The 131138-nt window shown below is 40.5% G+C and overlaps 2 protein-coding genes across 2 annotated transcripts; one reads left to right on the top strand and one right to left on the bottom strand.

The window, feature by feature from the left end:
- Window positions 1–4854: 4854 nt before the first annotated feature.
- On the top strand, window positions 4855–39674 carry nemp2 (nuclear envelope integral membrane protein 2). The gene is made up of 9 exons (XM_073046982.1): window positions 4855–5101; window positions 7939–8042; window positions 11888–12125; window positions 18172–18244; window positions 18707–18797; window positions 29824–29926; window positions 30083–30308; window positions 33691–33861; window positions 36532–39674. The coding sequence occupies exons 1-9, from the start codon at window positions 5005–5007 to the stop codon at window positions 36728–36730; spliced, it is 1302 nt and encodes a 433-aa protein (XP_072903083.1). The 5' UTR covers window positions 4855–5004; the 3' UTR covers window positions 36731–39674.
- Window positions 39675–43045: 3371 nt separating this feature from the next.
- Window positions 43046–109535, bottom strand: mfsd6b (major facilitator superfamily domain containing 6b). Its single transcript, XM_073046981.1, has 7 exons — window positions 109084–109535; window positions 77069–78618; window positions 68538–68635; window positions 66404–66565; window positions 56849–56947; window positions 54425–54705; window positions 43046–46227 (listed from the first exon to the last, which is right to left on the bottom strand). Exons 2-7 carry the CDS (start codon window positions 78580–78582, stop codon window positions 45949–45951), a joined length of 2433 nt encoding a protein of 810 aa, XP_072903082.1. The 5' UTR covers window positions 78583–78618; window positions 109084–109535; the 3' UTR covers window positions 43046–45948.
- Window positions 109536–131138: the final 21603 nt, after the last annotated feature.

Below are 131138 nucleotides of genomic sequence, written 5' to 3' on the forward strand. Positions count from 1 at the left end.
CAGGGGACTTATCTACCTTCAGGCCCTCTAGTTTGTTCATCACTATCTCTTTAGTGACAGTGCTTTTATCAAGGTCCTCACCTTCCATTTCATCCATAATGTCATTCTTTGGTATATTAGACGTGCCCTCCACCGTGAAGACGAATGCAAAATAGTCGTTCAATGCCTCAGCCATTTCCTTATCACCCAATATCAATTTCCCCTTCTCGTCTTCCAAGGGAACTACATTGACTTTAACTACCCTCTTCCGCTTTATATATTTATAAAAACTTTTGCTATTTGTTTTTATATTTTGTGCTAATTTACTTTCATACTCAATCTTACCTTTCCTTATTCTTGTTTAGCTGTTCTTTGTTGCTTTTTAAAGTTTTCCCAATCCTCCAGTCTCCCACTACTCTTTGTGACTTTGTACACGAGCTTTTAATTTGATACTAATTTGATTTCCTTAGTTATCCAGGGCTGGCTCTCCCCACACTTACTGTCTTTACTTTTGACTGGAATATACTTTTATTGAGCACTGTGAAAAATCTCTTTCAAAGTATTCCACTGTTCCTCAACTGTCCTACCAAATAGCCTGTGCTCCCAATTCACATTAGCCAACTCCTCCCTCATCCTGTTGTAGTCTCCCTTGTTCAAGCATAATACATTAGTTTTAGATCTAACTATTCCATCCTCCATCTGTGCAAAATTCAATCATACTATGATTACTCTTTCCAAGAGGATCCCTGACTACAAGATCGTTATCTTGTTATGCAGAAAAAAAGCATGAAGGAGGTGTGGGATGGGATGAAGATCATCACCGGATGCGGTGCAAAGCGGGGGGCGAACATAAGTGGAGATGTGGAGAAAGCGAACCAGCTGTACAACTTCTTCAACAGGTTCGACAGCTCAATCTCATCCTCACCGCAGAAATCCACACCAGGCTTACTTCCCTCACAGGAAAATAGCCACTCACAGGAGACCTTGCCCATGCCCAGGATTACGGCTGCACAGGTGGAAGGTCAACTGAGGAAGATCTGTACCAGCAAGGCGGCTGGACCGGATGGAGTTTCCCCACGATTACTGAGGGCCTGTGCGACTGAGCTGGGAGAACCACTACAGCGCATCTTCAACATGAGCCTGGAGCAGAGAAGAGTACCCAGACAGTGGAAAACATCCTGTATTGTCCCAGTACCGAAGAAACCACAACCAAAGGAGTTGAATGACTTCAGACCTGTTGCCTTGACGTCGCAAGTGATGAAGACCATGGAGCGGCTGATAATACAGAATCTGAGGCCACAAACCAGGCACGCCCAGGATCCTCTTCAGTTTGCGTATAAGGAGAAGGTGGGAGTGGAGGATGCTATCACGTATTTGCTGCACAAATCACTCTCTCACCTAGATGGGGTCAGTTGTGCTGTGAGGATTACATTCCTTGACTTCTCTAGTGCCTTTAACACCATCCAGCCCAAGATCTTAAGGCACAAACTAACGGAGATGGGAGTAGACTCTCACATGGTGGATTGGATAGTGGACTACTTGACAGATAGACCTCAGTATGTGCAGTTGGGAGACTGTAGGTCTGACACGGTGGTCAGCAGCACAGGAGCGCCGCAGGGAACTGTACTCTCTCCGGTCCTGTTCACCCTGTACACATCAGACTTCCAATATAACTCGGAGTCCTGCCATGTGCAGAAGTTCACTGATGACACGGCCATAGTGGGGTGTGTCAGGAATGGACAGGAGGAGGAGTATAGGAAACTGATACAGGACTTTGTGATATGGTGCAACTCAAACTACCTGCGTCTCAATATCACCAAGACCAAGGAGATGGTGGTGGACTTTAGGAGATCTAGGCCTCATATGGAGACAGTGATCATTAATGGAGAACGTGTGGAGCAGGTTAAGACCTACAAGTATCTGGGAGTACAGTTAGACGAGAAGCTAGACTGGACTGCCAACTCAGATGCCTTGTGCAGGAAGGCACAGAGTCGACTGTACTTCCTTAGAAGGTTGGCATCATTCAATGTCTGTAGTGAGATGCTGAAGATGTTCTATAGGTCAGTTGTGGAGAGCGCCCTCTTCTTTGTGGTGGCATGTTGGGGAGGAAGCATTAAGAAGAGGGACGCCTCACGTCTTAATAAGCTGGTAAAGAAGGCGGGCTCTGTCGTGGGCAAAGTACTGGAGAGTTTAACATCGGTAGCTGAGCGAAGGGCGCTGAGTAGGCTACGGTCAATTATGGATAACTCTGAACATCCTCTACATAGCACCATCCAGAGACAGAGAAGCAGTTTCAGCGACAGGTTACTATCGATGCAATGCTCCTCAGACAGGATGAAGAGGTCAATACTCCCCAATGTCATTAGGCTTTACAATTCTACCGCCAGGACTTAAGAACTTTTTAAAAGCTATTATTAATGCTTTTTGAGATAGTGATTTAGATGCATATAATATTTTTTTACTGAGTTAAGTATTGTATGTAATTAGTTTTGCTACAACAAGTGTATGGGACATTGGAAAAAAAAGTTGAATTTCCCCATGGGGATGAATAAAGTATCTATCTATCTATCTTATCTTACCTTGTCATTGCATAGGACTAGATCTAAGATAACATTTTCCCTTGCAGGTTCACTAACATGCTGCTCAAGAAAGCCATCACGGATGCATTCTATGAAGTCCTCCTCAAGACTTCTTTGACCAACCTGATTCACTCAATCTATGTGGAAGTTAAAATCCTCCATGACAACTGCCATTCCGTTCTTACAAGCCTTAGTTATTTCCTGGTTAATCGCCTCTGCTACTGCAATATTTTTATTAGGTGGCCTACAGACAACACCCACCAGTGATTTTTTCCCTTTGCTATTCTTAATCTCTACCCAGATGAACTCAACATTCTGCTCCGTAGATCTTATATCGTCTCTCACAATCGCCCTGATTTCATCCTTAATTAAGAGCGCCACTCCACCTCCTCTGCCTTCCTGCCTATCTTTCCATATTACCTGATACCCTTGGATATTTAATTCCCAGTCATCTCTACCTTGCAACCAGGTTTCTGTAATGGCTACTAAATCATATGCCTTGGTACTGATCTGTGCCACAAATTCACTAACCTTGTTTTTAATACTATAGGCATTTAGATAAAGTGCCGTTATACTCATTGTCCTTTTAGAATCTAGTGACTTATGCGATTTTTGCTTTTTACTTTTATGCACTCTACTCTTACTTTTCTCTTCACTAACTCTAGCTTTGGTCTCTGTATCACTTCCTCTTCTTTTCTGTGTGGGTTCCCATCCCCCTACCATATTAGTATAAAACCTCCCCAACAGCACTAGCAAACAATCTCCCTAGGACATTGATCCCGGCCCTGCCCAGATGTAGACAGTCTGGACAGTACCAGTCCCACCTCCCCCAGAAGCGGTTCCAATGCCCCAAGAATCTGAAACCCTCCCTCCTGCACCACCGCTCAAGCCATGTATTCATTCTAGCTATCCTGCTATTCCAACTCTGGCTAGCACATGGCACCAGTAATAATCCTGAGATTATTACCTTTGACGTCCTACTCTTTTATCTCCTAGCTCCCTAGATTCAGCATGTAGGACCTCATTCCGCTTTCTTTCTATATCGTTAGTACCTACATGCACAACGACAGCTGGCTGCTCACCCTCCCCTTTCAGAATGCCCTGCAGCCTCTCCGAGACATCTCTGACCCTTGCACCAGGGAGGCAACACACCATACGGGAGTCCCGTTTGTGGCCACAGAAGCTCCTTTCTATTCCCCTTACCATGGAATCCCCTACCACAACAGCTCCACCACACTTTTTCTTGCTCTTTTCTGCAGCAGAGCCACCCACGGTGCCATGATCCTGGCTACTGCTGCCTTCACCTGATGAGCCATCTCACCCAACAGACTCCAAAGCGGTATATCTGCTTTGGAGGGAGATGACTGCAAGAGACTCCTGTACTACCTTCCTGCTACTACTCTTCCTGTTGGTCACCTATTCCCCATCTTTCCTTATATCCTTAAACTGCAGTGTGACCAACTCACATTCCCAACGTGTGCAAATCCCTAATGTGGCAGAGGAAATATCTAATTGAGTTTGAACCCGTGAACGTCAGTCCCCAACCCCCATATCCAGTAAATCCATGTTCCCATTCTCCATGGTGCTAAAACACTTTAAAAGTTGTAACTGTACAGTATTACTTTATTCTGTGATAAGTCAAGCATGGTCAACAAATTCCAGGTCTTGAAGGTGCTACTTCTGTCTTACCGCGGCCTGGAGAAAGAGCTCCTTGTCACCAGGATATTCAACACACACAACTACAGGAGTCTGAGAGAAAAGAGAGTAGAAGAAAGAGGGAGTAGGAAGGAAAATTGGGGAGAAAACATGGGGAGGGGAGCAGGAATATTTGTGGGGGTGAGGGGAGGTAACCAGACTAGGAAGAAGAGGGGAGGGTAAAACCAGAGGGAGTTAGGGGAAGGAACTATTAGGGGCTGGGGATAAATCAAGAGTACAGGAATATCAATGGTGTGAGGGGCCCAGAAAAGAGAAGCTGACAAACAAAAGGGTGAAAAACAAAAGGCGATAGAAAACCGAGGGTGGGAAGAATAATAAAGATAGGATTGACGGGGGAGGGGGGGTGGAGTAGAGAGAGGGAATGATAGGGAGTGGGGAAAAAGGGAGGGAGGATGCAGGTGAAGTGGGTAGGAGTGTGGAGGAGGACGCAGGGAGGTGAGCAGGAATGTGAGGGTGGGGGCGGACGTGGAAGAAGTGGGCAGGAGCGCGGAGGAGGAGGTGAGCAGGTGTGGGTGGGCGTGCAGGACGCGGGGGAGGTGGCCGAGTGGATGGGGGTAGGAGTAGGGGTGAGGGAGGGCGGAATTTTGAGAAGGGGAAGGGGGGATGGAATGAACGCGGAAGAGGAAGACCGGATCCCGCGAGTGTGTGCGGAAGCCGCGCACTTTTGGACCGAGAGCGCGAATTGGAAGCGTCTCCACTCCCGCTTTCACTCCGTGTCACCGCGGGCAAAATGCAACGGCTCGGCAATATCCTCGCCGTGTTACTGTGTACTGCCTTCGCCCACCGGCAGGCCAGCGCCGAAGAAGAAAGAGGCAAACTGATCCCAGGTAAATCCCCGGTTTCGCTGCCGCTCGAAGCTCTTTCATACTCCAGGACCGTTGCAGACTGCACAGATCAGCGACTGATTCACTACGAGCGGCAATTTCAGGCCGCCAACTACCCACAAGTCATGTACTCCAATGCACTGAGATCCAACAGCAGCCAGTGTGTCCTCTCCAAATACCCTCCCCCTTCATGCACGCAAGTGCTGCACATTCACAACTTAGCACAATCTGTTCCGCGTTCAGTTGTCTTTCCAGAGATTATTATTGTTTTATATATTAGTGATTTTGAAAACATAGTTGCAGGAACTGAATTTAATCGAGCCTTTCACATTTTGATCTAGCACGTTCCTATTTCTCTTTTTTTATTCCGCATCTTCCACTGTCCTGCGTGATAGGAATATGCTGTAAACAGGCCCCTCTAAATGTAAGTTTCTTGCATGTACACCAGCACAAGCTGAGGTACTTAGTGTGATTTGTTTCTGCTTTTGCATAATGGATGTAAGGCTTTTCTTAGTTAAGGTTGAAGGATTTTTGCATGTTTTGCACTTCAAGGAAATATTCTTTTGCCCATTTTTGTATAATTGGCTACATCTTCATAGTTTAAAATTTGTAGTTGCTTTAGATTCCCATCAGTTTATTTCTGCATCTGTTTGATCTGTGATTCTGTAAGCATGGGAATACAATTACAGATGTTGGGTTCAAAGCTTTGATGTTCCCTTTCTGTAGTCAGGTAATTGTTGATCTAACTGCAAAAGATAGCAGTGCATTTAGGAGTGGAGGAAATATAAAACAGTTCATTTATTTTTACATTTAATAAAGTCCAGACAATACTTAGGTAGGAATTGGTCAGGCCTATAAAAAAAATCTCTCTGTAGTTAAGCATTGTTGTTGTTACTTAAAGTCAACACAGGATGGGAAGACAATTGCCACATTGAAGCTGGAGTGATATTACTGCAACATTTGCAGACATTTAGTGAGACTGTACATAACCTGAGTGTTTGATGGTCAGAAAAGTGGAAACAATTCTTTATATAGTTGATTACAATGTTCAAAATAATATCGTGATGCTTTTCAAGTTATTGAAAGTATTCATTTCTACTACAGAAAATATAAGCACAAGAATTTCAGCAAATGCTGGAAATCTTGATCAGTACACATGCAAAATGCTGGAGTAATTCAGAACGTCAGGCATCAACTATAGAGGGGAATAAACAATCGATGTTTCAGGTGGAGACCCTTCATCAGGGGGAAGTGAAGGGGGAAGAAGCCAGAATAAGGAGGTGGGGAGGGAAAGGGTAGTTTCACTATTTTCTAAGTACAGGCCCTATGTGGGTTCTGAATACCTAAATTATGGACATCCCTTACATAAAATGAGCTGCCATAAATATTATTAAATTTAAACAAAAACTAGTCTTGGAAACATCTGCTTGCATGAAATCTCCCCAGTTATAAGGCATCATTGCCTCTTCAAAACACAGTTATCTGTGAGAGGCCATTTGAGAGTTGCTCTGTAAACTGTACAATAATATTGCAATCGGAAATGTTAAATTGCATGACACTTCAGTCTTATTGAAACCATGAAGACAATAAACGTTCTCCTTAATTGACCCTCATCAATAACATTCATTTGCAATATTGTGGAGTTATTGTGTGATTTGGTATGTTTTCCAATTGATGGATAAAATAGTCTTGTAAACATGGAACCTATTTGTAACTGGGGTTGGACCCATTTGAAGATCGAAGGACCTATATGATTCTTGACAGATTTCTATTCTGCAGACTAATATGGAATAGTTTTAGGTAGGAGAAAGTAATACTATTTAAGTAGACACAGGAAATGTTTTTGAGGCTGGTCTCTCAGCATGCAGTTTTGGAAGGCTTGAGATTCATTGGTGGATACCACCCTTATTATGTGCTCTCTTGAACCCAGGAAAATGAAAATCATTCCATTCAGAAGTGTAGGAAGTACCAATTGCCTAGTTGGTACAAAACATTGTTGGGTTCCGGTTGAGGAAGGATAGGAATGGTGGCCAATGAAGTCAAGCTAGAACTTTTGAATATTATTTGGTAGTGCAAGCTTGGCAAGCAGAAAATAAAAGAAATTTAGACTTCTTTTCTCTTTGAAAGATTTGAATCAAAGAAAACATGAAAGTCAAACAAGAACTGCAGATACTAAAAACCTTGAATGAAAGCAGGAAAAGCTGTAAAATAAGGCCTGTGAGGCAGGAAGAACGATTGAGTTTAAGCTTCAAGTCAGAGGCCATTTGTCAGAATAGAGAAAGAGAGAAAAGAGTGGTAGTTTTAAGTTGTAAAAAAAGGAGAGATAAGTAGACAGGGCAAAGAGATATATCTGTGGTGGGTTTAGGCTAGTGTTGCTATGTGGATGGGTTGGCGGTGAGGTGATTAGGGGTGACAAGAAGTGTGATATGTTGCAAATAGCAGGGTAGGGTATGCTAATGGAGAGGGAGAAAAATACAAACCAATGTCACGTGAACATTTAACTAATTTTTTTCTTTCTTTCCTGTTTTCTGCTGAAGGGTCGTCATTCTGAAATGTTAACTCCTTTACTCTTTCTACAGATGCTGCCTGATCTGCTGAGTATTCAGAGAATTTTCTGCTTTTGAGTGACTAAAATTAAGCTTTGCTCAGTTGCAGTAGGCTTATAAGTGTGTACATTTGAACATTAATCCAAGATTTCATCAAAAGTGGTGTTAACATTTTATATGCGCTCAAAAAGGAATGGAGGAATATAATGGCACAATATTTCAATTTTAATTTTGTTGCTTATCATTGATAATTTTTCAGGAATTTATAATATTTCATTATGTCTTCCTTTGCAGTAATATTAAATGAAGGACCTCCATATTCTGGCAATAAAATGGAGCTCTTTTGTTATAAATTTACCCAAAAGCCTATAATCACTGATTATTGGTCTGCCGTGCAGGTAAGATATAATATGATTTTCAATACAGAAAGACTGGAATAAACCTGATCAATTCATTTTGACTTAAAGGGAAAACATTTTGTACTTTGGGTGTTTTGTTCAAATAAGTTCCAGAATTATTTGTTCATGATGATTCAACAAAAAAAACAGGTAGATAGCTGGACGGGCTGGAAATGGGAATCAGTGTTAGAAGCTGATACAGTCAAAACTTTTAATGGAAGATTCAGGATATACCATGTGTATAGCAAAATATACAGTGAAAATGCGTTGTTTGTGAACATCCAAGGATGTACTGGGGGCAGTCCAAATGTGTCACTACCCATTCTGGTTCAGACATAGCATGCCCACAGTACTCATCAGATCAACACAGAACACAACAAACAACAAAACATTGAATGACATCCCTGCTGGCATTCTTGGGACAGCTAGGCATCTCACCTTTTCAGTCTGTTTATTGTTCAGTTCCTACTGCAGAGACCCAGTCACAATGTTTAGACTAGCACTTCTATGCAACGTGAAATAACACTTTTATGGTTCCAGACCTCCATCTCCCTTAAACTCAAAGTACTGGAAATATGCGGCGAATAAAGCAGATAATTGGAGAGAGAAAAGAGATTAACATTTCAAACTGATTACTTTTCTTCAGAAATATGACAGCAGCTCTGTCTCATTGTAAAATCGAAGTAAAACATCCTACCCTTCAAAAAAAAGGAAATGGAAATTAATTTGTTCTGCCTAATATTGTATTCTTTAACCTTTTGTCCTGCAATGTAACCATAAGACATAGGAGCAGAATTAGACCATTCGGCCCATTAAGTCTACTCCACCATTCAGTTGTGACTGATTTATTATCCTCCTCAACCCCATTCTCCTACTTTCTCCCCTTAACCTTTGACACCCTTCCTAACCAAGAATCTATCAACCTCTGTTTTAAATATACTCAATGAACTGGCTTCCACAGCCATCTGTGGCAATGAACTGCACAGATTCATCAACCTATGGATAAAGAAATGCATCATCTTTGGTTTAAAGGGTGTCCTTGTATTCTGAGGCTGTGCCCTCTGGTCCTAGACTTCCCCACCAAGGAAACATCCTCTCCATCTCAATTTTATCCTTTCAATAATCATTGGGTTTCAATGAAGATCCACCCTTCATTCTTCTAAAATCCAGTAAGTACAGGCTCAGAGCCATCAAACGCTCCTCATACATTAATCCTTTCATTCCTGGGATCATCCTTGTGAACCTCCTCTGGTCCCTCTCCAATGCCAGCACATCTTTTCTTAGGTAAGGGACCGAAAACTGCTCACAATACCTCAATTTTGTTCTGACCAATGTCTTATAAAGCCTCTGCATTGCATCTTTTTTTAATATTCTAGTATTCTCAAAGTGAATGCTAATATCACATTTGCCTTCCTTCCCACTGACTTAATCTGCAAGTTAACCTTCAGGGAATCCTGTACGTGGACTCACAAGTAATTTTACATCTCTGATTTCTGAATTTTATCCCCATTTATAAATTAGTCCACTCCTTTATTCCTTCTACCAAGGTGCATGAACATACACTTCGCTATGCTTTATTCCATCTGCCTCTTCTTTGCCCATTCTCCTAATCTAAGTCCTTCCACAGACTCTCTGTTTCCTCAACACTACCTGTTCCTCCACCTATCTTTGTATCTACCTGTAACCCAACTGCCCCACCCTCTGCCCTATCACTCTGGTTCCCATCCCCCTGCCAAATTAGTTTAAATCCTCCCGAATAGTTCTAGAAAATCTACCCACAAAGATATTGGTCCTCCTCGGTTTCAGGTATAACCCATCCTATTTGTACAGGTCCTACCTTTCCCAGAAGAGATCCCAATGATCCAGAAAACAGTGACTGCCTCTGGCACCAATTCCTTAGCCACTCATTTATCTGCCAAATCGTCCTGTTCTTGCCCTCACTGGAATGTGGCACAGAAGGCAATCCAGAATTTATTTCCCTTGAGGTTTTGTGGCCATAATTGGCAAAGCCAGCATTTAATAACTATCTTTAGTTACTCCTGAGAAGATGGAGTTGAACCACAACAATCCCTCCAGTGCAAATACTTGCATGTGTTGTTGGGATAAAGACGTTCCAGATATTAAAGCCAGTATCAAAGAACCAATACCATTTGTTTAGATTACCTCACTTGTTATCGCTTGGCATTTCAATCACATGTTGCATAAATCAAGATTTCCTGAAGCCAGTGTTTCCTAGGATACTTAAGCAGAATGCAGCTGTGGTTACGGTATTCATTTCTGGTTCCAAACATAGTTAAGGCAATGAGGTATTTCTGATTAATAAATTCTTAAAACTTTCCCGTAGTTTTTGAAAATTAGACTATGATATAAGATTTTTAAGTGGTGACTTTAGATGGCTTAGAAGATAGAAAAGTGAATTTCTGATATTATAATGGAGCTCATAAACTTAAGAATAATTTTATTTTCATTTGAAACATAGAAAACCTTATGATTAACAGATGCTGTTACCTTCTCCATTTTGTAAATGTCCATTGTAATTTCCATCCATGCGTTTAAAGTTGGGCTCTCCTGTGATAACCATTTCCTGGTAAGAGTCTTTTTACCAGTCACCAGCAGTATTAAATATTTATCTCTTTTTAGCCAATCACGAGGTATATACCCAAAATATATGGTCTTACTTTCTAAGGGTAGTTCACATTTAAAGATGTTTTGTAGATATATATATATATTTTGTAGGGGTGTGTGTGTATATATATATATATATATATACACACACACACATACAATATCTGAAATACATCTTATGGAAATGTTTGTTTGATGATGAACTTCAATAAAAGATACATTACACAAACAAAGAAACATAGAAAACCTACAGCAGAATACAGGCCCTTTGGCCCACAAAGGCCAAGCATGTACTTACCTAAGAAATTACCTAGGGTTACCCATAGCCCTCTATTTTTCTAAGTTCCATGTACCTATCCAGGAGTCTCTTCAAAGACCCTATCATATCCGCCTCCACCATCATCGCTGGCAGCCCATTCCACACACTCACCACTCTCTGTGTAAAAAACGTACCCCTGATATCTCCTCTGTTCCTACTTCCAAGCACCTTAAATCTGTACCCTCTCATGTTAGCCATTTCAGCCTTGGGAAAAAGCCCCTGACTATCCACACAATCAATGCCTCAAAATTCCTATGTATATCTAAACAACGGACACTGGTTTAATCATGGGAATCTAAACGGGAAATATTTCATTTTCTGATCAATGCATCAAATGGAATTTCAGGTAGACAAAATAAATATGCTGGAGCTACATAGTTAAGAGCAGCTGAATATTTAATAGTAAAATATTGTGGTTCAGATTTGGCTGATTCGGACATACTACAAGACCTTCCTTCGTGTCACAATATAATTATATTGTGAGCATGACAGCAGTTGCAATTCTGGGAAATATTCAGAATAGTAACTACATTTTGAAAGAATGTTGTTGGGTTTGAAGTGCTTTTGAACCTTCTAAGGCTGTAAATAGTGCGATCTAACTGCACGTTGAATTGTTCATTCACCATTTCCTACTTTCATGGATATGCTGTGTGCTTCAAACACAAAGAAAAGTAAAATTTTCATTGAAATGACTAAAGATACCTTGAAGATTTGTTTTGATAATTCAAGACTGGAAATTGTTGATCATTTCAGTTTTTTTGTTTTTTCTTAGACATGAAAAAATTAGTTATATTTGATTATTTTCATTCTGCGTTGTGATAAGTGTTATTACAATGTTTCACTTTGGGACAAAGAAGCTCCAGAAACATTTGGCCTCTCAACTATTTTTTCTGTTTTATAGATAAAAATCAACTGTTCGAAGCTATTCCACCTTACATATCCTGCAGTGGAAAACTTTTCTATAAGATCTGAAACTCTGGTAGACTTTATTATGTACTTCTACTACCATGTTGCATCATCGACAGAGAGGCTGACTTCGGAATTCAACATAAGTGTTGAACGCTTTGATAGAAAGACTTGTTTCAAAATAAACCCAATTAATTCTCATTCACAGTATGACATTACTGTAACAAAGCAATGTAAGTTCTAAAAATTACTAGCCTCTCGCTTATTCTATTTTTAATGTTGTAAGTCCTTCTTCCATATGTTTAAAACTTCTTTTGAAAACTAATAAAACTGTGGGGGCTGAAGCCAGAAGAACCTAGTGGTCCATGCAGCATCTGTGGAGGCAAAGGGATTTTTTTTGGGTCGAAATCTTGCGCCAGGACTGAGAATGTAGAGGAAAGTTTGCTAATACAAGGAGGTGAGAGGAAGAGGTATAAACAAGAGAAAATCTGCAGATGCTGGAAATCAAAGCAATACGCACAAAATGCTGGAGGAACTCAGCAGGTCAGGCAACATCTATGGAAAATAGTAAATAGTTGATGTTTTGGACTGAAACCTTTCAGCAGGACCGGGAAAAGAGGGTGGGGGAGGGAAGGTGGCAGGTGAAACCGAGAAAGGGGAAAGGGTGAAGTAAAGAGCTGGGAAGTTGATTGTGAAAGAAATACAGGGCTGGAGAAGGGGGAATCTGATAGGAGAGCGTAGAAGACCACAGAAGAAAGGGAGGGGAGAGGAGCACGGAGGGAGATGATGGGTAAGTAAGGGGGTAAGGTGAGAGAGGGAAATGGCAATGGTGAAGTGGGGGGGGGGGCAATTACCAGAAATTCAAGAAATCAATGTTCATGCCCTCAGGTTGGAAGAGCAACAACTTATATTCGATCTGGGTAGCCTGCAACCTGGTGGCATGAACACTGATTTCTCAAACTTCCAGGAAGTGGTGAGAGGAGGAAGCAGCTGAAGAAGGGGGTGAAGGGCACTTGGAGCCAGGTAACAAATCGAGGTAACTGGGGTGAGGGAGGGGGATATTGTTACATGTGATCAAAGGGATAAGGAACCTTGGTGGACCTACTGCCTTTCCCCTCCTTTCAGTTTGATTCATTACCCTTCTCTGCCTGGCTCAATCTTTTTCTCACCCCCACATTGTTTCTTTTCTCTTGGTTTGTCTTTCCTATCCCCTCCCTGTCTGCTATTATAAACTCATAATCTCTCCAACATCTGGTTCCACTTATCACCTTCCAGACTCTGTCTCTAACTTCCTCCTCCTCTTTCCTTACCCTGTTCCATCTTCACCCCAATTTGGTTTTTCTTTTCCTTATATTTCCACCTATCTCCTGCCAGCCTCAGTCACAAAAATCTCCCTCCCACTCACTTGGTAACATGCCCCTCATCCCCCACCTCATCTGTTTCCGTCCATAATTGACTGGCCTGTGCATCAGCCCTCCCTCTTACTTCATCACACGGGTCATCTCCCCTCTACCCTCTCAGTCCTGTTGGAGGGAATCGACTCAAAGCATTGACTTGTGCCTCCACAGATACTGCTTGACCTGTTAAAATCCTTAAGCAGTTTGGTTTTGCTCCGGATTCCAGCATCTGTTGACACTTGGATCAAACAGAAATGCTGCAGGAAATCGAGCAGCTAGGTAGCATCTGTGAAACAAGGAGCCAGTTATTGTTTCAGGTCAAGGAACTTTCAGAAGTGAGAAAAGCAAGTTAGTCTATATTATAGAGAAGACAGGGAGAGTAACTGATGGGCCAAAGAGAGTGTATGTAATTGTGGATGATGCAGCCACTGAATAAGCGGTTCAGTTCCTTTGTCTGTTCAATGTGTTCGGTATTTTGTGATGTCTGGGTAATGTTCTGTAGTCTGGCCAACTAGGATGTGCTGAGAAGGACAGAACGTACAAATGGACGAAAAAGGGGAGAGGAACGGCAAGTGCAAATAGCCAGTCGTGGTGCAAGCAGAAAGGCCAAGTTATCTGAAGCTGACCAGTCTTGCTGGCTGCATTGTGCCCAGATGAAAAATGAGGTGGTGTTCCTCAAGCTTTGTTTGGGTCTTACTGTAACAGTGGTGGCACCCTCCGCAAGAGATCAGACGTGAAATAAAATGGCAAAAAGCAGAAGCTCAGGGTAATTCATCTGGACTGAATTAAGGTAGACGGCAAAGTGATCACCCAATCTGTGTTTGGTTTCTTTGGTTATAGAGGGGGCCATGTTGTGAACATCAAATGTAGGAGACCAGATGAGAAGAAATACAACTGTATCGCTGTATTGCTTGAATTGATTATTGAAGTCCCTGGACGGTAGGAATGGAAAAGGTGAATGGATAGATTAGAATCAGGTTTATTATTACTGACCTATAGTGAAATGTGTTTGTTTTCTTGCAACAGTACAGTGGAAGGCATAAAAACAAAAAACTTACTATATATTACAATAGTAATTAGAATAAGTTACATCCCTGGTTGTGAGGGACATGCTGTGGGGCAGGAAATGTTGGGTGGGGATGGAAAATGGACATTTGAGTCATGAGGTCCCTGCCCTGCAAACTGCAGACGGGGGTTGAAAGTAAAAGGAGTAACTCATGGTGGGATTGTGTTGGAACTAGTGAAAGTTGCAAAGGATGATAAGCTGAATGCAGAGGGTGATGGGGCAGAGGGTGCGTACTGGGGGATTCTCTTTGATTTGTCTGGGGGAGAACAGGTAAGAGCAGCTTAATGGGGAATGCAGGGTAAGTAGTAGAGAGCCCCATCCCCTACTGCAGAAGAGAAGCTATGTTTCAGGAAGAAGAATAACATTCCGAGGCATCAGAGCTGAAGGTCTCATCAATGGATAAAATACCAAAGGGACAAAGAAATTGTGGGAAAAGCGATGGTGTCCTTGCAGGAGGTAGGGTGAGTGGATGTGTAGTCAAAGATGCAATGGCCGTCTGATGTTGTAAGAAATGTTGGGAGTTAATCTCTAACTCCTGAAGTGGGTAAATGTGAGAGTAGGGAAAAAGTTGGCAGCTAAAGTGTTAAAATCTCAGCTCTGTGTCACTAGGATATGGCAATAATGCAGTCATCAATGCATGAGAGAAATCGTTGCAGTTGTTATTGGTTCCATACAAGCTTGTTATAAGGTTTGTTCTGGATATCTGACAAAAAGGCAGACACAAGTAGGGTCCACGTGAGTTCCCATTGCTACACCTTTAATCTGTACAACTGCATGGGAAGATGTTGGGCACAAGGATAAGTTCCGTCAGTTGGTGGGAGGGAAACTAACTGGTCCTCCATTTAAGCTAGAATGGAGGCCCTCAGGACTTCCTGATAAGGAATGGAGGTACAAAGGGATTGAACATCCATGGCCAAGACAAACCAGTTGGAACTGGAGAATTGGAGTTGTCAAAATGGCAGAGGATAATTTACCTTTATTCCAAATACTCCAAGGGTTATTTAGACTAACTTGCTTTCTCCCTGAATTCTGATACAGGGTTTTAGAATTGAAACATTAATTGGCTTCTCTTCCCACCACTACTTCCTGATTGGCCGAGTTATTCCAGCATTTCTATTTTGGTTCCAAACTTTATCTTTGATTTACATTGTACAATTAGCCATTATCTTATTGTTGAGCTGAATTTGGGAGGAGTTATTTACTGAGAATTTTTACTGTTAACATTTCATCTTTGTCTTTACTACAACTGAGAATATGTCTTCTCATCATGCAGACTAAAACAATTAAGTGTTGCAAAAGTGAATAACAATAAGGCATTTTCTTCCCCCATCAAAGGCACAAAATTACCCACTCACTTTGTTGATTTTTTTGTGTTGCTGTCACAATTTGCAAAAGAAGTCAAGAGCTAAACAAAATAAAGCTCTGACAGTTGGGTCCCTCGAGATTTTCATGATTATTGCAACTGCCAGCTTTTCCAAAGACTGGATATTACTCCTAATAATTCACCAACACATTTTAATTCACTTTTTTTTATGGTAGTGTGTTAGTGTGACACGGTAGTATGTTAAATTTTCAAGGGAACCAGGGGGATTTAAAGGGATTGCTAGAAATAAACATGATTTTTGAGGGAGTATTGGAATGGACCCCAGTGAGTTTGAATGAAGCCTTAGGATGATGCCCATTGAGTTTAAGATGCCCTGATGAATTGAAAAGGAGTGCTGGAAATGAGACTGTGGTGAGTTTAAAAGCAGACTGGGAAACAGCACTTACAGAGTGAGATGTCAGACCATATGAATTTCTGAACAATAGGATATCAGATAATCAGTTTTTGTTTAAAAATCTAGTATCTTTGGGACAGCATTTGCATGCATACCACATAATAGAACTGGGTGTCTGTTTTTAATGTCATGACTAATTCTTACTGCTTCTATGAATAGTTGTATAATGCTAATGTTGTTTAGAGATATTAATTAGAGCAGCTTTAATGCGATTGAGTTTTCTTTCTGATCTTTAACAATGCAACCTAGTTCTCAGTTGCTTGTTCTTCAAAATACTGCTTTCTGTGACTTGCAGGGTTTTCAGAATTATCAGTTTGTTGCTATGCATTTACTGCAATATCAGAGAAGATGGTCACATTTTCCTTTGTGAATATAATGGAAAGCTACAATAGAAGCTGTATTTTACTGTTCAATGCTTATACAGTGCAGAATCATTATTTTGTATGCTGTAAAACTATATGGAGTATAAAAATATCATAAAGATTATGTATAAGTGTCTGTGTTGGATTTAAGTGCTCCCATAAGTCTATAAGTTAAAATTTGTAACAGTTCAGTAACCTTGCTAAAGCTCATTCAGTTAGAATTATTATCTGACATAAGGACTGCTTTATTCAAATTGCAGAATTTATACTGAGAATTTTAGTATATTGATTACACACACAAAATGCTGGAGCAGTCAGCAGGCTAAGCATTATCTATGGAAAACTGTACAGTCGACCTTTTGGGCTGAGACCCTTTAGCAGGACTTAGGATGTTGCCATAAGCAAAGTACTTTTTAAATAAGAAAGCTTACTGATGCCCTAGTTGTGGCTTAAAACATTGAAGTACAGGCTGCCCACATTCCAGAAATAACCTGATGCATTAACTCATCCCCTCTTCCCCTCAACCCCCTCCTCCCTCCCCTCCCCCCTCTTTTCCTCCCCTCCTCCCCTACCCTCCTCCCTCCCAACCCCCTCTGTCCCCCTCCCCCCTCCACCTCCCCTACTTCCCTCTCCATCTTATCATATAGGCAGAATAGACAAAGGAGAGAAAGTGGATGTTTATTTGTTAAGTACACCCAATGGCTTGGCATGTACAGCCATCTGTGGCAGAGGTGCAAATGAACTTGGGAGTTCTTGAGCAGCATTACCTAAAGGTTAATTTGCAGGTTGAGTCATTGGTAAGGAAGGTAAATGCATTTCAAGAGGACTAGAATACAAAAGCAAGGATGTAATGCTAAGGCTTTATACGGCATTAGTCAGACCTCACTTGGAATATTGTGAGCACTTTAGAAAGGGTGTGCTGGCATTGGAGAGGATCCAGAGGATGTTCTCCAGAATGATCCCAGAAATGAAAGGGTTAACATCTGAGTGGTTGATGGCTCTGAGCATTGACTCTCTGGAATTTAGAAGAATGGGGGGGGGGGAGGGCGGCAGGAAGCAGTGGAATCTCACATTGAAACCTATCGAATATTGAAAAGTCAGGGTGGAGTGGATGTAGATAGGGTGTATTTAAGATGGAGGTTGATAGGTTCTTGATTAATCAGGGCATCAAAGGTTATGGGGAAAAGGCAAGCAAATGGGGTTTTGAGCAATAATAAATCAGCCATGATGAAATGGCGAAGCAGATTTGATGGGCCAAATGGCCTAATTCTGCTCCTGGGTCTTATAGTCTTATGTGGTTCAAATTATGTTTTTCAAGAAAAAAATCAGTTTTATGTTCACTTATAAGTTGATATAATTTGACAAAAGTCTGAGGAATGGAATCGTGCTACCATTGTTGCGTTTGTATCTCTATACATCCATTAGATTTTACTCAGTTCCTATCCAGGTCCAGTATGAGTTTTATCATCCCTCCATCACCGCATCCACCCAACCTCTGTCCCAGAGTTATGAGATAAAAGGAGCATTGCAACTCTAACAGGGGAGAAATGGAAAAAATAGCATTGGGTTAACTCCACAAAGGTTGAGAGTCATTGTTAGCTGCACTTATCTTTAAAGGGAGGTAACTACTATGTATAATAATTTGATTTCATTGTTATTTAAAACGTTTGTTACAGCATTTGCACCAAAGCTGTTTATTCTGTTTGTGACTGGAATTATCCTGTTCGTTTTTGCAAGACCTATTAGCAGGTACTGTATTGTAATTGTAATTGTATCCACATTGTTTCATACTGAGGAATAATCTTTATGCAGCATAAGAACCTGCACAGTATATTGAATTAATCACTTTAATTTATTCTAATTCAAATTCCATGTTACAAAAATTAAGATGGAAGCTAAAAAATGATATTTCTAACATAATTACTGTATGCATTTTGCAAATCCCAGAAAAATAAGCAAATAAGAAGCTCAGAGCCAATTTAACATGCATTTTAAAACCATTAAGATTTTTAAATATTGCCTATTGCTCTCTGTAAACTATTTTATATGTCTTACCATGACTGAAAATATTTAATTACTTTATGTATCACAAAATTGGAGTGAATTTTTCCTTTTGTATTAAGAAATTTGTTATGATATAAATAGTTTTACAATTTATAGCACATGGCTACTGTTTCTGACAATGATGATGTCATCTCCCACCTCTTGCAGGAGTGAACTGTTTTATTACTGTGGTGGAGTTACTTTAGGAATCTTTGCAGTATTAGTCCTTATCGTCCTGGTTTGTAGAAGGTGGATGCAAGTAAGAAATATTTTTTATTTTTAAGAACAGTGGATTTGAGTTAATTGGGACACACTGGAACCAGTACATTTTGGCCCAATTAAGCGGCTGTTCCAATTAGCCAAAGCTTCATAGAAATAGTTAAAAAGGTATTTTTTTAAAAAGGACAAACTATCATTTAACTGAGTAGCAAATTAAGTATTTAAACGAAATACAGAACAGACTAGAACACATCTAATATTACTTGCTGGTGGTTATCTGTTGTATTCAACAATGACAGGAACCCCATGCGAGAATAGTTTTTAAAGTGGGAAAGAGTTGCACTGGGCAGTTACACTGTCTTGACCTCAGAAGTCTGGATCCGGTGATACAAGTAGATATCACAACTGGGGTCCTCCTTGGTTGCAATGGATGACCATGATTTCTGTGCCTCGTCATGCCTTTCACTCTCTACAGGGCGTTGCAGAACTGCCTTCCTGGCTATTGGATCTCACTGCAGATCTCATCCACCCAGTCTGCCAGAGCTGACTTTGCATGCTAGGACACGCATGTCCCTATCTGAGACTCTCCAGCTACCTAGTTTAGTCCACCTGTTGAAGTGGTGTACCAGGGTGTGGCCATTGTCACATGCAAACAGCTATTTGGAACCACAGGTGAGAGTTCAGTGTTTGGTATCGACATTCAAGATGATTGTCGATACCTTCAAATTCTTTGTAGCTCCTACCTTGTTGAAATGATTTCATTCTCATTCCTAGCTGTTTCACGCATTTCCTAGCCCGAATGCTTGAAATTTCAGTGAGCAAAACCATTCTGAATTGCTTACCAAAATTAGTTACAAAAATAGCAGCCTTTTGAACAGAAACACATGGAACTGATGCTGTTTGCCCTAAGCATGGTGTAGTGTCCAATGGTCACACAAGTGTACGTGACCGACACTAGTTAGAAAGTTTTCGGCAACAGTCTCTTGTCCCAATTAAGTGAAGGGAATCCCAGCTATTTTCCCATTTAGTTTCTTGTTTTTTAAGAGTTGTCCCAAATAAGCAGCTGTCCCAATTAACTGGAAAACCACTGTATTTGAATTCTGTATGTGGATGATAATGGTATTCAAATTGCATCATTTGCTTATACTCGGTGTATTTCTTTCTATAATTATTCTTTTTCTCACGTTATTGGTAGATGAAATAGAAGCTGGACAGGGTCAATGTGCATTCAGTAAGATAATGGCAAAATTTATACACCATACCTTTTGGCATGGTAATATTGTGTTGGAATTACCAGACTAGTAATCAGAAGTCCTGGACTAATACTACAGAAAAATGAGTTTAAATCTTGCCTTAGCAGCTAAGTAATTGTGAATAAAACTAAAAACTCCATAGTGACGGCAATACGATTGCTAGATTGTCTGGGAAAATTCCACACTGGGACAGATGCTAATGACAGGCTCTGAAGTGGCCACTTGCTATTTGAAGCGAAATAAGGATGATGCCGGGTGGACCACCCAAGACATATTATAGATGGTTAGGGAATCTCAAGATATCAGATTAAAGCAAAGAAGTGGCAATGAGGTGGATGTTCAGTCCTGATCTTAAAAAATGGCCTACCCTTGCTGTTCTTACAATGTGCTTCAGGAGCTCAGCAGTTGAGGCAGCAGCAATGGTCGGAAATAAATAGTTGATGTTTTGGGCCGAGACCTTCTCGGCTCAAAATGTCGACTGTTTATTTCTTTCCATAGATGCTCCCTGACCTGCTGAGCTCCCCTAATGCACTGTGAGTATTGCTGTAGATTTCTAGCATCTGCAGTACCTCTTGTATCCCGCTATTCTTACGTTGTAATTTGTTTTACTGTTGGTAATGAGTGCAAGCACAGGGCTGGAGCTTTTATTCTCCACCTCTTGCCCGCCTATTCAGCTGTGAGGCCACCTGAGGTAATTTTTTCATCCAGTTGAAGATGAGAATCCCAGTTTTAAGATAGCGATGGATCTGAAGCGGCATCAGACTTCAAAAGATATTCTGCTGTCGAGGATGTTTGGAGTTAAATTTTGTAAGATGCATTCCTCCATGGGTCCTTGAGAAGTTCTTGATAAATTGTGTCAATGAGAAATGCAGAAGTGGTTGCCAGGGAAAGCATCAGTTACACCAAAATGAAGCGGGGTACTGCACATGTGTGACAAACTGCTAAAACAGCTTGCAATGAAGAGTTAATTGACTCTGCTATCAGCAGATTGAATCAAAGTGCTGCAACCTGCCACGCCTAGGTCTTCAACAATTAATCAGTTAAATGAAGGGGATTTCCAGAACATTCTCATCCTTAACAAGCTTTCTTCAGCCAACTCAGCTGCATAGCATGTCATATCATAGAAACAGATGAGCCAAAGGCAATGGAACCGAACAGTGTTCCAGCAATAGGAATGAAGGAGTGCAGTAGAAATTGCTGCAATCTCATGTCCACAAACATGTCAGATTCAAATCAGCTGATTATGTCCTGTCACTCTACTCTCAATCCTCAGCAACAAGGATGGTTGTTGCTGACAGAGCTATCAACACTAACCTGCCTAGTTTAGCTTTGCCAAGACCAGGACTCAGGTCCGGAGTTTATCTAAACCTTGGTCCAAAAGTGGACCAAAGAGCTGATTTCTAGATTTGAGATAATAGTGACTGCGCTGGTAAAACTCAAGTCAATAGGCATTAAAGAGAAATTTTAAAAAATAAACAGTTCCTGGTTGGAGTTGCAGCTTGCATAAAGGAAGGTGGCTGAGGTTTCTCAGGGTCAATTGTACAGTCACTAGGAGATTACTGCAGATCTCTGTGCTTTCTTTCAATTCATCATGGCCCTAGATTCTCCCTCTCCCTTTCAAGTCAGAGTTCCTGTATTTCTGTTCACTAATGAGTTCCCTGGAAAATGTATTATAATGCAATATAATATCTTTAAAAGAATTAAAACGGTGTCAGCATTAATAGGAATAACAATCAGTAGTCCAAAAATCTGCCTGTCCAACACTGCTAAGGTTGTGAGTATGACAGATTACTGTGTTTTATTGCATTAGACTCCCTTTCAAAGACTCTACAACTCTTGTTCTCAGTATTTATTATTTATAAGTATTTTTGTTTGAATTTACACAAGTAGTCTTCTTTGCACATTGTTTGTCAATCGTTGTAGTTTTTCACTGATTTTTTTTGTCTTTCTTTGTTCTACTTTGAATGCCTGCAAGAAAATGAATCCCAGGGTAGCAAATGGTGAGATATATGTATTTTGATAATAATTCACTCTGAACTTTGAATAGCTCACAGAGATATATTAGGCCATATATGTCAAACTCAAGGCCTGCGGGCCAAATCCGGCCCGCGGTGGAATTATCTTTGGCCCGCGAGATAATATCTAATTACTATTAAAGCTGGCCCCAGTAATCGAAGCGCCTATGGCGTATGATATGGCTAATGCTGAGTTTATTCAGATACCAGGTTTTCAGGGTTTTTAGTGTTTATTCGGCAGTCTTGCTCGGCAGTCTTCTTCATAAGAAATGGAATTTGTAAAGTGAAACACTTTGTAGTTATAGCAGAGACTGAGACACATGAGAGCAGGCTGAAAAAACGGAGGCAACGAAAGCTGCGTTCGCATGCGTCCGACTGATCCGGCCCGCATGAAGCTGCATTTTGCTCAATCCGGCCCGTGACCTAAAATGAGTTTGACACCCCTGTTTTAAATCAGAAATGGCAAGTTGTCACCTGAGGAAAGGTTGATACAGGTCAAGTTCATGCCCACTATAGTTTTGAATGAGAAGGGATTTAATTGAAACATAAAAGCTGCTGAGAGATCTTGATACAATGGTTCTGAAAAGGATGATTCTTCTTGAGGTGAATGAAAATCTAGAGCTAACTGTTTAAAATATTTTCTCTTTCTCTGTCTCTCGCTCCCTCATTTTCCCTTTCTTGCCTTCTTTCACATACCAGCAGACCCTTTCTTGTGTTTTATTATTCATAATAACAGTAAAGTACAAAATCATTTTTAAGTTACTTGTAGCAACGATTAACTGGACAGATTGGAAATGTTTGTCCTTTCATTGTGCAGGAGGAGATGCTAGAACGGGAAAGGTAATAGTTTCACTGGGGTGACAGTTAAGGCATCACACTTGCATGGAAATGGGTGTTGAACAGATTGGTAGCTGCAGAGATAACTGATGAGTGGAGAGCCAGATTAGAAATTTGAATCTGCTGCTTTAACTATGTTGACTTCTGAGTCATTTTCAGGGATAGCCACGAGGTAGGAAGGATGTGGGTGGTAAGCCTAATGTTGAATATGTTCTATGATCAGATGAAATCAATAAGTATCTGAGTATTTTGATCTATTTTTGTGTGCACATCTGTTGAGCAAAATGGAACAGAAGTTGCCAATCAGGCTCTTGAACCTTTTGTTTGATGTGAAACTAGTTGAAGTTTGATCTATATGTCTTCAGTACCCTAGTAAATCTGTTAATTTCAGTCATATGTTTCTATCTATTTTTAATGCTTTTATTTTGTGTTGGTCTAGATTTCCAGAATATTTGATTTTCTTATGACTCCTTTTTATCCAGTAATTTAACTTTGAGATCTCATTGAGGAAAGAGTACCAGATTCCCAAATCCCTTTGTGTAAAGCGGTACTTTCTATCAGCATTTCTGGCTTGATTATCTGTTGTTTACATGAAAATAAAATGTCATTGATGGGGAGGGGAAAGTTGGGACCAAAAGTCCTTTGGGACGAAAGACGGTCAACCAGAGATTTTGTTTTGGAGCAACTGACCTCTTGTTGTAAGGTTATATCCATTATCTTTGGTCATCCCAACAAATAGACAACTTCCTGTCTGTTTAGTATATAGGAGGATAATTATCTATTGTATTAAAATGTGACAAATGTTTTTGGTAAAACACATAAGCTATGCGTGTTCTTTCAAGTGAGATATAGCAGACTGTGTCGGATGTCAGAGTAAAATGGACATTATTCCACTTTGTTCTATCATCAGTGGCAGTTTAAAAAAAAATCTCAATCATTTGCAGATTACTTAGAATCTGTACATGCATATTACACCCAAATTTTTGATATATCTGAATATTTTCTGTGAATTGGTATATGTTTAATTCATCACTGTCAGGATTGGATTTTTTACCCCAAAACCAGTGATTCCCAGTGGGGGCAGTTCCACCCCTCAAGCAAACGGTTACAGGTCCCAAGGGGGCATTAGGGGAAATAGAAGTCATTGGAGGACGTTCAAGAATCCTGGGGGGAGAGGGCGGTAAGTGACACCCTAACTTGAGGCATGAGACCTGACTGGCTGTTAGTAGAGCAGGCACTTCCAAATAAAAGACTGTGGCACTGGAACACAGGAAGAACCGTAGTTTTGCAAGTGATGAGCACTCGTCGTCACAACGTGTCTGAAACTTGGCAATCTCATCCAACCTTACCAACCAAACAGACATTATTGGGGATGCATAAGTTAGAAATAGGGTGCCCAACAGTTCCCCTTGACTCACGGCACAGAACGAGTTCATGCAATTTAACGGTTGGTAAGTCAAGTACACCCTCTCAACTTTCTCTACAGATCAGAAAACAAGTTGCTCAACTGTGCCCCTACCATCACTCCATCTGTGACAACTCACTGCCATCGTCAACATCTGATAGGCATTCCTAGTTAGTGTTAATTTTTAATTTTAATTTGGACTTGTTGATATGTACGGCGCCATCTCAATGAATCTGAAAGCGGTGAAGCTTTCAATTCTAATCCTAAGAAACTACAGAAGGTGTGTCAGTGCAATGTTACATACTGGAGTATAGTTTTATTCTCTTTCCGTCAAAACAGCGACACCTCATTTGTTTTAATTGAAATACTGTACTGTCTAATTAAGCAATGAAACCATCAAGATTGCAGGAACACTTCCGTAAAAGACACCCTGATATTATTCAGTTCCAGAAGATGGAAGAAGCATTTGAAAAGTATTGCATGCTCGAGTCACATGCCAGGAAAGCTAAAAATGACCTTGACCCTGTTTGGGCACTGACTTTATACTCCTGATGAAGGGTTTTGGCCTGTTGAGTTCTGCCAGCATTTTGTGTTTTTATTTTTTTTGACAGTGTTCTCATTGCTTCTTATAACATTTCCAAAATGTTTGCAAAGTATGGAAAATCTCAGCTGAAAGATTAATAATGCCTGCTGTATCAGAAGTGCTCACCACTGTTTTCAAAGTGGATAACAGTATTTTAAAATCAATTCCTCTGAGTAGTAACTATAGCTCATCGTATTGACAAAATGAGTGAAGACATTGAGTACCAACTACGCATAGAGCTACAAAAAACAGAATTTGGTATACAACTGGATGAGTCAACTGTGCAAGACAATGAGGTATGTATGATTTATCAAAAATGGAAAAGTCTATGAAGAGATTCTCTTTTGTAAGAAGTTAAAAACAAGTATCAATGGAGAATCAATCTATGATGAGCTCAAAATGTATATTGAGGATACAAGTATTCCAATTAGGAACATGATTTCTTGTGCAACAGATGGAGCACCATATATGACAGGTCACCATGCTGGTTCAGTGGCATTTATGAAAAAAGAAATTCCAAGTCTGTTTGCAATCCATTGTATAATTCATCATCAACACCTTGCAGCCAAAAAGCTCAGCCAACAACTTTTTCAATCATGACTCTTGTAATATCTGCTATCAACAAAATTAAAGCTCATTCATTAAATAGCAGAATATTTTGCCAGTTATGCCAAGTTAACGATGAAGAGTTTGAATGCCTGCTTCTTCACACTGAAGTGCGTTGGCTGTCAAAAGGCCACTGCTTAAAACATTTCTTTGATCTTTTTGACATTGTGGTTGAATTTTTCCCAAGCTCGCCAAAGTTGACAGGCTCGGGAAACAAAATTGAAGGACTCCGTGGAGATGTGGCATACCTAGCCAACCTGTATGACAAAATTAACATTCTGAATATGAAACTGCAGGGTGAGAATTTCAATTTAATCCAGGCAAAAAGTGCTGTGTCCACTTTTTTTGGAAAGTTGGAAATACATAAGCAAAACATTGGAAGAGGAATGTTCTCACAGTTTTCCGGCATGGGATGTATGGCACTCTCTTTTGCAGATGGTGACTTGCAAGAGTACTGCTTATACCTGCAGTCAATGAAGAAGGATTTTCAAAATTGATTCAAGGATTCGAATGATCTGGAAATCCCAGACTGGGAAGTTAACCCATTTCTTTGCAAGGTGGAAGAACAGGAAGAAAGATTGCAAGAAGAAATTATCGTAATTCAGAATGACGAGAAAGCAAAAATGCTTTTCAAAAACGTCAGCTTTTGTGGTACAGTATGTGACTACACTGTCATACGAAGTTTCCTGGTCTTTGGAGAAGATCCAAACTGCTGTTCATTGCATTTCCATCCTCCTACCCTTTTGCTGTGACAACTCGAATCAGATATTTCAACTCTTGCTAAAAACCATCAAGCTCAAGGATCACGTTGATATTAAAGCTGCTGTACAGCGCACAGGTACTGTGTAAGCTACAGTTGAAGTCAGAAGTTTACATACACCTTAGCCAAATACATTTAAACTCAGTTTTTCACAATTCCTGGCATTTAATGCTAGAAAACATTCCCTGTCTTAGGTCAGTTAGGATCCCTACTTTAAGAATGTGAAATGTCAGAATAATAGTAGAGAGAATGATTTATTTCAGCTTTTATTTTTTCATCACTTTCCCAGTGGGTCAGAAGTTTACATACACTTTGTTAGTATTTGGTAGCGTTGCCTTTAAATTGCTTAACTTGGGTCAAATGTTTTGGGTAGCCTTCCACAAGCTTCTCACAGTAAATTGCTGAAAGTTTGTTCCATTCCTCCAGACAGAACAGGTGTAACTGAATCAGGTTTGTAGGCCTCCTTGCTCGCACACGCTTTTTAAGTTCTGCCCACAAATTTTCTATTGGATTGAGGTCAGGGCTTTGTGATGGCCAGTCCAATACCTTGACTTTGTTGGCCTTAAGCAATTTTCCACAACTTTGGAGGTATGCTTGGGGTCATTATCCATTTGGAAGACCCATTTGCGACCGAGCTTTAACTTCCTGGTTGATGTCTTGAGATGTTGTTTCAATATATCCACATAATTTTCCTTCCTCATGATGCCATCTATTTTGTGAAGTGCAGCAGTCCCTCCTGCAGCAAAGCACCCCCACAACATGATACTGCCACCCCCATCTTCACGGTTGGGATGGTTTTCTTTGGTTTGCAAACCTCACCTTTTTCTTCCAAACATAACGATGGTCATTATGACCAAACAGTTCAATTTTTGTTTCATCAGACCAGAGGACGTTTCTCCAAAAAGTAAGATCTTTGTCCCCATGTGGACTTGCAAACTGTAGTCTGGCTTTTTTATGGTGGTTTTGGAGCAGTGGCTTCTTCCTTGCTGAGCAGCCTTTCAGGTTATGTCGATATAGGACTCGTTTTACTGTGGATATAGATACTCGTCTACCTGTTTCCTCCAGCACCTTCACAAAGTCCTTTGCTGTTGTTCTGGGATTGATTTTCACTTTTCGCGCCAAAGTACGTTCATCTCTAGGAGACAGAATGCGTCTCCTTCCTGAGCGGTATGACAGCAGCGTGGTCCCATGGTGTTTATACTTGTGTACTAACTTTTGTACAGATGAATGTGGTACCTTCAGGCGTTTGGAAATTGCTCCCAAGAGTGAACCAGACAAGACATCATTTTCTGACCTCAATCCGATAGAAAATTTGAGGGCAAAACTGAAAAAGCATGTGCGAGCAAGGAGGCCTACAAACCTGACTCAGTTACACCAGTTCTGTCTGGAGGAATGGAACAAAATTCCAGCAATTTACTGTGAGAAGCTTGTGGAAGGCTACCCAAAACGTTTGACCCAAGTTAAACAATTTAAAGGCAATGCTACCAAATACTAACAAAGTATATGTAAACTTCTGACCCACTGAGAAAGTGATGAAAGAAATAAAAGCTGAAATAAATCATTCTCTCTACTATTATTCTGACATTTCACATTCTTAAAATAGGGATCCTAACTGACCTAAGTCAGGGAATGTTTTCTAGGATTAAATGCCAGGAATTGTGAAAAACTGAGTTTAAATGTATTTGGCTAAGGTGTATGTAAACTTCTGACTTCAACTGTAGGTTTAAAGACAAATAAAAATTTAATGTGGAATTGTTTTTCTCATGTTAGCATATGATAGACATGTTTTCACACTGTGGGGGTGCTGGAAAGTATATTGTGCCTAAGAGGGGCATTGGCAAGTACGAAGATGTTCTAGGGGGCTGCTGACAAGTGTGAAAGTGCTTTAGTGGGCTAAAAAAGTGGGCTAAAAAAGGTTGGGCAACACTGCCTTAAACCATCTTATTGATCATTTATGTAACTGAACAACCATGGGGTTAAAACTTGTATTGTCCTCTTCAAATGTTAAATACCAGTTATAAATTTCATACAGACAGTGCCATCTGAGACCAAAAGAAGTATTCTGAAGAAACAAAATCAGATTATTTAAAGACAAACATTTTTCATAGCACACGCGTTAGTTTCTTCAATCAACCAGAAAGCCTACTTTCTTTGGGGTTTTGATTCTGTGCTCGGAATATTTTCTATGCAAATATTTTCCTGTCAATCATGATACCAAAAGTGCTATTTCCTTTCAGCATTTCCTGCTTGATTATCTGTTGTTTTCATGAAATTAAAATGTCATTGATAGGGAGGGGAAGTTGTGACCAAAACTGAGTGAAGGAGGTCAACCAGAGATTTTGCTTGCTCATCCTTGGTTTTACAAATAAAAAGGTACAATCTTACTATTTTGCTCAATAAATTATTAATTCAAGCAACATTTTTGTAAATACATTCAATGGACACTTTATTAGGTACACCTGTACATCTGCTTGTTAACACAGTATGTAATCAGACAATTATATTGCAGTAACTCAAAGCATAAAAGCATGCACACAAAGTCAGGAGGTCCAGATGTTGTTCCGAACAAACATCAAAATGGGGAAGAAATGTGATCTGAGTGACTTTGACTGTGGAATGATTGTTGGTTCCAGAGCGGGTGGTTTGAGTATTGCAGAAACTGCTGATCTCTTGGGATTTTCACACACAACAGTCTCTGGAGTTTACTGAGAATGGTGCAAAAAAAAAATCCAGTGAGCAGCAGTTCTGTGGACAAAAATGCCTTGTTAGTGAGAGAAGTCAGAGTAGAATGGCCCGACTGGTTCAAGCTGACAGGAAGGTGACAGTAACTCATGTTACAGCAGTGATGTGCAGTAGAGCACATCTGATGCCCAACACGTCGAACCTTGAAGTGGGTGAGCTACAGCAGCAGAAGGCCACAAACATACACTCAGTGGCTACTTTATTAGGTACAGGGAGATACCTGTTAAAGTGACCTCCAAGTATATATTGTAGGCCACAAGCGTGATCGAAATGAAATGTGTTTTGAAACTGAAAATGAAATGCATGACCCCTGGAAGCTATTTACTTTCTTTGTATGCAGTATTTTATATTTATATCAGTGTATCAGTTTGCTTTCAATTATTTATATGCTTACTTTCTTGATGTTCAGCTAAGGTAGGAATCTTTTTGATAAAGTTTTTGAGCCATTGGAACTTGAGAGATATTCAAAGAAATAAAAAGACAGATTTCAGGGACATGAAAGCTGAATGCTGAATATATTGTACACACATATCAAATGAGAGGAATCCTGAAGGAAGCAAAGAGGAGAGGGATAATCTGAGGGAACATGAAAAGATGAGAGTGATACTGAATCCACAGCATTCCCAATGTTATTGCAACTCCTGTAGAATTCTTTTAACAGTAATTAATTTTAAAAGGATTTTAAATGTAATTAATATAGTGTGCCATTAGCTTATTTATAATCCTGTGACTTGCTCTCTGTTCTGTATGGGAGAGAAAGAATGTGTATGTGAGGTAAAGATACTATAGGGGATATAATGGCACATTGACTGTTCCATTCTCATGAGTGTCATTCATTTAATATAATGTTTTATCTCTTCTATAGACCAGGACATTCGTGTATCTAATGATTGGAAGTGGGTCAGTTTCATTATCTGTGATTTATTTAAGTGTCTTAAACCTATCGCAATATCGGCACTACCTTTATGGTAAGCAAAATTATAGTATTTTTGATTATCAAAGATCATCTGTTAATTTTCTTTGGTATTGATGGTGACTTTTAAAGTGTTTATTCTGTCAACACTTATTAGAGAGAAAAATTTGTCAGTGTCTTATTTCATTTTCTTTTTTTACCCCTGAAACAGGTTATATTCTTGTGCTTGGTTGTCTAAGCTATATTATTTGCTATAACCACGGGCCGTTGTCAGATGAACGTAGCATAAATCTACTTATGTGGACATTACAGTTGGCAGCATTGCTGATGATATACCTTGGTGTTACATTCAGTCAATGTGCTTACTCTGTCATAGTTGTTCTGTTATGTGCACACAACTTCCACCATGCAGTTAATTTGATCTACTGTGTTTGCAGGTTAGTATTTGGCTTTATTATTCAAGAAATATTGCAAATAAGTTCATTCTAATAATAGAAAAGTTAACAGATTTTACTATATATAGTTCTAGGATTTTATTTTATTTATGTTGATAAGTAATTAAGCTCTCATTTTTCCCCTCTCTATAATTTACTCTGGTGCTCTCGTGGAATTAACATTCTCACAGGAGTATTCAAGAGATAGGGGTGTTATTTGGTAATCTTATTAACGTGGCCAATTTTATATGTTCCTGTTTTAGTACCTTAGGGTTTCCAATTTATTTTTTTATCAAGTGAGCCGAAATGAATTAATTTAAGATTAATTCCTATGCAGAAACTTAGTATTGATGCACAAAGTAATCCAGGGTTGGATCTCTGTTTAGTTTCAGATCCTTAGGCTTCTTCCAGGAGTCAGAAATAATCAGTAGTCTTAATTCTAATATTTAAGTTCATTTGGAAGTACAAACAATCAAACAAATACTAAGCAAACTAAATAAAAAGCTAAGAAACGAAGCCAAGAGGTGAATGGGTGTGAAGACAAAAGGAATAAAGATGCAAAGAAAAGATGGCACCTCTGAAGACTCCATCAATTTTATAGCTAAGATAAGAAAATCCTTAGATGGGAATAACTAGCTGTTTGGTTACATAATTAAACCAAATACATCACATCGAAAATGGGCTAATACTTAGCTTGTGAAAAAGAAACGTGATAAACCGTTAGTTTAACTGCTGTACCACCTTTTGCCAGTGAATTGGGATGAACCACCACGTACTGTGAAAAATACATGAGTTTGTTTAAAAAGTACAAATTTTATAAAAAGTGTTATTTTAAAAAAAATAAGTGGTTTCCAACACCAGGAACATTGAAGAGAGCTTTCATAAAATTTCAGTGCCTGTATGATTTTACTGCAATATTCCTGTATAAGTTTACAAATATAAAATAGTCTTCATGGTTTAAAGCACTTAATTGCCAAGTAAGTATTTTTGAAATATAGTCAATTGCAATGTAGGAACATTGCAGCCAGCTTGTGCAGAGCAAGCTCTGCAAACAGTAAGGAGATAATAACAATATAGATGTAATTTATTGAAATTGTTTGAGGTATTTTTTTATATAATACTGGGGATTATTTTGCTGCATCTCTTCAGAATGTTATTTAGGATCATTTATTTTTGGCTGGAAAAGCAAAATGGGCCTTGGATTATTCATGTCAAATGGTGAAAAATGGAAAATTGTGGAAATATATCTGGGCAGATTACATATTGTTTAGAATGACCAATATATAACTCATTTTGCTGGACTCAAGATTACTGTGGTCTTGCACCTACACATCTCTACCGAGTACAGTTCTTAGTGCAGGGCATCCAGCCCATAATGTTGTGTGAACTAATGAAGTTAATGACACCTAACTCCTCCTGGCTGCACGTGGACCATACCCCTCCATTCTCTGCATATTGGGGTGCCCGTCAGGAGTCTACCAAATCCCTCTTTTGTATTTGCCTCCTCCACCACCATCCCTGGCAGCATGTTCTAGGCACCCACCACTCTCCATGGAGTGAAAAAGAAAACTTTCCCTACACATCTCCTTTGAACTACCCATCGCCTACCTTAAACTCAATGCCCTCTAGGATTAGACATTGTGACCCTGGGGAAAAGATGCTGGTTATCTACTCGACCTATGCCTCTCAGAATCCTATAAACTTCCATCAGTTTGCTGCAGCCACTGCAGACCGTTTTGCCCCAGAAATGTTTTTAAGTAATGCAGCCTGCAGCTGATGGTATGTGCTTTTTAAGTAGTCAGGGTGTGTGTCTGGGTACAGCTCAGAAGGCAGTGCTTTCTCCAAACCTCATTACATATTACATGTTTTTGACCTCACTCAATCTCCCTCCCTGCCACAAACCCCTCACCCCAACAAATAACCTATGTGGAGACCACCACCGTTGTAGAGAAGATTTTGTTTTGCTTTAAAGCGAAAGAACAAAGAAAAACTATGTGCATGATTTATATAGAATTTATATTTAGCTGATGCCTACTTGTCAGCACATGACTTTCCCTAAGGCTGGCTATCTTGCTAGCTCCAGTCCTTTTTCCTATATCCTAAATTGGTATTTTATTCTGTTAGTCACTGCAATGTCATCCATACTTGCGCAAAATTTTAATAGGGAGAACTTGACAGTGTCAATGCTTCCTATTTCAGTATACATCACTCCAGCATTTTACCCAGAAGGCAAGCCAAGTAAAAACATAACAACTCTGTGGTCTGGTACACTTGACTGATGACCTTGCTGAGCAGTTGGGAAGGCTGCAGTGTTTCCTGTAGGCCTATATGTGAACACGTGTGCTGCATTACTTTTTCCTCATGTAGAGTAGGTTGGTAATTCTACACAATCATGATGAAGGTTTATAATCATGAATTTTTCACATGTTCTAATAGGTGCATCTGTGCCTTCATTAGTGAGATGCATTTACTTAAAACAAACAATAAAAGCTGCATTTACAGGTTCTGCCACAAGGCTTCTACTTAAAAAATGAAGATGTATATTTGATGAGCCATATAGCATGGGAACGGGTCAACTGAGTCTCTATCAACCTTCACCATAATCCCATTTCATTTTCACCATGTTCTCAACATGATCATCCACTTACTACCACTCATGACCACATCAGGAGCAACTTACAGCAGCCAATTAATTAACGATCTGAAAGTATTTGCAGTGTGGGCGGAAGCCAGGACGTCAGCACATAGACAGGACCCGAGGTCGGGACTGAATCTGGATCCTGTCTGGTGCTGTGAGAATTATACTCCCCCACCAAATGATTCAACCTACAGATGAGTGTTTGCTGTCACAGCTCACCCCCTTGTTTTAAGTAATTTTAATCTTCTCCTAAAAAATGAAGTTACTTTAAAATGTATCTATCTATAGCTTTCTAGCCAGGAGTTTGACATACAGCATAATATATCACACGTGTCCACATTCATTTACAGCTATTTAAATACCTGGTAGTGAATCTAATTTAAAGTATCCATCCCTTTGCATTTGTATCTTAAATTCGATACTCTATGCTATTCAATGACTTGCCTAGCCAGGATTCGAAGCTAACATTTTTGCAGGAAAAATGGTGGTTTAAAAAAAACTACAGGTCACTGAACAAATTGGACAAAAGCAAAACCACATCTTGTCACTGTTACCAGAATCGCAGTAAACAGTTGAGCTCCAGCATGTTAAATGGAATATTCTGAACAAGATTGACAGATGATCAAGAACCTCGGGCTCTAGTTAGAATTACAAAGCTCAAAATTAGATGTGTACTTTACCTTCAATATTTACCTGAAGAGGTAAGATTTTTGTGAATATAACTGGGGACTTTGTTTTTAATTACAGGAAAATCAAACGACTCATTAAGAAGCCACAGTTTCATTTCATTACTGAAGAGGAGTATAGGGAACAGACTGAAATAGAAACCAAAAACGCTCTCGAGGAGCTCCGCCAATGTTGCAGGAGTAAAGACTTCCCTGCATGGGAAATAGTAGCAAAAATCAAATCCCCAAAAAAGTAGGTGGGACAGTATCATTGTCACTGACCCTCATTCTATTGCCATTCATTAGTCATTGTTATGTACAAATTGTGTGTTGGCGCGTGGCCAAGTGGTTAAGGCATTGGTCTGGTGATCTGAAGGTTGCTAGTTCAAGCCTCAGTTAAGGCAGCGTGTTGTGTCCTTGAGCAAGGCACTTAACCACACATTGCTCTGCGACGACACCGGCAGCCAAGCTGTATCAGCCCTTGAGCCCTTGTCCTTCCCTTGGATAACGTTGGTGGTGTGGAGAGGGGAGACTTGCAGCATGGTTTCTGCTGGTTTCCCATACAACCCTGCACTCTGGAAACTTTCCAAGGTGCAAATCCATGGTGTCTGGAGACTAACGGATGTCTCTCACTCTCACTCTCTCTCTCTCTCTCTCTCTCTCTCTCACGCACACACACACACACACACACACACACACACACACACACACACACACACACACACACACACACACACACACACACACACACACACACACACACACACACACACACACACACACACACACACACACACACACACGATCTCTTTCCCATGCTGAGTAATGCAGACCAACAGTCTGTTTGGGCCTATGTGATGCTCTAATGATTTTCCTCGCCTCTGTATTCTCTTATTGGAGAAGGATATATCAGAAACATTTGCAAATACTCTGTGTCTGTTTCATTGTTGAGGCTTACATATGAAGAGTGGAATGTGACCGATACGTATCTGTAATATGTATTCACCAGGGAGTAAATATATTCAAAAGAGAAGAGATGAAAAATTAGGTGGCTTTATTGGGGGGTGGGGGAAATATTCTTCTTCTTAATGCTAGAGGAAGGAATATGACATTGTGGAAAGTGTTTTGAATACCCTAAATTGTTCACATGATATAGCAATCCTGCATAAGGGGCCACATTTATTACCATCATTAATTGCCCTTGAACTAGGCGGTGTCTCAGCATTTCAAAATAAACCAAATGATGGCAGGACTGGAGACATACAACTTGCAGACTAAGGGAGGTCAGCTGCTCAGGCAGGATCCAGGCTAACATCACAGAGGCACAAAGTGGGTAAGGTTATTACATTAGTGAACTTGGTAGACATTTAAAAACACATAAATAGAAGCAAGCACAGATCATATCATAACTATTGGGTAAAGCACATTAGTGAATCAGATTAAATCCTCTAAAGTGTTTTAACTATTTACTCCTTTATCCACTTTGTCCCTGTGCAAAATCACCCTGCTCTGGCCTCCTCTGCTTTGTTGTTCCAAGTCTATTTTTCTGCCCACTCCTCAGTTTCCTTGATTATCTTAGTGTATAAAAATGTCTCAGTCTCAGTATGGGATGAAGCTGACAATCATGCATCAGTCCTCTGCAGTTAAGCATCTCTTTTGTGTCTAAAAGTCTGATGCTTAATCCTGTGAATAATTCTGTTATTTCTAGATTCCTCCTTGAAAAAAAACAGCGTGTCAACATTTTAGTCTGTCAGTGCAGCATTGCCACATCACACCTCCCTGATGCTGTCTTTAATAAAATATACATTTGATATTCTCAGTTTCTTCGGCAGCTGAGGTGGTTTTTGATCTTCCGACATTGGTTCAAGTCTCCGTATTACCGATACTAGTCAATCACATTATCGTTGTGCTACGGTATCCAATGACTTTAGATGAGTGTTAGCCTGGCCTTTATCTACATTTTCATCTGGGCCTACAATACCTATAAACATTGTTTTATCAAGTAGATTTAATTAATTTTCCTGGCTGGTATTTATCCCTCAACAAGTATCATCAGAAATAAACTTTACAGGTTATTGGTAATTATTAGATATTTATGTTTATATATTAGGGCTACATTTCATTTCTGAATAGTGACTGCAAAACAAAGTTATTTTACTAGTGAAGCCCTTGAGTTCCCTTGAAACCAAAAACAGATTTGATGAGTTATTTTTAAAATATATTTTGCACTCTAACAATTTTTCAACCTAGCTTAGTGGTTTTACTGTCTCTGGTACAAGTGTTCTTAATACGTTGCCTTCAGTTAAATTTTCCGTAAATTGTAATTTGAAGGGAAATAAAGTGAAAGTATTTACACATCCAGAACAGGAGACATTTGCTGAGGCTTTTACCTTTATATTTCTTGTCTCAGGACATTGATGACATATTCGCTGTAAATCATTAATTTGAAACAAATTTCAGTACCATTCAAATTGTAGTCTGTTACTTAAAACTTGTGAAGTAACTGACTCATATTTTGTGTGATTTCTGTATAAGAAAGACTCTTTTTTGTGGCAAATGATTTGGAAAAGTACTGTTTCAAAATTGTTTTTGACAAATTATTTCATATTAATGATACAGAATATTGCAAGTGATTTTTGTTTACATATTAACCACCTCATTCTTAACTATAAGATTGTAAGGGGAATTGCTGTTTTGACAGAATTGATCATAATTGGTGTTGATCTTCAATTCACTGGGATTGTGCTGGAATCGAGTGTACCTTTCCTGTGTGTTTTTTTTCCCTTAACTAGTAGTTTCTTGCTTAATCACTCTAGAAAAGCTAAATTGAAACTCCTAGCTTTGGGGAATTTAAAACTGTTCCAGTGGATCCACTAGGTAGATGTATTTTTTTGTTCACTTTCTCCGTTCTTCTCATTTGCAGAATGGCGGACTTTATCCTGGGAGCTTCACACCTCACACATGAGGAAGTGTGGAATCATGAACAACATTATGGAATTGGGGGAGCCTTTTTGGAAGCCCAGCTCTTTGCTACAGAGGAAGATAATAGTTTTGTTTCACAGAATGGTGAAGTGATAGCAACAAATGAAGATCACGATGAAGTCAGTGATATAGTGAATTAATTCTTGCTTCAATAGGTTTTCTGAACCATCATTCAAAACAGGGATTGACTAATGCACCAAATAATGATCATAGAAGTATCTGGTTTGGATATTTCTTACACTGGGATGCACAAAAGAAAGGCAAACTGACCAAGGATACAAGCTGATCAGTGAATTTGTAAGTTGTAATTCAGTTTGTATTTTTTTCTTACAAAAAAATTGCACTAATGCATGTGGTTCTCGTGAGAGGGACCTTTTAGGTCTGAAGTTGCAATTTTTTTGTCAACTTAGTGATATGTGGAACAGAAATTCTAGGCCTCAGTCAGGTTACAGACTTTTGTATGCACAGATGTCTGTTTTCTTTTTTAATTGCTGAAAATGTATGTAATTCACAAGCAAATGAAGAACTGGATCTTTCTTCATTCCCATTGAAAGATAACTGGTTTGTCACATGTATCTTGTTGAATTCGGAGGTCTTGGAGACACCAGTTCAGTTCACCTAATGTGATCTGTGACGGCACATTACTTAATGTAACTAAGAAAGCTATTGGTTGAAGGTTGGACAATGAAAACTTTAGTAGTCAGCCATCACATTGCAAGCACTGCTCAGTGATTAAAGACTTCACCATGCACAATCCAGAAGGACAGTTGCTGTGTTTTGCTGCAGTGAGAACCTTCTCCTTTGAGCACATTTGATGAGAAAACAAGGAAGGCTATTTTTGTTTTAATTCTGCCAATAATTGTTGACCCGCATTGCTGTATTGCACACAATCAGCACTTCCTGCTACCCTGCCCAAAGTTGGTGGAATAAACTGAATTCCTTCACGGATAAAGTGATTAAGATTTAGAAGCCATATTCAGAAATCATGAAGTATGATTTAAAAATATATCACTGGGTTTTCCTGTTTTCTTCTCTGTACTGCTTTAATATTTTTAAAGTAGAGTTTAGAAATAAGTGGGATTGTTATGATATTTAAATATGGGGATTAATCATGTACTTGAGCAGATGTCTGCAATCCAAACATTCTGTAAAGCACATTGTATTCCTGCTGCACTTCACAACATGGTGTGAAAACAAGAGAATTTCTGTAAGGTAGAAAGAAGGCAATTTGCCAGCAAGGTACATCATCTAAATAGATTGCAGTTTCAAACTGGAATTTGGCATTAAATTTGAATTTTTAACAAAATTTGTTCATGGTGTGTATGTTTTAATATGATTCATTTAGACACCATTAGTTTTTATTTCACACCCAGTTTAGGTAAAATGAATGGTCTGTTTTTATTTTGATTGTTATAGAAGCAGCAGGTATAGGTTAATTTTTATATCATAGTGCTCTGATTAAAAGCTAAGCTTGAAAAAAATGATTGGTAGGAGTTTGTTAGATCAAAATAATATTCCACTAAGTTGATAGAAAATCAAGCAAGGATTATGTTGTTTAAAAAGTATTTTGTTATCTAGAACAAGAGGCCAAAATAAAGGTTAAGCCATTAAGGGCTGAGGTGAGAAATTTCCTTTTGCACATGTAGGACAATGAAAACTTGGTAGATAGCCACCCACACTGTCGGAGCTTTTACTGGATTTCAGAAAATCAAAATGTATACATAAAATGAAATGGAATAATCATCTGGATATTTCTTGAACAAATATTGTTCAAAAATTCAAATTGAATGCTGAGTTCGTGTTTGAAATTGCAATCCATTTATACTAAGTACCTCACTGGCAATTTGCCTTTTTTCTCTCTGGAGAAATTCTCTTGCTTTCGCACCATGTCTGGAATACAACAAAATCACTGGATTCAAGTAATTTATTTTGCAAATCAAACTCATACAGAAGAAAATTCTTCTTTATTTGTCTCCCTCAAAGGCAGACACAAGAATTGGGAGCAGATATGGCCCATATGTGCCTGCATGGCTGCTCCACCATCCATCAAGATTGTTGCTCATCTTCTACCTTGGCTCTGCTATCCTGCACAAGCTCATGTCCCTTAATATCCAAGATCTATCATTCTCTGTTTTGAAAAAAATCAGTGGCTGATTCTCTACAGACCTCTGGGTTGGACCAACATACTTTGCTTTTCCAATTGCTTCCTATATCTGCATGTGAGCTCTGAATGACTTGTGTCCATTGTGGTAACTTCTACATTTACAATACAGAGGCTTCCAGGTACCTCGTGCACATGGGTGGAGGAACTATATACAATGCATACTGGGAGTAAAAAGAGCGGAAGTAAAGACCCCGCCAACCCCGGATCCCGCCTCTTGTTACCAACAGCTTCCCGATTAGTATTAACTTACTGTTAATAATACTCACATTACAACGCTTCTCCCCCTTTAAAATCCAACATTCCCCAAATATAGAAGGACTGGGAAATAAAAACAGTGGTGTCATTAGCAACAGGTTACCTAAAACACATAGCAAATTCAACATTCAATCTGACAACAACAGAAACTGTCCAATCAAAGATTCAGTCTGTCAGGAGGTTTGTGAGGGCGCTGCGATCTACGCACTACCCCCGGTGACCCAACAGGCACCGCTGGTGAGGATGTTTTGGGTGGATCTAGTGTTGGGGACACAAGGGGGGTCTGTGTGTCTGCGTGAGAATATCAATCCTCTTCAGGGGACTCTACCCCCTCTGCCAGTGTCTCTCCCTCTAGCAAAGTCATTGGTGGACATGCTTTCCTGGTATGCATTAAGTGGTCATTGCTCCTTAACTATTTTGGACTACTGAGCTTCTTTGAAATCGGTGGCAAGCTATTCTCAGAATTATTGGGATAAACGTCATCTGCAGGTTTGCCACCTCGCTTGGAACGCACTGAAACAGGAACTTTGGTTTTTGAACCATCGTCACGACCGTTGCTCAGAATAGACCCAATTGCAAATTTTTCATAGAGTTCCTTGTTATAACAAGAGTTATAACTGGAGTTCAACAGCAGGAAATTGCAATGCGTTTTGGAAAACCTCTTGTGTTTGTTAAATTACAGTCATTGATTGTGATGATACATTCATTCTCCTGGAGCAGGTTCTCTTTTCTTAAACGGCTGTTCTCTTCAATACCACGAATACTCAGGCCAAGGAATCTTCCACTCAGCGTAGAGTTAAAAGGCACCACATGGATTCCCAGGGGGCCACCGTCTCCAGAAAATTCTACCTTCATTGTCAGTTCACTTAAGAGTGCTTTCTGAATGCTTGTCTGGTGGTCCTGGAGGCTCTGTTCTTACATCGTCTGTGGGCGCCCCGTTTGCTACTGTTATGATTGGCTTCACATGCGGGTTCCTGTTAGTGGGATCATCAGGCTGAGATGCACCTTGCTGTAACTGGGCAGGTGGTACAAATGCTGAGTCACTGCTTCGCCATACTAGAAGTTGCGTGCTGGCTTTCAGTGCCGAGGGGGTAACTTCAATTTCCCCTGTAATAGGCTGAAAAGCCGCAAGCTGCGCTGTGAGCTCACTCTCAAATGTGTCCGGCCTATGTCTGTCACTCACATTGCCATCGGCGACTTCATCTGCACGCTGCACCTCATGCTCTTCCATCCTGTGTGCATATTTAAATTCATGCCAGATGAGCCGGATTTTGCGAAGCCAATTGCCCTTAGCTATCAACCTGGCTTCAGCCTTCTGACCCCTGGCTGAAATATCCACATATAACACCCCTAAATGAGGTATGGGCTGCCCCGTATAGGTCCTGAGTTTGAGCTTAGATGGTCTGATGGGAGGTAGGTTGGACCCCCATGTCCTCCTGTAGGTCTCCTCACTAATGACCGATGCAGTAGCCCCTGAATCAATCCGAATTTAATGTCCTTTCCCCTCACAGTAACTGTGGCAAAATTTGGTTCTGGTGGTTCCTCATCCATTTCCACCCCAAACATGTTGTAGGCACACACTGCCTTTTCGTCTGCTTCTCCTAGCTGGTGTGTGGCTGCCTGAGTCTGTTGAGCTTTCCCCTGCCCAGGCTTAACCTCACCCTTTAAGCTCCTGCACTTTTTAACTAAATGTCCCTTCTTGCTACAAGCATGGTAGACAGTATTTTTGAATTTACAAACATTTGCATAGTGCAATCCTCCACACCGAAAACATTCCACCCGCTTTGCCTGTTTACCAGTCTCCCTCCTGACTTGGAGAACAGCTGCCAACTGCGATCCCCCATGTCCTTTCTGGATATCCTTAGCATTATTAGCAGCCATTTCCAGCTTTCTTGAAAGTCAACGGTGGGGTTTCCCCCAACAAACAGAATTGTGTGGTGTCATTATTAATGCCGTATACTAATCTATCATGGAGCACGTCATCCAACACAGCTCTGAAATCGCAATGCTCCAACAGCTGCTGAAGCTCGGCCACAAAACCACCCACAGACTGACCTGGCTTCCGGTCATGGCTGTGAAACTTGAACCGTTGAACTATCACCGAAGGCTTCGGATTGTGGTGGTTCCCCACGAGCTTGACCAGTTCGTCATACGGAATTTCTCCCAGTTTCTGCGGCACGGTAAGTTCCTTATCAACTTCTAAGTCTTTGCCCCACACACACTCAGGAGAATAGAGCGTCTCTTAGCCTCCTCAGTAATGCCATTAGCACAGAAAAACTGTCCCAACCTTTCCTCATACTCCGGCCTCTCCTTGGTTTGCTCCGCGAACTGACCGATAGACCCAAATGTAGCCATCTGAACTCAAGGCTCCTTGTCCACTCACAGCTCCCGATCGAAAACGGGGCCGACCTGTCCACAAAACCAGTTCACCTCATCGCCAAAAATATGTGGTAACTTCTGCTTTACAAAAGACCACTCGACAATCTTATGGCCAAAAGAACGTCTTTATCTGGGACAGCAAATGATATTTACAATACAGAGGCTTCCAGGTACCTCGTGCGGCCTGGGTGGTGGAACTATATACAATGCATACTGGGAGTGAAAAGAGCAGAAGTAAAAACCCCGCCAACCTCGGATCCCACCTCTTGCTACCAACAGCGTCCCGATTAGTATTAACTTACTTTTAATAATACTCACATTACAACATCCATGGACACCCTGACAGATCCTCATGTACATTTATCTATATTATTTAAGAATTGCGTTGTTTTTTTAAATCATTTTTTCTACATTTTATTCCATTAGCTATGTTTATATCCTCTCACTTCATTTCTCTATATCCCTTTGAAGCTTCTTTACATCCTGCTTCAAACTCCTAATCACACCTAGATTTGAATAATCAAAGTTTGGTCCCCTCAGTCAAATCGTTAATTTGGATTGTGAACAGCTAGGGCTGAAACACTGCTCCAGTGGTCACAGTGTGCCAGTCTGAGTAAAGCAGATTGCCACTCTGTGCTTTTTGTCTAAACAATTCTCAGTTGATGCTGGTATCTTGCCCCCAGTTCCATGTGCTGTAATGTTGCTGACCAGTCTCCGTGATACATTATTGAAATTTACTGAAAATCTAAATACCCATCAAACATTCTGACTTTAGATTTCAAACCACTGTCTTCCTCCTTCCCCTAGCTTTACACAAGTGAAATTCAAATAGATATCTCACTTCCAAATCTCAGACTCATTTACTGGGCACCATGGTACCGTAGGGTTCGTGCAATGCTCAAGGTGTCAGAATTCAGAGTTCAATCCCAGTGTACTCTGTACATGTGGGTTTTCTCTGGGGACTCTTTCCTCCTACAACCCAAAGACCTACCGGGTAGATTAATTGGTCGTTGTAAATTGTCCCGTGATTAGGTTAGGGTTATGTCGGGGTTTTTGGAGGTTGTTGGACGGTATGGCTGGAAGGACCAGAAGGACCACTCCACGCTGTATCACTAAATAAATTAATAAAAACCCCAGATGACAAGTTTTTTAGCAAGTCACTTTCATATCAAGTTTAAAGTTGTGAAATATTTGAATTAAGCACTCAAAATAGTTTTTGAAAATTTATTTTACATTATGCCACATTCTTAACTGGAATTTCAGAGAAGATATGTAATTATTAGAGTTAATTTAAGGCTGTTGGAGAATGAAGTTTATATAAATAAACATGAATGAGAAATAGCATTGTTAACATCAGCTCTTTCCAAATATTAAATTATTATTCATGAGCCAAAACATGATCCATTGTGCTTTGAAAATCTATCTCTGTTGCTATTCTTCAGAATAATGAGATGAAATGGTAGTCTAATTACACAAGTTGTTTGTAATTAAATGTGGATTATTATCCTACGTCTAGAGATTGCAGTCACACTTGTAAAAGTCTGAGGTAACAGCTCCCTCCTGTGGGTGAACTAAAAATTAGTGTTCACCTGTACAAGTTCATCCTGATTACATGAACGTGTTAGGCTCGGCTTTCAGCACGAAGACATTTGTCAAATTGTTACTAATCAATAATTTTATTTCGTTATAAATGGCTTTTAGTTCATGTTAAATGTAAATTGCAATTGCACATCCTCTTGAAACAACATTTTATTAATAAAATTATCAATTTAACAATTTTCTCAGCACTAACACAATTGCTGTACAATAATATTTTATAACTCTACAGAAACAATCCCAAAATATCAACACACGAAAAGCACTATAAAAATTAATAGTTTTTAAATACTGTGTTAATAGACTGAAGGCACCAACTATGTTACAAACTACCAACACCCTACCAACAGCAAAACAAAACAACTACAGGAACTCAGTGGGTTGAGGAACAACTGTGTGGGGCGGGGGTGGAGAGAGAAAAGAAACTGTTGAGATTTTGGGTTCAGACCCTGTATTGAGCCATGATGCAGAATCTTGGCCTAAAACATTGACATTGCTTCTCTCTCATAGATACCTATTTGATCCACTGAGTTCCTCCAGTGATTTGTTTTCATTTTGCTTGAGATTCTAGTATCTAGTCTCCACACCCTGTCTACATCTAAGCAAAAATGAGTCAATCCTCATTGCTGCCAAATCAAACATTCAGATGCAATTTACTGTGATTTGAAGCCTGTGTATTGACAGGGAGGAGGCTTCAACTGCACGGGTATAAAATTGTTCAGCTTTAAAAATAAATCTTCAAGTTTAAGACATACTTTGGATTTCCCACAGCTGTCATTAATTTCCAAAATGTGCGTGACTATCAGCTATCAAGTATTAAAGTTCCTTTTTAATCTAATTCCCTCTCCTTCAAGTCGCCTTCATTTTTTTTGGGAGATACAACATAGAAATAGACGCTTTCAGGCCCAACGAGCCTGTGCTGCCAATAACACCCAGGTGACCAATTAACTTACTAATCTGTACATCTTTGGGATGTGGGAGGAAACCTACACAATCATGGGGAGAACGTACAAACTCTTTAGTCAGCAGCGGGAACTGAACCCAGATTGCTGGCGCTGTAGAGCATTATGCTAACCGTTATGCTACTGTGCCACCTAATTCATTGTGAATCTTCTTGCAGCCCTTACCCCTACCCACAACCACCACCAAGACTATTTATATTCTGACTTATTCTATCACAAAAATGTTATTTTCAAACTCAAATCTACCTACCTTAGCAATACATAGAAAATACTGCTGAGATTTAAGATGAAAGTTGAATTCCAAGACATTTTCCAACAAAATTTGGATTTCCTTTCAGTTATAAGCAAGGAAATACAAATTTTAGAAACATCAGATCTTTGGGTGCATGTTGTTGAGTAATCTGTGTGCAGTTTACAACTCCATATTAATGGTTGTATTTTGTGTGATGATAAAGTTAACACCATCAGCATTCACCTTCCTTGCTTTGCAAATTTGACAGCAGCTAGAATTATGAGGATTTTTAATGTGGAAATCATTAAATAAGTTGGGATCACTTCACCAGGCTGCTGTGTAATCAGGGAAATTAGCTGAATTTATGAAAATGTTAAGTATTTACAAACTAGACTCAATGTAAAATACTCCAAAAATATTATGCATTGTTGCATGAGATCTAACAAAGTCATTAATGGATCACTACACCAGTTATTGCTCAATGAACCAAAATTAATTTTATGATTTGTATTTGAAAATGAAATTCTGTCACGTAAGTATCTTATGTAATTTTAGTAAGTTATTTTTTTCAAATAAAGTTTGATGTTTTAATAATGATTCATTATTTATCAGTTAAACTTTTTTTTCTTCCTGAGAATTCTTGTACTGTGGTTGGGCTGCTCAGCCAACACAGCACAATGATATTCTGGATGCACTGGATCCTCTAATGATAGCAACAGATATCTTATATAGAGGATTGGAAGATCTTTATGGACAAATTCTCTCAAGATCTAACTGCAAAATCCAGCCATAGTTTTCTCAAAGATGAACAGATCTTTTCAAATGTTTAACTTTTATCTCTTTTGTGTTCTAGGATAAGAGAAGAAACTTTGGTTTAGGCAGTTTAGTTTTGGCCACTGAACATATATTGTGGATTCTTAATTAATTGTCAGAGAAGATTCTAAACCCAAGCTTGCCAGAAAAACTTGGAGAGAATTTTCCTCAAAACATTTAATCTCAGGGAATTAGTATCAGTGCTCCCAAAATTGTACACCAAAAATATTGAAACATTACTTTGTACATTTCAAATGAAAATGGACTAACCGCTGAAACCACAGCAAGAATCATAACATCAAACCATCAGTAACTTCAAGGGCAGCTTTCTTAATTCTTACTGTCATCAGATATTAGAATACAGATATTACTTAGTGCAACAACATGTTGAAAGAAGACGTTTTCCATCAGTCAGTATTTCAAGCACGTACTTAAGAGATGCCCAGAATCATTTTGACAGATATACTCTTTGACAATGAACAGCTTCTTTGCTCCGGAATCAGTTTTCAAATTTTCATTCTGAGCTGGTTATGTTTAACAAATATATACTTTACTGATGTGACTTGTTTCCTGTACATTGCGATGACATCTTGGTTTATAAGTACAATGTTTGTTTTCATCAAGAATTAATATAGCTACATTTTAATGTCTCAGTGCAGGGTTTTAAAAATTGAGGCAAACATTGAGCATTTTGGATAGACAGAATTTCATATTAAGATATGAACAGGCACTTACATCTGCTATTGATATCCTAAATACACAACAAAAACAATCAAGATAGAACCTTCTCATTTCTGAGATACACATAAGCCATTCAATGCTGTATTGACAACATGGACATACTGCGGAACAATGCATTCTTGAAAAAAATATCCACTGTTTAGTTTTCTTTAAAAGTCCTTAAGGGAAAATTGAATACATTGTTCTTAAAGCGACTGAAGTAATCCTTTAGTTTAATCAAGAAGAGGTGTCCTTCTGACTTGGTTGAGTGCTTGTTTGGTGAGGTGAAACTGGATTAATATTTGGGTTTCCATTTCCTGGCAGAGGGATAAAGTTCCTAGGCAACTCTGGCTGATTGTTTCCCTTCTCTGGGTTTACACTGACCTGCTCGTCCAGATTAGAGGTAGCAATGAGGACTTCTGGCTTTGTTTGCTTGCTACAAACAGATGGAGGTTCAGGCTGTGCTGAGACCCCAACTGGCCAAGAGTCTGGGTGTACTGGGTGGTCACTGGCCTCCTAGAATGAAAATAGCAATAATTTAAATCATAGCTGGCAATTTCAAAATCCAGATAATTGGAAAGGTATGTATTTACCAAGAATCCCCTCCCACTGAGTTAATATGTTTAACTCTTCTAGTTTTTTAAAAAACATTGGCATGGCTAGTGTTTAAAATGTAATTAGATGAATCATATCAATCGCACCCTCTTGCAATATGAAAGTTAGGTCATTATACTTTAGTTCACTCTGTAAGGCTTCCACTCTGCCTACCAAGCAGCTAGATATAGAATCTATAAAGGCAGTAGAGCTACTGCATTGTCTTCTGCTTTGGAATGAAGCTTTTATAATGGTTATATTGCCACAACGGCTGAATGTGCATACATTTTAATTCTTGGCTGAGGCTTTCTTTGTGAGTTATGAATATGTTTTCATTGGCTCTGTAACTTAAAACTGAATTGCGATGACGATTCCAATTAAAATTTATCAAGGATATCAGCTTTTAGACAGGTAGACTGCAATCCAATTTATAAGCCAATGTGGGCAAAATTCCAGACAACGCAGAGTTTTCCACACAAGCCATCAGCCACAAGACCTCCTCACTACGTCAAAATTGAGCTTCTGTAATGAAGACTAAACATGTGATTGATAAGAGTATAAAGGCCAAGCGTTGGGAGGACACACAAGTGAACAGCACACTGATGTCTCCTTGTATGGTGATGAAACATTTGGATTGCCAAGATCGAAGAACAACTCAACCCAGACCAGTATATCTGCTGCTATAAAACTCAGCCCTGAATTGAAACAAGTGAAAGCAAATTTTGAAGATGTATCCTGACAAATAAGAGAAATTTTTTGGACACTGACAAACCTGGTCACTGTGTAGTAATTTATAAATCACTGGGAGTTGGCAGCGAACTCTAGGGTACTTATATGTCATACATAATCCAGTATGTTGCATTCTCCAATCAGAGACTATAGCTGCTCTTCCTCTGTTTCTGATTGGCTTGCCATGAGGACAAGACAATTATGACACCATAATACAGGAATGGGGGAAGCACAGCAAGCCATCAGGTGGATTTCACGCTGCTGTATGCTGAAGTGGTTTTAGGGTGGCTGAACGAAACTTGGGAAGGCAGTTTCATAAAGCGAGCGGCTGTTGCTCAAGCAAGCCAACTACCCAACATGGTACATGGTGCAATGCAGACTGCATCTTTCCATTTGGATGGATTCCCAGGTTGCACCGTGGACATGGCCAGTGGAGTTGAACTGCAGCAACCCGGGTTCAAGCCTTCTGAAGCTGTATGTGGGGTTGGTACGTTCTCCCACTGCGTGAAGGTGTTCCCCTAGGTGGTCTGGATTTCTCTCACATTCTGAAAGGCATTCAGTTCAACAGGTTAATTTAGTCAATTGTCCCTGGTGTGTAGGTGAGTGGCAGAAGGATAGGTTACAGGGAAAATTAGTGGGGGAATGGGATTGTTCTGTGAGCCAGCATAGATTTAATATGTTGGAATGGCCTTTTATGCTGTGAAGAAACATGGAAGAATATGCTGCAAGTGATCTGGAAGCTGCCTTTACTTTAAGCACACAGCTGCCTACTAACTGCTCAGCTAGCATAGCACAGGCTCTCCACTTCCCTCCTGGATCATGTTGCTATTGAGATGTAATGCTATCTCATAGATAGGAATCCTGGCAGTTTTTGGAGTGTCACATCTGAAAACCTCTGGGTTTGCCGCATTGACAAGTACCAAGTTCTCCTGCCACGTTTTGTCACCCTGTAACCTTATCCTTCAATCTCTCTGAATTATGGAGGACAGCTTGTGTATAAATGTCTCTCTCCAGCAGACTTCATTATGATCATCATGACTCCAGTATTTCTACTATTTTTTAATGTTTCTTAATTGTACATATGATTTTTTTGTGATTTATCGCTGAGCAGCAGTGAACCATCTGATTGGTCTCTCAGAGTTCTCTTTGGGAACTACTTGATCAGCATTTCTGATCTGGTTATTGTTCACGACTGCACTTAATTTTTTTAAAAAGCAGCGGTAACCAAGCGGCATAAATAAGAGAAAAAAAAATTATTGGGAAGTTAAGAGGATTGGGAAGCTTTTAAAAACCAAACAAAAGCAACTAAAAAAGTCATAAAGAGGGAAAAGATGGAATACAAAGGTAAGCTAGCTAATAATAACAGAGGATATCAAAAGTTTTTTTCAAATATATTAAGAGTAAAAGAGGCCAGAGTAGATACTGGACTGCTGGAAAATGATGCTGGAGAGGTAGTAATGCAGGACGAGGAAATGGCGGACAAACTGAATAAGTATTTTCAAGTCAAGTCACTTTTATTGTCATTTCGACCATAACTGCTGGTACAGTACATAGCAAAATGAGACAACGTTTTTCAGGACCATTGTGTTACATGACACAGCACAAAAACTAGACTGAACTACGTAAAAAAACAGCACAGAAAATAAAACTACATAGACTACAGACCTACCCAAGACTGCATAAAGTGCACAAAACAGTGCAGGCATTACAATAAATAATAAACAAGACAATAGGGCAGTAAGGTGTCAGTCCAGGCTCTGGGTATTGAGGAGCCTGATAGCTTGGGGGAAGAAACTGTTACATAGTCTGGTCGTGAGAGCCCGAATGCTTTGGTGCCTTTTGCCAGATGGCAGGAGGGAGAACAGATTGTATGAGGGATGCATGGGGTCCTTCATAATGCTGTTTGCTTTGCGGATGCAGCGTGTAGTGTAAATATCCGTGATGGTGGGAAGAGAGATCCCGATGATCTTCTCAGCTATCTGCTGCAGGGTCTTGTGATCCGAGATGGTGCAATTTCCAAACCAGGCAGTGATGCTCTCAATACAACCCCTGTAGAATGTGATGAGAATGGAGGGGAGGGAGATGGACTTTCCTCAGCCTTTGCAGAAAGTAGAGATGCTGCTGGGCTTTCTTTGCTATGGAGCTGGTGTTGAGCGACCAGGTGAGATTCTCCACCAGGTGAACACCAAGAAATTTGGTGCTCTTAACGATCTCTACTGAGGAGCCGTCGATGTTCAGCAGAGAGTGGTCACTCCATGCCCTCTTGAAGTCAACAACCATCTCTTTTGTATTGTTCACATTCAGAGACAGGTTGTTGGCTCTGCACCAGTCCGTTAGCCGCTGCACCTCCTCTCTGTAAGCTGACTTGTCGTTCTTGTTGATGAGACCCACCACAGTCGTGTCATCAGTGAACTTGATGACGTGGTTCGAGCTGTGTGTTGCAGTACAGTTGTGGGTCAGCAGAGTGAACAGCAGTGGACTAAGCACACAGCCCTGGGGAGCCCCTGGGCTCAGTGTGATGGTGTTGGAGATGCTGCTCCCGATCTGGACTGACTGAGGTCTCCCAGTCAGGAAGTCTAGGATCCAGTTGCAGAGGGAGGTGTTCAGGCCCAGTAGGCTCAGCTTTCCAATCAGTTTCTGAGGGATTTTGCTTCAGTCACTAGCAGTATGCTGGAAGTTTGAGAGTACAGGGGGCATAAGTGAGTGAAGTTGCCATTACCAGTGAGATGGTACTTGGGAAGCTGAAAGGTGTGAAGGTAGATAAGTCATCTGGACCAGACGGTTAAACCCCAGGGTGGTGAAAGAGGTGGCTGTAGAGGTGGCCAGTTAATGGTTGGGAAGATGTTGCAGTTGATTGTTAAGTGTGTTGGTTTGGGTTACTTGGAAGCACATGTAAAATAAGCTGAAGTCAGTATGGTTTCCTTAAGGAAAAATCTTGCCTAACAAATCTGTTGGAAGTCTTTGAACATTTATCAGGAGCGCAGCGTATGCAGGGCCCTGAGTATTATTAAGGATCCTACCCATCTATCCAGCAACCTCTTTTGACTTTCTACCATCAGGCAGAAGACTACGATGCATTAAAACAAGAACGGTCAGGATGAGAAACTGTTTTTTCACCCAGTCCATTAGACTTCTGAACTCCCTGCCGCATTGTATTCCAAGTGTCACTGGTTAACCTTACAACGTTTAACTCTCTGATGGTGGTGTCTGAAAAGAGGATGCTGTCCAAGTTGCATGCCATCTTGGACAGTGTCTCCCATCCATTCCATAATGTACTGGTTAGGCACAGGAGTACATTCAGCCAGAGACTCATTCCACCGAGATGCAACACTGAGCGTCATAGGAAGTCATTCCTACCTGTGGCCATCAAACTTTACAACTCCTCCCTTGGAGTGTCAGACACCCTGAGCCAATAGGCTGGTCCTGGACTTATTTTCCACTTGGCATAATTTACTTATTATTATTTAATTATTTATGGTTTTATATTGCTATATTTCTACACAATTCTTGGTTGGTGCGATCGTAACAAAACCCAATTTCCCTCGGGATCAATAAAGTATGTCTGTCTGTCTGTCTTAATATTAATACACTTTGTTATTTATGTGTGATTCATCTGTAGATTTTATCCTTGCTTTCCTAAGGTATCGTGTGTTATGTGTATTACTATGCTATGCACCTTGATTTGAAGAAACATCTCGTTTCTATATACGTTATATGGTATATACATGTATATAGTTAAATGACAATAAACTTGACTTGAAAAAAGCAACAGACAGGACAAACAAAGGAGAATTAGTGGATGTTGTGTACTTGGATTTTCAAAAGGCCTTTGACAAAGTGCCGCACATGAGGCCGCTTAACAAGTTAAGAGCCCATGGTAATACAGAAAAAACACTAGCATGGATAGCGCATTAACTGATTTGTAGCAGGAAATGAGTGGGAAGAAAGGGAGCCTTTTGTAGCTGGTTGCCAGTGTCAAGTGGTGTTCCACAGGGGTCTATGTTGGGACCGCTTCTTTTTACATCATACTGTATACCAATTAATTAGATGTCAGAGTTGATGGCTTTGTGGCAAAGTTTGCGGGTGCTATGAAGATAAGTGGAGGGGCAGGTAGTATTGAAGCAGGGAGAATGCAGAAAGACCAACAAATGAGAAGAATGGGCAATGAAGTGGAAGATGGAATACAGTCGGCCCTCCTTATCCGCGAATTCCGCATCTGCGAATTCAACCAACCGCAAATCAAGAAAACCCGGAAGTGCTCTTCCAGCACTTGTTGAAGCACGTACAGACTTTTTTTCTTGTCATTATTCCCTAAACAATGCAGTATAACAACTATTTTACATAGCATTTACATTGTTTTAGGTATTATAAGTAATCTAGAGATGATTTAAAGTATACAGGAGGATGTGCGTGGGTTACCGTGGATCGGGATTGAAAAAAATCGGAAGTTCTCTTACTAAGTAAGTTGGAACAGGTACATCCGGTATTATTTAGCATCAGTTAGTCAAACGTTTGTCTTAGTATATAGTATATATTTTACCTTTCTATGCATATAAAATGCTTAAGAACGTGTGTTTCAATGCCGGGCTTGGAAAGTCGAGTTCGATCCAGTGACAGATCGCTCCCGAGTGCGCTCTCCACCGTGCTGGGTTGATGTGGAGGATCAAAAACCCAAAACCCAATAATTAAACCACTGTGTTGCTTAGTAATAATTGTAACTTTCATTGGGGCAGGGCCTATCTCACTTTATCTTTTAGAATTGTTCCGATCGTTGACCGACGTAGCCTAACGTTTTTCCAATGGCCGATGGCGTTTCACCTCTTTCCGATTGCTTTATTATTTCCACTTTATTTTCAATCGTGATCGTGATTATTTTCGTGAACAGAAACACTGTGAATTCAGAGCCCACTGCTGGTCCTAATGTCCACTGCACTGAGACAAGTTAAATAAGTTCTGGGGTTCTGCTGGGTCCTAAGGACCACCGCATTATGACAGGTTGAATAAGGGACTTGAGCATCCGTGATTTTTGGTATCCGCGAGGGGTCCCAGAACCAATCCCTCATGGATAAGGAGGGTGGACTGTATAGCATTGGGAAGTGCCTCATCGTGAACTTTGGTAGAAGAAATAAAAGTGTAGACAACCTTCTAAATGGAGTGAAAATTCAGAAAACCAAGGTGCAAAGGAACATGGGAGTCCTTGTGTAGGATTCCCTAAAGGTTAATTTGCAGGTTGAGTAAATGGTAAGGAAGGCAAATGCAATGTTAGCATTCATTTCAAGAGCACTATAACACAAAAACCTGGTAAAGCCTCACTTGAAGTTTTGTAAGCAGTTTTGGGCCCCTTATCTAAGAAATGATGTGGAGATTGGAGAGGGTTCAGAGGAGAGCCATGAGAATGATTCCAGGAATGAAAGGGTTACCAAATGAGGACTAAGTGATGGTTCTGGGCCTAGACTCACTGAAATTCAGAAGATTGAGTGGGGGAATCTCATTGAAACCTATCAAATATTGAAAGGCCTCCATCAGAGTTTATTTGGAGAGGATATTTCCTGTGGTGGGAGAGTACAGGCAGAATAGAGGGATGTCCATTTAAATTTCTCTGGTTGCCACAGGGTGCTGTGAAGGCAATATTTCCCTAATATTTGTAATGAAGTCATTGGGTATAATTAAGGCAGATTCTTGATTAGTCAGGGCATGAAGGGATACGGGGTGAAGGCAGGAGACTGGGGCTGAGAGGGAAATGGAACAACCATTATGAAATGACCGAGCATACTCAATGGGCTGAATGGCCTACTTCTGCTCCTACTTCTTATGGTTTTATGGTCCAAATGACACCGGATTTAAATAAAAGTATATTTTTCCTCAGAGATTCCAATTTCTTTCCCAGGCTCAGAGAAATCCTCACTTACTGCTGTGCCACTGAGCTCTAACTTCTGGCACAACATTAATCTGTATGTGGTTACCACTAACCAGCAGTTACCACTGACCAGTTGTTACACAGTTAAGCATGTTGAGGAAAACAACTGCTGTAAGGAGGCAGACAGAGGAAGACAGGAAGCATATTCTGTTAAGACTGGGAAATATATTGAAGTTGTTAACAATTGCAGAATGAAAGATTATATTCTAGAGTTAAACTATAAGCTGCAGTGAAGATTACACAGTTTCAAGCAGGTAGCAGTTTATTTCCCTCCCTCACCTACAGGAGCATTATTATCCAGTAACACCACATAGAAATGGGTGAACTAGGTTTGGAGAAGATACCAAGGACATAGCTAATGGCAGCTGACAGTCTCCAGCATTATATTTTGTAAAGGTAATCACTCATAATATGTTACTTACTGCTACTAAATCAATAATTAGTAAATACAATATTTTAATTTTGGTAAAGGAAACTTCCTTGCAGCTATTTTCACTCAATGTTTTGATTCAAAACAAGCAATCTATAAAACAGAAAATCAGAAGACCTCTGTAAAGTTAGAAAAGAATATTAGAAATAGGAGTTAATATAGGTCATTCAGCAATAGTCTTCTTCACTCAATATAACCACTACCAGTCTTCTACCTCAAAACTATCTTCCTGCACTAATCTTTCCCCTACTACTGAAAAATCGTTCGACCTAGGTTTTAAACATAGTCAGCAAAAGAGCCCTCAGGAGCAGCAGAAAACACCAAACATACATACATCTGTAATGAAGAAATTTCTCCTTTTCTCATTCACAGAACACTTACTCCTCAATGTCCATGATCTTCTTACTGTAAGACTAAAAGAACTTTCCAAGTGGTTAAGGCTTTGGGCTAGTGATCTGAAGGTTGTTAGTTTGAGCCTCAGCTGAGGCAGCATGTGTGTCCTTGAGCAAGGCACTTAACCACACACTGCTCCTGCACGTTTATAGCCCAGTGGCGGCGGTTGGTGCAGTATGGACAAGACAAACCCTTGAAAACCAATGTAAAGTTCATGCTTCATGCCAGCTTGAAATGGGGGAGCAGCATATGGAATGGCAGTAGGAATTTTGGGATTTTTTTTAAATCAAGAGTATGCAGAAGCCAAACATGAAACTGGGAGAAGCACTGCATTGACAGAACTATCCAGCCACCTACCCCACTAAGCATCTCCTGTAGCAATCTGCTAATCTCACCAACGCCTCAGAGCCCACACAACTGGAGTCAAAGCATCATGCTTGACCCCACAGAATGCCTAAGGAGAATAATAAGTTCCCTAATATTGATATTAGTCTGGTGTTCCCTGTTTGCTGCTGTTATTTATGAACACCAGATATCTTTGCTGAATTCACAGGAAGTCTACCAAAAGTTGAGGGTGTTCACTATTTCTATTGTAAAATCTTTTAAAATGAATACAAGCAGAGTGGTGTTTGTTGTATAATGAAACTAACCTGTAGAACTTGATGCTGAATTGGTGCATTTGCCTTTGCCAGCTTTGCCATCTCAATAACCTGATAAAGGGCAAACACAATATTGACCCAAGGCGATGAGCTGACGGTCCAGGCTGGTTTTGTAACATCTTCCTGCTCCTCTTGGTACTTGGTCTTTTTCAGAGGGAGTTTAGTTTCAGGATGGGGCATAATGCTATCCGAGTGGTGCTGTACAAGATCAATAGTCGCTATGGGAACGGGGCTGGATGGGACTGGAATCCGTTCTGCTAGCATCTTCTTTTCTACAAGGTCAAAAAGAGACAGGATTAAAAAGTACTCCCATTTTTTGAAACAGAATGTTTTACATGGCAGTAAATCATCTGGAAGGTAGTTAAATAGGCTCATAGTAACAGCTGCAAAATCTAATTTTGAAGGGGGAATATAAATTGGCTGTTGTGTTGCATGTTCATCACAAGCTGCTCAAGCCAACCTTCTGTCCTCAGCAGTAAAGGAAAAGCAAAAACTCTTCTGATGCAAGAGGCCTGAAATTAAACCGAAAAATGCTGAAACCTCCCAGCACGTCAAGGAACATCTGCTGAAAGAAAAACAGTTAACTTTTCAGAACCAAGACCCTTCACCAGAACTGGTGAATGAGCAAATACTTCTACTTGTGAACCACATGATACAGTTACATGCAGTTTGGAAAATAGATAATATAATTTCTTTATGATGCTGGCCTTCATTTTTCATAGCAGAGAATTTTAAGAGCTGGGATATCATATCAAGTTTTATAAAAGTTTGGTTGGAACACACCTGGAGAATTATGAGCAGCTTTGGTCACCACACAATAGGAGAGATGTGATGTACTGGAGGGGTGCAGAGGAGATTCATTGAGATGCTATCTGGATTGGAGCATTTCAGTTTTAAAGAAGAATGTGGAGAGGCTGGGTTTATTTTCCCAGAGCAGAGGCTGAGGGGCAATGTGATAGAGATAGATAAAATTGTGAGGGGGATGGACAGAGTTAATAGTAAACGTCTTGTTCCCATGGTGGTGGTATCAAAAATAAGAGGGCATGTTTAGGTGAGAGGTAGGAGGCTTAGAGGGGATCTGAGGGAGAATTTTTCTCTACACAAAGAATAATTGGAGTGTGGGATGGGCTGCCCGAAGAGGTGGTGAAGGCAGATATTCTCACAACATGCACATACTAAATAGGTACTTGAAAATGCCAAGACACAGAAGGCTATTAACCTAATATAGAAATAGGACTAGTATATGACTCAATGAACTCATTCGAGAGAACTACTTGGTGTATATTCAGATGATCTATTCTGATAAAATCTGGGTTAAACTAAACACATCCCATTTGTTGAAGTGCATACAAATTCCACTAGAGTTTGCACCATCTTTGTTTCAGCAGCAGAATAACTAAAGGTACATTTCTGCAAGTGTTAGCTACGGCAGTTTTCATATTTCACTCCAATGACAACCTGCAAGATTGCTTGACCATTATATGTACAACATTTTTGATTTATGTCACTCATGTACTTGTGACATAAATGAGGCACAAGGCCTATCAGATCCTTGCCAGCTCCCCTGCAGAACAATCCAACCAGAACAATTTCCCCTTTTCTATAGCCCTTCAACTCAATCTCTTTTTGCCTTTTACCTACATTAAAGGGTATTTTACAGTCAGCAATGAACCTAACGACAGATTAGTGGGATTTGGCGGAAATTGGGGGGAGAAGGGAGAGGAAGATGGCGCAGAAGTAGAGATGTTGCGGGTATAGCAGTGGGAATGGAAAGGGGATTCAGGAGGCTTCTGGAAGCAGAAGGAGCATGGAATTGTGAGCGCCAACGGGAAGCAGGAGTAGCGGGGATGAGGGAGAGAGAGAGGGGCATAGGACTGGCTGGGGTGCTGTTCAGAGATGATCAGGAGAGGCTGTGGGAAGGACACAGGAGAGGAGTGAGAATGAGAAACGAAGGGAAGTGGCTTGGGAGTGTGAGCACAGCAATAGTGCCTTCACCCTACCTTGTCAGCTAGCACATGCCCACACAACCTAATCTCATTAACCAGCACATTCTCTCCCCTGGTCTTCCATATGTTCATTTATAGGGGCAAGGGATCTGCAGCAGAGGTTGTGTGTGTTAGAGGAAGGAGGATAGGGAAAAGTGTGCAAGTGGGAGGATTGTAGGAATGACAGGAATCTAGGAACAGAAGTGGGAGGGCTGCAGGAGCAGGAGAGAGAGGAGTACGGGACTTGTCGAGGGAAGGTGAGGGCAAGAGGGCTGTGCAGGGGTAGAGAGAGGGATGGATAGGGCAAAAAGGAAAGGTTTGTCAGGCCCAGCATGATTCCCTGAAATGGCATAGGAAGCACTAGACAATCCTGAATTTTAAATGACTTTGTTTTGTGATTCTACTCATTGAATCTAATATTGACTAATACCTTCATCTTCATCGGGCACTGCCAACCACTGGATTAAGGCAAAAAGTAGGAGAATCACCAAAGAGGCCATTCCAATGCCACGGAACGTTTGTGGAGCACCTGAAATCCAGAATCACACAATGTCACGTCTAGTTCACTTACCAATACCCGTGTTTTACCATACACCAGTAAGAGGCATTTTAATGGGTGTTGAATTAAAATCTAGTAACACTCCAAATGAAATCACACTGCATAAAACCCTTTAACTTCAGTAGCAATTTTAACCTGGTAGTTTGCTATTTGCTGTTCCAATAAGATCACAATTACGTATATACTTATTCAAGACATTCCAAATGACTTTACATTGGAGCTCCCTTTGAAGTCTCATCACCATTGCAGTGTGAGAAATGCAACAATCTGTTTTGTATCCTCCTGCGATCAGTAGTAAATGATAACCAGGGCATTTGATTGAAGATAAATGTTGACCAGGATGTTAGAAAGTCCCCTGTTCTCGTTCTAAGTGACAGTAATGGGATTTGAGAGAGCTGTGAGGTCTACATATTTTTATGCCTTATAAAAAGGTACCAACACCAGTACTCCTCTAACTGGAAAGTCTGCCCTTATTTCTACACACCTTTTATCAAGATGGGACTGGAATCCTTAACCTTCTGAAAAAGAAGCAAAAACCCAACCAAACAGGACATGGCTGACCATTCATTATAGCTTCTATCAATTACGAAAGAGCACACAAGTATCTTAATCAACTGAGCTGCAGTCAAACATCTACCCACTCTGCTCCACTCTAATTACTTTTCGTGCATCTCTGAAGTTTATCATTTTTCTGATAACACGGGCACCCTCAGTGCTCAAGGAAGTTCACTTTTTAATGCTCTATTCATCTGCAGGGAATTGCCCAAAGTTTACTTGGCATATCTCTACGGCAAAGCTGAATCTGAAAACTTCATCAGAGGCAATAAAAATGTTTAAATTAAAATTGAACAAAACTGCAGATGTTTGAAATCCAAAACAAAAGCTGGAAATGCTCAGCAGCGTCTGGGGCAAGAGAAAGACTGAGCATTTCAGGCCTGAGAACATGTGTCAGGCCTGGGAAAAGAGAAAGTAAGTTTGTTTTGAAAGTTATTATCTATGGCCCATGCCACAAATCCTCCCTTTTGACACAGATTTCTCCAAATGGAACCAAATGTAAGGAGCAGAACTTAACTCCCATCTGTGCTTTTCTCCAAGGAAACATTTGGAAACAAGCATCTCTATAAGTGTGAAGATGGAAGGAACAGAACTGTAAATGAGAACAGCAAAAGTGTTGTAGCCAATGAATTAAATTTATATTTGATGCTTTTGTTCAATAATTTATTGATTATTTATATTTGCAGCATTAATATAATGTCAAAATTGGTATTTTTCCCAGTACTACAGAGCAAACAGAAACACATATGCCTAAAGTAAGATGAATTTCAGAGGCAGAACATCATGTGACAATATTACTAAACAGCATATTTAGCATCATCAACCAGGAGTTAATTTTCAGACAATGCTCCTCTGTAGTACCTTTTCCATGAAAAGTATCAATGATTTTAATCAGTTTCAGAAATTTTGCTAGGGTAAGAATAAATCTGAGGACACTATTGTTTGCATTATTATTTCCTTCAGGTTTGGAACATAACTTGAAAAAGGTTGGTCTCCCTCTTAACACCTGTGTGTTGGAAGGGTTAATAGTGAAGTCTATTTATCTCTCAGCCTTTAAACAAAGATGTACCTACTATGTCCAAGGCATTTTCAATCTCCCTGTCTACTACTATTTGATATTGGAAAATGAAGTCAAATGTTTCAAACAACTGTTAGACAGATATAAAATTTCAATGCTGAATTCTGAGATTTCAAAATTCACTAAAAGTTAAAGAATATTTGTTTTCTACAGAGATATTACAGTGATTATAATATTGCTCTTTTATTAATTTCTCCAAAATTTCTTAAATTCATCTCTGTAATATATGCACTTATAAATCTTTGGGATTACCACATTCCATAACATGTTATAGACAATAGGTGCAGAAGTAGACCATTCGGCCCTTCAAGCCTGCACCGCCATTTTGAGATTATGGCTGATCAACTACTATCAATACCCGGTTCCTGCCTTGTCCCCATATCCCTTGATTCCCCTATCCATAAGATACCTATCTAGCTCCTTCTTGAAAGCTTCCAGAGAATTGGCCTCCACTACCTTCTGAGGCAGTGCATTCCAGACCCCCACAACTCTCTGGGAGAAGAAGTTTTTCCTTAACTCTGTCCTAAATGACCTACCCCTTATTCTCAAACCATGCCCTCTGGTACTGGACTCTCCCAGCATCTGGAACATATTTCCTGCCTCTATCTTGTCCAATCCCTTAATAATCTTATATGTTTCAATCAGATCCCCTCTCAATCTCCTTAATTCCAGCATGTACAAGCCCAGTCTCTCTAACCTCTCTGCGTAAGACAGTCCAGACATCCCAGGAATTAACCTTGTGAATCTACGCTGCACTTCCTCTACAGCCAGGATGTCCTTCCTTAACCCTGGAGACCAAAACTGTATACAATACTCCAGGTGTGGTCTCACCAGGGCTCTGTACAAATGCAAGAGGATTTCCTTGCTCTTGTACTCAATTCCCTTTGTAATAAAGGCCAACATTCCATTAGCCTTCTTCACTGCCTGCTGCACTTGCTCATTCACCTTCAGTGACTGATGAACAAGGACTCCTAGATCTCTTTGTATTTCTCCCTTACCTAACTCTACACCGTTCAGATGATAATCTGCCTTCATGTTCTTACTCCCAAAGTGGATAACCTCACACTTATTCACATTAAATGTCATCTGCCAAGTATCTGCCCACTCACCCAGCCTATCCAAGTCACCTTGAATTCCCCTAACATCCTCATCACATGTCACACTGCCACCCAGCTTAGTATCATCAGCAAATTTGCTGATGTTATTTTCAATGCCTTCATCCAAATCATTGACATAAATTGTAAACAGCTGTGGTCCCAATACTGAGCCCTGTGGCACCCCACTAGTCACCACCTGCCATTCCGAGAAACACCCATTCACTGCTACCCTTTGCTTTCTATCTGCCAACCAGTTTTCTATCCATGTCAATGTCTTCCCCCCGATGCCCTGAGCTTTGATTTTACCCACCAATCTCCTATGTGGGACCTTATCAAATGCCTTCTGAAAATCGAGGTACACTACATCCACTGGATCTCCCTTGTCTAACTTCCTGGTTACATCCTCGAAAAACTCTAACAGATTAGTCAAGCATGATTTACCCTTGGCAAATCCATGCTGGCTCGGCCCAATCCTATCACTGCTATCTAGATATGCCACTATTTCATCCTTAATAATGGACTCTAGCATCTTCCCCACCACCAATGTCAGGCTGACATGTCGATAGTTCTCTGTTTTCTCCCTCCCTCCTTTCTTAAAAAGTGGGATAACATTAGCCATTCTCCAATCCTCAGGAACTGATCCTGAATCTAAGGAACATTGGAAAATGATTACCAATGCATCCGCAATTTCCAGGGCCACCTCCTTTAGTACCCTAGGATGCAGACCATTTGGACCTGGGGATTTGTCAGCCTTTAGTCCCATGAGTCTTCTCATCACCGTTTCCTTCCTAATGTCAATCTGTTTCATTTCCTCTGTTACCCTATGTCCTTGGCCCATCCATACATCTGGGAGATTGCTTGTGTCTTCCTTAGTGAAAACAGATCTAAAGTACTCATTAAATTCTTCTGCCATTTCTCTGTTTCCCATAACAATTTCACCCAATTCATTCTTCAAGGGGCCAACATTGTTCTTAACTATCTTCTTTCTCTTCACATACCTAAAAAAGCTTTTGCTATCTTCCTTTATATTCCTGGTTAGCTTGCGTTCGTACCTCATTTTTTTCTCCCCGTATTGTCTTTTTAGTTAAGTTCTGTTGTTCCTTAAAAATTTCCCAATCATTTGTCCTCCCACTTACCTTAGCTCTGTCATACTTCCTTTTTTTTTAATGCTATGCAATCTCTGACTTCCTTTGTCAACCACTGTGGCCCCTTTCCCCCCTTTGAATTCTTCCTTCTCTGGGGGATGAACTGATTTTGCACCTTGTGCATTATTCCCAAGAATACCTGCCAATGCTGTTCCACTGTCTTTTCTGCTAGGCTATCCGTCCAGTCAACTTTGGCCAGCTCCTCCCTCATGGCTCCATAGTTTACCCTGTTCAACTGCAACACTGACACCTCTGAGCTGCCCTTATCCTTCTCAAATTGCAGATAAAAACTTATCATATTATGATCACTACCTCCTAATGGCTCCCTTACTGCAAGATCGCTTATCAAATCCTGTTCATTACATAACACTAAATCCAGAATAGTCTTGTCCCTGGTCAGCTCTCGTACAAGCTGATCCAAGAATGCATCCCGTAGGCACTCTACAAACTCCCTATCCTGTGGTCCAGCACCAACCTGATTCTCCCAGTTCACCTGCATGTTGAAATCCCCCATAACTACTGCGACATTACCTTTGCCACATGCCAATGTTAACTCCCTATTCAACTTGCACCCAATATCCATGCTACTGTTTGGTGGCCTGTAGACAACACCCATTTGGGTCCTTTTGTCCTTACTGTTCCTCAATTCTATCCACACAGACTCTACTTCTCCTGACCCTATGTCCCCCCTTGCAAAGGACTGAATCTCATTCCTCACCAACAGGGCCACCCCACCCCCTCTGCCCACATTTCTGTCCCTACAATAGCACGTATACCCTTGAACATTCATTTCCCAGGTCTGATCTCCCTGCAGCCATGTCTCCGTTATCCCAACAACATCATAGTTACCCATTCGCACCTGGGCTTCAAGCTCATCCGCCTTATTTCTGACACTTCGTGCATTCAGATATAGAATTTTTAGCCCAGTTCTCCTCTCTCTGTTTGAATCGCTGCCTATTGTGCTTAACCCAGCTCCCCAAACTCCCATCGGGCTATACGCCCCTAGAATTTTGTTGTCCTTCCTAAATTTACTTATTCTTTCAACACATTTAACTCCATGTTTCGTCAGACCATCCCTCTGTACATGTGTCCTCCTTATCACTTGTTCCGCCTCACCTTTCTCTACTACACACTTAATATTCCGGAACCGTGTAGTCCCCACCTGTCCTTTATTCTTCCTCTCGCTATCCTCTCTCACATTCTGGATCCCCGCCCCCTGCAAATTTAGTTTAAACCCCCCCAAGAAGCACTAGCAAACTTCCCTGCAAGAATGTTAGTACCGCTCCAGTTCAGGTGTAAACCGTCCCTTCGGAACAGATCCCACCTTCCCTGGAACAAAGCCCAATTATCTACAAACCTGAAGCCCTCCCTCCTGCACCATCCTCTCAGCCACGTATTAATCTTTATAATCTTTCTGTTCCTTGCCTCACTCGCACGTGGCACAGGTAGCAATCCTGAGATTGTTACCCTGGGGTTCCTGCTCTTCAGCTTCGCACCTAACTCCCTGAACTCCCTACGCAGGACCCCCTCACTCATCCTACCCACGTCGTTGGTCCCTTCATGGACCACAACATCTGAATTCTTGCCCTCCCTCTCGAGAATAACCTGCACCCGATCTGAGATGTCTCGGACCCCGGCACCAGGGAAGCACCATACCATCCGAGACTCCTGATCTTCCCCACAAAATCTCCTATCCGCCCCCATGACTGTAGAATCCCCTATCAATACCGCTCTCTTCTCTTCCCTCCTCCCCTTCCTAGTCGAGGGTCCAACCTCAGTGCCAGAGACAGGACCACTGCAGCTTGTTCCTGGTAGGTCATCCCCACCAACAGTATCCAAAACGGTATACTTATTATTGATGGGAACGGCCACAGGGGTGCTCTTCTCTCTCTGTCTGCTCCTCCTGCCTCTCTTGACTGTCACCCATTTGCCTACCTCCTGTCTTTTCGGTGTGACTACCTCCCGATAACTCTTATCTATCTCTGCCTCTGCCTCCCGAATGATCCGTAGTTCATCCAGCTCCTGCTCCAATTCCCTAACTCGGTCTGATAGGAGCTGCAGCTGGATGCACCTATTGCAGGTGTGGTCATCAGGGACAACTGTGTTGATATATTGGGTACATTGTGTCTATTTCCATTTCAAATACCAAGAGATTCTGATTTTAGATTATACACTAATCCAAAAATGTTTTTTTACAAACTTAAACAGCAAGAGAATGAAAAAGAATTAAACATAATCACTTTGCCCCTGGTTGGAGATATTAACTTGGAGTTGATATCAACATTTTAAAGTTGTCAGACCTTTTGGTGAACTGTTTACAGGTTTGATGGATTTTCTTGGCTCCTCTAGGCTTTGTGAGACCGTGTGTAAGGAAATCAAAAACAAAGCTTCACCTCGTTTTAGATCTGAATTAGTGCCAGATTATGACTTCACCCCTAAGGTAAAAACATGTCTCTTACAAACCACATAGAAGGAACTTGTTTGAAGAACACAGGTCAAACTCATCTTGATCAAATCCCAGAGAACAGATTAAACCCTGAAAGAGGTTAAAACTAAATTTCCCTTGCCCTCTATAGGACAGTGCAGATTATATCATTTCACAACTGCACAAATGTAAAATGGGGAAGATTACTTCCAGGTGACATCACTCTCTTTGTTATTGTAATCAGGTACGTTGCAATGGAAGACAATAAATTGAATTGAACAGTTTTAACAAGAAATGTTAGAAAGGATGCTATTAATAAGTAGTTATTTTGTTCATCTCTACTGATTTTATTTTTGCCTTACATTATTTCATGTCCTTTACCATGCGTGAGTTTACTGATTCTCTGATACTAATCCCCTTAGGGTATTTATTTCAACCTGTAAAACTGGAAGGTAATTGCAGTCAAGTATGTTATTAGACTTTATAGGGCTGGCACAGCCAAAGATGAAGTAATTTGTTGCTTACCGTTGCCTGGTACAAGTATACCTAAGAGAACTGATAGTTCATGATCTACAATACATTTCCTGAAAGTGATATGGAAGTAGACAAGATGCAAAACTTTCAAAAGAAGATTAGATGCATATTTAAAATGGTCATGTCTGTGCAGCCATAAGCAAAGAAAAGGGAGGTAAAAATGGATAGTTCTACCAAAGATGCTACAGAAACAATGGAACAAATGATTCATTTAAATTGTCTCACAGCCCAGCCTTTCAAAGTGCCTTAGCTTTGATCAACTAAGTGTGCATGAATTGACCATTGAATTAGAGCATAAGACATAGGAGCAGAATTAGGCCATTCAGCCCATCAAGTCTGCTCTGCCATTCCATCATGGTTGATCCCAGATCCCACTCTGCCCCATACACCTGCCTTCTCACCATATCCTTTGAAGTCCTGACCCATCAGGAAAAGATCAACATCTGCCTTAAATGCTCACAGAATTGGCAGAGCATTCCACAAATTCACTAGTCTCTGGCTAAAATAATTCCTCCTTACCTCTGTTCTGAAAGTTCACCCCTAATTCTGAGGCTGTGCCCTGTAGTTCTGGATACCCCACTATAAGAAACATCCTCTCCACATCCCCCCTAACTAGTCCTTTCAACATTTCATAGTTTTCAATGAGATCCCCACACATTCTTCTAAATTCCAGTGAGTACAGACCCAAAGCTGCCATACGCTCCTCATAATGTTAACCCCTTCATTCCCGGAACCATCCTCGAGAACCTCCTCTGGACTCTCCCTTCTGAGATATGCTGCCCAAAACGGCTGACAATACTCTAAGTGCAGCCTGACTAGTGTCTAATGAAGGCTCAGCATTATCTCCTTGCTTTTATAGTCTATTCCCCCTTGAAATAAATGCCAACATTGCATTTGCCTTCTTTACCACAGGCTCAACCTGTAAATTAACCTTCTAGGCATCTTGCACGAGGACTGCCAAGTCTCTCTACACCCCTGATGTTTGAACCTTCTCCCCATTTAGATAATAGTCCGCACTATTGTTCCTTTCACTCCGCATTATCATACATTTCCCAACATTGTATTCCATCTGCCACTTTTTGTGCCCTTTTGTCCAATTTGTCAAAGTCCTGCTGCAATCACATTGCTACCTATCCCTCCACCTATCTTCGTAGCATCTGCAAACTTTGCCAGAAAGCCATCAATTCCATTATCCAAATCATTGACAAACAATGTGAAAAGTAGCAGTCCCATTACTGACTCCTGAGGAACACCACTAATCACTGGCAGCCAACCAGAAAAGGCCCCTATTACTCCCAATCGGTGCTTCCTGTATGTCAGCCATTCCTCTATCCATGCCAGTATCTTTCCTGTACCACCATAGGATTTTACCTTGTTAAGCATCCTCATGTGTGGCACTTTATCAAATGCCCTCTAAAAATCCACTGCCTCTCCTTTGTCCACCCTGCTTGTTACTTCCTCGAAAAACTCTTAACAGATTTGTCAGACAAGATTTCCCTTCAGAGAAACCATGTTGACATTGACTTATTTTATCATTAGTCTCCAAGTACCTTGAAACCTCATCCTTAGTAACAGACTCTCCCAAGCACTCCCACAAGATCATGACCAGAACATCTGTTATCTCTTCAGCAACCTCTCTCAGGACTCTGGGGTGTAATCCAGGTGGCCCAGGTGACTTATTCACCTCAAGACCTTTGAGCTTGCCTTGAAGTTTTTCCCTTGTAATAGCGATGGCATTCACTCCTGCTCCGTGACACTCACGGACCTCTGGCACACTACTCGTGTCTTCCACAGTCAAGTCAGATGCAAAGTACCCATTACGTTCATCTGCCATTTCTTTGTCCCCTATTACTAACTCACCAGCATCATTTTCCAGTGTGGATTTTCCTGGCTCGATACTGTTTTAGTCAGTATATTTACTCAGTGATCAAGGTTATTTTTATTTTCCGTTTAGATCATAGCAGGCATCCTGAGGAATTTATAACTGAGTCATTAATGTAATGGTCTGACTGTTGATTCCACATGGCATCACACTTCTCCTCGTTGGATGCCTCCATTGCAAGGTGAACAGGCATCCTGCCCTCATGTCTTTGAGCCATCCTATGTGGGCAAATATTGCCGTAGATACTAAGGACCTCCCCTGAAAAAATACTTGTTCCATTATTACTGTGATGTTTTAGAATATTGCAGGGGATATTATTCTCAATTATGAACATTTAATATTTCTAAATAAACTGTATGCATAAAGTAGGTGTTTTGTCAAGAATATCAGAAAAGCCAATTCAGCAGGGATTAGATTTTAATGATAGAATAAAACAGCATGCAAAAGCGAAGAAGATTTCCCAAGTTAACTTAATAATAAGCTCTCTCTGAATGCTAAATTTAGTGCACTAATTGTGAGAGGATGAAGCTTTGCAATTTTATTATAGGAGGAATGACAAACTAATCCCTAAATTAGTCAAAGCATTTCAACTTCATGAATATTTGAGGCAGCTTGAAAGAAGGACAATTAGGATAAAAAGCTGCTTCGTCAGATAAATAATGAACAGCTCTCTCCCAGTCACTGATATGTCTGTACAGGATATGACTTACCGAAGGCATTCACCATTACTCCTCCCACCATAGCACCACAGCCTCGGCCCAAACCTAAATGGAGCCCTTGTAGGATTCCTTGAGTAGAAGTTCTCAATGCAGGAGGGACGGCAGCACTCAGATAAGAGATGCATGCAGCCCACACTGATGCATGGGTAACACCTGCAACAAACATAAACACATCTTTTTAATGTTGCATTCGTTTTCCGATCAGGCTCTATAATGGTTGCGGGGTGGGGGGGGGGGGGGGAATAAAACATTGTTCAGTTAATCAGACATGCATTACTTTGCAGCTTTGAAAGGAAAGGCATCAAGCCAGCTGAGGCTATTCACAGAACAACACACACAACGTGCTGGAGGAGCTCAGCAGGTCAGCACATCGTGTGCTTTGCTCTGGATTTCCAGCATCTGCAGTACCTCATGTCTGAGACAATTCATAGAAACGGATTTCGCCCTTTTTTTTTGGCATTTTGAACATATCTGTATAGCTCTTTCTGATACCCCTCAAAAAGGTCACAAAAATTACCAAAATACCTGAGAAACAACGTTGTGTTGGATTATACCCAGATATTATACACAAGGAAATCTGCCAACCTCACCCAATCTGTCTACACATGAAAACCCACCAATCCCTTGTCACTCCAGTTCAAACCAATAGTAGAAGGGGACATTAAGTATGGCTTTGCCAGGGATATCCACATTCCATGAATGAATAAATAATAAAACAAAGGGCTCCTGTAGTCCTGACAGGACAAAGCTCAAACGGACGCAGATTCCAACAATTTGCTACACACTGATCTAACTGCCTGCACCCTTGTAGCCCAGCAATGCTGGCTCACAGTACACAAGATGCCACCTGGTTGTTAGTGAAATCCAAGTTTGTGAATGTCTCTCCTTGTGAACACGATGCCAAGTGATCTCTCCAATGCAGTGGGGGGAAAATAAATTGGGAGGCAAGCAAAAGTCTGTTGCAACTACTTGGAAGGTTAGAGTGCTGAGGAATTTGGAAAGCCAACATAACTTTGATCTCCACTGAGAGTGAAATGCAATCAGAGTGTCATTCCACAGCGTTTCATATTTCTGTGATGACAGCCTTGGAAAATCCAAACCTGCAAGTAAATTGCCTGTCAGAGTCCGTGAAGGGCAATGGTGTCTCTGAAGACTCATCTCAAAGTAGTCACTTCATAGATGTTTGCAATGAAGATCTTTGCTTCCTGCCCTGAGGACCCTATGTGGCTAGTCATGGCTATCACAATACCTTCAGTAATGGTTGCTCCCCGCCAGTCCCCAGCTGAGAAAGTTGTAGTTCCTTCAGTTTAAACATATTTCTGTAAAATTTGGAAGGTGATTAAATTGTCTGCAGTCAGTTCTGAAGCTCTCCTGTCAGATATCTTCATAACATCAGCGTTGTTTTAAGTAGACAAATGCAACAAGGTGGTGTGAAGTTCTCTGAGCATTTAATGATGTTTCACTCAATAGCTTCACTTTTTCTACGTAATGTGTGGTTCAGAGCTAGTGATAGCTTGAATGATGTCAGAGAAACATACAGCATGATCTCAGATCAGGAATGTTTGGACTAATTTTCTGTTGCATGCATTAAATGGTCATGAAGCACAACCTAACTTAGGTTAGGTTGCTTTTATCTGCAGGCTGTGCATAAAAATGGGACTAATAGATCCAAATTCTTTGCTTCAGTAGGCATCCCTTTTTCTAACCTCAAAAGTTGATTCAAATTTTTATTTTACATAGTATTTGGAATCGTGGGAAGCTGTTCTGTCATCTGTGGCTATGACAACTCTTTAAAGAGCTATCTGATTAGTCCCACTCCCTGATCTAGCCCCATAACTATGTTAATATTTCTTGAAAAAGGATTTAATAGCTTTTTTTTAATGTTATCATTGAATCTGATTCTACCCTTTCAGGTAATTTGTTCCAGCTGGCAATAGATGAATATTTTAAAAAATATCAAATCAATAAAAAGTGACAGGAGGAGAATTATCTTCATGCAGCAAGTGAGAACGGCTCAATTTATCTACTGTTTGTCTAATTTTGGAGCAACAATTGTATCTGATATTTTTATGCTGATATAGCTGAAAATAATCTTTACAATGTTATGTTTTTTCCGCCTTCTTACCTTGTAAAACTTCCATAGGTAGGACATACCATGCATTTTCCACATACGAGATGTATAAATAACGAGCTGTATTACAAGCCAGACCAATGTACAGTACCCTGGGATATAAAGATAAGCACAGTTAAACAATATAAATAGATTTTTTGTAAGTAATATGTGTGTGATACATAAGAACACATGAACAAAAGAAATGGTGGCAGATTAGGCCGTTCAGCCAGCCCCCTTGTGGCTGCTCTTCCATGCAATAAGTTCATGGTTCACTTTATATTCTCACTCCACTTTCCTGTGCTAACTCTGTACCTCTTGATTTACTTAATATCTAACAGCTTACTGAATTATTGATCAGACATGGTCACCGAGACTCCGCAACCCTCTTGGGATGGGAATTCCAAAGATCCGTAGAAACATCTTCCCATCTCTTTCTTGAATTGGCCAAGCACTTATTTTGAAGCTGTGGCACCCCAGTTCTAGACTCAAAGCCAGAAAAATCATGTTCTATCTTGCCAATCCCTCCACTAAGAATTTTTACATTCCAGTGAGATCCCTCAATCATCTAAATTCAAGAGAATGGGGCCAGTTTACTGCATCTCCTTCCATAATACAAACCCACCTTTCAAGCAGTTAATGTGATGGGTCTGTACTGTACTCCTCCAATTGTAACACATACACACTATACCAGATGTGTTCTGACCAGAGCCCTACATAATTGCAGAAAAATATCTCTTGAGCTCAAAACCTCTTTTATTAAAAGCCAACATATTACTAGGCTCTTAACTGCTTGCTGTACCTGAGTGTTAACTTTCAGCAGCTGACATGCAGGGCCCTCAATAAAGTTCATGCTCTCACCATTTAAGATACAATTTGGTTCCGTTACTTAACTGCATGACCTTACATTTTCCCGCACTATCTTCCATCCACCGAGTCCTCACTCGTCCATTTAATCCGTCTATTTCCTACTGAAACTTATCAGTATTCTCCTCGCATCCTTTCCGATTACCCAGCTTTGCAATATCAGCACACTTGCTCTTAGACAGACAACACTTAGTCACCTCTGCATATTATATACACACACACACACACACACCCACACTGTGAACAGCTAGGAATCAAGTTGTGATCCCAGAGTCACTGTCCTCCAGCCTGAAAATTATCCTTTTATATCTAATAGAATTTATAAAATTAAGAGGGGCATAGATAGGTTTCTTCCTCAGTGTGAAAATATCAAATACTAGATACTAGGCATAGCTTAAAGGCTAGAGGGGGAGCGTTTAAGAGAGATGTGCAGGGCAGACAAATTTTTGTACAAGAGTTAGGTGCCTGGAGTGCACTGCTGCGGTGGCGCTAGTGGAAACACACACAATCATGACATTTGAGAGGCTAAATAAACAGACACATGAACATGAGGAAATGGATCAAGTGCAGGCAGATGGGATTAGCTGAATTAGGAATCACGGTCAGCACGCACATTGTGGGCTTGAAGGGCCTTTTCTTGGGCAGTGCACTTCTGTGTTCTACACCTACACTAACCATCTGTCTGCTAATCAATCCTCAATCCACATAACATTGTTATAATTTTGTTTAGTATCATGAAACGACTAATCAAAGGACTTCTGAATGTTGAAACACACCTCATTTTTTTCAATTCATCTTTAGTTATAACCTCAAAAAATTACAGTTGTGTCAGACATGAATTCTCTTTAATAAATGCAAATTAACTCTACCCAACCCTATTATATTTAAGGTCACTGTCACCACCATTAATAATAGATTTCAGCACTTTTCCCACTATTAATAACAAATTAAAATGCCCCATTTTCCTTCCCCCTCCTCTCTTAAACAACTGATCTTTCTACCTCCTAATTAGTATGAACATTCCAGAACCAACAGAATTTTGGAAAATGACAAGCAATCTATTATCGGTTCCACAAGCACACTAATCTTAGGATTTAGTTACTTGGAGGCTTTAATCTACTTTTAAAATAATTATTTTTTTTCATCAACGCGTTGCTTCCTAGTATTTGTGAACATATTGTAAAAATTAATTTCCTTGGCATTTCTACATAGCTTATTGAAGGAAATGTTTTATAAATAAGCGACGACTTTTAGTGTTGTGTTTTAATAATGCCCTTTTATCTCCTATTCATTCCATTTTAATTCTCATGTGCTCACTATCGTCAACGGCCTCTCCCCTCACTTTAAGAAGTTATCCTTGAAAGACAGCCGAGCCCTTACTCCAGAATCTAACTGGAGTGCACGCTAGTTAAGAAATACGTGTACTTCGGATTAAACCTTTGATCCTTTTCCCTTTTACAAAATGTGGCGCCCAGAAAGGCAAGCCACCCACGAACGCCAACGTCTAAAGCGACACGCCGATGTAAATGCCCAGCAAGGTGCTGGCTGGTTCCGTGGGACCTTCCCATGTTTACCGAGATAAATTTAAAGCCCTAAACTAACCTTGCAGTTCCCGATCATTTCAATTCCACCGCCCGTCACACACCGGGACAGAGTCCAGAGACGATGTAGTAATGCCTCACCCCACCCCCAGAACTCAAACATACAGAGGATCCGGTTAGTTCACAGATCAATGGATACAACCGGGTCTCAGGACTCAAGTTAGGTAGACGGGCTCGACCGGAACCCACTGGGTATAAAGGCTGAGAGAGAGAGAACGTTACATGAGGCTCAGTAAACAGATTTGAAGTTAGGCAGGTTTGCGAGTTTTACATTGATGTTTTATATCGTTTTCTGATCAGTGGAAGTTGTCATAGGATTGTCATCTTGGTGGATTGCTGGAATGTACAATTGATTGGATGAAATTTGAGCAAATGTGTGTATGATGTTAGGAAACTAACATCAGTTCAGTAAGTATAGATAATTCATCGTCCACAGGCACACGATGAAAAAAAATGTTTCTGATTAAAAAAAGACCTAAGCATTGAGCAAAAGTAAATAGAAGGATGTTGAATGAAGACAGTTCTAGACAAAACTATATTTTTCCACAAGTATTACAAGCCTGTTTCTTTGTTGATACCAATCAATTTGGATGATCTGTACAATACGTCAGAATGCTAGATGTAGTTTGAAGCACAGGTACTTTGACTTTTGATTAAACAAACTTTGAAATAGATTTAATGTATTAATGGAAATTTTAACTGTAAAATATTTAGTATATATGCAACATATACATAAAATTGATGCCTAGCTAGTCATATTCTTTTCAATGTATTCCACATTTTAAATCATAGAGAAAAAAATCAATGATTTTAAAATCATAGATAAAAAAGCCCAGTAAACTCACTGTGTCACAGAATATATAACTGAATCTGGGTAGTGGGGGGGGGGGGGGGGGGTTTAAAAACAACCTTAATTATCAAATGACTTGAACCTTTGAATTCAAACAACTTAGTCACTGATTAAAATGGCCTGCAAATAAAGTGCTTTATTCTTCGAACTCATGAAGGCAATAAATTTTAATCTAGAGCAATAAAAAGTTTTCAGCTGCTGAACTGGAATTGACATTCAATTTATAAGGTTTTCCAAAATAGCAGGAAGAGGGGTACTTTATAAGAGAGTGATGGAAAAGCCAGAAGGTACCTTCTATTAAACCCCAAGGTTAGATGCCTGCACATTTGCTGATTGTAGCAATGTCACGGGCACAATGAGACTGATCTCCAGATTTTATACAACAGCTGGAGACCATTTCAACCTGAAGTATTCATCCTTGCTTGGTGACGAACTTATCTGTTCCATAGCCATGATTTGTACATACAATGCTTCATTTCATCCAAATACCAGAAGCTCTTGGAACTTTTGATGACAGCAGTTTCAAGAGCCTGGAATTCTTTGGTATTTGAGGTTATTTAGTGCATGTAGTCATGTTGCTGGAATAATATAAAAACACTGCAATACGGACTTGAAGAGAGCTGGAATTTGAAGTCAATTGCTGTATTAAGCCATCCACATTAAAGCACCACTGTGGGAAACGAGTCTTGTTCAAGGGTAGATTTCTTTAACCTTCAGATGTTCTGACACCTGCTGAGCGTAGAACTTTCATTTCTGTTACATTGAAGAGGACCTTTATCTTTATCTGTTCATGTATTTTAAACCCATCGTATCTCTAATCACATCTTTCTTTTACGCATAAAGAAGTTTCGACTGAGGCAGATTATGCAAGTGATAACTTTCAGGTGAAAGCACATCCAGTGGGAAACTCGCCTGTCTTCTCTGTGTACTTAACGTGTTCTGGGATGAGTTGTGCACCCAGTGGTGATGTGCATTGTGATGTGCACATTTTCTCCACTGTCAGCTGAAAACAGGATTTGGGGGCAACATATGACCTTTATTGTTCATGCGCAGAAAAAAGCTACCACACAGCTTGCAGAGTACGGCATCAGTACTGTCACATCTATTTCCTGCACTCAACATCTCTTAGCCATATTTTTCATTGAATAGCTCTTTGGGGAACCAAGTCATTTAATGCTCCCTTCACTTAACATGGCCACTTTGTATAAATCAATTTGGAGCTACCTACTCAGATCATGGGCCTTTTGTTCAGCTTGCTGATGGCTTGGAGGCTCACACATCACAGGAGTTGACTGGACTGCAGCATCAGGTGGAGGGTTTCCAAATGCACAGGAGAGCCCTGGGTCCCTCCCAGTCCTCATGACTTCTTGTGCAGACTTTTCTGCAGCTCTTTTTGTCACTGACATACTTAACAGCCGTCAACAAAGCAGAAGTTCAGTTGCAAGCTGTGCAGCTGATTGGGACCACACAGGCTCCATTTCAGAGCACGGTTCTCCATGCAAAACTCCACAGTGTATCTTGCAAATCTTTGCCAAATTAGAATCACAAAATCATAGAAAACTACAGGACAGAAACAAGCCCTTCAGCCAATCGAGTCCATGCCAGACCATTTAAACTGCCTACTCCCTTGTCCTGCACCGGGACCATAGCTCTCTGTACCCCTACCATCCATGTACCTATCCAAATTTCTCTTTAACGCTGAAACCGAGCTTGCATGCATCAACTTGTGCTACAGCTCGTTCCATGCTCTCATGGCTCTCTGAGTGAAGAAGTTTTCCTCTCATGGTCCTGTTAAACTTTTCACCTTTCACCCTTAACCCATGACCTCTGGTTGTAGGCTCAACTAAATTTAGTGGAAAAAGTCTGCTTGCATATCTATACCCCTCATAATTTTGCACACCTCCTTCACAGAACTTGTTAGAGCCTGAGATAGTTTACACTACCTGAGGGAAATCTAGTTTTTCAACACGTGTCTCTTTAAATAAGTTACTTTACTTATTTCTGTGTTCAAATGGACTGTTGTAATGTCAAATGTGAACAGTAGCCACTAACGCATAGATTTCATCCACTGACATTTGCAGATAACTAAAAAGCCCAAGAGCATAGCAAGCAATTTACAGATACTGCAGTACATATTATATGCCTGTATCTTTAAGCACTACGTGTGCTCTTTGGCATAACCTTGTATGAATTGTTGTATCACCAGTGCTGTTGGCTGTATGCTGTTTGCCATTAACAAAAAAAATATTGAAGGTCCAGCCTATCTTCTTTCCTGCAAATATGCACCAGGAGGTTTATGCAATGGTTTGGAGTATGAAACAATACCTTACGATAAGAAGATTGAGAAGAAACACTATAAATCAAATGATACAATTTTACAGGTTCCAGGAACAAAGATAGAAAGAAAAAGTTTTGGGTGTGGACAAATACCTGAAGATTACCAAACAAATCTATTCATAGAGTACAAAAATGCCAAGATTGTTTGGTAATACTTTATTCAGCCTCACTCAAGTGGAATAATGTTTTTAGTTCTGGAAAACACAATTTATGAAAGGTCTTCAAGATTCCAGGCCTCCGTCTCTAAATGACTTTGCAGTCTTCCAGCTTAATTCTCAGCCCATTTAAAAAATTCTATTTTAACTCCGCTCCCTGAAATCCATATAAGGGATCTCTGCTGGTTTGTAGGCACAGCTTATTAACTGACACTGACAAATGAATTATTTTAATCCATGGATGTGTGTCTAACCCAGACAAACTAAAGGATCAGAAGATCCAATCAGGTTCTGTACACTTATGATGGTACTATACAATATGAGTAATCAAGCCAATCCGACATCAGATGGCAGCTTGGCAAGAAATAAATGATGTGCCGAATGCAAATTGTATGTAAATCATCTGACCTTCAGCCCTTAATTTTTCTTCTCAATTTGCAAGGAACTTGTGTATTTTTTATATCAGAAATCAGTAACAGCAAATGCAGCCAATTAGCCCTCACCACTGAAGAAAAATTAAGGTTCTTTAACATGAGATTCTGCAGATGCTGTAAATCTTCAGCCACACACACAAAATGCTGGAAGAATTTAGCAAGAAAGGCAGCATGTATGGAGGGGACTAAACAGTTGACATTTTGGGCTGAGAAGTGTCTCAGCTCAAAAGGCGGGTTGTTTATTTCCAATCCTTAAGATGCTGCCTGACTTGCTGAGACATGCATTTTATGTCTGTTGCTCAAGAACCTTCAAGCTTTTTTAACTCACTGAGTTATAGATGAAGAAAATGCCAGTTTTAATTCCACTATGCCTTGAGTCAGACGACATAGATTGACAGTGCTGAAGATAAACTTCACTACTACCGATCAGTTAGTGGAAAAATTGTAAAAAGTCAGAATTAGATTTCAATTCAGTATTGTCTGATTTTAATACCTTAAATTTTGATTAAGCAGGTCTTTCAATAAAAGCTGGACTGTTTTGCATTAATTATATGAAAGTCCCATCTATTTAACCCCCATCTTTGCATGAACTAATTTCTCCTTCTTTTGCGGTCATTTGCCTGTCTAAGTAGTTGGAAATATCCGATGCCATTACTTTAGGGAAGAGGAATTTACCCAGTGTCCTTCAGAATTTAGCCTATAACAAAAACTGGACAAATATTTGAAGTTGTTGATATTCCAGGTAGTGTTTGGAGAATTCAACCAAGAACTAATGAATGAACCAACTGGAACACAAGTCAGTTCTCAGCAATTAATCATAGAGGGATATATTAACTAGTCAATCATTTGGCCTTGCAGAAAAATTAGTTAGCTGGAGATGTCTATTCAAGAATAAAGATGAAGGAAAATATTAACAGAAATTAAGAAACAAAGGGAAAAAGATGAATACAGGAACAAACAGATAAATTAATTACTACAATGATATTTCAAAAGCTTGACATATGATGGATAATGTTGTATTGAGATTAAACTGTAGTAGTAGAAGGTTGTTTGACTCTGGGGAGACCTATTCCCTATCAGAGTTGGAGAGCAGGGTCTTCCTAGTGACACTTAAAACCAAGATGAGAATAATAAAGATAACCAAGATGGTCTCATTGTGGCAGAGGGAAGGAACAGTTTATAACCACAGAGATGTCTGATCATGGTTAGTCAGCTGAGAGTATTGATTATGAGAGAGGAGAAAGTTTGCGTTGCACCTATCCAATTGTTGGGTGGTCTGAGATGGAGGTTGAGCGTGTACCACTGCAGGAGTGGGTATACTGAGTAGATGTTTCAGAACCTCCTTCCCTCTTCTTCTATTCCCCACTCTGGCCTCTTACATCTTCTCCTCATCTGCCTAACACCTCTCCCTGGTGTTCCTCCTCCTTCCATGATCCATTCTGCTCTCCTAACAGATTTCTTTTTTCCAGCCCTGTACCTTTCCCACCCGCCTGACTTCACCTACCACATTCTAGCTTGTCTTCCTTCCCCTCCCCCTTCCTTTTTATTCTGGCATCTTCCCCCTTCACCTCCAGTCCTGATGAAGGATCTTGGCCCAAAACATCGATTGTTTATTCATTTCCATAGATGCTGCCAGACCTGCTGAATTCCTCCAGCATTTTGTGTGTCGCTCTGGATTTCCAACATCAACAGAATCTCTTGTGTTTATTTCTGCCTCTTGTCCACAACCAATGCAAAAAGACAATAACCTCAGAATTCAAAAACAATTATTTTTAAAATGAGGACACATAACCTCCTTTAACTATATAAATGATCTGTTCTCCTCCTGAAATCAGATTGCTTAAGAGCTTCTAATAAACTCAGAGGATGTGGTTTTTGTGTGGATGGGTTCCTGTTTCAGATTTGTACCTTTAGCAATGATTCCTTCCTAACCCTTCCCTACCCCAAATAACATTGGAGGACCCAGGAAAACAGAACTAAATAGCCCAAACTGAACAACAAAATTTGGACCAAATGCATAATTTCTATACTCTACATGCTTTGGGAGATGACTGATCTGGCTTGAGGAAAGTCAGATTTTAAAATGGATTCTGATGCTTTCAGTCATTCTCCCTTTGTGAAACACCAGTGTTCTCAGTTCTATACAGTCCACCATGACCTGGGACCTACTTTCCCTTGCACTCCTATTGTACAATGCAGAATTATGATCTGCAAGTAGATAGGAAATTGTAGCCTTCAAAATCCTGTTGTAATGCGAAGCGTGGGCCACATCAAGGAAATGGGAGGCAGTGCAGTAGCTTACCTAATGTGACCCACCAGTTCGATCAGCTTATGGCTCAGGAAATAGGCTGTCAGTTCTGAGATATGGCTGAGGACTGAGCAGATTCCAAAGAGTGTAGTTGACCCATTCAGATCTTCCAAATGCCAGTAGAGGAATGTGAATACAAAGCCGTAACCAAAGCCCATGAACCAGGCTACAAAAAGCACAGAACCATATTGCACACTGCAAATAATTCTCAGCAGCACATTAAATTCAAATGTCCTTCTCTCTGTGCCCCTGGAAGCTTCAGCATTGCCATTGACTTCAGAGCCACCCACTGAAGAATTCTGAGCCATTTGCTGAATTTCGATAGCATCTTCTCTTTTGTTCTCCTCAGTTTTTAAATGACTGTAATCAAATCTGAATTGGGTTGATACAATCAATGCTAAAGACATCAAAACACCAAAAACAATAAAAGTTATTCTGTAGTTCTTATAATCTGTGATTTGACAACCATCACCTTCTATAATAACATCAATGTGAGTATGGTCGATTGAGATGCCAACTGCCAGCATGGTTAAGCCCCAGCCTAAGGAGCCCCACATTCGTTGCAATCCGTATCGGTCTCTGTGTTTGCCAAGATATTGTAAAGTAACAGTGTCCACGATAGTGACTGCAGGAGCACTGAAAAACTCTCCAATGATAATAACCAACAGAATCAATAGGAAAATATTTTCAACTTCTCTCAAGTCGTAAGTGATCTGTTTTTCTGCCTTCACTGTTGAGGTCGAGGTGGTAGTAGTGTACAATGTCCTGTTTGGATTTGTTGTCGAATTGTCAGTACCTGGCGCAGATCTTTTCTGCAAGATGTGATCTTGTTCTGCATTAAACAAGGAAAAAGAAATACCATGGTTTCCAACATATCCAAAAGGCTGATTGGGTAAAATATCTCTTTTATATATCTGACTTCTGTTGGAGTTGTTTTGAGTTGAGTGGTGTGTAGTCATTGCAGTAGAAATCATTGAGGATGTGGAGATATTTGGAGCTGCTGTGGTAGGTACTGGAATCCTTGATTCACACTTTATGCTGGCAGGTTTCACAAAACCAATTCCAAGGTTGAAAACAATCCAACACATAAGTGAAAAGAGAAGGACAGCCTTCCCTTTTCTAAATCGATCTGCAATTATTCCCCAGAAAGGTGCACTGCAGAATTCTATAAAATATCTTATTCCCACCAACAGTCCATTTTGGCTGGCCAACATGCCAAGCTGTTTGTAATACACTGGCAGTAGTGGGATTAATGAACCGTAGCCAGAGTAGAAGAAGAAGTAGAATACTTTGGAAACAAGAAGATCATCACTAATCTTTATGCAACGTCTCTCCAGCCAGTCGGGTTCCTCTGCTTCTGCTGCTTCTGTTTCTAAGTGAGCAAGAGTGGGGGAGGATTCATTTCTTTCTTCAGTTGATAGTGTGTTGAAAGGCTCAGCAAGAATATATTTTGTCTTTTGTTCCTCTTCATCATCAGAAAGGATGGCAACTTTGTCTTCACTCGCCATTGTTATTTGGTGAGATGTTCAACTTCCAATAATGCCCTAGAAGAGACGAGAAAATACTTAGAACATTTGTGATATTTGCATGTAAAAGAACTACTAAATTTCACTTAATTCTTCTACTATTGCATTTCAGGAAAACCTTCTCATACTGAAATATCAAACAGGATCGTTTATATTTATTGAGCATCTCTTTCTATTTTTATTTTTTTATTTGCTTTATGCTAAGTTCTCAAGTACAGTGTGGGAATTTGGTTGGAGCTAGCTTAGCATCCACAACTTTGCTATCTGTCATCCTTATCTGTTTGCCAGAGCGAGAGATAATTAGTACTTTAGTTTAATCTATTATCGTTGAAATATTTACTTAATGATGGTATTAGGTTCAAATGCAATCAATTACTCTTTTCTATCAATTTTGGAATACAAATACTGTACTTCTAAGTATTATTGATATCTGGGAAATGAAGTCAATCATTTTATATTGGAGAGATAAATTATGTGCATCTTTCTTGTAGTCAAGATCACCTGTTTTTTCAATTCTTTGTGGCCAACTTCTGAAACAGCAGACATACACGACAGTGTTCATTTCAGAAGAAAATTATTTTTGTTCTGAGTCTCCAATTACAGAGACAAACAGGCATACTTTATCATGTCTTAATAGAGAAACTTCAAAAAGCTGAGGAAATTAAAAAAAAAAATGCTTGAGGACTTTCATGCTATGGTTTTGTTGGCAAAGGCAGCTGAATGAACAATGCAGACTTAGGAAGCTTTTGGCTAGATTTTTAGACCATACTGTGGTAATTGATCTTGGCAGGGTTGTTTCAATTGACCTTAGTACACCTGGATTAGGGCAGGGAATTGGCCAAGTTCACTGAGTACAGTATTGTTAGAAGTGTTTGTGTATGTAAGATACAATTTTATCTGTTGGTAAAACAGATTATTATATCCCACTACTTGATATACATATAAAGAATGTTCATTTAGTTTTAGTTCAGTAAGAAATAAAGGAACAAAAAGAATAGGAAAGAAGTTGAAGAATATTTTTTAAAAAGAACCTTCCTAATTAAAGAGTCGCCACCTACCATAACCATGCCAGCAGCATCCATGTCTACTTGAACTTGCCTGCTTAATAGCAGTGATACATAATGCCAAATTCGGAGAAGCAAGGGAAATAAAGAACAAAGAACAATACAGCACAGTACAGGCCAGTCAGCCCACAATGTTGTGCCGACCCTTAAACCCTGCCCCCCATATAACCCTCCACCTTAAATTCCTCCATATACCTGTCTGGTAGTCTCTTAAATTTCACTAGTGTATCTGCCTCCACCCACGCACCAACCACTCTCTGAGTAAAAAACCTTCCTCTAATATCCCCCTTGAACTTTCCTCCCCTTACCTTAAAGCCATGTCCTCTTTTATTGAGCAGTGCTGCCCTGGGGAAGAGGCACTGGCTGTCCACTCTATCTATGCCTCATAATATCTTGTATACCTCTATCATGTCTCCTCTCATCCTCCTTCTCTCCAAAGAGTAAAGCCTTAGCTCCCTTAATCTTTGATCATAATACATACTGGTAAATCTCCTCTGTACCCTTTCCAATACTTCCACATCCTTCCTAAAGTGAGGTGACCAGAAATGGACACAGTACTCCAAGTGTGGCCTAACCAGAGTTTTATAGAGCTGCACATTACCCTGTAACTCTTAAACTCTATCCCTTGACTTATGAAAGCTAACACTCCATAAGCTTTCTTAACTACCCTATCTACCTATGAGGCAACTTTCAGGGATCTGTGGACATGTACCCCCAGATCCCTCTGCTCCTCCACACTCCCAAGAATCCTGCCATTTACTTTGTACTCTGCCTTGGAGTTTTGTCCTTCCAAAGTGTACCACCTCACACTTCTCTGGGTTGGACTCCATCTGCCACTTCTCAGCCCACTTCTGCATCCTATCAATGTTGCTCTGCAATCTTCGACAATCCTCAACACTATCCACAACACCACCAACTTTTGTGACGTCTGCAAACTTGCCAACCCACCCTTCTACCCCCACATCCAGCTCGTTGATAACAATCACAAAAAGTAGAGGTCCCAGAACCGATCCTTGTGGGACACCACTAGTCACAACCCTCCAATCCAAATGTATTCCCTCCACCACGACTCTCTGCTTTCTGCAGGCAAGCCAATTCTGAATCCACCTGGCCAAACTTCCCTGGATCCCATGCCTTCTGACTTTCTGAATAAGCCCACCATGTGGTATCTTGTCAAATGCCTTACCAAAATCCATGTAGATCACATACACTGCATTGTCCTCAACTATATGCCTGGTCACCTCCTCAAAGAACTCTATCAGGCTTGTTAGACACGATCTGCCCTTCACAAAGCCATGCTGACTGTCCCTGGTCAGACCATGATTCTCGAAATGCCCGTAGATTCTATCTCTAAGAATCTTTTCCAACAGCTTTCCCACCACAGACGTAAGGCTCACTGGTCTATAATTACCCAGACTATCCCTACTACCTTTTTTGAACAAGGGGAAAACGTTCGCCTGCTTCCAAACCTAGGGAACCGGCAGAACTATTGCAGGCAATTGGATGTGTCTTTCAACAACGGTATCAAAGAGCTGTTGGTGAATTAAATGTCAAGTCAGGCATAGAAAGAAAGAGGGAGAGAGCAATAAAAGTGAAATAAGTGATATTTTAATATTTCCATTAAAATCTTAAAAGTGAAATTTAATAATTTTTGCAGTTAGACAGAATTAATACTTCCCATAATTAGAAGAGAACTGTGACTTAAATAGACAAAACATAACTTTCTGAGATAAATTTGCAGCAAGTACACCGTACTGAAACATTGTACCATTTGGCCTAACAATTCCAGGTCAGAAGCGAATGATGAATTTTGACTAAAAATCTAAAAAAACTCCAGGTGCTAGAAATTTAAAATAAAACCAGAAAGTACTTGAAATACTTCTAATGGTCAAGTCACATGTGCGGGAAGAAAAGCAGAGTTAACATTTCATGCTGAAGAACTTGTGTTGATAATATTGCTGAATAAAACATTTAAAAATTTGTACTGAAGTGTTAGGGAAGATTCATAGATAGATAGATAGATACTTTATTCATCCCCATGGGGAAATTCAACTTTTTTCCAATGCCCATACACTTGTTGTAGCAAAACTAATTACATACAATACTTAACTCAGTAAAAAATATGATATGCATCTAAATCACTATCTCAAAAAGCATTAATAATAGCTTTTAAAAAGTTCTTAAGTCCTGGCGGTTGAATTGTAAAGCCTAATGGCATTGGGGAGTATTGACCTCTTCATCCTGTCTGAGGAGCATTGCATCGATAGTAACCTGTCGCTGAAACTGCTTCTCTGTCTCTGGATGGTGCTATGTGGTGAATGTGAAGGTATAGCGGGTGTAAGGTAGAGAGACTGAATCACTTCTGTGCAGTGACATGCTAACTTTAATAAACATGAAGCCAAAACTGGCATCTCTTTTAGGAAACATGTGAAGGCTTTAGAGAAGTGCAGAATGCATTCAACAGGTAAGAGCCAGTCAGTCAGAAACATGAGGGACTGCATTTCTTTGGATCGATTGGAGAAGCTGGAATTCTCTCAGAAAGAGGAGACTGTAAAGAGATCTGATAGAGGTATCCAAAATCATGTATTGTAGGAAAGGTAAGACAGGATGGAAACTGCTTTCATTAGCAGAGGAGTCAAGGATAAAACACAGATAATTTTTAAACAGCCAAAAAAGATATGAGGAAAACATTTTCTTTAACACGGTGAGTGGCTAGGATCTGAGATGCACCACAAGATGGTAGTGGAAACCAACTCAATTGTGGCTTTCAAAATAGAGCTTATTAATATCTGACATTAAAACAAGAACATTGCTAAAATAAGGGTGGAGATGGGAGAACTAGTATGAGCTAGATTGCTCTTACAAGCAAACAGTCCTTTATGCCGCAATCATTACTTGATTCAAATATTCACAGATAATTCATTCCCAAAACAAACAAATTTCATTTGAATTAAAGTAGCAAAGAATAAACAATATTTACAAATGGTAACATTTCTAAAATTATAGTACTAAAACAGTAGCATTCTGCCAACGTTAGCCATTTTTTAAAAACTGGATTGAGCTATTTATAGCTACGTTTTCTCAGCAATTTGGCCCCATTTACGAAAAAAAGTGTTGTCAAGGAAAGGCAGCGCTATCTCGCAATTTATTTTGACACAACATTTCCTCTGTGCTAAAGGAATTTCCTCTGAGCACTGAACTGGTAATCAAAATGACTAACCAGTAATACGTCGCATATTTGACATTAAACAAGAGTATCTTTGCTTTCAAATTCCTGTCTCCTGATGCAGACATTCTTCTCCTGGCCCAGTTGTAACAGATATTCAGAAAGGGGTGAAAGAAAGGCTTTTTAAATGAGAATGAAGTAGTGTCAATTTAACACGAACCTTAGGGTTCCTGTTCCTCCGGCCTGCCTGAAGAGACTTGACTGATGTATTTTGAAGCTATCCCTAACAACAACAGGAAACAGGTATGTGGGAACAGCAGCATCAGTGTGTCCTGTACAGAGCAAAACCTAGGTCCAACTATCCCACATGGATGTAGATGTCCCAAGCGCAGCAGAATCTGCCTACAGGAAACCAGTCTTGTCTTTGGACAAAGAAATTAAATAATCACAGGAAGACAATTATGCTCAACTACAAAGGATTTGCAATGAGTGAATAGTAGCACTCCTTTGGGGTTCAACTCAATAGCCATCAAACATGCATACAGGATCATACTGAGATTTTAACACACAAATGTTACTTATGAAATGTGTGCCAGAGCAGCCAGCACAATGCACAGTGTGTGTCCCATTAAAAATTTCCCCCCCCAAACTTCATGGGCTTTCCACAACAAAAGATGACCCTGGAAACCATGAGGAAAGATGGTGCGAGGGGGACAGCAGACTCATGGATCAGTAGCATGGACACTGGAGGCCTGTGTGCAGGGGATGGATAGGAAGAGAAATGTTATCTATGTCAGGCAACCACAACACAGTTAGTGGTAGGGGTATCATTGAGGCCTCACAGCACAGTCAAAGCCCGAGGATCTAGATTTCATACCAGAAAACATTTAATGCTGTCACACTTGTAGTCAAGATCTGTCATAAAGGCATCGAAAAATACAGCACAGAAACAGGCCCTTCCGGCCCACGTTGAACCATTTAAACTGTCTCCTTTCATTAAACTGCACCGGGAATACCGCCGTCCATACCCCTGCCATCCATGTACCTATTAAAACTTCTCTTAAACGTTGATACTGAGCTCACATGCCCCACTTACACTGGCAGCTTGTTCCACACTTTCACGGCCCTCTGAGTGAAGAACTTACCCCCTCATGTCCCTTTAAACCTTTCATCCTTAACTCATAATCTCTAGTTGTAGTCCCACCCAACCTCAGTGAAAAAAGCCTGCTTTCATTTACCTTATCTATACCTCGCATAAATTTGTATACACCTATCAAATCTCCTCTCAATCTTCTACATTCCAAGGAACAAAGTCCTAACCTATCCAACCTTTCCATATGACTCAGGTCCTTCAGCCCAGCAATATCCTTGTAAATTTTCTCTGTACTCTTTCAACCTTATTTACATCTTTCCTCTTGGTAGGTGACCAAAACTGCTTACAATACTCCAAGCTAGACCTCATCAACAACTTATACAACTTCAACAATGTACTCAATGCATGGATTTATGAAGGCCATTGTGCTCAAAGCTTCCTTTAAGACCCTGTCTACCCGTGACGCCACTTTCAATGAATTATGGAAAGTATCCCTTTATTCTACCACACTCCTTAGTGCCCTACCGTTCACTGTGTAACACCTACCCTGAATGGTGCTACCAAAGTGCAAAACCTGACACTTGTCTGCATTAACTTCCATCTGACATCTTTCAGCCCATTTTTCCAGCTGGTCCAGATCGAGCTACAGACCATGAGAGTATTGCTTGCTGTCCACTATACCCTCAGTCTCGGTGTCATCCGCAAAATTGCTGATCCAGTTAACCACATTATCATCCAGCTTGTTGATCAGAATCTGTTTTATTATCACTGGCATATGACATGAAATTTGATGTAGCTTACAAACAACAATGGACCCAGCACCAATCCCTGCAGTATGCCACAAAACACAGGCCCCTAGTCAGAGAGGCAGCCATCTACCACTCTCTGGCTTCTCCCACAAAGCCAATGTTCAATGCAATTTACTACCTTGTCTTGAATGCCAAGCAACTAAACCTTCTTGGCCAACCTCTCATGTGGGACCTTCTCAAATGCCTTTCTAATGTCCATGTAGATAACAGCCACTAACTTGCCTTTATCAACTTTGCTGGGAACTTCCTTGAAAAACTCCTTGAAGATTGGTTAGACATGACCAACCACACATTATGCCATGCTGACCTCTTTAATCTGTCCATGACCATCCAAATACTTATATATCTGGTCCCTTAAAATACCTTCCAATAACTTTTGCACTATGGATGTCAAGCTCACTATGATTTCCTGGTTTATTTATAGAGCCTATCTCAGCAGCTGAACAACATTAGCTATCCTCCAATTCTCTTGTACCTCATCTGTCACTCGGGGTGATTTAAATATTTCTGTTAGGGCCCCGGCAATTTCTTGCCTCCCGTAAGGTCTGAGGAAACAGCTTATTAGGCCCAGGGGATTTATCTAGCTGATTTTGCCTCAAGACAGCAAACATCCCCTCCTCTGTAATCTGTACAGAGTCCATGAAGTTGATGCTGCCTTGCTTCAGCTCTATAGACTCTGTGTCATCTCCTGAATAAATACAGATGCAAAAAAATCCATTCACGATCTCTCCCTTTTCGTTTTGCTCCATCCATGGATTACCATTCTGATCTTCCAGAGGACCAATTTGTCCCTAGCAATGCTTTTGCTCTTAACAGATCTGTGTATCCCTTAGGAGTCTCCTTCACCTTGTCTGCTAGGATAAACTCATGCCTTCTTTTAGTCCTGATTTATTTCTAAAGTGGTCTCTTACATTTTTTTGTACTCCATAAGCACCTCACTTGTTCCTACCTGCCTATACCTGCTATGCACCTCTTCTTTTTTCTTAACCAGGGTCTCAATACTTCTTGAATACCAAGGTTCCCCAAACCTGTTACCTTTACCTTTCATTCTGTCAGGCATGTACAAGCCTTGTACTCTCAAAACTTCACCTTCGTAAGCTTCTCCATTACCAAGTACACCTTTGCCAGAAAACAGCCTGTCCCAATCCACACTTGCCAGATCCTTTCTCAACTATTAAAACTGACTTTCCTCCAATTTGGAACTTCAACCCACAGACCAGACCTATCTCTTTGCATACGCACTTTGAGGCAAAAGGCATTGTGTTTACTAGATGTAAAGTGTTTCCCTACACAAACTTTTGTTACCAGCCCTGTCTCATTCTCTACTAGCAGATCAAGTATCGAACATTCTCTCATTGGGACTTCTGCGTACTGATGTTGGAAACTTTCCTGAACACGTTTGACAAACTCTATCCCATCTAGGCTTTTTACAGTATGGGAGTCCCAGTCAATATGTGGAAAGTTAGAATCACCTATTATAACAACCTTATATTTCATGCAACAGTCTGCAATTTCTCTCCCAAGTTTGCTCCTCTGTCTACCTTGGATGTTGGGTGGTCTGTAATATAGCCCCATTAATGTGGTCATACCTTTCTTATTACTCAGTTCCACCCATAATCCCTCATGAGACAAATTCTCCAGCCTGTCCTGACTGACAATTACGGTGATATTTTCCCTGACTTATGTCGCCACCCCTCCTCCTTTAATCCCCCCCCGCTCTGTCATGTTTAAAACAACAGAACCCCAGAATATTGACCTATTCCTCATGTAACAAAGTTTCATCTATAGCTACAATATCATAGTTCCAGGTGTTGATCCATGCCCTGAGCTCACCTGCCTTTCCTACGATACTTCTTGCATTGAAATATACACAACTCAGGACACTAGTTGCACTATGCTCAGCCTTTTGATTCTTGACCTTGTCTCAGGTGCAGCGCGAGGAAACCTTCCCTCTAGAATATTAATCCCCCTCTAGTTCAGTTGCAAACCATCTCTTCTGTACAGGTTCCACCTTCCCTGGAAGAGAGCCCAATGATCCAAAAAATTATGCCCTCTCTCTGCACCAACTCCTTAGCCACCTGCTAATCTATATAATCTTCCTTTTTCTGGCCTCACTAGCACATGGCAGGGGCAGCAATCCTGTGATCACAACCCTGGAGGTCTTGTCCTTTAACTTAGCACCCAACTCCCTGAACTCACTTTGCAGGACCTTGTCATTCTTCCTATATATGTCATTGGTACCCAAATGGACCATGATCTCTTGGCTGTTCATCCTCCCACTGAAGAATGCTGAGGACTCTATCACCACAGTTCTCCTCTTCTACCACTTCCCTTCTGAGTCACAGAGCCACACCACTGTGACTTTCCTCTGCTAGATCATCCCCTCCAACAGTATCCAAAGTGATATACCTGTTGTTGAGGGGGATGGCCACAGGCTGCTTAACCTCTTTCTCCTTCCTGACTGTCACCCACTTCCCTGTGTCCTGCACCTTGGTTGTAACTACCTCTCTACCTATCACCCCTTCAGCCTCCTGAATGATCCGGAATTCACCCATTAATGCGGTGAGTTACAAGTTGCAATTGGATGCACTTCTGGCAGCTGAAGTCACCAGGGATGTCGGAGGTCTTCCTGCACCCCCACAACCCGCAAGAGGAACATTACACTATTCTGCCTGGCAACTCTACTGTTCTAACTGATCAAATATAAAGAGAGAAAAACAATAAACTATGGGGGGGGGGGGGGATTCTACCTACAGCCTTTTCCCTTCTGTGACTGAAGCCTCAAAGAGCTAAAGCCTCAAAACCCCCACTCGAACTCTGACCACTCCGACAATAGCCACTCCACTTGCCCCTGCCTCACTTTAATTTGTTCCTGCTAACCAATTCCAAATGCTGATTGGCCACTAGTTGATGCCTCTTCTACTCAATCGGTGAATCTGTATGAGCTATGTTTTCTCACACTTCCAAAGTCCAATGGACACAACTCCAAAACAACTTCCAAATTACTTAACCAAATTCAACTTCAAAATCAACTTCCAAATTGATACTGCTCAATCCTCCCCTTAGCAAGAACATCAGGATTCTTTCCCAAGATTCTTAGGTTTGCCTCACCCTCAAACCTGCATGTCATAAGATTGAGTCAAATCATGTTGGTGGCATCTGGGACTGAGGAAGGTCATCTGCTCCCCCATGGAAATGAGAGGGACCCATTTTAGATTTGGAACATGTCGAATGACATATGCCAGTGCACCTACCACTCTGCTCCATCACTGGATTTCACATGGTGTCCAATAAGAACCCTGCTTGCTGGACCTGTTAACTTTATATTACACCACGCATAGCATGCACATTAATTACTTACTGGATAAATTTGTCACTTAAAATGATTTAAAATAAATTGAAATGTTTTCTTAATTCCTTAAAATATTTTATCTCTGTTTAGCATGACTTATCGCAATTTTAATAGATCTTAAATATCTCTGGACATCATCACTTACTGCAAATGAGGTCATGCAGTACTTCCAAAAGAGAGTCTTTCAGTCCTACCTTATCCAGTGCTTTATTTTATCTGTCTGGTACATCTCTGAACTGCAATTGGATAATGCTGCTTTCTATATCCTAAATTCACATCACTGGCTCCTCATACACTGTCTTCAACAATAGACTGGCCACTAATTGTTAGAGACCCAGACAGATGAACATGCTATTTTAAAGAGTTCAAAGTGGCCCAAAGCCAAACAATCTGATCTCATCAAACAATAACAGTAAGTTCTGTTGGTGATTTCACATAATTGCAGCATTTCACATCAAATAGGCTTCTGTCATGTAATTCCTGCTTGGAGAGCAAGAGAACAGTCAAACCTTAAGTGGATTAAACAATGCTATTGCAAATTAAGTAGAATTGAAATAAAGGTTTTCTACCAAATTAGTACTTATCTACTAAAGTGATGGCTGGGATATTCAGTGATCATTGAATTTGAAGTGTTTTGGTAGGCAAAACAAAAACAGCAGCCCATATATTTACATAAATTGTGACCTCACTGTATCTGTCACTGTAAGTTCATATCAAACTTGTTTGTTCATTATCACTTCCTGAATTACCAACCATGACAACCAATACCAGCTGCTCTCTGGTTGCTCTTGGTTTGCAATATAACAAAAACATCTGCTGGATAAGTACTTTAACTAATCACTGATTGAACATCAAAGTTAATTCAAAGCACAGAAGCTGTTTTTCTGCTATTGGCTGTCTCTTCATCACAAAACATCTACATGCTGCACCAAGATAAAATCTACCCAAATAAAACGATCGTCACCATAGATTTACAATGGAGAAAAAAAGTATCTGAGATGATTCTTTTTCAAAAAAAAAATTGGGTCTATTCAAGTCAATGTCACAAAATTAAGATACATGTTGTCATCTCATTCCCAGAAGGTCCCAATTAAACAAATTAAATTTCAGACACCAGCCTATTTTTCTAAATAAGATGTCTGGTTTTTTTTTTGCTTCAATGATTGTGAAACTTATATACAGTGATAGCCAAAGGAATATTTGATTTGATTTAGAATGCTAGAATGCTCCACCCTTTAAATGACATCATGAGGTTCTATTCTAGTGACATCACGAATAGAAAGTCCATCCCAAGGGGTTACTTCGCTAAACCTCTTGTGTCGCAGTGGCAACGATACAAGTTATGGGGGGAGGGGGGAATTATAAAAGAAACTGAGAATATAATTTCCTGGCAAAATAACATTATAAAGTGAGCACCATAGTTCATGGGATTTAAATTTCTAGAATATTGATTATCCTATAATATCTTTTGCTTTTATTTGGAAGTTTAAAATACCATAAATAGTATATCTCAGTCATCATCAAAAATTGTTGTTTCCATTGCATGGTATCATGATGTTAGCTTAACTTATGATCATCTGGATAGACATCAATCTTGAATCTGAATCAGAATCTGAGTCAGATTTACTAATACAGGTTGAGTACCCCTTATCTGAAATGTTTGGGGCTGGAAGTGTTTCGGATTTTGGATTTTTTCAGATTTTGGAATATATAATGAGATAGCTTATGACTGCCGTCATTTCTGACTCTGAATTTATATGCTACCAGCAAGCAGTCTTTGTCTTACACTTCTTCACCACACATATGTACTTAACAGTAAAAATTATTACAGACCATTGATATAGTGACAAAATAATGTGTGCAGGGTAACAAAGGCAGTACAGTGGCATCGGGAGAAAACCTGAATCAGCTGCTGAACAACAGACAATGGCAGGTTTTCTGTCTCCACCTGCTTTGCCATGTTTTGATTGAAGGGTTATAGCACACTATTTATATTTTACTTTATTTTTGGTTTATGTAAAGTACAAAAACAATCAGCATTGTAGACTTGTTCTGGTGTTAGATTTTCATCAGAGACAAACTTCACAAATTCATCAATGAATTTCTCTGCTGCTTCGTATCAGCAGACGCTTTATCTTCAAAAATTTTCAAAACATTAAAAACTTAATGCTGTGCCTTTTCTTAAATTTCTGCAACCAGCCTGCTGAATATTCACAATTTCCTTCAATTTTCAGTTTGTCATGATAGATCTTTGCTTGTTTCATGATCAGCATATCATTAAGCAGCATGTGTACACTCCACTCTTCCAATATACGACTGAGATCTTCATTTTTTTTGTTTTATGCAGTGTTTTTCTATTTTCCATTAACTTCTCTTATTACATATGTGAGGTCACTTCTCAGAACTGTCTATGATGTGCAGAGACCTGCACCAGTGCTCAAAAAGTTGGAAGTTTTTGGATTTTGGAATTTTGGATCGGGGTACTCAACCTGTACTGACATTTGTCATGAAATTGGTTGCTTTGCAGCAGTACAGTGTGAAACATAAGAATTATTATCGTTTACAAGAAGAAATGTAAAGATAAATAAGTAGTAAAAAAAAAGAGAGCAAAATAGTGAGGTACTGTTCATGAAATGTTCAGAAATCTGATGCTGGAGAGGAAGAAGCTGTTCCTAAAAAGGTGAGAGTGTATCTCCAGGCTCTTCTAACTCCTCCCTGATGGTAGTAGTGAGAAGAAGGTATGTACTGGATGGTGAGGGTCCTTAATGAGGGACACTGCCTTCTTGAGGCACTACCTTTTGAAGATGTCCTCGATGGTGTGAAGGCTGGTGCCCACAATGAAGCTGGCTAATTCTATAACCCTGGGCAGCTTTTCTGATCCTATGCATTGCAGCTTCCATACCAGGCAGCGATACAAACAATCAGAATGTGCTACATGGTATATTTGTATAAATTTGTTTACATCTTTGGATACATGCCAACTCTTCTCAAACTCCTAATGTTGGGCCCAGGATAGATTCTCTGAGATGTTGATGCCCAGGAACTTAAAGGTGCTCACCTTTTCCACTGCTGACCCATTAATGAAGACTGGTGTGTGTTCCCCCAACTTCCCCTTCCTGAAGCTCACAATCAGTCCCTTGGTTTTACGAATGTTGAGTACAAGGTTATTGTTGTGACACCAGTCAACAAGCCAATCTATCTCACTCTTCTATGGCTCCTTCTGAGATTCTGCTAACAATAGTTGTGTCATTGGTGAATTTATAGATGGTGTTTGAGCTGTGTCTATCCACACAGCCATGCAGGTAGAAATAGTAGAGCAGTGGGCTAAGACCACATCCTTGAGGTGTGCCTGCGGTGACTGTCAGTCAGGAGGAGATGTTATTTCTGATACACACTGACTATGGACTCCCGATGGGGAGGTCAAGGATCCAGAAGGTATGGAGATCCAGGTTTTGGAGATTGGTGATTAGTACTGAAGAATTAATGGTGTTTAACACTCAGTTATAATCAATAGACTGCAGCCTGAAATATTGTTAGTGATGTCAACTCTTAATGAAGTGGGTATTGCAACAACACTTCAGCACAACTTGGAACATATTGAGACAGGATGCAGCATTTTTACATTGTCCTTTAGAGATTAGTACACAGCACAGGAATAGGCCCTTCAGCCCACAATGTTGTGCTGAATCAATTAAGTTAGTATTCAAATGGCTAACTAAGCTGATATTTTCTGACTACACATAGTCTATATACTTATATTTCCCTTGCATTCCTGTGCCTGTCTAAATATCTCTTAAGAATCTCTAAAGTTTCTGCCCCTACCACCAGTCTGTCTAAAAAAACTTGCCCCCCACATCTCTTTTAAAACTAACTCCTCTTACCTTTGTTACGAATGAGGAGAAACTCTGATGGGCAGAAGGGTATAGAATCGCCAATGCCCCCCCCCCTTTTTGAGAATCACAAGATTGCTATTATTTCGGGTCTGATACCCTGGAAATGAGAGAGATACACATCATGTCAGTGATGAGAGAGGCAACGCAGAATACACAAGGTGGAATGTCTCCTATTGACAAAGAGAGATTACTGCTATTGTCTCTTGAAGGAGGAATTCTGTATTGAGTACTGTACTATTCATTGAAACCCCTCAGGGGGCAGCCAGAGTGGTCTGGTTGAGGGATTGCATCATCCCAACCTGATTGATATCTGAGACCCTGTGAGTGGGGATAAAAGTAGGGTCTGGGGAAACACCCCTCAGACGCACCAGGAGAAACGCTACGAGACCCGGGGGGGGGGGGTGCTTGTGTGTGTGTCCACCCTTGCCTGGGTGACGAGTCCTCCACGGAACGGTCTAGCTAAAGGACGGAGGGGTCATACGTGAATGGCCACAACAACAATGAATTGAAGGATCCAGATCGAAAAAGGAAAGTCGGCAAGTTAACAGCTGTTACTGCTTTTTCTCTCTCTCTCTCTCTCTCTCCAACAATTGCAACACAGCAATCAACAATGACTGCAGCCTGTATGAACTGAACTGAACTTTTTATTTCCATCGGACAATTCATTATCCCCTAGACAACGATAGAGCTTAATTCTTATTGATTATTATTATACCCGCACTTTTAGGTTTAGTATTGATGATGTATATTATCTGTATATTTGCATTGATATTATTTTTGTGTATTGTTACTAATAAATACTGTTAAAAATAGTATCAGACATTTCAAACTTTGGAAAAATATATTGTCTGTCCACTCTATCTATGCCTCTCATAATCCTTTATCAGATCCTTTCAGCATCTGACGCTCCAGAGAAAACAACCCAAGTTTGTCCAACCTTTTATTATTGTACATGCCCTCTAATCCAGGCAAAATCACAGTAAATCTCTTCTGCCTCCACCCTAAAATCTCAACATCCTTCCTATGGTGGGGTAATCAGAACTGTATCCAATAACCTAGATGTGGCCTGGCTAGTGTTTTATAAAGCTGCGAGGTAACTTCCTGACTTTTGAACTCAATGCCTCTTCTAATAAAAGCAAGTATGCCATATGCCTTCTTAACCACCCTATCAATTTCTGTAGCTACTTTATGGGAGCTATGAACTTGGACCCCAAGATCCCTCTGCTAATCAAGACTGCTAAGGATTCTCATCTCAACAGTGTACTGTCTCTTTGCTTTTGACCTACCAAGATGAAACACTTCATATTTGGACGGGTTAAACTCCATTTGCCATTTCTCTGCCCATATCTGTAATTGATCTAACATACATCCTGTTGTCAGTCTTCTACACTATCCACAGCACCACCAATCTTCGCATCATTCAGAAACTTACTTACCCACCCATCTACGTTTTCATCCAGGTCATTTACACACAAACAGCAGAGGTCCCGGTACAGAACACCACTAATTACAGACCTCCACCTAGAATAAGTTCCTTCAACCATTACCCTCTGACTTCTATGGACAATCCAGTTCTGAATCCAAATAGCCGATTCAACATGGATCCCATACATCCTTATCCACTGGGGGGACCTTGTCAAATGCCTTACTGAAGTCCATGTAGGCAACATCCACAGCTCAACCTTCATCAGTCACCCTCGTCACCTCATCACAAATCTCAGTTAAGTTAGTGAGACACGACTTGCCCCATACCAAGTTCGGAAGTCCAGCATGGACTCCATAAACCAAAGGGCTTTGCCATGCAGCATCTGCATTTCTCTTTATTTCTGTCGAAAACACAAAATTGCTATTTACATTCATGAAAATAACATGATCATGTAATCATTCTAATTATAACCTCCATTCTCTGTTAAGTGCAATTGATGAAGGGGAATTATATTCCGTCTGAAAATTACACTGGTTCTCACAATCCTTAAACAAACCAGATAATCTGCTTCACACTATAAATAGCAGCAGCAGCAGCAGAGGTCAAACAAGTAGTGAAACAAAAAAATCTGCTTGAAAATTCACATTTTAAGCAAAGGAAACTACTCAACTAAATGACACTCAGTGGCCACTTTATTGGGTATGTCCAGTACCTACTAAAGTGGCCACTGCGTGTATGGTGTGGTCTGTAGCCCATCCACTTCAAGGTTTAATGTGTTGTGCATTCAGGGACACTCTTCTGCACACCACTGTTGTAACATGTGGTTATCTGAGTTACTGTCACCTTCCTGTCAGCATGAAACAATCTGGCCATACTCCTCTGATCTCTCTCATTAACATTTACCACAGAATTGCTGCTCACAGGATTTTTTTTTGTTTTTGCAGCATTCTCTGTAAACTCTAGAGACTGTTGTGCATGACAATCCCAGATCAGCAGTTTCTGAGAAAACCAAACCACTCCGCCTGGCACCAACGATCATTGCACAGTGGAAGTCACCTAAATCACATTTCTTCCCCTTTCCGATATTTGGATGAACAACAACTGAACATCTTGGCTTGCTTTTATTCATTGAATTACTGCCACATGATCAGCTGGTTAGATAATTGCATTAACCACCAGGTGTACAAGTGTACCTACCAAAGTGGCCACTGTGTGTTAATTATAAACACTACCCTTCAAAATGCAATACACGGAACAAATTTAGATTATCGTATTTAAATATATACAGATGACAGGCATTTAAATTATTTTGAATGGTTTGTAGGGACTGCAGCTATTATGAGAAATCAGTTAATGATTCATGACAAATAATATTGAATATGTAGGTTAGATATACCGTATCTATGTAATGGATTGCAGTAAATGTGACTTTGATGTTTAGGGTCACACTACTGAAAGAATTTTTCAGTACTCTGTACTCAATCACTAATATAAGAAAGACAGTACAGTGCAATTGTCAAATAATTTCTCTCGAAATTTCCAAAGCAGTAGAAACACATGAAACACAATAATGACAATGTCACTCAAAACCATCTCAATAAAACAGAATTTAACCTATGTGGCCTTCCTTACGAGCAAGGTGTATTATTCTTACAGTAATGATGAATTTCACAGTTTAACTAGAAAAGATGTAAATAACTTAAATTAAATCACCTGTAATTGTGGCCTACTTTAGTGTTATTTATGTCTCCAAAAACAGACACAGACAAATCAGAAATCTTGGAGGAAACCAATTTGATCTTAGTTCCACGCATGATTTTCCCAATCACCTTTGGGTTGGGTGAAATAAATCCCCTTGCAAAGAGAAAAGAAATTTCATTTGTTCCAGTAATGTGGGGTGGTGAATTATCGAATATACTGCACAATTAAAGACTCCCACACTGACTCAATGTAAGAGCTCCAAACACAAGAAAATCTGCAGATACTGGAAATCAAAGTAACACACACAAAAATGCTGGAGGGAACTCAGCAGGCCAGGCAGCATCTATGGAGGGGAATAAACAGTTGGTGTTTCAGGCTGAGACCTTTCTTGAAGACCTGTTCTTTGCCCTACTGCAATTAAGTACACTTTTTTCTATCCGTTTTTCTTATACCCTTCTTCATTTTAAATACTTCTATTTTATCTTCCTCAGCCATGTCTGTTCAAATCTCAGCTTCTCTGTTCTTACAATAGACCTGAATTCCCTTGTCCCTGCAATCATGTTGGCACATCTCTTCAGCATCCTTTCTTAAACCTTTTACATCTTTTCTGAGTATGGTAAACAGAACAGGGCTGAACCAATGTTTTTTAAAGGTTCATCATGACTTCCCTACCTTTGCACTCTACATCTCTGTTTATAAAGTCCAGGATCCTGTTTCCATTTATAATTGCTTTCTCAAATGACCCACTGCCACTTTCAGCAAACTATGCTCATACATAAAATTAACCCACTTAAACAAAATAAATGGGTCAGCAGAAACTATGGAAAGAAAACAAGAATCAACATGAAAGATCGCAGATCCTTTTCTGTTCGCTTTCCACAGACATTGTGGAAAGTCTCAACTAGCATTGTTGTTTCAGAATTGTTTCAAATTTTGATAATATTTATAATTATTCCAGCTTATTTATGTTGCTTCTTATTCTTCCTACCAAAATTTAACACTTTGCATTTTCTAGAATTCAGTTTCAGCTTTCCACTCATTTCACCAATCCATCTTTATGTCTTTGTCTATTATATTCAGTCTTAATGTACCTCCAAGTTTACTGTCATCTGTAAATTTGGAAATTGTGCACCGTGCTCCTGTCTAAGTCACCAATAAGAGAAGTCCTAATATTCATCTGTGTACAGTTTCTTTCTGTCTACAATACAATCTTTCAGCACAGTTCTTTTTATTGTTACAGTATTAGTCAGCTTCTTCCCATGTCTCAACAAGTCTTCTCGTTTTACGACCTTCAGTACTGATGACACTCAACTCACACAGAGTGATAAACAGGGAATTATTGATTAGTTGTCTTTCATCAATTGTATGAAAAATGTCAGAATTTATTATGTAACAAGTAGTCATACAACACTTGGAAATCAGCATGGATTCAAGAAAGAGAAATGATACTTGACAAATATGTTCAAAATATTCAGGTTGTAATTAGAATAGACTAAGTTGAACCAATTGATGTGATGAACATAAATTTAAGAACACTTTTAAAAAGATGCAAAAAGATATGTGTTATTCTTCAGTAGATTTGGAGTAACAAATTAGAGTCGATAAGGCAGCAGAAAGAAAAACGAGAATAAGCAGATCAAGATTTGATTCTAGTGATAGCACAGAAACAGCTCCTTCGGCCCATCTAGTCCATGCCAAAAATGTTTAAACTGCCTACTCCCATCGACCTGCACCAGGACCATAGCCATCCATACCCCTACCATCCATGTATCTAACCAAATTTCTCCTAAACATTGAAATCAAGCTCGCAAGTACCATTTGTGATAGCAGCTCATTCCACATTCTCATGACTCTCTGAGTGAAGAAGTTTCCCCTTATGTTCCCCTTAACCCATGACCTCTAGTTGTACTCCCACCCATCCTCGAAAAAGCCCTCTTGCATTTACCCTATCTATACCCCACATTATTTTACATACCTCTATCAAATCTCTTCTCAGTCTTCTATGTTCCAAGGAATAAACTCCTAACCTATTCAATCTTTCTTTATATCTCAGGTCCTCCAGATCTAGCAATATCCTCGTAAATTTTCTCTGTGCTCTTTCCAGCATCATTTACATCTTTCCTGTAGGTAGGTGACCAAAACTGCACATAATGGCACTAAACCCTTTGCTTGCATCTTTGGAAACAGCTTTTTAAATATGTTTGATATATCTTTTTTTCCTTTTCAAGGCTCTTTTGAGGACCCTGACCTGAAGTTACACTCTGACCGGTTCTTTGCGGGAACTGCACCCGCTCTCAGGGCCTCACAATTGGCCGCCTTTTGATATCCCAAGAACACAGCCCGGAAGGCGAGCATGCCTTCAGGGTTCCGGATTTTCGTTGCCGATTCTTGGCTGGTGTCCCCAACTGGTGTTGCAGGAAGACACGGAACATCGGCTTTACTGCGTGCCTGAGTGCTCGGTGGAGGGCGCTGATGCTTTTTTTGCTGGTGGGAATGAAATGGAATTGGAATTGGCTTATTTTTCCTCACATATACCCAGATACAGACCTGCATACTGTTGATACCGATCAAACCATTACACAGTGCATTGAGGCAGAACAAGGTAGAACAATAACAATGCAGAAAGAAGCATAAAAAATTACAGAGTAAGTGCAGTGAAACAATAAAGTGCAAGGTCATAACGAGGTAAATTCTGAATTCATCTTATCATCCAAGAGGTCTGTTGAAGAATCACATTACAGTGGGATAGAGGCTGCCCTCGCTGTCCTTGAGACTGGTGGTACAGTACTTGCTTTCAGGTTTTTCTGTCATCTGCTCGATGGGAATGGATAGAAGATAAAATGCCCTGGGTGGGTGCAATCTTAGCTTATGCAGGGATCTCACTGGCTAGATGCAGGGATGGTATTTCCCCAGCTTTAAAGTCTAGAACCAGGGCTCACAGAACTGCCTTAGGCCATGCCAGACAGAAGTCAGAAGGAATTTCCTAAGCCAGAAGGTGGCAAGTGTTTGGAATTCTCTTCCTCAGAGGGAAGCGGGTGGTCGGTCACTGAGTTCATTCACGGCGGAGATCAACAGATTTTCAGAACAGAGGAAATCAGCCGATAATGGGGTCAATGCAGGAAAATGATGTGTGTGGGTGGGGGGGAGATCAGCTGTGATCTTACTGATGACTAGAAGGGACGTCACCCTGTTTCTGTTTCATGTTTCAGTGTCTGCAGCTGATCTCTCTGCACCTCATGAAAGTCAACTGGGGCTCCAGGCACTTTGCCGTCAGCAAATCCCTAAGACTGACGGCAGTCCCTGAGGAAATTGCCACTCTGATATCAGCGACATTTCCCTCCCACGTAAGGGAGACACTGTGGGTTCTAGGAGGTTTTAATTACAGCTCGCAGAATGAAGGAAGGGCACCGAGCTGCTGACTGCCTGATGAAGTGATTTGTTAAAGTTAATGCACAGACCTTTCAGTGGGGAAATCAGACCTGGGAAGCTCGAGCAGGCCCCCAACCCTGTACTGAGGATCCCTTGTACTGAGTCCTTCACTGCCTCTCCTTGCATCCCCTCACTCCCCCTTCACACACACTCACAATCAGTTCTTCACACCCCCTTGCATCCTCTTGGTTTCCCCTCACTCCACTCACACTGAGCTTCTCGTACCTCCCCTTCTTTATTCCCAGGACCAGCTCCGTTAATTACTGCAAGATTGCTGCTTTTATTTACTCACATCATGTTGTCCCTTAAAATAGGCACAAAAATCACTCTTTGTTAAAAGCCTGCAATTTCTACGTGTTTTACAGAAAGAGCTTCTTTGATAACATGTCACTGTGAAATGTGAACACTAGACTACTATGTTGCCCTCACTTTAGGATGAATATGAAATAACACTGATTCCAGTTCCAACTGACATTTTACTTTAATAAATTTTTCCTGAATTCTATTAATACCTTATCATTTTCACCCCAAATACAAACAGCATCTCCAGATTTTCTCTTGTTATTAACAAAGACATCATTAGTCATTATGGCAGCAAGAAAAACTCAAATGAAATTCAGCTTATAAACATGCATAACCCAAAACACCCCTCTTTATTTTTCACAACCTACTGCCAACTTAGAACTACTTCCTGGACAAAATCAGATTTGTTATTATACTCTCTGGACACAGGGACTAATATTAATTATTGCACAATGCATTTGAAACTGTATAATAATTTCACAGGAACTTGGGGAAATCAAGTGTTGTAGAATGGTTTTTATTGTTATATAAGTCACCTTATTCAAACTGGATTTACAGGTTTTGCAACAGCAATAGTTGCATTCAGAGTTAATTTACAACATACTGATTCCATCATGGTAATTGCTGTGACATGGCTCACTATTACACCTGCTGAAATAACCAAAACCCTGGCATTGGATGAAGCAAAGAAATCTAAATCTGCGAAAATGAATGGGTGAAAGAAAAACCGAACAAACACAATGGAAAGTATTTTCACAACTGCATTTCACATCTTTTTGTGTTGCTTACAGTTCTTCTGAATACTTTTACAGTACTGCCACATCAATTATGAATGAATAGACTGAGCACATGAATCCACAAAACCACTGAGAAATAAATTAGTCTGTAAACACTATATCAACACAGAGGTTGCCACATCTTCAGAAATGACAGGAGTCTTAAACATACCTGTTTAAAGCATCTTAAGTCATTTTGTATGTATCCTACGTATCCTGTTTCAGAGGGGTCTTAATGATAATTGGTATCTTGTAATTCCACATTAATTTGTAACTCTTTGGCACTCTATCTCAATGCAGTCTCAGGATATCTTAAGATCAAGTCAAGTCACTTTTTATTGTCATTTCGAACATGACTGCTGGTACAGTACACAGTAAAAATAAGACAATGTTTTTCAGGACCATGGTGCTACATGAAACAATACAAAAACTACACTGAACTACGTAAAACAACACAAAAACTACACGAGACTACAGACCTACCCAGGACTGCATAAAGTACACAGGACAGTGCAGGCATTACAATAAATAATAAACAAGACAATAGGCACAGTAGAGGGCAATAAGTTGGTGTCAGTCCAGGCTCTGGGTATTGAGGAGTCTGATAGCTTGGGGGAAGAAACTGTTACATAGTCTGGTCGTGAGAAACCTTTTCCCAGATGGCAGGAGGGAGAAGAGTTTGTAAGAGGTATGATGAAATATATCCTTGTCACCAGTTTGCCAGTAAAGACAATTTATTATTTACTTCTTGAGATACAGTGTGGAATAGATCCTTTCGCCTAGCCGCCTAATCCTAACCTAGTCACAGGCCAGTTTACAATGACCAATTAGTTCAACAGCTGGTATGTGTTTGGACTGTGGGAGGAAACCATAGCATCCAGAGGGAACAAACTCCTTGCAGGACGCGACAGGAATTGAACCCAAGTCACTGGTACTGTAAAGCCTTGTGCTAACCACTACACTATCATACCACTGCCTATCTCCTCACTATTAAACAAATGTGGAGAAAGAGCCTAAGTTATTAGCTACTGCCTGGGAAGATTCTGTTGAAGTAGTTGGCTATTTTACTAATGAGTTAAAATTCAATGATTTCTCATAAAGACTTGCCTTATTTAAATTACCAGATATACAGCATATAAAGGTTATGTCGCTCATGACCTCCAAACACTGTTGAAGTATTTTGAAGTTGTAATGACCACTTTAGCATAACGTGGCAGCTAATTTGTCACTAGTATTAATCAGTAAATGATTGGGTAACTTATTTTGGAGGTTAATGTCGGGGGGGAAAGCGTTGCCCATAACACTGAGCTGTACCACATTCTTCACAAGGCACCAAGGGATCATTTATATCCATCCAGGAGAGAAGTGGGTCTTTGTTTAACATGTCATTTCACAGTATAGTGAAACAAAACTTCTATAGTGCTCTTGGAGGTCCTGATGACATAAAATCAATCTTTCTTTGAAAATAGAACAGTACAGCACAGTACAGGCCCTTTAGCCCATTAAGTTTTACTGACCTTTGAACTTACTCACAGATCAATCTAACCCTTCCCTTTCTCTATATCTGCTGGCTCTGCCCTGAACCTTTTGTCCAGTTTAAATGTCATTTATTTTTGCAAAACTTTATAGGATGCTTTTAAAAAAAACTTTTCATTTCTGTTCCTCCTACATACACTAAGAATCAATATTAGGTTTTCAGGGGTGGCTTGCGCCAATTGGCCAGAGACTTATTTTAGTATTGTTGGCTGATGCAAAGGTGCTCACGCTAGCTAATATTCTTGATCCCAGCTATTTCTGTTGAACTTTTGCATGATGGAGATGAGTGGAAGTTCATTTATCTTGAGCATTCTTTGGAAAAAGGACGAGAAATTAACGATCTTGTGGTCACTTAAAACAAGTGACTGTAAATAGGGACAACATGTTGATAGATACAAAAGATTCTGCAGCTGCGGGAACTCTTAAGCAACACACACAAAATGCTCAACAAGTCAGGCAGTATTGATGAACATTTCAGATGACATTTCTGACCAAAACTCATTATCAGTCCTGTCATATGGTCTCGGCCCGATAAGTTGACTGTTCATTTCTCTCTATGGATGCTGCCTAACTTGTTCAGTTACCTCAGCATTTTGTGTGTGTTGCTCAAAATATTGTTAGACTTTATGTTGGTTTCTAATATTCTTGGTGCATGTTTCAACAACTGTGAAGTATTTTGTACTCACAAATCAACAAAATCTGGTGGGTGGTTTCCTATTTAGATAGGACATGAATATTAGTGAAGGGAAGCTGCTCTTTAACACTTGAGCCTCATGTTGGCAGCTGGTGATGTGTATTTCTTGAAAGTATTCAAGGCAGTGGCCTCGGGCACTTTTATCATTGGACAGGATTGTAATCTGCTGGGAGGGAATCAGTTGCCAGTCCCAGTCACTAATTACTAGCTTCAGCCTCAGTGCATTTTAGTCACAAGTATCCCTATAAAAGAAAAAAACATGCTATTTATTTAGTCATAGGATAAGACTGCCACCAGCAATACCAGCATTTATTGTCCATCCTAGAACTCCCTGAATCAACCACATTGATCAGACTGGGTGAGGATTTCTGTCCTGGAAAGGGTCAGGCAGTTTTCGGACAATTGAGCAGTTTCAGGCTCAGTTTTCTTTTGAAATGCAGATTTATTGAATGTATATTTCTTAGCCGCCATGGTAAGGTTGAAAACTTAGGTCCCTGGATCAGTGGTGCAGGATTTTGATTGCTTAGTCATTATGGAAATACACTGAGTGGACACATCTCTCCTTTGAGTGTAGCAGGACTGTCTTCATCCAAATTGTAAGTAAGGAGGGATTCTCATCAGAGCGACTAATTATGAAAATATTTTATACAGTCCAAAAGAAAGAAAATTATGAAATATTTAAAAGGAAACTCCATAGCAAACAGCTATACAAGGCCGGAGTGAAAAAACAAAGGTGTGGATGATTGCGTCATCACATGGCCATGTTGCTTCAGAAGGTTCCTTAAAATACATTGTTTTTTGTTGTTCTTAGCACCACTGAGCATCCATTTTAACACAAATGACTATCTGACTTAGTATTAGGTCAGTCACAAGAGCATCCTGACTGGCTGTGTCACCGTCTGGTTGGGAACTTTACCATCCTCAACCGCAAGGCACTGCAGAGTGACAGCCCAGCTCATCTGCGGATGTGAACCTTCCTCTATTTAGGATACTTTCAGCAGCAGGTGCATAAAAAGGGTTTGGAGGACCATCAGGTATTCAAGTCACCTCAACCACAAACTGTTTCAGCTGTTTCCATCTGGCAAACGGTACCACAGCATTAAGGCCAGGACAGCTTCTTTCACCAGGCTAGCAGATTTATCAATACACATTGATCCAATTGCATATCTGACTGTACATACACGTATACAGAACAATTATGTATACAATCTTGGTGTTTGTGCAATATCCCCCCACATTTTCCTTCCTTATTACTTGTATAAAGCGACAGAGATGCAACATAAAGATTTTTACTCCCTCGTGTTGTAAGATGGATGAAAAAAAATTTAAAAATCTAATTCTAATTCTACTAAATTATGGTGTTTCAATTACATTATAGCAGCCCTACTTACAATGTTTTAATAAACAAATTGAAGGGAAATTAAATTTCATTTGAAAATATTGTATAAAAATGGCAATAGATGGACAGAGAATTCGATTGCCTCAAACTTCTGATCCGTTACAATAATTTTGTAGCCTTGGTTCATGCATCACCAAAAACAAAATCCATTGAGAAGTGAAAAGTATGGGCCACTGGCAGTGACCAGCTCATACATGCTGTGCGGCTGAGGTGGTTTGCATTCTATCTTTGATTTCTTTGAACTATATTTATTCATACATGAGAACTTCTAAGCTTGTGTAGCCTAGGCCAGGCCAGTACTCCTGCTTCTTTAATAATGTATCTCAAATCCAGGGCCTTTGCCACCTGCAATTTCATGGACAGGAAACCTACATGGACAGCTCCACCTTCAAATGACACAACTATCTTGGTGCTCATTGCTGCTCCCTTCATATAACTGGGTTCAAATCCACGAATTGCCACTCAACATCACCTCCCAAGGCTAAAAAAAAACCTTTGCAAATGGTGCCCATATTCCAGAAATGAATATATTAAATCTTTCGTTCGACCTCCCATAAGATAGCAAACCAGACATCTTAAAAATACTGATATTTTGCTCAAAATCGTTTTATTTGAGCTCTTCATAAGAAATACAGAACTACTTTCTCAAGTTAGTAAGCCGTTACTGTTGCGGGGATCTGAGTCTGGGCTCCAGTAACTGCTGTTCACGATCTATTATCGATGATTTAGCTGAGGGAACCAACACTGACAGTTTGCTTATGATTCCAGTTCAGATGGCAGACTGCATAGGGAGGAGAAAACTCAAATGGATACTGATGAGCTAAATGAGTGAGTGAGGAATTCACAGATGCAATTTACTCAGAGGCTGGTTATCCAGCGTCTACACGAGCTGACAGTTGATGGTCAATCAATTGTGCTAGTTAATCCATTTTGGGCCCAGGAGCTCCCATGGCACTGACAGAGCCTCGTACTGGGAAATCCCTCAGTGCTAATTCAAGAGCTTCCTCAGTACCAAATCAATGTCAGCCTGGGAATCCACTCATAGATGCTCCAATCCCAAATCTGAAGTGTGTTGGCCAATAAAATGTTACTGGGCTTTTACAGTAATGTGGAAAATTGTGATGTCATCCACCTCAGGGTATAAAAGAGAAAAGGGGAGGTTTTTTTAAGATAGTGACAGAATGCATGTTCTGAGGGACACTGGAAGCTAACATGCTGATGTTCCAACCAATTAGGAAGTTAAATGGAATGTTGCTATTTATTATGAAAGAACTTGAGACCTGGAGTAAAGACGTGTTCAAGGTTCAAAGTAAATTTATTATCAAAGTACATATATGTCACCATATACAACCCTGATATTCATTTTCTTGCGTAATAAAACCATAATAAAATAACAACCATAATAGAATAAATGGAAGACCACACCAACAGGGCAGATAACTGGTGTGCAAAAGACAACAAACTGTGCAAACACTAAAATAAAGTAAAACAAAGAACTAATGATAATTTACTGAATCAGATGAAAATTGGGTATCAAATCAGAAACAATGAAATCAGCTATATCTTAACCCACCTTCTATACACAGATGATATGAAATTATACGCTCCTTCATCAGTTAAGCTAAAGCAATTAATTCAGTTAGTAGAACTATTTTCAAAAGAAATAAACATGAACATTGGACTGGATAAATGCAGAACATTAAACATAAAGAAAGGTACAATAGAGCTAATAGAATACAAAACAGAGCAGCAGGATACAATACAACCGATGGATGAATATAAAACATATAAGAATCTGGGACATAAACAAAAAAATAGATGATAATGTGATAAAGGAAAAGCTTTTGACAGAATTTACTTCAAGGCTTAAGAAAATCTACCAAACAGAGCTCAACAGTAAAAATATAACAAAGGCAATAAACACTTCCTTTATACCTATATTAACATATTATTTTGGCATAATATCTTGGTCCAAAACTGATCTGGAAAATTTACAAAGAAAAATAAGAACTCAAATGACAAATTTCAGAAAACATTATGTACATTTGAATCCACTTAGATCAACACTACCTGGGACAGAAGGGGGAAGAGGAATAACAAACAATAAAAGCTACACAACAGTCAGATAAAACTTCTAAGGATATACTGTACTTTCATCAATGAAAACAGGATTCAGCACTCCATACAAGCATTTGCAATTCTGATAAGAAGCACACACCACTAAATTTAAATGACAGCATATTTAAATGTGACAGCACAATTAAACACAAAAACATGATGACTTTATCACTATTGAAGAATAAGTTATTCAATGGAAGACAACCCCATGATCTGAGCAGACTAGACTGCAACAAGAAGTGTGGAACGCCTGGCTCAGAGTTGGAGACCTCCTCCCAGAAACAGAAGGGCTCCTTGTGGCAATGCAGGACCAGGTGGTTAGCACAAAAGAGATCAAAAATCCATAATAAAATACCAACAAGCTCAAGGTGATAAATGTAGAAAACACCAAGAAAAATCAGAAACAATCCAACACATTACAGGATGCTGTAGCAGTTTAACTTTATCCGATTACTTACACAGGCACAATCAAGTGGCAAACACCATTCATCAAAATCTTGTTTTAAGATACAAACTCATAAATGAAATCATACCTTACTATAAATACAAATCTGGTCCAGTTTTAGAGTCAGAATGCTACAAATTATATTATGATTAATCAATTATTACAGATAGGATAATCCATAATAAAGTTTGGATATAATAGTACAGGATGAACAAACAAGAACAACTTACTTAATAGACATCGCCATTTCAAACACACATAACTTACAGAAATCATAAGTGAAAAACACCAAAAAGATGCTGAATTAAAAGAGGACATTGAAAATCTATGGAACATAAACAGGGTATACATTGTCCTGATAGTAATATCCACAGCTGGTGTCATCCCAATGTTATTATGCAATAGTATTAAGCTATTAGGGCTACACAGTAATATCTCTGTAAATCTTCAGAAAGCCACAATACTAAACTGAGATGTAGTTGTTATGTACCTTTGCTGACTAGAGTTGAGTGAAGAGTCAATGAAATTGCATCTGATGTGGACCTGTTGTGCCATTAGTCAAATTGGAGTGGTCGCAAGTTGCATCTCAGGCAGGAGTTGATATGTTTCATCACCAATCTTTCAAAAAAAACTTCATCACTGCCCCAACCTGCCCCTATTCCTAACGCTAGCTTCCACACCCCTCTCTCCTCCATCCCCTAAATCTACCTCTAACCCTAACTTTCAGTCCCCTCTCTCTCCATCCACTAACCCTAATCATAACTCCTTCCCTTTCCCCTCCAGCCCCTCACCCTAACGACATCCCACAATGGAAAGCACCTCTATCAATTCTGGGGAAAGCCCCCATTAACATTGAGCATCCAAGCACCCCCTGACCATAGTCAACACCCCACAGACTCACAGCCACTCCACTCTCACACATACAGTTTTAAGCCTCTGGTGTAACTAACCCCCACCTTGCACACATAAGCTTAGCAGAATATCTAACACACCCCCTCCCACTCTGAAGAAAGACAGACTCTAAGAAAGTAATGCGGAACCAGGTTAATGAAAATGTGGGCCATTCCAAAGTGGCAGGGTCTAGTAACACTGAATCTCCAATAACAAGATCAAGGAAACACAAAGGGAATAATTTACTGTTACTGTATTCATTCAGAGTCTTGGGGGGGGGGGATTGCACTTGAAGTACTATGCACATTTATGGTCTTCCTACTCGAAACAAAGGAGTAACATGTCAAAGGATTTGCATGAAGTGCAAGGAAGATTGTTTCCAAGAATAGTTATTTGCCACACGAAAACAGGAGAGATGTCTTACTCTAATTATATAGGACTCTGATCTTCCTAACTTAAAAAAAAACATTTCTAGATTAGTTTCTAAAATGATGTAGGAACAGAAATTGAATAGCCTAATCACAATTCTGCAGAGTTTAGAAACATGCAAAGAGTTGTATCTTCAGAAGCTGGATCAGGACAAGACTCACACAGTGAATGGCAGGGCCCTGGAGAGTGCCGTGGAACATGAGACACGTACTCATTTCCCAGGTAGACAGGGCGCAGGAGGAGGCATTTGTCATGCTTGCTTTAATTGTTCAGTACACCGAGTACTAGAGTTGACATGCCATGTCATTACTGTATGAGATACTAGTGAGGCTGCATTTGCAGAACTGCGTGCAGTTCTGGTCACCCACCTGTAGAAAGAATGTCATTAAATTGGAGATGCTGCAGAAAAGATTCACAATGATGTAACTGAGACTGGAGGGCTTAAGTTATAAGGACAGAATGAATAAGTGTTACCCCCAGAGCACAGGGGGCAGAGGGTTGACCTTATAAGGGTATATAAAATCATGAGGGACCATAGATAAGATGAATGTCACAGTCTTTTATCCAGGGTACAGAAATCTAAAAACAGATTTAAGGTTAAAATGTAAAGATGACCTCAGGGACAAGTGTTTCCACACAGGGATAAGTACCACAAGTTGTAGAAGAGCGTAGTTACAACATTTAAAAGATAGTTAAACAGGCAGGAAAGGTTATAAGGGCCAACACAGGCAGATGGAACTAGCTCAAGTAAGAACTTGGTCAGCACAGATGAGCTGGTCCAAAGCATCTCTTTCTGTGATGTATTACACTTCAACGCTCTGAATATCATGAGAACTGATTCCATTGAAACACACACATATCTTACACAGCACCACAAGGCTGAATGCAAACAGGATATTTCCCCTGTTGGAGGTGTTGAAAGCCAAGGGCCCCATTTGCAGAATATAGAATGGGGGGGGGGGGGCTGCTAACTAAGAGAGGGCTGACCAGGCAATTTTCACTCAAGAGTGTGGTGAACCTTTGGGATTTTCTACCCCTGAGGGTGATGGAGGCTTAGACACTGAGTTCATTGGAATAAATATTCCATTGATTTTGGATATTAATCAATGGATTTGGGAATAGTGTGGAAAGATGGCGCTGAGGTAGAAGTTCACCTGGAGGTCACAGTCTGTCATGGGCCACGCACCTACATCACATACTTATGCTGCTTTCTATAAAATTCCACCTCAAATAATCCGGTTACTTTGACGGGTAGAGCCTATCAGAAAGGGCCAGGTGAATCACCAGCTCGTTCTGCTCCCTCCCCATTGCCATTGCAAAGGCCGCTGAGTACCTTCCCATCCTGTGTTTACCGAACTCAGTGACGGCTTTACATTCTAGGTGTGTGTGTGTGTGTGAATCAGAAACTGCCTTCACCACCCGGCTACACAAAGGAAACATAATCACTCTTTAAGTTCAAATGCACCCGAATTTACCCGAACAAGGAAGTACCGTTTTGTTCCACGGTTAACGCTTTTCCTGGGAAGGGGTAGGGTGCCACCGGCTTGTGAGAAATTGCCCCCGGCAATGCGCTGGGATAATAGAACATACCGGGACAGGAAATAAAAGGGATTTCAACACGATGTGAACTTCAAATAACCATTCGTCCAAAAGCCAGGTTTTAAAAGTATTTTTGAAGAAACGTACAGCTCCTGTACATTGCGCCTTTTCAAAGGGACGCTTGTTCACAGATCCGCTTTCACCGCACAAGATTTTTTGTTGGTCAACGCACAAACAAAATGCTGGAGGAACTCGGCAGGTCAGGCAGAATTTCAGAAGCAAACCAACATTTTTGTATTCTACGCCCACCCACCATCACCCGGGTCAATATCATGGCAGTGCCCGCGTCATCTCCAGCTAGTCGCTGAATACTCAGCGCGGATACCCACCGGCTCGACCCAGGGGGTTGACAGATCTTACCTCGAACAGGAAGGTAAAAGGAGCCGATCCTTTCCTGTCAGTCGGTGTCTCGGTTTACATAGCAGCTCTGAATGCGTCCATACCGGCGCCAGCAGTAGGTACAGCACCCCCTCGCCTCCGCAGCTGGAACCCTCCCGGTGGCGAGCTCTTTCTAATGGCATATGAGGCCGGAGACGTTGGGGCGAGACTGGGCCCGAACACCTGTCTCACTGAAGTTCCGACTGAGCTTCGGCGGCAGGAAGCCAGCACTGCACCCTCGGCGCCGCGATCGGCGAGGCAGGACACACCCGCCACCCTGCTGAACAATGCATCACGAGCAGCCTCCGCGCACAGGACAACAACCCTCAGCTTGAGCCAACCGGCCCCGTGAGGCTCATCGGAGACGTGACCCCAGCGTGGCAGGAATCATCGTTTCCCCTCCGCAGAGACTGAAGCGAAACAAATTCACTGGAAATACTCAGAGGGTCAGGCAGCATCTGCGGGGAGAGAGAGAGACTGGGGGGGGGGGGGGGGAAGGTCTTCGGGCCGGTTACCTTTCTTCAAAATTGTGAATAATCGAACCTTGAGATGAGGAAAGAACAAATGCGAGTGCCCGTGAGAGGGTGGGAGGCGGAAGAAAGGGCGATGCGAAAGGAACCGGTGATGTGAGTGTGTTGGTATAAAAACAATGGCACAGGTTGGGTCTAGAAGTAGGTTTTAATGAGAAATAGGAGTTTTGTTCTTCGCATTGTTAAAACACAACTTTAAATCGGGAGAGCTTGTTGAAATCTAGGCAATTATTCCCTCCAGATATAATTTTGTTATTAGTAGCTATCGAAGTGTTCGAACGCCATGAAGAGCGAAGGCTAATAGTAATTTAAAAGAACACACCGTTGTCCAGGAGTTTCTCTGCACTTCCCACCGTGCTACGTCACCAACTATCTGTTCCTGACATCCAAAGGCATTACCCACAGTGAATCCCACCGCTGTCAATATCTTGGGGGCTACCATTGAATGGGAGTTGCCTTATACACTTCGTGGCTACCAGAGCAATTCAGAGGCTTGGGATCCTCTGGCGAATAACTCGCCAAAGCCTGCCCGCCATCTACAAGGCTCAAGTCAGGAGTGAGGTGGAGTCCACTTGCCTGTGTAAGTGCAGCTTCAGTGGTGCTCTGGAAGCTTCCTACCATGCAAGCCATAGCAATCTACCTGAAAGGTATCCCATCCTCGACCCCATCATTCCATCATCCCATCATTCACTTCATCACCTAAGCACAGTAACAGCAGTTTGTACTATCTACAGGATGAACTAAGGCCGCTCACCAAAACTCCAAACTCGGGACCTCTACCAGACAGAGAAACTGGGGCAGCTAAAGCAGAGGGTCCCATCATTTGGAAGTTGTCTTCAAGCTACATACCATACAGACTTGGAATTAAATCACCATTCCTGAAACTCCCTCCAAACAGCATACCTCAAGGACAGCAGTGGGTTAAGAAGGCAGCTCACCACTACCTTCTCAAGGGCAACTAGGTTTGGGCAATTAAATGCTGGTTCAGCCTGTAAAGCCCTCATCCCACTGAAGGAATATTAAATATATTTTTCATGAAACCACCAAAAGAGTGTTGACACAAATGGGCATAATTGTACATCATGGATTGTACTGATGTAGAATTTATGTGGCATTTTGAATTAATTTCTCACAATTTTGCACTACTATGATTGTAGTGATCTGGAATCACAGAGCACTACAGCATAGAAACAGGCCCTTCAGCTCATCTAGTCTGTGCTGAACTATTATGAGGCAATTTCCTGCAGAGATTACTTATGTACTTTGTAAGCACAAAAACACATAAAAATAGAAGTTGTAAGCAAAATAAACCATAAAGATAGAAGCAGGAGAGAACACTCTGTCATTCATTCTGCTCAGTTCAATGAGATAATGGTTAATCTGATTTGATCTCAGTTCACATTCCACAACTGTCTGGTGTTTTCCTTAAAGCCCTAACATCTATATTCAGTGACAGACCATGCAGTTCTCTAGGGAGAATTCTAAAGATAAAGAACTTCCTGCTCGTCTCGGTCATAAATGGCTGACCTCTTATTTTGATATGGTTGCTTCTCATCTTGGATATCCCAGTGTGGGGATATATCATCCATGCACCCATTCAGTCAAACATGAAAAAAATGTCTATTGTCTCAATCTGTTTAATCTCTCCTCATAGGACAACCCGCCTTGCCAGGAATTGATCTAGTAAACCTTAGTTTCAGTGCTCCATGGAAAGCAAACCTGTGTGGAACATTCCAGGTGCAAGTTCAACATTGTCCTATATAACCACAGTATGACAAATTTACAGGCACCCACTTCCACTCACAATAGTGGCCAATATATCACTGCTTTCAAAATTGGTTGTTATGCCATTTGCTTTCCTAATTTTTTGCTTATGGAGTTAATTTTTAATGATTTTTGTACCCAAATGACTTTCAGGTCCCTCAGAACACCAGCACTTTTCAAGACCTCACTATTTAGAACGTATTTTGTTTTTCTAATTTTATGACCAAAGTGCAAAACCTTACATTTTCCACATTATATTCCATCTACCAAGTCTTCCACTGTTTACTTTATATGTCTATATTCTCCAAAACCTATTTGTATTCTCCTCATACCAAGATGCATCTTTGTATACAATTTGGAAATATTACTATTGATTCTCTTATCCAAGTTATTGATTTAGCCAAAGTGATGACATTCTTGGAGGAATGGCCGTATGGGTAGAGCTTAAAAGCAAGAAGGGGAGGGTCTCTTTAGTAGGAATATATTATTGCTCCAACCCCCATAGCTAGCAGGAACTTCAAAATCAGAATTGCCCATAGTTGAAAGTAATATAGGGTAGTATTAATGGGAGATTTAAATTTGCCCAGTATTGGGCCTGTCCAAGGGCTTGGACGGGGTGGCATTATGAAATGGGTCAAGAGAAAGTTTCCAAGTCAATATAGAGAGGGCACTATACGGGAGGGAGCAGTATTTGGATCTCCTCTTGGGAGAAAGGCAGGGCAAGAAACTAAAGTGATCATAATTCTATTAATTTTAAGATAGTGATGGAAAAGGATAGGTGATGTTGACAGATCAGGGTCCTAAACTGAGACAGGGCTAATTTTGGGGGAATTATACAGGATCAAGAAGAGATTGATTGGGTGAACCTGTTGGAAAGAAAAGTAACAAATGGCAAGTGAGAGGCTTTTAAGGGTGTGATATTAAGTGTTCAGAAGCTGCATGTTCCTGTTAGGATAAAGCGTAAACCTGGCAAGTTTAGGGAATCTTGGCTAATGAGAGATATTGATGAAAAGGAGGAAGCTTACAGTATATTCGGTTTAGGATGTTGGGATCGAACAAATCACTTGATGACTAGAAAAAGCTTAAGAATACTCAGGAGGACTAAAAAAGATTATGAATGAATATGGCAGGTAAGTTTAAGGAAATTTCCAAGAGGTTCTATAACTACATTAAGATTAAAAGGGTGGCTAGGGAGTGAGTTGGTCCCGCAGAGGTCAACAAGGCTGCCTATGTCTTGAACTCCAGGAGATGGGTGGGATTTTTAATGGATAATTTTCCTCAGTGTTTACCAAGGAGAAAACCATGATTGAGAAAGAAATATGGAAAGCAAATCGAGATGTTCTGGTACTTGTAGCCTTACAGTATATCAAGGTAGATAAATCCCTGGAGACTGACCAGGCATATTTGAACTTTACAGGCAGATAGAGAGGAAATTGTAGAGATGCTTGAGCAGTTATTTGCTTGATTGTTAACCACTGATAAGTTCCTGAAATCTGTAAGGTGGTTAATGCTGTTATATTCCCTAAAACTGTACCAAAGCCAAAGTAATTGCAATCCAGTCAGCCTGATATCAATAGTGAGGAACACACACAAAATCCTCGAGGAAATCAGCAGGCCAGGCAGCATCTATGAAAAAGAGTAAACAGTTGACGTTTAGGGCCGAAACCCTTTGGACTGGGGGGAAAAAAAAGCTGAGGAGTAGATTTAAAAGGTGTGGGGGAGTGGAGGGAGAAACACCAGGCAATGGGTGAAACTTGGAGGGGGAGGGATGAAGCAAAGAGCTGGGCAGTTGATTGGTGAGAGACAGAAGGCCACGGAAGAAAGAAAAGGGGGGATGTGAGCATCAGTGGGAGGTAATGGGTGGACTAGGAGATAACATGAGAGAGGGACAAGGGGATGGGAAATGATGAGGGGCGGGGGGTGCGGAGGCATTACTGGAAGTTTGAGAAATCAATGTTCATGCCATCAGGTTGGAGGCCACTCAGACAGAATATAAGGTGTTGTCCCTCCAACCTGAGTATGGCCTCATCACGACAGTAGAGGAGGCCATGGATTGGCATATTGGAATGGGAATGGGAAGTGGAATTAAAATAGGTGGCAACAGGGAGATCCCACTTGTTCTGGCGGATGGAGCATAAATGCTTGGTGAGCGGTCTCCCAATCTGCGTCAGGTCTCACCAATATACAAGAGGCCACACCGGGAGCACCAAACAGAGTATAAGACCCCAACAGACTCACAGGCAAAGTGTCGCTTCACCTGGAAGGACTGTTTGGGGCCCTGAATGGTAGTGAAGGAGGAGGTGTAGGGGCAGGTGAAGCACTTGTTCCACTTGCAAGGATAAGTGCCAGAAGGGAGATCAGTGGGGAGGGATGAATGGACTAGGGAGTCACGTAGGGAGCAATCCCTGTGGAAAGCAGAAAGAGGGGAGGAGGGGAAGATGTGTTTAGTGGTAGGATCCATTTGGAGGTGGCAGAGGTTTCGGAGAATTATGTGCTGGATGCAGAGGCTGGTGGACCGGTAGGTAAGGACAAGAGGAACCATATCCCTGGTAGTGCGGCAGGAAGATGTGGTAAGTGCAGACATGTGTGAAATAGAAGAGATGGGGTTGAGGGCAGCATTGATGGTGGAGGAGGGAAGCCTCTTTCTTTGAAAAAGGACAACATCTCCTTTGTTCTAGAATGAAAAGCCTCATCCTGAGAGCAGATGCGGCGGAAATGGAGGAATTGAGAGAAGGGGATGGCATTTTTACAAGTAGCAGGGTGGGATGAGGTATAGTCCAGGTAGTTGTGAGAGTCTGTTATTTTATAATAGACACCAGTGGATAAGCTGTCTCCGGAGATAGAGACAGTGAAGTCGAGAAAGGGATGGGAAGTGTCAGAAATTGACCAGGTGAATTTAAGGCAAAGTGGTTGAAATCGATGAGTTCAGCACGGGTGCAGGAAGCAGCACCAATGTGGTCATTGATGTAGTGTAGGAAAAGTGCAGGACGGTCTCCAGTGTAGGCTTGCAACATAGACTGATCCACGTAGCCAACAAATAGGCAGGCATAGTTGGGACCCATGTGAGTGCCCATGGCTACCCCTTTTGTTTGAAGGAAGTCGGAGGAGCCAAAGGAGAAACTATTTAAAGTGAGGACAAGTTCCGCTAGGCGGAGGAGAGTGGTGGTGGAGGGGAACTGGTTGGGTCTGGTGTCAAGAAAGAAATGGAGAGCTTTGAGGGCTTCTTGGTGGGGGGGGGGGGGGGATGGAGGTGTATAGGGACTGGATATCCATAATAAGAATAAGATGATGGGGGCCAGGTAACCCCAGAGATGCTGCCCGGTTTGCTGAGTTCTTCCAGCATTTTGTGTGTGCGTTGCTCAGATTTCCAGCATCTGCAGACTTTCTCTTGTTTGTCATCAGTGGGGAAGTTACTGGATGGAATTTTGATGGATAGGATCTACTAGCATTTGATTAGACAGAGACTGATTTGAAGTTAGCATGGCATTGTACATGGGAAGTTGAGCTTGACAAACCTTTTAGAGTTTTTTGAAGAGGTAACCAAAAAGTCAATGAGGGTAGCACAGTGGATGTTTTCAAAGTCCTGCATGGTAAGAATGTCTGGAAGGTTACAGTAGGTCCTTGGAATCCAAGGAGAGATAGTTAGGTGGATTCAGAATTGTCTTTGAGGGTAAAAAGCAGAAGCTGGTGGTTGAATGTTATTTCTCTGAATGGAGGTTCGTGGCAAATGGTGTCCCACAGGGATCAGTGTTTTGTATGTCAATGCACAAGGCTTGATCAGTAAGTTTGCAGATGACACAAAATTAGGAGGTGCCATTGATAATGAAAAAGGTTATTGTAGATTACAAGAGGATCTTTATCAGTTAGGGAAATAGGCCGAGGAGTGTAATGGAACAGAGGGGCTTAGGCGTCCCTATGCATATATATGAATGGTGCCACAACAACAACCTCTCACTAAGCATCAGCAAACCCAAAGAGCTACAGGATGTAGAAACTGGTGCTCTATGAGCCAGCCCTAATTAGAGGATCTGAGGTGGAGAAGATCAATAACTTAAAATCCTTGACATTATCATAACAAAGGATCCATCCTGGAACCAGAACTTAAGTGCCATTGCAGAAAAGGCATAGCAGCATGTCTACTTTCTTAGAAGCTTGCAAAGATTTGGTATATTATCTAAAACTTTGACAAACTTCTATAGATGCACAGTGGAGAGTATGCTAAGTAATTATAACACAGTCTGGTGTGGAAAAACGTACAAAAAGTAGTGGACACAGCCCAGTCCATCACAGGCAAAGTCCTTCCCACCATTGAGCATATCTACAAGGAGTGTTGCCACAAGAAAACACCATTCATCATCAAGGACTTCCACCATCCAGTCCATGCTCTCTTCTTACTACTGCCATTGGGAAGGAGGTACAGGATCCTTATGTCCCACCAGGTTGATGAACAGGTATACCCCTCAAACATCATGCTCCTGAACCAGTGCGGATAATTTCACTCATCAACTTGGAACTGATTCCAAAATCTATTGGCTCACTTTTAAAGACTCTACAATTCATGTTCTTAGTATTCCATACCTTTAGCCTTCCATACCCCTACCATCCATATACCTTTATAAACTTCTTTTAAACATTGAAATCGAGCTTGCATGTGCCATTTGCTCTGGCAGCTCATTCCACACTCTCACAACCCTCTGAGTGAAGAAGTTTCCCCTCCTGTTGCCCTTTAACCTTTCATCTTTCATCCTTAACCATGACCTCCAGTTGTAGTCCCACCCACCTCACTGGAAAAAGCCTGCTTGCATTTACTCTATCTATACTTCTCATAATTTTGTATACCTCTATCAAATCTCCTCTCAATCTTCTACATTCCAAGGAATAAAGTCCTAACCTCTCCAATCTTTCCATGTAATTCAGGTCCTCCAGACCCAGCAGCATCCTTGCAAATTTTCTCTGTACTCTTTCAACCTAATTTACATCTTTCCTCTAGGTAGATAATCAAGGTTGCAACTAATACTCCAAAGTAGGCCTCACCAAAGCCTTAAGCAACTTCAACACTAGATCCCATCTCCTGTACTCAATACTTTATGAAGGCCATTGTGCCAGAAACTTCTTTTGCAACCCTATCAGCCTGTGAAGCCACTTTCAATGAATAATAGACCTGTATTCACAGATATCTTTGTTCTACCACACTCCTCAGTGCCCTACCATTCACTGTGTAAGATCTACCCTGAATGCTCCTACCAAAGTGCAACACCTCACAACTGTCTGCATTAAATTCCATCTGCCAGCCCATTTTTCCAGCTGATCCAGATCCTGCTGCAAGCTATCATAGCCTTCCTCGCTGCCCACTACACCCCTAATCTTTGGTGTCACCCGCAAATTTGCTGATCAAATTAACCACATTTTCATCCAGATTGTTGATATAGGTGACAACTAACAACGGACCCAACACCATCCCTGCGGCACTCCACCAGTCACAGGCCTCCAGTCAGAGAGGCAACCATCTACTACCACTCACTGGCTTCTCCCACAAAGCCAATGTCTAATCCAATTCACTACCTCATCTTGTATGCCGAGCGACTGAACTTTCTTGACCGAACTCCCATCCAGGACCTTGTCAAATGGCATGTAGACAACATCCACTGCCTTGCCTTCATCAACTTCCCTGGTAACTTCTTCAAAAAACTATAAGATCACTTAGACACAATGGTGATGGCTATACTGTGTTACGAATGTGCCACATCTCTGAGGGGCCGAAGGGTACAAAGTCGCCCCCTCCTTTTTTGAGAATCGCAAGATTGCTATTAATTCGGGTCTTGGACCCAGGAAATGAGAGAGAATCCACAAGGTTTTGGAATGTGTCCTGGCCTCAGCGAAAACAAAACCACTGATATCGGCTATTGTCTCTTGGAGACAGAATTGTGTATTGAGTACTGTACTATTCATTGAAGCCCTCAGGGGACGACCAGAGTGGGCTGGTTGAGGGATTGCATCATCCCAACCTGATTGACATCTGAGACCCCGTGAGTAAGGATAAAAGAGGGTCTGGGGAACAACCCCTTTAGACGCACCAGGAGAAACGCTAGAAATCCCGTGACAGCGTTTAATAGTGACAGCCGGTGGGGGGGCTCGCGTGCGTCCTTTCTCTTTGCCTGGGATTGGCGGCCTCACCACGGAACAACGGCTTTAGCTAAAGGAGGGGCCACAAGTGAACGGCCACACCAACGAGACTCCTGACGGATCGAAATCATAAAGGTTGGAAAACCTGTAGCGGTACCTGTTTCCATTCTATTCCTATTTCTCGCTCTCTCCAACAAAGTGCAACACAGCGACAACCAAAAGGCTGCAGCCTGAATGAACTGAGTGACTTTTATATTTCCATCGGACAATACATTATCCCCTAGACAACGATAGAGCTATTTCTTATTGATTATTATTATACCCGCACTTTTAGATTTAGTATTGACGACGTATATTATCTGTATGTTTGCATAGATATTATTTTGGTGTATTTTTACTAATAAATACTGTTAAAAATAGTACCATCAGACTTCAACGGACCTCTCTATCTTTGCTGGTAAGTGACCCAGTTACAGGGTTCGTAACAACTGTATATGGAACGAGCTTTCTGAAGAAATGTTTGAGACAAGTTCAGAAGTATCACTTTAAGAAGCACTTAGACAGATATAAGGGGGTGGGGCTTTGAGGGATATGAGCTGAACGCAGGACATTGGGACTAGCTGGGTGGACACCGTGGTCAGCATGGATTAATTGGGCCAAAGAGCCTGTATCCATGCATTATTGCTCTATGAATGTGTTTGATAGCTGAGATTCCATCACAGATCCATGTAGCACCCCATTAACTAATAGTATTGAGCAATGTGAAATGCATCACTACCAACGAGGGAAGTATGTTGGACTGCTTTCTTGCTCTGCAGTCTATGATTCTTAGAATTTCCAGGCTAATCTACTCCCCATTCATTATTATATGTATGTGGGATAGAGACACTCCATTGAGTAGCTGTTCAGAAGGGGAATAATTTTGAATTTATACATTGTCTTTGAATACATCAAGACATCTCAAAGGATCTTAGCACCAATGAAGGCAAATGCAATGTTAGAATTCATTTTGAGAGGACTAGAATATAAAAGCAAGGATGTAATACAGAGGCTTGATAAGGCACTGGTGAGGCCACGCGGAGTAATGTGAGCATTTTTGGGCCTCTTATCTTAGGAATAATGTGCTAACATTGGAGAGGGTTCACTGGAGCTTAACAAATATGATTCTGGGAATGAAAGACATCATATGAGAAGAGTTTGACTGCTCTGGGCCTGTACTTGCTGAAATTCAGAGCAATTGAAACCTATTAAACGTTGAAAGGCCTAGATAGAGTAGATGTGGAGGGGATGTTTCCTATGGGGAGGGGGAGTCTAGGACCAGAGGGCACAACCTCAGAAAAGAGATGAGCAGGAATTTCTTTAGGCGGGGTGGGGGGGTGCATTTGTGGAATTTGGTGCCGCAGGTGGCTACGGAGGACAGGTTAATTGGTGTATATAAAGTGGAGGTTGCTGGATTCTTGGTAAGTCAGGGCATGAAAGGTTATGGGGTGAAGGCAGGAGAATGGGGTTGAGAGGGAAATGTGTCGGCCATGATGAAATAGTGGAGTAGACTTGATAGGCCAAACAGATTTATGGTCTTATGATGTACTTTCTGAGGTGTTAAAATTTAGGGCTTCCGAATGTTGAGTGAAGGAAAGGATGAGAGTGAAAGTGTTCAAGTTTGATGTCCTTTCAGTTTTCCTTAAAGGATAAGGATCATCTTATGTCTTGGATACTTAAGGGGAGGCATCCTGATTTTCTTTTTCTCCATTTTACCAACCTGTCATGTTACCTTAAGGATCTGTGCACAATCACTTCTAGGATGCTCTGTTCCTTCACACCTCTCAGTATCTCACATCCATTATGTACTACCTCACACCTCCCTGATTGAACAGCATTAATCACTTTTCCCCCCTTGAATGGCCAGGCAATCTGTATGTCTTCCTGCAGTCTGAGGGTTTCCTTCTTACTTTCAGCCACAATGCAGATGTTGTACCATATGCAAACTCCCTGAACAAATCCATATCTTTCAGTATATCATTAATAAGCTTTAGCAAAATCAGTGGACCAGGAGTTGAACTCTGTAGAACACACTTGGTAACACTTCTCAGACACAAAATCAACACCAACTATTAGCCTTTACTTTTGAAAATAAGCCTATTTTATCTCCATTTTTTCAATCTTTGTTGGATCCCATAGACTTTTCCATTTTTTTGACCAGGTTACCACATGGAAGCATGTTAAAAGCCTTGCTGAATTTTTTGAAGACATCAAATACCTTTTATCAGCACTTCTTGCATTCTCCTTAAAAATTCAATCAAGTTAATTAGGCAATAACCTTCTCACAACAAGTCATGCTGACTGCTTTGGGTTGATTTGTGCCTTTTTAGGACTGATTCAAATAACTTGTCCATCCCTAAGGTTTAGTTAACTAACCTGTGATTACTCAATTAATACATTCCCCCTTTAAGTGATAGAATTATGTTAGCTGTTCTCCAATTTTCTGACATCTGTACTTCAGCCAGATTATGAGAACATTACTGTTGGAGGTACTATATATCTTTTAAGTGATACATTAAACAAAGGCTCCTTTTGCCATCTCAAAGGTAATAGATTAGAGAAAAGGAAAATCCTATTTATTCTCCAAATAAATGGTCACACAACCATTTATCTAGTCACTATCATGCTATTACCTGATGTGAGCAAATGGACTGTCATGATGAGGCCATTAGCCCACCTCATATTTCAGCTAGAAGGCCTCTAAGTTGATGACATGAACGTCAATTTTTCCAACTTCCAATAATTTTCCCTCTCCCCCTCCCTGCTTCACTCACATACTCTGGCCTCTTATTTCATCTCCTCACCTGCCTATTGCCTCCCCCGGTGCACCTCCTCCTTCCTTGTCTCCCATAATTCACTCTTCTTCAGCGCTTTGACCGTTCCATTTATCACCTCCCAGTTTGGTGCTTTATTCCCCCCCTCCCCTTCACACTTAGCTTCATTTATCACCTTCTAGCTTGCCCTCCTCCCCATCTACCCACCTTCTTTTCCCCCTTCTTTTCCAATCCTGATGAAGAAGAAGAAGAAAACCCTTAACTCCGAGCGGAGTCTTTGGGATTCCATTGTGATGGTGGTTTTTTCCCTTATTTTTACAAGGCTGAGTTGCTAGCTCGATGCTCAACCCAGCACAGATGGAAAGCGTGCAAGGGGGCTGGCTGGATTTGAACTCGAACCCCGAAGGCCGGCGCTGATGCCACTACACCACCAGCCGGCTCCTGATGAAGGGTCTAAGCCAATAATGTTGATAGTTTATTCATTTTTCATAGACACTACCTGACCTGCTGAGTTCTGCCAGCATTTCTGTGTGTTGCCTTGCAATGTGACTACACTTCCAAAGTAGTAATAGGTTGTACAGTTCTTATGGGTGACTTAAATCTGTGAAAGTTGTCTGAAAATTGACAATCTTTTGACCTACTGTGTTTTCCTACAGTTCTCCTTTATTCCAGATTTCTAGTTATATTGTAGTTTCAATCTTTTTTTTGTTCCTTTTTCCTCTAATTTCATTGAATAACACTTCCTCTAGATGCATTACCTGGCATCAATGCACCTTTACTACTCTCTCCCAACCAATATCAATTTTTATAATCAATTTTTCCTTCATCTCCTCCATATCAGCGGCAGTCCCTTGGTTCTCCCAATCCCTCCCTCTTTTCTGAAATGAAAAACGTACCCAGTGTCTAATATTTCTTAGCTCTGATGTAAGGCCGTCAGCCTGAAATGTTAATTCTGTGTCTCACGCCAGTGAAGCTGCCTGTCCAGTTGGATATCTCCAAAATTTTGGGTTTTTATTTTGGATGTGGGGCATCTGCAGTGCTTTTTTTTTGCTTTCTGTAAGGCTCTCCATTGCAGTTTCTCCAAGTGACTTTACGCAAAGTAAATCTCATGCACAAGGAGTGTCTGGTGGATCAGAAACGTGGCATTTCTTAATCCATTCTGAGAGTTTCAGGAGTCCGATGAGGACATTTTAAATGATTAACAGAGGTAATGTGAATACTTTTCATGGTCTTCAGGTGAGTTCTGTAGTTCAAAATGATCTACTGAACTCACCCCAGCACATGAAAAATATTCGCATTAGTTGGGCAGATCAAAATGAGATTTTCCTCTAAGTGCCAATTTGAATGTTTATTGTTTTCTGTAAAGGAACATAAGACATGTTTCATCAATTAATTTATTTTCGGCCTGCATTTGGATATGTTGGTGAATCATTTGTAAAAGATGGGCATCTAGTTTTTTATTACAAGGATATCCTGTTGCCCTACCCATAGGTTTTGTTGCTGATTAGATAGTGGGAAATATGAGCCTATTCCAGAAAAGAACATACTTGGATTATAAACAACAGACTACAAACACTAGTTTAATACCAGTTCTAGGGAAACCCAAAAGAACTTCATTAAATTTGTAACAGTTCTGTCTGTATAAAATTCTGGAATAAATATCTGATTACTTCAGAATATTACCATCAGAATTAATGTCACTCACTACAGAAACTTTTACTTGCACTATATACAGAAATAGACAATTCTCATAGAATATACAGTTGCTATATTTCATGTGTCACTGATATTGTCTCACAAAGCTTTGCTCAGCTGCAATGTAAAACGGTTGTTATGCACACCACGACATCTTTCCTCTGATAGCAAATTCAAAAACACACTTACATAAAAATAATGAATATGTCAACAACAGCCATTCAGCTAAACAGAAAATGTTTTGACATGTTTTATTGAACAGAAACAAGTCTGAAATGCATATACCTTTGTTCCAATTGCAAGGATCTTGACTCAGTCTTAAAATATTTCCAAGACCTAAATTAAATGCACTGGCATCGAGCATGAATAATAAATGACATTAAGTTAGCATGCGCAGCAGAACAAATTGTTTGAATATAGATTTGTTCAAAAATAGATGCACAGCTCCTATAGATTGTATCATTAAAAAACAATATTTTTGTCCTATCTTCATGTTGTTTTACAAGATTCTACCCATTATATTTGCTATGTGAGGTAGTCTGGTGTTCATTATTGTTCCTGCAAAGTAACAGAGAATTTTAGTATCGAGTGTTGAGCATTCATGTATCGAGTAGCTTAAAATTCTCTTGGGGCCGCCCATGCTTGGTGGTGTAGCATATATTTTCATGAGTTCTGGGGCCTTTCCAAATGAGAAATAAATTAGGAATAACGTTATGCCAAGGTGCTTGTTTACAAGTACGTTGAAATTTACCATTCCCATTTTCTTTAGGACTTTGAGCTGAATTTGAAATTAGATAAGACAACAGCTTCCATTTCCTTTTGTAGCCTTGTCTCTCACAATGCATGAAACCTATCAACTCCTGCCCGAGAAGCAACTTGGATCTACTCCAATTTGCCTACCGGAGCAACAGGTCCACAGCAGATGCCATCTCACTGGCTCTTCATTCAACCCTGGAAAATCTATACAGCAAAGGTGCATACATTAGGATGCTCTTTATCGACTACAGTCAGCATTCAATACCATCATCTCCTTAAAACTAATTAATAAACTTCAATATCTTGGTTTCAATACTGCCTTGTGCAATTGGATCCTCAATTTTTTTCACTTGCAAAACCAAGTCAGTTTGGATTGGCAACAACATCTCCTCCACAATCACCATCAGCACAGGTGCACCACAAGGCTGTGAGCTTAGCCCCCTGCTCTACTCACTTTACACCTATGACTGTGGCTAAGCACAGCTCCAATGCCAGGTTTGCTGATGACACTGCTGTTGTAGGCCACATGCAGGTGGTAATGAATCAGCATATAGGAGGGAGATTGCAATTCTGGCTGAGTCTTGCCATAACAGTAAGCACTTACTCAATATCAGCAAGATGAAGGAGCTGATTATTAACTTCTGCAGAAGAAAACCAGGAGTCCATGAGCTAATCCTCATTAGAGAACCAGAGTTGGAGAGTGTCAACAACTTTAAATTCCTTGGTGTTATTATTTGGTCTTGGACCCAGCACTTAAGTGCAAATACAAAGATTCAGCATGACATCTAAAACTTTGACAAAGTTCTGTAGATGTGTAATGTGGAGTATATTGACTGGCTATTTCACAGCATGGTATGGAAACACCAATGCCTTTGAACAGAAGGTCCTACAAAAAGTAATGATTCGGCTCAGTTCTTCACGGTTTAAGGCCTTCCCACAACTGAGCACATTACATGGTGTGTTGTCACAGGAAAGCAGCATCCATTAACAGGGACACCCCACCATCCAAGACATGCTCTCTTCTTGCTTTTGCCATCACAAAGAAGTTACAGGAGCCTCAGGACTCACACCACCAAGTCCAGAAACAGTTCGTACTCCTCAATCATCAAGCTCATGAACCAAAGGAGATAACTTCACTTGCCCCATCATGGAAATGTTCCACTATCTATGGACTCATTTTCAAGGACTCTTCATCTCATGTTCTCAATATCTATTTATCCATTTATTATTTCCTTTTTTTATTTGCACTTTGTTTTTTTGCACACTTGTTGTATGTCCACATTGGTGTGGTCTTTCATTGATTCCTTTATGGTTATTGAGTACGCCACAAGAAAATGAATTTCAGGTTTGTCTATGGTGACACATATGTACTTTGATAATAAATTCACTTTGAAATTTTGTACACCTATGCTTGGATATCTTAATCATTTGTCTCCAGCTTTCATCTTTCGCATTGCAATGTATTGTAACTTTATCAATGAAGATTTCATATTTTTCTTATATTTTTCATCTTCCAACGAAACATTTCCCCCAATTTCAGTAACACTTACTTATGCACAATCAGAAAAGATATTGTGATTCTGACACAACTGAATTAAAGGTTTAGTAATAATTGTGGGTGTGTATGCGATTCACCACAAAAACATCATTCACTGATTGACCTTGTGATGGATATTCACTGTGCAGTGAATATCCCTTTCTTTTTTGCCAAATTCAGCTTTCTAAACACAGCTGCTGAAGTGGTGTTTTTGAGTAAGTTAAACGCTAATCAATACTTTTTGTTTAGCTTCTTGTCATAAACGGGAACCAGTCTTCAGTCCCTAATGTAAATAGCAAGCAGTAATCAGTTTGAAGTTAAAAGGCCACCTTTGCAAATAAGCACTGTCTATACAGGACAGACTTGCTGGTCCTCAGCATGAGGCTAATTGCTGAAGAGAGTCAGTGTAAGACAGTGAGGTTATGTTATTAGCCTTGTTTCACATCAGGCAGTGCTGAGTGAGGTATTTAGTTTGAGGAAGCTTGCAGACTAGTTTGATAGTATCACCTAGCACATCAAATGGTAGATCTGTTAATAACCAGAATGTTTGTATACTGTACTCAAAAGAGTGAGCTTCATGGCATTAAGTGTAAGTACTTGGAAACTCTGTTTCCAGAAGCTTCTGGATCACCATCTGTGAAAAGATACCTGAAAAAAAACATGTGATGTCACCCAAGTGGCAAGGAAACAGTATAAATGCAGAGAGTAGTCTGGCTTGTTAGAAATGGTACTGAAACATCAAGAATTATAGAATCACGGGGTAAAATAGAATCCATTCCTCTGCCTTCAATTTCTGCAACAGATAATTCATTCGTCCTGAAACTTGTGGGTATGTCTTTTTAGATTATAGGAATTATACCTGTGTTTTTGGAAATCCTTTGTATTTTAGAAATGGTTTCTAATTTGGCAATCTGTTATAAGATAGAAATCCTCTGAGTTTAAACTTAAATATTCATCACTAAAAATAAATGAACTGTGTTTAAACTACTTTGCTAGCTGGAAGACTCTCCTCCTTGGTGGGGAGGGGACCCACTGCTCAAATAGTGGTTACTGGCAGCTAAAGTCATCGTGGAGGATAAACAAGGAAGTGAACTAGTCTTAGAATACAGTAGTAGATAGTTCAGAACAAACTCACATGAAGATCTTTTCTGATATAGATAGCTATGGTACCCTCACTAAAGGAAAGGTACCCATAGCTACAGTATCTACATTGCATAGGGCTTGAAATCTTCATTCGAGTTTAGAACTTTGTGGTCAGCAAACCCAATACCATCACAACCTCATTTATAATTCCATTATATATCCAGCAGTATAGTGTCATTTAAGTGTGGAGCAGACTTGATGGGCCAAATGGCCAAATTCTGCTCCTATGATTTAAGGTGGGGCTGGCTGAAGGCTTTGAAAAGACCATATGATAGAGAGTTTAATCTTTGCTATGTATGACACAAACAATTCTTTTCCAATCTAACCAACATGCTGAGAAAGTATTGAAATCGTTACTCTAAAAATGCCAAGATCTCATCCAGTTTAAATTTAGCTTATTTTACTGAATGTTTTGATCCCTTTGTTACTAGTGCACCATCCTGGTTTTTACTGACTTACTGACACTTTTGCCAGGTTGCAAAATGATCTTAATGCCTCTGAGATGAGGAGGAGTAAAAAAAATCTTTTAGTTCCTGGCATGGATGTTTGTTAAGTGAAGCAGGATGAAGAACATAATTACATTTGTGCAAGGGTAAGCTTTGCTTGGGAGGTAAATGTTTACCCCTGTGTGGCAGCAAATTGACATGTAACTCCCTTGAATTAGTAGAGCTCAAACAGGTGAAGTAGAGAGTAGAAATATGAGTAGATGAGTATAGAACAGATAAAACAAACATAACAGATAGACATAGATAGATAGAGTTGATGTGGATAGGCTTTTTCCATTGAGAGTAGGGAAGATTCAAACAAGAGGACATGAGTTGAGACTTAGGAGGCAAAAGTTTAAGGGTAACATGAAGGGGAATTTCTTTATTCAGAGAATGGTAGCTGAGTGGAATGAGCTTCCAGTAGAAGTGATAGAGGCAGGTTCGGTATTGTCATTTAAAGCAAAATTGGATAGGTATATGGACAGGAAAGGAATGGAGGGTTATGGGCTGAATGCAGGTCAGTGGGACTAGGTGAGAGTAAGCGTTCGGCACGGACTAGAAGGGCCGAGATGGCCTGTTTCCGTCCTGTAATTGTTATATGGTTATAACAGCTGTAGAGCAAAATAATCATTTCATGACAGAAGTTTACAATACCATCACTTGTATCAATGACGCAATGCTCATTTGAGGAAACAAGCCACTGTACACCACATCCCTAATTTACTGTATATCTCCCATGAAAACCCTGTATAATAGTTTTCCATAAATTAGAGATTTTATACATTTACACATCAATATTGATAACTTCACCAGTTTAATCATTAACAATCATTATTTACTTTTTAGCAAAAAGTTCATATGAATGTCACATATAAACGGCAGCAAAAATTGACAAAGTTCCTTCATGATGCAGCCTGTGAAAGAGCATTTTGTAACAGCACTTCCTGTTTCCTTCCACAATATACATCAAAACAACCATGGTCACTAGTGGTAAAAATAATGAATATGCAACTGGGGTTAAATAGCACACATTAAATGCCACAGATGCTTTGTGGGATCCAAAATATTACACATTGTGCAAGCACACTTTTCTGCTGCAAATTGCAGTGAATAACTATGGAGAAGGCATTAAACTGTGCAAGAAATCATCAGTAGCTTGCAGAGCAGGCAGATCATGATGGGATCACTGTGCATTGCTGATCTGTTGTGAGCAATGCTTTGCGAAACTCCATGTCCCAACCTGTACCTGTACTTAAGTACACATGAAGGGCATATATTAAACAGCACGGAGGAACAACCAACCTATTTAAAAATCTTATTAGTGGCATGCGTAATATAAGGTGGTTGATTTCTTCAGTCAATGTGATTGCACAAGTTTAGAACTTCTGAAACTGCTGCAAGTTGCAATTGTCTACAGGGCGTGGTGTAGTAAATCTAGGTCTTTTTGTTAACTTCTTCAGTCCATTGGCAACAGATATTGGAGTCACTGTGGACGTGAACACTATGGATCTGGAAATGCAAGTACTTGCCCACTACCTAAGGTAAGTCGCTCTCATTCCCTTCTGCTAGAAATCAGTAGGTGGGGAGTCCATAAATTTACTACTATTCGATGTTTTCCTACATGCAGGATCCCATTGCTAGCTTTGTAGGAACTGCATGTGGATTTTGGCTCATTTCCAAAGTACAAGTGATTCCATTCAAATAACCTTTGTTAAAAAATAACTTGAGAATGAGACCAATGTTTTATAGTTGTAGCTTCTGTGAGTGGATGGATAGTTCTCAAAAACAAATTTTAAAAACCATCTCTCCGATTGTTAGCAACACAAAATGTTGGAGGAACTCAGCAATACTCATCTTTATGGAAAAGAGTAAACAGTCAACATTTCAGGCCGAGACCATTCATCTGCATTGGGAAGAAAGGTGAGAGTCAGAATAAGTTGAAGAGAGGGGAGGAAGTACAAGGTAGTAGATGATAGGTGAAACTGGGGGAGGGGGAGGAGTGAAGTAAAGAGCTGAAAAGTTGATTAGTGGAAGAGATAAAGGGCTGGAAAAGTGGGAATCTGATAGGAGAGGGTAGAATATCATGGAAGAAAGGGAAGGTGGAAGAGCACCAGAGGGAGGAGATGGGCAGGTAAGGAGATAGGGTGGGAGAGCAAAACGCAAAATGTGGGAATGGTGAAGGAGAGAACGGGGAGCAAATGCCGGAAATATGAGAAATTAATGTGCATGCCATCAGGCTGGAAGCTACCCAGATGGAATATAATGTGTTGTTCCTCCAACCTGAGTGTGGCCTCATCATGGCAGTAGAAGAGGGCATGGACTGACATGTCAGAATGGGAATGTGAATGGGAGGTAGAATCAAAATGGGTGGCCATTGGGAAATCCCGCTTTTTCTGGTGGATGGAGCATAGGTGCTCGGCAAAGCAGTCTCCCAATCTACGTTCGGGTCTCACTGATATACAGAAGGCCACACAGGGAACACTGGATACAGTAGATGACCCAAAAGACTCACAGGTGAAGTGATGCCTCACCTGGGAGGACTGTTTGTGGCCCTGAATGATAGTGAGGAAGGAGGTGTAGGGGCAGGTACGGTACTTGTTCCACTTACAAGGATACTCTGATTGTTACTTACTTACCGCCAGTTTTACCGCTGGTGTTTAGGGCAGCAACGAAGGTCCTCCATCTGTGCAGTGTTCAGGGCTTCCTTCATCACATACAGTAGGTTCCTCCCAGTTTTCATTACTGTCAGTCATTCAAGTCCCAGGTGAATACCAGGAATTCCATCACACTCACATGTAGAAGGTTTTTTCATTGCTGTTTCCATAACAATTTTGTTTTACCAGTCAGGGTTGTTAGCCCTGAAATGAACTCCTGAACCTGGAGGACCACTAGGCCACTCTTAGTCCAGTCTCTACCCTTTGACCTGTTTGGCTGTACCAGGAGAGAAATAATAAAGCCCTGATTCCAGCAGCATAGCTCTCCGGGTCACTGAGGCATGCAATCCTCTAAACCAGAAGGTTGTGGTCCTGTTGGAGGTCTCTACTGTGTGATATGATTAAATATCCAAAAATCAAAATACAGGTGAATTCTAACATTAAGTGATACAGAAGACATGATTTTTTTTAATCCAGCATATATTCTTGTCGAAAAGTTGAAGTGGTTTGGAAGCAGAATGGACATTCTTCCTCCACTCCTATCCCTATTCTAGTTAATCCATTCTCTCCCCCACCACTGGTTCCTATGGCCCAGATTCCAGTCCTTCAAAAACCAGTCACCAATTGTCAGGACACTGAAGCAGGGACCCAATCGTAGACCAAGTACTGTGCCCACTGTGATATTTACTGAGTAGCAAATCCAGAGGGGCAACAAAGTCGGCATCAAAGTTCAGGCAGAGATCAAAAATTCCAAAGAAATCCAAAAACCAGAATCAGGCAGAGTCAATATCTAGACAGAGTTGAAATACAAATACTGGACAGGCTCAGGAAAACTCACTAGCACAAACTGGCAACAAGCAGGTAACAACACAGGACTAAAGTACACTGAGCAATATAGGTGGAGCACAATGAGTCAGAAGTGGCAGCAAAAAAGGTAATAACGAGAAACAGGTGAGAGCGGAGTACTCAGTAATACAGGGGCCGGAGTAGAGCAGGAGCGTGGCAGGAGCACATGGGATATACAAATCCACAGACTGATGGCTTGGGGGAAAACACACAAAAAGACAAAGTTCAACTGGAGGTACTGACACTAATTCACTGTTGACATGCAGGTGGGTGTCATGTATATGGGAGGGGTCACAATGCTCTTCACTGCTAGTCTACTCTGCCAGTATCATTTGAGGCACAATGGAAAACCAGTTCACAAGGGTGAACCATTGTGCAGTTGGCCCATGACCGCAGTGTGTCACTCATTTCATATGTGAAGCATAACTATAGCAAGATCCATGCTGCCAGAAGGAATGAGATATGATTGGCAGTTCATAACATTTCCAATGGCTGGACTGTACAAGACGAATCTTGCAGCATCTACACGACAGACACCAAGACTTATGGTTCTCTCTGCAAGCTGCACAACCTTAACACCATGAGGAGCAGTCCTTGCCACTTATTGAGTGGCATGTAGTGAACAGCAGGAAGAGGCATTGGATGGGAAGGAAGTGGGGAATGATCCTGTACAGCTTTTTTTTCTGACCTATTTTGTGGTCATCAAAGCAAAGGGCAACCCAGTTTCTTATTTACAAACTGTCACACGAGAGAGCGAAAATGTGGAGAAGATGTTGGGAAGTGAAGGTGGAATAGCTGGATTCATGTATGCAAGCTGTAGGTGTGAGTGGATGAGGTTGCAGCAGTTAATTAGAGCCAAGAGACTGACAGAAGTTGTTGCTGCGTGACAGGGCTGTGATGAATTGAATTTTGTCTGAGGCTCGTGGTGAAGATACTGTTTTATGATATTTTACATCAGAATCATTTAGATTACTTAGTGCGAGGTCATGGATTTTTATTTTGCAGCACTGCAGTGTGGTCTGTGGACTTGATCCTAGGAAAATAACTTACCTGGTTATCTGGTTATAGAGTGCTTGTGCTGGGACGATCTCCTGGTATCCATTACATTCAACAGATTCCTCCAACTTCATAGATCTTCTGCCAAAGCCTTCTGGAGCCATGGAAGCCACTCAATTCCATTTTATATTATTCCTCAAAGTTTCTGCAGGACATGCTCATTTCCTACACAAGTGCAAGTGTTTTGCATGGTAGCACGGTGGTTATGGTACTGGACTAGGATCCAAAGGTTTGAACTGTTGATCTGGATAATAAATTCCACTGTGGCAGCTGGAGAATTTAACTTCAAGTCAATAAACCTGGAATAAAATGAGAGTATCAATAATGGTGATTTAAAAATCTCCTGGACTGCAGTAGAAATCCATTCAGGAAGAAAATCCTTCATCCTAACGTAGTTTGATCCATATATGTCTCTGGGCCAACCAATATGGTTATTACTGACTTCCTTGTTCTAATTAACTAGAGACCCAACCACATCTCATAAGCAAATAAATAATTTTAAAACCCTGCAAATTAATAAATAATAAAATAATCTGTAAAACCTGTTCCACTCTCAGAGCACCACTCTTGTAAGAGGTGCTGTTTCACTGTAACTATTAACAATAATTATTTACCTATTCTGTCTGGGTAGCCTC

The sequence above is a fragment of the Hemitrygon akajei genome, chromosome 5 (genome assembly GCF_048418815.1).
Source record: "Hemitrygon akajei chromosome 5, sHemAka1.3, whole genome shotgun sequence".
Taxonomy (NCBI): Eukaryota; Metazoa; Chordata; class Chondrichthyes; order Myliobatiformes; family Dasyatidae; genus Hemitrygon; species Hemitrygon akajei.

Excerpts from the sequence above, each read along its gene's own strand:
- mfsd6b (XM_073046981.1), bottom strand. The coding sequence starts at position 78,582 with ATGGCGAGTGAAGACAAAGTTGCCATCCTTTCTGATGATGAAGAGGAA. Across the intron at positions 56,948-66,403 it reads AGTAATGGTGAATGCCTTCG|GTGCTCCACAAACGTTCCGT; the intron begins GTAAGTCATATC and ends TCTGGATTTCAG. Across the intron at positions 46,228-54,424 it reads TTCAGCATCAAGTTCTACAG|GAGGCCAGTGACCACCCAGT; the intron begins GTTAGTTTCATT and ends TTTTCATTCTAG.
- nemp2 (XM_073046982.1), top strand. The coding sequence starts at position 5,005 with ATGCAACGGCTCGGCAATATCCTCGCCGTGTTACTGTGTACTGCCTTC. Across the intron at positions 8,043-11,887 it reads ATTATTGGTCTGCCGTGCAG|ATAAAAATCAACTGTTCGAA; the intron begins GTAAGATATAAT and ends TCTGTTTTATAG. Across the intron at positions 29,927-30,082 it reads ATATCGGCACTACCTTTATG|GTTATATTCTTGTGCTTGGT; the intron begins GTAAGCAAAATT and ends CCCCTGAAACAG.